Source organism: Triturus cristatus, chromosome 3_2 (genome assembly GCF_964204655.1).
Source record: "Triturus cristatus chromosome 3_2, aTriCri1.1, whole genome shotgun sequence".
Taxonomy (NCBI): Eukaryota; Metazoa; Chordata; class Amphibia; order Caudata; family Salamandridae; genus Triturus; species Triturus cristatus.
The window spans coordinates 841442793-841586971 of record NC_140584.1 but is presented as its reverse complement, the minus strand read 5'-3'; the positions used below and the strand labels follow the sequence as shown (position 1 = coordinate 841586971).

Here is a 144179-nt window from a genome sequence, read left to right as displayed (position 1 = left end):
GTCTAAGGGTAGGGTTGGAACCCTGTTTTAATCTCCTGGAGGTACACAGTTGTCTCATCTCCTGGAAAGTGAATGCATCATATCTAGAGGGAATCTGTCGAGGATTCTCCTCTCCTGAGGGAATATCAGTGTGATCTCCATTCAGGGACATGATTCTAGTGAGGGTGTGGTGTGTGCACCTACCTACACTAGTTGTTTCTACTAAACCTCTCTGGTAGTTGTAGTCAGGGTGTGTTACTCCCTTCAACCTACAACCACTAAGTCCAGTAGGACTTAAGTATTATAATCTATGTTATATGTACCTAGACAATATCTGTGTGATCTTTCAATGTAGTATCCCAAGATTACAATGGTATTACAACAGCATGCTCAGATCCTTACCGCTGCTCACCAATGTGAGAAGTTGGCCTGATGTATGATGTCACTAGTTCTAGTGTACACCTTATATCAGTCCAAATACCCTTATGGTGATTGGTTGTAAAGTCAACCTTATAGACCAGCTATCCTAGTGGTAGCATGGACAAGAGCAGTCTTAGGCTAAACTCTGAATGGCATGTGAAGCCAGCTGTGATACCATATATAATCCCTTGAATACCAAATGAAAGGACACCACAACAGATATATATATAAAATAAAGTGTATTTATTATAGTCAAACCCTCAGCACTCTTTATGAGATTAGAGGTAAGTACAACACAGTCTTATTTAAGCATACATTAAGTCACACAGGTAAGTAATATAGTTAGGCCCTAGGGGCCACGCAAACCATATACTAAGTAAGTGGTATAAGGACCACTGTCACGGAAATAGGATAGGCCTAGGCCTAGGGAATCGCTGGGGCTAAACTACACTAGCAACAGTTAGGAAGTGAGAGGCCCACGGGATTCAGGTGCAGAGTGGAAACACTCACGCATAATGCGTAAAAGTCAATAGAATCACCAGCAGTTAGAAATAAGCAGTTTTAGGACACTTCTGGTATAGCTAGAAAGTCGAGACTCGGAAACTAGACCCTAGGATAGTCAATACCCTTGTGAGCACCGAAGTACCCAAGTTACCTAGCCCACAGGCTGCGGGTGCATAGGTGTGAACTTGCGTCGGGTTTCGTCGTGGACTTCTATGGATGCCTGAAGGAAAGTTGCTGACAGGCAGTCAGTGAAGAGTGTCCGGTGGATCCCAAGGCTGGGATCAAGAAGAGAGGAGACCTGCAAGCAGAAGGGACAGAGTCAAGGTCACTAGCCAGTGACCACGTGGAACCAGGAAGGAACCAGGCGATGTCGTGAAGATTGCAGGTGAAGGTGAAGCTTGTCGCTGCAGCCACGAGGACCAGGGAATGTCCAGGTCGACCAGGAGGCGAGCTGTCCCACGAAGGCTCTTGCTGTCGGCGGCGTCGAAGTTGGACTAGGACACACCAAGCCTTGGCAAGCGGAACCCACGAAGAACGGAGGACTTGCTTCTGGTGCAGACCAGGAAGGTCTGGGGTGCTTCTCTTTTGCAAAGAAGCAGGAGCCAGTCTGGAGGAGCCAAACCAGCGATGAAGATTTCAGGGTGCGTCGTCACAAAGGCCACTAGCCAACGGGCAAGCAACCGGACAGATGCGGCAAGCAGGAAAATGCAGAAGGGCCCCACGCAGGACTCGTGGAGTGTGGGGGGCTGATCTTCGGTGCAGATGGTGCTTGGGGTTGGAGCTTCTCAATCCCCGGTGCACAACTTCGAGGGTGCCTCAGAAGCTGCGCTGGAAGATACTCGCCACTTTTCCCAGGTAGCCGGTCCCACGTCTCTCGTCGCCTCCACGGATCTCAGCTCGGCTGTGGATGTGGATCAGGGTCGGAGAAGTCTGGAAGTCAAGGCTCTGGTCGGGCTCTGCAGTCGGTCCCTCGTAGAACTTTAGCAAAGCAAAGGGTAGTCTCTTGATGGTGCCTGTTTGCACAGGGTAGCCACTCCTTGGCCACAAGGGAGATTCTTCAGTCTTCTTCTTTCGTCGAATGTCGAAGGTCCAGAGTTTCTGTTCAAGTTGCAGGTTCAGGATAATCTAATCTCCTGGGGCCCAGCTACCACTCTTATCCAAATCTGGGGGGCTGGGTTACCTGCTAGGTCACGCCTTATGGGTGGGACCTGGGAGGGGGGTGGTTACACCCCCTTCCCTTTGTCCAGTTTCGCGCCAGGACTGGGGCTGGAGAGCCCCAGCACCGGTTTGAACTGGACTATGCACGGGACACCTTGTGTGCCCCAGGCATGTCTCATTCTTTTCATCCCTCCCTGCCCCAATACACTAAGGCCTGTCTGGGGTGGTGCTCGCACCTCCCAAGGCAGGAAACCTATTGTCCAAGCCTCCCTTGCCGGGATCATTCCCAGCAGCAGGAGGTCAGACTCGTGTCTGTGGCAGCAGCATCCATTTTGTGATGCTGAGGCTTTGGTTAGAGTTAAGTAGGATTTTAACATGTCTCTCCCTCTAGAAGGGAGGAATAATATCCTCATCACCAGAAATGGTATGGGGGTATTATTCCAAAGTGTTAGACACCTTACACGACATGTTTTGATAAAGCCAAACCATAGTTACCATAACCGTTTAAGATTATAAGGCACTTTAAGAGTATATGGTAGGCTATATCATAGAACAGCTATAAGGACATGGTTCCGAAAGCTGCAGACAGGCTCAGCTCATGCTAGAGCACCATCTCACATGTTACCAAGCACTCTGCCTCCAGGATTGTTAAGGCCTGCCATAGGAGTGGCTGATAGGTACACATGTGTCTATTTTAAAGGTAGATATAGGTATACTATATCTAAGCAAGGGGTGATTACACGACCTTGCCCCAGCTGAGTGATCAGCCAGTTGTGTCTGATTGGAAGGCCAGACCAGGGGTGGCATAATACATGCTGCAGCCCCTGGGAGTCCTAGGGTACACCTATGCCCTGGGTACCTAGGGTACACTGTACAGGGTCCAATAAGGTGATCCTTACCAATTGGTTATGTACCTAGGGTACATGGAGTCCATTTTAAAGAGAGAGCAGACAGCCTGAGACCCTGAATGGCAGGATCTCAGGCCAACTAAGTCGAAAAACCAGCTAGACACTAGGCAAAAAGTTGGGGGTAACCATAGTCAGATATCCACCTTCCTACACCGATCACCCACTGGACCACTGGCTCCATCCCTAACTAAGGCTCTTCATGACCAGCGGGTAACGCTGTCGCAGAGAGCTTCTGGAAAAGCGCGGACTATCAGAAGGTGCGCCATTATGATGCGGCCCCCCGGGAACCCGGCCACGCCCTCGTGGTTCCTCTTCAAAGGATTGGGCGTGACTACTGCATGAATCTCTTCTGGGGCAACGTCGTGACGTCACTTGCGGCGGAGCAGGCAACAGCGAGAGGGAGGAGTGGGAGTGGGCCTATTTAGGGCAAGTTGCCCTGGTCCTTGCCCTCTCTACCTTACGGCGCCGGCCCCGGTAAGCAGGGGACTCTGTGAATCTTCTTGTAGTGGAGAGTCGTCTTTCCTGTTTCTTTATCTCCCATGCAGGTCGTAGAGGAGGTTTGCGGAGAAGGTTCGGGGCCGGCGATACTCGTGGGACATCCATCTTTTGTGGCGGTGGGATTCCCAATCAGGCAGGCTTTCGGTGGTGGTGCTTTCCAGCACACGGAGGTAAGGGACAGGGACCTGTGATCTTTGTGGTTGGGCAGGCACAGGGGAGGTGTGCTAAATAAATTGTTGGCCATAAAGGGGAGCTATAATCACACTGACCCCTGGCGCTTCCTTTTTCCTGCGGCTGCCCGGTACAGAGAACGGACGAACGCACCTTAACGGTAGACGCGTCGGAAGTCTCTAGTCCCCCGTTCGTTATACGATCAACCGCTTGGTTGTTAAGGTGCCCGGGGTGATTGTGAGTATGGTGGAATATCGGCACATCATTGTAGTTGGGATGGAGTTATCACGCCAATTGCTAAGAGTGGGTTTTGTTGAATTATGCCGGGCGAAAGGAGAAGAGGGAAGGACAGGGAGCCTAATTTGACCCAGTTATATAAAGGGAAACAACGATTCCTGTGGACTAAAAAAAAATGATTCAAGCAATATAACTTGCACAATCGCAATAAAAAGAGGGTAGAATAATGTCAGAGGGCAAGGAACCACCAACACATTTGTACAATTATGACTTGTTTTATAAACATAACAGACTTATTATATACATTGTTTAAATTTACAATAAAACAGATATTTGTGCACTGTGTCCCAAAGTGAAAAATGGAACCTACTCGTAAGTGACAGGGTGTATGTTTGTATACAAGGTTTCCATAAATCTTAAAAGCCGACCATTCTTGTATAATTTCTTTGTAAACAGCAACTGTATATAATAATACGCGCTGGGCAATGGTTTGCTCTTTCAGCTTGTCGACGGCGTTTCGACCCTCTATCAGTACAGGGTCTCCTCAGGACTAGGGATGCAGGGACATCTGGATTGCTTAATGCGCAGCCTTGTGAACTAGTGGTGTGCCACAAGTGAGAAGTGAAAGGGTATTACTCACAAGAGGACCCGTCCGGGTACTCAGTGTGAGGAAAGGCTGGCAGTCAGGGGTACGGTTTGGCCGACTGGCTCTTTACATCAACTCGCTATAGCCATAGCGGTATGGTTAATCCCAAGCTGCGTGAGTCAGCTTCAAGGACGGTACAATGACAGTGAATTTGACCCAGTGGCGTTAGCCTTTCACAATGTGGAATAAAGCGCTTTCAAAGGACAACGTTGAATCAGTGTGTATTTAAAACACAAGTGTTGTGTCTAGTGCAGCGCGGCTCTGCTCATTCATAGACGTCGTTGCGTTTTGGAAGAGCACGGATATGTCGCGTTAGAGAGATAGCGCATGGGGCTGGTGTTAGGGTCGGTTGCTGCCTGGTGGCTGGGTTTGGGAGCTGAGGGGCACCGTGATCCCGATACGCTTGTGAGGGCCAGTCCAGTTGTCCGCTGCTGAGGAGCCCGGGTTCGGGCCTTGGCGGGGCAGTTCAACATTTTTTAATCAGATGGTGGTGTTAGCCTGGGGGTCCCTTGCATTTGCGGTCGGGATAAAAAATGGCGTAGCACATCGCATTGTAAAAATAACGTTGTTGCGTCCTCTGATCATCGCGGTCAAAGTGTGGCATGAGATTATGAAACGCAAATTCTTTCCCGTTCCGGCAGTTAATGAGCGTGTTGCAGAGGATGACTTAGCGTCATTGCCGAGTTACAGTTTGGTGTTTTCCGTGAGAATATGGTGAGCCTGCTTGGTGTACCCACGATTGTTGTTTCTTCTGGCTTCCGACTGAAGTTCCATCCTGTTCGGTATCCCCTGCACGGTAGGCGGCTTGTTCAAGTTTCGGGATACGGGTAGGGGGAGCTAGGTTACGTTGTGCCTTTGTATGAATGTATGTGATATGGATGTAGACATATGCATTGTATACTTGCATCTGTGTGCTTGTGTGTACTACAAGGTATCTCTGAATGAATACAATACGTGTATATCCATATATGTTTGTACACAAGTCTAGGTGTGCTTATCTTTGTGTGTACATAGTTGTGTCTTAATGATTGAGTGTGTTTTTATAAGAATAAGTGTGTGTGCTTGTATACTTTGCACACGCGTGTCCGTGTGTGTGTATATCTCTAGCTACGTGTTTGAGAATTTGTGTGTGCTTAATCATGTGAGCAAATATATGTGTTTTATTAAACTGGCTGTTCCTTTATGAATGTATATGCCTCCATTGTACACGTGTGTTTGTGTATAACAAACTGAGTTTAATGAATGCGTATGTATACTTTCACAGTACATGTGAATATATGTGTGGGGCATTATGTGATAAGAGCCCCAAGGGGAGGGTCTGTGTACCTAGGGGCGCTGGAGATAAGAGTCTCCAAAAAAAAAAGGGGCAGCCGAGGATTATAGAGGCCTTTTCGTCACCTGGGGCGCGTCAGTATGCACCGTTAAACCCACAAGACTCGTGGCTCCTGTGTTGGTGGGGGGGGGGGGGAGGAAGTGGGGCGCAGTTTGCGATTTGTAGCTTGTCGGTCTTGTTTTATGCCTGGTAACCCGAGCCGCCTCATGACTCGTTTAGAGCCCTGGTAGCCCAAGGTAGCTAATGACCTCAAATCCCCCTAATACCATTACGGTCCATTGTTGGAATCATTATGGCCCATGGGGTTTATTATGCTGCCACGCACACTCTGCTTGTAGCTGATGACGGTGATTACTGTCCTGGGAATTTGGTGTTTGGGGGTTCTTTGGTTGCAGGCACGACCTCTCGGGCATCAGCACTGACGGTCGGCAGTTCAACGGTGTGGGGACACATCACAGCTAGGGTGTGAGGTAGGGGTGTTGTGGTTAGGGTCTGCCGGATTGGGGGACCCCCCCCTTGCACACAATACTTTCCAGATTATGACCCCTTAAGTTATACCGCCTGTGTTCAAATGTGTGTTGCAGCAGTATTGAGTTTGTCGTTTACTTTCTGTACTTGCCAAAATGTGCGGGTTGTGACCTTGGTTCTTACACAAGCAAAGTTTGGTACAGTTGTTTTTTGGGAGGTGGGAGGGTCATTTTCTCACCACTGCTGTTGACTGAAATGGTCTATCGATCCATAACGACTGTCTCTCATTGTGCGCTTGCGGTCTTTGCGTTAAGATTTGCCTTTGCTTACGCTGGGTGTCTTCTTAGGGCCCGTCTGTTCCTTGGCTATGTCTCAACATTGGATCTGTCCCTTCACATCTCTAGAGTTAGAGCTTGGAAAGGTGTTGGAAGTTGAATAGAGAGTGGTGGTAAAGAAGCCACATAAATTGCCTTACATGGTTAAGGGGAGTCCTCCTGCATACTCCCTAGGCCAGCACTAAAGGGGAGATACGCTAAACTGACCCCAGAGAGAATGGAGACACCGGCTGGGGGCAAGGGCGCCAGTTTACAAAAAAGGGCATGGGGCATCCGCCCCTGGTTATTCCATACGAGACCCGATGGGCAGCCTGGTGGTGGAGGGGAGGGTCCCTCAGGTTGCGGACAAGGACCAGATGGCAGGGGCTCACCTCTCAAGGACGCAGGTGGGTTGCGCCTTGCGTGGCTCTCAGTTGGTTGGGGGACGCGAGCCAGAAGGCCCCTTAGTGCTGGAGCAATAGACAACATTCTTTTCGGATATAAATTGAGTTCTGTCAGACTTGCTGATGGATTATGATTTTAAGATCAACTTAAATGTAAATATTGCTTAGCGTTGGAATTTAATAATCCAGATCGTATTGAATTGTATTAATGATATATTGTCATGTTTGTGTGATGGTTTGTAATAAACATGGCCTCTTTTACCCACAGCTCTGGCCATCAACTATTGATTTGTGGGTTTGCATGGGGGCGGGGTCCGGGTCCTAATAATAAATGACAAGTTACATAGTGCGCAGTACCTGTAACAGCCTCGCCCCTCCTCTCGCTGGGCTTCTCAATGGTTCAAAGCCCCCCTGGTCCATGTAGCGTGTCCCTATAGCACACTCCTTGCACAGGCTGGTTATTGCTCCACAATAACTGGTAGTGGTAACACTGCCAGGGGAGCTTCCAATTTGAATGACAAATTACACAGTACGCATGCGCACTAAAACCGCAGAACACCAGGGAGCTTAAAAATACCTGTATATAAGACAACGAGCATCGTCTGCGTATACATGCAGACGGGCAGCTGCAAACTACGGAACACCTGTAGCTCTGCAAGGCTGCCCGGGGGGTTGCGCAGCAGCCCCCCTTCAAAGGGCGGAGGCCTTAGTGCCACAGGAAGGCACTGGAGGCACCGATCTAGTCCCTGGGCCACGGCCAGGGAGTACGTCCGGCCCCTTAGTGCTGGAGCAATAGACAACATTATTTTCGGATATAAATTGAGTTCTGTCAGACTTGCTGATGGATTATGATTTTAAGATCAACTTAAATGTAAATATTGCTTAGCGTTGGAATTTAATAATCCAGATCGCATTGAATTGTATTAATGATATATTGTCATGTTTGTGTGATGGTTTGTAATAAACATGGCCTCTTTTACCCACAGCTCTGGCCATCAACTATTGATTTGTGGGTTTGCATGGGGGCGGGGTCCGGGTCCTAATAATAAATGACAAGTTACATAGTGCGCTGTACCTGTAACAGCCTCGCCCCTCCTCTCGCTGGGCTTCTCAACGGTTCAAAGCCCCCCTGGTCCATGTAGCGTGTCCCTATAGCACACTCCTTGCACAGGCTGGTTATCGCTCCACAATAACTGGTAGTGGTAACACTGCCAGGGGAGCTTCCAATTTGAATGACAAATTACACAGTACGCATGCGCACTAAAACCGCAGAACACCAGGGAGCTTAAAAATACCTGTATATAAGACAAAGAGCATCGTCTGCGTATACATGCAGACGGGCAGCTGCAAACTACGGAACACCTGTAGCTCTGCAAGGCTGCCCGGGGGGTTGCGCAGCAGCCCCCCTTCAAAGGGCGGAGGCCTTAGTGCCACAGGAAGGCACTGGAGGCACCGATCTAGTCCCTGGGCCACGGCCAGGGAGTACGTCCGGCTGACCCACTTGCGGGAAAGGGGGAGGGGACAAGGGTATTTAGGCTGTCCCTGCGCGATGTTCGCCCTCTTGTCCCTCGACGTCTCGCCTTGACGCCGTTCGCTCCTCCTGGTCTTGCGTCGGGTTTTCGTGATCCCGGTTATCCCGGTGAGTGTTGGTGGTGATGAGAGCGAGAGTTTTTGTGGAGCGGCGGGGTGATGTGCATAGGGCGCCTGGTGTGGTGGCGTGGCCGGGAGGGCCCGGTGCGGTGTTTTTTCATTGAGGCATACGTGGTGGGGAGCACGGTCGTCATTATGCCAGGGATGTAGCTCAGTGGTAGAGCTCATGGTTTGTGTGTCTGAGGCCCCGGGTTCAATCCCCGGCATCTCCAGTTGGATTTCTTCAGTTGAGGGGAGGAGACACCCCTTTTGTCTGGGTCTCACCACGCAGGGCACGCCCGGGTGGGACCTTCGCCTGGCTTGGGTGAGCTGTTCGGAGTTTCAGTTGATGTGTTGCTTCCTGCCCTGTCCAGGGGCAGCTGGCCGGGTAGAGGGGGAGCTTTGCTCACATTTGGTTAGAGTTTGAAACACTGCATGTTTCTGGTCTCCTGCTCCTGGCGCGTTGCACGGGAAGCATCTTTTGTGTGTGCCGCCGCTAGCGGGGCCAGGCGCTTCGTTGCTCGGATGGGCCTGGTTGGATCTGGCTGCGGTGCGGTTTCCGCCATCCGTATGGTGCGGTGGAATGACCGCGAGGTCGCGCGCGTGCTGCGTGGGGTCCGAACAGGAGCCGTAGCTCAGAGGCACTGTTGTCAGCCTTTGGTGTTGCAGGTCCCTGAAAGGCAAGGGTTCAATCCCCTGCAGTGGAGGCAAGGTCATCTCTGACGGGCATAATCTATTGAACCTCTGCTAGCACTGCCCAGAGCATGATCGCAGAGGCTGCAAATCATGAAACCCACGGGTTCGCGGCTGCACCCTGCCACATCTAGACTGGGCAGGGGTCCTTCAATATTTAAGGAGGTAAACCTCTTTCTGGGAGAGTAGCGCATGGGGGTAGGGTCCGATCGGCTCTCTGGTATATTCGGCTCCACCTGGGGGTTACGGGCACAGACAGTCCTTGAGACATTGCCCGTCGTTGAGATGTTGGGAGAGACCCTAGCCTAGTTTTCAGTCCAGGCCCGCCCTCCGCTGGCGGTCCACGGGGACCGGTGCGGGCGGGTAAAGTAAGGCTAGGGTTTGGAGCGGGGGTTGGAGCAGGGGGTGCGTCTTCCGCCGCTTGGTCGGCACGGTCAGTCGTAGTACGAGGTTTGGGTCACTCTTCTCTCCCTGGCACCCAGCGCGCCTCCCCCTTCCAACAGCTGCGCCTGCAGGGCCTCGGGGGAGATGGTGTGGGGGAGCTAAGCCTTGGTGGGTGTTGGACAAGGGATACCGGAGGGTATAGGAACCCCTTTTGCTGAGCTGGTAGCTAGCAGCCTGATAGTATTTTGCTGTGCTCGGCAAGTAATTGGTTGCTGTTACAGACATTTTTCCAGGAACACAAATGATACGTGATTAAGTGAGTGCTGTATGCTTAACATTAGGTACACGAGGAGTTACATTTTTACTTTCGGGCGTGGCTGTCGCTAGGATGGCAGGCGCCATGCTGCTGGAGCCCCAGGGGTGTGAGGTGCCTTCGGCACACCAATCTCAGCAATCGTTTCATGGGCAACGCTGATTCTCCGCTGTTTAAAAGGAACGGGTTCACCGAGCATAAGTGTGCAAGCGGGTTCTAGGCAGTGTGGGCAGTCGATGACAGGCTCCAACTCGGGCGGCCGCTAGGGCCCCCCGGGCAGCGTGAGCGGTACCCGGCATCACAGCGGTGTTTGCGGCACGCGGGGTGGTTGTTGTGTTTGTGTGTCTCCGACTTACCGGGTGGGGGAGACTGTGCAAGTTACGGAAGTTTCGACCCCCGGGCCTACACAGGGGGAAAGACGTTACTCCGCCAGACCCCTACTGGCGTGCAGAGCAGGGGAGGCGTTAGGTCTGGTTCGGTAAGCATTAAAATAAATAGGAAGCAGGAATATATACCAAGTAGTATAATTTCCGGTGATACATTAATTTCAGAAGTCGTACAGACAACATATCCGGTAAGCAAGGCGCGTTTCTGAACTGAGTGGGACAGCTCATCGGTCTCTGTTTCCACACTGAGAACACGTTAGTTGTGCAAAATGCTAGGGCCCAAGGTGTAAACTCACCGCTATTAGTCAGACTTTTAAGGACTGGAAGAAGCTGAACTGCAGGCAGCAATGCTGCAGTGATCGTAGAAATAATATAATTTTACCTACGGCTCTCCAGTCACCTGTAGATACATGTTCACATTAGGGAACTTTAGATTGGCTGCCAGTAGAACCGTTTAAATGGCTTTCTCATTGGCGGAAATGGGATGAGTAGTTGGGGCATGAAGTCCACCCTTTTCCTTAGCTTGCCTAAGTAGCTTCTTTCGGTAGTTTACAAACCTTTATCTTGCTCTAAAGTCCAATGAAACTTATGTGGTTTGTAATGGAAACTGAGCCAGGCAGACACCAAGGCGGAGAGTTACTAGGGGCTGTCCATGCGCCCAAGTGGTACTTTCTGCACATGGGTGTGCTGCATCTGAGGGTTACAATGGCGACCAAGTCACGACAGGGTTTTGGGGCACACAAGCGAGTGCACAAACCTATCAGTTTTGGTTACCCCTGCCCCAGGGGAATTCTAGAGCAGCTCATGTTACGGAGAGGAGTTTGTTATGTGTGGAGCGGTGGCGACGGGCCCATAGCGGGTTTTTGGTGCACGCGGACGCTGTGTGACCCGGGCGGGTGCAAACTGCTGAAACAGCGGGGCCTGCAATGGGCGGAACCAGACACTGCGACGCACTGTTGGTGGCAGCAGTTGCAGGATAACTCGGGTAGACGCTCTCTTGTCCTGCACGGTCCCCTCCAGGAAACAAGATGCCACTGTTCCTTGGACCTTTCGCTCCACTTTGCGTCTGAAGAGGTTTGCATTAGCAGTGTTCTTGGTCTACTCTCCTTCGTTGGGAATGTTGTCGGGAGCCGGATTGTAATTTGCAATGAGCCGTTTGGCTTGGGCGCCTCGATGCCTGTGTGGGTAAATCTGCTAGTTGCTCTGGCCGCCACACGAGCCTTCGGACCATGGGGAGGTTTTGTCATTTGAAATGTGAGAACCCTGGTTTGCAGATACAGTGGATGTCTTGCGAGGACACGATATACATAGAGTTTCTTAGGACACAAGCCATTGTCATCGCAGGTTGCTCATTGCGGTGAATGGAAATGGATAGCCAGACGCCTAGAGGGCATCTCTGGCTTGGAATGTCACACGGCCTTGCGGAGACTGTCTCTTAGCACGTTTTCTTTCTGCATCTAGGCCTGGACCCCTAAACTTGAGTCAGAGGGGCTTTGGTACACAGTGTGCTCTGTTTCCAGTGGGGATACACCCGGCTTGCTTTGGGTCCATACACAATTTTAAGAGTAATGATTGCGAGGCGCTTGGTGATGGGAACAGAGGGGGTGTGCATCCAGTGCTTGGTTTGGGTGCTCGACAACAGTCCTTAAAAGATGGTCACTGTGACGGCCTGCCGCGTTGTGGCCCTGTCTGCCAGGTTTGGGACGCGAGCGCGACAACAGCTGTTGATTGGTTTAATATACCTGGATCACCACTAGCGCAGGCCACCCAGGCCAATTTTAGGCTTTGGTGTCTGGTATGAATTGTCACGCTTGTAGGAGTGCGATGGTTAGTAGTTATGTTGTTGCTGTCATTGGCGGCGCTTGCGGGGGGCATTGGATGGTGCACGCTGCCTTGCCTGCTTGATGAGAGCTCTGGCTCTTGTAGTTTTACAAATTACCACTGTATACTGCGCGTCCCCCGGCTGGTGCTGCTCTCAGGTTGGCGAGCGGCTTGTTGGCTTGCCACACGGTGGCCAGGCACAAGTGTTTTCTTGGATCACTTTTGACAGCGGGGGCTCCAGGATGCCTCACCTTGGTCATGTTTCGCAGATCAAGGGAGGAGAACGAAAGTGACTGGTGAGACGTCCTTGTGTTGGTGTTGCAGATCCGGATGGCGCGTGTCTCATCTGGGGGTAGCGCTGGCGAATTCTGATTTAGCGCAACATTGAAAGTTTTGGGCTGGGGTCGCTGTGAACTTGTGCATTGCACTGCCTTCAGTTTGCGTCGCGGGGCGTCCGCCTTGGCTAGAACAGAACGGGTGCCCATCAGTTTGGGGGAGTAAGGGTGCAAAACTTTTTGTACTGCTAGGGCGCCATAAGTGTGAAGGCCATCTGGGGGCAGTGTTGCTCGCGTTGGCTGAACAAGAAGTTTTATTGTTTTCAGTCACTAAGACCGATCAGGGGTAGTGCACTACTCAACCTCGCTAGCAGGTCGGGTATGGTTTCTCATACCCCCTACATGGCTGTGCGACGGTGCATATCTTGCTGAAGCGGTGGAATACACAGTCAATTCTTGATATAATTATTACCTGGGGCCCAACTCTAACAGTCAGTAATGTGCACAAGGCATACAGCTCGGGGGGACCAGGGTACCATCTTGATTGCAAGGAACCTGCTTTTCTGCGGTGTGCTTTCTAACGCTGATTGTGCAAATAGGGAAGTCTGCTTGTCACCCTTCTATTGGTTTGCGTGCATTCCACAGTTTATGTACGACTTAGGCCACATCCCACGAGTGAAGGCTATATACACAGATTAGTCGAGCATACTGACCCTGTAGGGGGTCCTGGTAGCAGGCTCAGAACCTGGTAGGTACACTCAGCAACTCATCCTTCAGAAGTCGTCTATTCAAGTGCCATTCAGTTGGGTGGCCTTGTTACCATGCGCCAAGTTATCCAGGGGGGTAACATATTTACATTCAGTCTGGGAGGAAAGTTAAAGGAACTTTGCAAAGAGCTGCGGGGCTGGTGGCATGCCCTTATTTCTCTGAAGCAATAGTTGAGGGCGGAGGGGTATGCGAGATAGTAGGCCAGAGCGATCCACCCCCTGCTGTTTTCGGCGTAGGCTGTACCCAGTTTCGCGCTTCATTGGCCATCTCTATGTATGGGTCGCCGCGAACAGGTTCAGGTCTGAGCTGTTTTACTCTTCCTTCAGTTGGTCTTGCGGTGCGTCTGCCGGGGCGGTAACCGGACAGGGTACCCAGGGTGGGGGTAAAACAGTATATTAGTCTGGGGTTGACGATTGGGCGTTAATTCAATTTGTACAGCCAGGGTGCCTTAAAGTGGGAAGGCCACTTGGGGGGGCAGAATTTCTGTCCTTGGGAGCATGAATGATTGTCTTCATGTACATACACCGACAATGGGCACGGCTCCATCCTTCTCAGGGAGGAAGCCCTACGTCGGAGGGAGGCTGCTGATTTGCCCTAGCATGTTTTTTCTCGCTTCAGGGCCAGTTGGGGTTACGGTTCAGGGTAAGGTTAGACTTCTTGGTTGCGTCTGGATACTTTGAAAGGTTGCCCTTGCGCATGCAACCCGGCGATAAGTGGTATTTTTGTGGGGTGAACTTGGTGTCCTTCAAGAAACTCATTAGATCTTGCAGTCCCGCAATTGTTGATCATAAGATTGGTCTACATTCTTCAAGGAAACCATTATTAGCAGGAAGGTATCGAACCATGGAGAGCCAAAGGTTGTGGGTCAAGCACAACAGTAGTAAGGGATTTACACTCAGTTAACAGGCTATGTGCACCATCAACAGCACCAGCAGCTGTATAGCTTCTTTTTCGCCAAGGAATGGGGCTGGCAATGTCATCTAACTTTGCAGCCAGACACGGAATAGGCAAAGACATATCTGTGATGGTGCAACATGCACTCAGCAGTAGAGTTAGCTGGGTGTCATCATACCCTGGTATACCGTCAGTGATCGTAAGGTTAGGGGCTACACTCAAACAGGCACTTGCTGTCTGCTGGGGCGGGAGTGTGCCAGTGCCAAGAGGGTGTGGGTTGCCTGGTTAGGGCTGATATGGTGGGAGGGAGCACTAATACGGACAACCACAAGAGCACATTTTGCAGTCATAGAAGGTTAAATTAATAACTGGATGGCATAGAACCAGTTGTTTCAGTTATGCGCATTTTCCTTGGCATTTGTCAGCGAACATTCAGAATACAATGTTGGTGGTTAGCCTGCTGTCATGCCTTTCAGATGTGTTTTAAGTCAGACATGGGTTAGATTCCTGAGGTCTGCCCCGGGATACATGTTCACAGGCAGGTGGAGCGGCAGAACTTAGAGGGGCCTGGGTCCGACCTCTGGTTCAGGTGCAGATCTTGGTAGGTCCACTTAGTATCCCGTCCTCGAGTTCGTTGATACAGGATCCTTTGATTTGAGTGACGATATTGTGTGCTGGCAGGTTGTTGAAGTTGCCTTCCAACCAGGGCGACATGGTACAAAGGTTTGGGGGGAAACGCAAGATGCAGATCCTGGTAGGTTCACTTGGTTTCCCGTCCTTGAGTTCGATGAAACAGGTACCATTGATTTGAGTAACGGTAACGGGTATTTTCTTCCGCCCTCCAGCACTGGCTGGCAGCTATGCAGGTTGTGGAAGTGGCCTTCCAACGGGGGCAATTTGATCCATATGATTGGGGGAAACCCCTGGGAAACACATTTGGGCTACAAAGTATCAGGAGAACAATTGGCATTCCCAGTATTCAAAATTTAGAGGTAATTTATACATTGGTTCCCCTCTGGGTCACCCTGTCCTGCCTGTTCCCTGGGATACTAGCAGAAGTTTGGGAGGGCAAGGCTTCACATTGGGGTGGTGACTTTTGGAATGCGATGGACATACTCTGACTAGTGCTACACTCAGACAACTAAGTGAAAGAGGAAGTAAGGCGGGCTTGTCAACTCTTACCTCCTCCCGCACTGGCACTTCCTGGCAGGAGTCGCTTGTCTAGGTATTGTTCTTCAGCCATGCAAAGGTAACATTGGACCAACGCCTATTTATAGATCAGGTCATCTCAGTCATAAATCCACGGGGAGTTTAGAAAGGATGGGGAGCACTTGTCCTGAAGGAGCGTGCTGGCCTCCGGTCCTGTATGGGCTAAGACTTGTTTTGGCTGGACCTTGGAGAAGCCCGGTAATCTGCATGTTGTAAGTAAAAAGGCCTACCTTGGTGGGGGGCCCTGGTAGTGACAGTGGCCACTCCCAGGGATGTGGAGGAGTTACAGGGCGATCCAGAGTCTGCAGATACCAAGGGGTACTTCATGCAGCAGCACAGCGTGGTGCTAAGCCAGGATACCCAGGAATGTCTTAGCGTTGTCCCCTGGAAGAACGACGGTGCCACGTTAGTCCTACGGGCGGTTGTGGGTCCGAGCAACCGGGGGCTGCCATGAACGCTCCGCCCACCTCTTTCAGGGGGGGCGTGAGTATGCAAGTGGACTGGTGGTCCACGAATGAGAGGGGTGGCCCCTCCCAATATTTGGTATGCACCAATTGGCGTCTGCCACGGTGTAATTTAGGCTTATCAGACGGGCAGGCGGCATAGGGGCTGACCTGCCCTGGGATCGCCCGTAAGATAACCCACCATGTTTGCATATTGGTTATGCTAATAAACCTGCAGCAATATTTCTCCACTTACAAAAGTGTCGTGTGGTTTATTGATGTATGATATGCCGCTGACCGCGGCCCCCGCAGGGGGCAAATAGGCGGTCGGCGCCTTAGTGACCCCGGGGCACCGGTCACCCCTCCCTACCCCCTTCCATAGGAGGGGGCGGGGACGTCGACCGGAGCCCCCTCCTCGGGCTGGCCGGAAGTGACGCGCAATGCGTGTCACTTCCTGGCCCTGGTGGGAGGGAGAGGCTATTTAGCCTTCCCCCACCCTTCCTGGCGACCTCTTTGTCACCCACCTCGCCTTTTGATCGGTCGTCTCGTCGTCTCGCGTTGATCGTCGACCGTCCAGCTGCCCGGAATATTTTGCGGTGAGTTTGCCGGTTTGACCCCCTCGCCCCGGCCCTGTCCCTGGGCAATACCAGGAGACGGGGCCCTGTGGTCGGAGTACCACGGGCGGGGGGGGGGGGGCCGTGCTCGGAGCAAAGCTCGTGGTGTTGGCCATGATTTATTCCCCGGCAAGGGGCGAGCTGGCAGATACTTGGGGGAGACAAAGTTTGCTGCTGCCTTGAGCTATTCACTGCAGAGGGGGCTGATCGGGGTGGGGGCAGGGCCGTGGCCTCCCTTTCACCCCGGCCTGGATGGAGGTTGCGTGGGTGGTGGGGGACGCGGGTGTTCATTTTGGGGACCCCGCTCTTGCTTGCCCTGTGTGTTGGGCGCGACCCTGCTCCCCTCCCTCTCCGGTGTTGGGTGCATGGCTGGGGAGGTTGCGTCGTGCGCGAGTGGGGTGCAGCCCTTGTCCCAGGCGGGTCACGCGCTTCATGTTCGGCGCTGCGGTCGCGAGGAGGCGAGGCGGCCCTCGGGCGTGTCCCGGCCCAACCCCAAACCCCCCGCGATGCTGGTGACTTCAAGGGGGGGGGGGGATCAGCCGTGCCTCAATAGGACGGATAACGGCTCGTTTGAGCACGTGCTGCCTTTTCGGTAAACCGGCTTCGAGCGCTTGTTCCCAGCGCCAGCCTATACTTCCTTCCCCTTCCAAGGAGTGGTTGCACAAGCGTAGCGTTCATAAGGCCTTCCCTCCCCCTCCCCCCCGGCTTACGGATTCACTTGGGGGGGGGGGGCGAGGTGCTTCACGGAGGCCCACGCGGGGTGGTGTCGGGCTGTTAGCTTCCCCCCACGGCGCCCTTGTCTGTTCACCAGCGAGGCGTGGTCCTCCTCCCCGCTCCACGGTGGCCCACCGCCTACCTCCAGCCTTAGGGGCAAGGACCCGGGGTTCGGCCACGAGGTCGCGGACACTCCTGGGCAAAACAATTAATTTAATTCTCCTGTGCGTCGGGTTAGATCCGGGTGGGGCCTTGGGGAAATGGTCCGTCGGCGGCGTGCCGTTTTAGGTGCGGCGATGTGGGCTGCGAGCCTCGTGGGTCCTGGGCCTCTCCCCCCCCCCTTCCTCCCCCTCCCCCCCAGCACTACAAGGTTTGGAGCTGCCTGGCCCATCGCGGGTGGCGCTCCCGTGAGCCCCTTCCGGTGCCTGCGCTTTCGGTATGGCTGGCGGGGGGGTGCTGGCATTGGGCGGTGTGCTCATAGAAAGCAAGTGCGTTGTCATGGGGGCGGGGAGGGGAGCGGGGCTGAGGGGTGGGCGATTTAATCTGCATAGCGGGACGCAGTTGTGAATAATCAGGTTCGGGCCCCGTGGGGTCGCGTCCGCTATTGCGGGTGCGCAGCTCGCGTGGCCGGGGACATTAGAGCAGGGTAATAGTATACTTAAGCCCCCGTGCCTCGTTGCGCAAGGCCAATACGGTGCGGATATTGTATTAGGTGTTATTTGCATACGGCGCTCACGTAAAGCGCTCCAATACCTTCGGGTCGATTTCGCGCTATATAAAGAGGCAGCATGTAGTGGCTGGCTGCCTAGAAGGCCGATTCTGGATGCAGGGGCTGCATGGTTCTCGAGAATTTGCGCCACTACCTCTAGGTCGAGTTTGCGCTCGGTAAATATGCAACCTCTAGGGCCTTAAGTGGCATACCAAGTGCTGTTGCTGGGCGAGGGATGGGGATAGAAAGGGGAAGAGGCGCACGAGGCGGATGAATTTAAAAGTTATGTGTATGACCGCGCGCATGCCCACCTGTCTCTGCGCTCCCGCCTTCCCCCCCACCCCCCTTTTTATTACTTTACAGTTCGCGCGTGTGTGTTCTGATTGACCCTTTCTTGTTGTTTACGCTGGTTTGTTTTACAGTTAAGCACCGTCCGAATTCGTTAAGCGGCAGCTCATTGACGTGACAGCAGCCAAACGCGAGCCAGACGCGCTCCGTACTCTGCACCTTTACGGGAGTAAGTACGGGCAGGTGGGGGAAGGGTGGTCCAGAAGTAGCATCCTTAGGCCAAGGAGCAGGGTGGCTGGCACGAAGGGGGCGTTCATGAGGTTAATTGTCTCTCTTTCCCCTTGCAGACTAGAGAGTGTCGCCGCAATACGATGGACAGTCAAGGATCCTCCCCCCCGCTGTTCACGCCAGGGCCACAAGTTGAGGAGACCCAGGCAGGCACATCGGAAGAAGCCCGGATTGCCGCCTTCTTGGAGTTGGCAAAGACCAAGGGCTTAGCTTGGGCAACGGAACTTTTGAAAGCCAGTAACCCCTCGGACTCTGGTATAACCAGTGACGTTCCGTCCGTAGACAGGGATTTGGGAGATGACGCAGGCCCCTCGCGGTCGAAAAGGATTCGCCGCCCCACAATCAAGGATTTTCTGGCCGAACAACCGCCGGCACGGATCAGAACCGCTGCCCCACAAAGGGCCGCTATGGCCCCCCAGGCAATCGCTGGCTTGGGTATTGGGCCACTCCCCACACTCCCGGGCCCATCCCAGGTGACATTTGCGACATCGGACGACCTGGGTAAGCTCTCAGATACTTTAAAAAACTTTATGGAGGAGGTCAGATCTGGCCTGTTGCTTGTCAGGTCACCCACAGGGGTCAGGCCGCCCGCCTCAGCCCCACCGAGCGTAACTCCGGGGCCGGGGGCCTTCACGCAAGTCTGGGGCCAGCCTGCTGCTGCGGTGGCACCCCCACCGCTGCCCCCCCCCCCGACGGATGTAGTGGCTGGTGCTGCGGCAAGCACCCTCAACCTAACAACGGGGGTCCCCCCGGTGGGACCCCCGCCGGCTCAGACTCTAGCTGTAGTACCCAAGCCGCTTGTTACCACTGCACCGCTAGTATCTGGCCGCTGCTCCCTAGCTTGGATGGTTCCATTAGTGGCCAAGGAAGGGATTTGGCGTAGGGAATTCATAGATATTTTCACCCTTCTCATGCATGGGGCAGAGGGGGTAGATACCAGAAGGATGGGCACCAAGCAGGAGGACAGGAAGGTGTGTTACCATTCATGGCCTGAGAAGACCATTGTGACCTGGGGCCAGGCTTTCGCCATCATGGCAGCTGTAATAGTTGAGAAATTCCCGGATGAAGGGCCAGGTCTCTTCCACTACGCGAGCGTAATCACAGAAGAGGCTGCCAAGTGCGGGGGCATGGGGTGGTACAATTATGATTGCGACTTCCGGAAACAGAGGGCTATTTGTCCAGACCTTGATTGGGATCAGTTGGAAGTCAGGTTATGGGTGAAGCACATGGGCAAGCACACAGTGGAGGCAGCAACAAAATCAGGCACAGTGAGTAGCGAAAAGAGCAAGGAAGACAAACAGGGGGGGAAAGTGCAGAACAGGAAGCCCTTTCGGGGCGGTCGAGGGGGGGGCCGCAAGCCGGGCGTTAGGGCACAGTCCTCCGGCACCTGCAGGCTTTTTAATGCAGGGTCTTGCTCCTGGGGCAAAGCATGCCGGTTCACTCACAAATGCAGCAAATGCGGGGCCCCCATGCCGCAACCGCTTGCTCCAAGCGGGACAGCCCTGGCCAACCCACCCCGGATACCAGTTCGAGCGAATGATGGGGGCCAGCTTGTACAGGGCAGGGCTGGGACAGCCAGAGAAGTGATACTCCAGCCATTCATTTAGGATCGGAGCAGCCACGGCGGCCCACCTAGCTGTTTTGGCACCCGCCAAGGTGGAATTGGTGGGGCGGTGGGAGTCGGACTATTACAAACGTATGTTCGCCCCTGAAACGATGTCCAACGACCCCCACACACATCCCCCCCACACCCGTTTGGGTGTGCCGTGATTGTAGTGTTTTTGTTATTGTGTGGATAAGTTAAGGTCGATTAAATAACCCTGAGTGTGAACCATGTCTCTTGTTTTACTAATTCGCGTTCTGCAGCTGCAGGGAACGGGGAACCCGGTTCACGGACACTTTTACCCCGCTTAGGGGATGCGGCCAGCCAACATTGGTCCTGCCGTCCCAATAACTCGGGTGTCAGCGGGCCAAACACAAGGGGACAGTGTGTCAGTAGAACATATGGCACGCCCAGGGTGCCACCAAAACTCTACTTAAACGGAGCAGGAATTTGGCACCGCAGGTGAGGCTCTGGGTTGGCAGGGGGGCACCCCCCCTGCCACCCTCCCACCGGGAAGCATGATGGGAGGGACATAATATGACTTAGTCAATCGTCAAGGCCTGAACCATGCAGACAGCGTGCACTGCTCAAACCAGACAGATTACCGAAGATGGTATGCCTAGGGGGTTTCATCACTGAGGGACCTGTAGGGGCATTATTTCCATGAGAAATAAGGGATGGTGGGCAGGGGCAAGAGTCGCCCCTTGCCCATGGTCACGCGCTGTCAGCCAGGAGCACTCCTGTGCACCAGGTTTAAGCACACAGAGGGGACTGTCCAAAGTTACGTAAATCCCTCTTGCCACAATAGCAGCCCCTATCCGACCCAGGATAGCGTCTAGGGCTTGGGGACATGGATGGGGCCATCTATAGCCCATGGGCAAGCCTTGTGCCTGGGGTTGTAAAGGATCCCACAGGTCAAAAGTTGAGTCCCTCCAGCGCTGTCGAAGTGTCAGAAAGGGGGCAACATTTCAAACTCCCCTTCCAGCTAGTTGCAGGAAGCCCCAGGCGGGAGAGGTGCAGGTAAGACTATAGCGGGTTGGTGGGGGGCCCTGGCTGCGACGGTGAGCCGCCTCCAGGGCTGTGGCGGAGTTACAGGGCGATCTGGAAGCAGGCCGGTACAAAGGGTACCTCTGCGCGGCACCATAGGGGGTGCCTGAGCCAAAACGGAGGAGCCTCAAGGGAGGTCCCGGAAGCCGTGTCGGCGCCCCGCTAGTCCTGCGGGCGGTTGTGGGCCTGAACAACCGGGGGCTTGCTATGCGACGCTCCGCCCCGAGAGGGGGGGCGTGAGTAGAATTACCAACGGCAGTGATCGTAGAAAGAATCACCTGTAGGGCAGCAACGGCGGGCATCGCTCCCGCGCTGCCCGGCTCATCAGGCTGGCGGGCGACCCAGTTGGTTGCCTGCCCTTGGATCGCCCGTAAGATAACCCACCCATTACATATTCTGGAATTATGTAATAAACCTGCAGCATTGTTACCCAACACCAACTGTCTCGTGTGTGTCATTTGGGGTAACCTACGATGGGGAAAGGGGGGACAGCGGGGTGCCCCTGGGGGTACTATGCCGCTGACCACGGCCCCCGCAGGGGGCCAATAGGCGGTCGGCGCCTTAGTGCCCCCGGGGCACCGGTCACCCCCCCACCCCCTTCCACAGGAGGGGGTGGGGACGCCGACCGGAGCCCCCTCCTCGGGCTGGCCGGAAGTGACGCGCAATGCGTGTCACTTCCTGGCCCTGGTGGGAGGGGGAGGCTATTTAGCCTTCCCCCACCCTTCCTGGCGACCTCTTTGTCGCCCACCTCGCCTTTTCCCTCCCTACTGCTTACCCGGCGTAGGCGTTGGGTGGGGGGGGTTTCTGAGCGTTGTAATGTTTTCTTTTTTCGTTGCAGGCGGAGTTACAGGGCGATCTGGAAGCAGGCCGGTACAAAGGGTACCTCTGCGCGGCACCATAGGGGGTGCCTGAGCCAAAACCGAGGAGCCTCAAGGGAGGTCCCGGAAGCCGTGTCGGCGTCCCGCTAGTCCTGAGGGCGGTTGTGGGCCTGAACAACCGGGGGCTTGCTATGCGACGCTCCGCCCCGAGAGGGGGGGCGTGAGTAGAATTACCAACGGCACGTGATCGTAGAAAGAATCACCTGGTGGGCATCGCTCCCGCGCTGCCCGGCTCATCAGGCGGGCAGGCGACCCAGTTGGTTGCCTGCCCTTGGATCGCCCGTAAAATAACCCACCCATTACATATTCTGGAATTATCAGACTAGAATTCGGTTTGTTAAATGATGACATTTCAGTCACTGGTCTGTATCTAAACCTGTGCCACAAACTGAGACAGGCAAAGCCAGGATCATTGGAGTCCCTAATTTGGTTGGATATTTCCCAGACAAATCCTCGCGGCTTATACAGCCACCTTTTTAGGGATTCGATCCGAGAAATGTCTGCCGGTGCATTATGGGACCTCAATCCTAGTAAAGCAGCATTCAAAACTAGTATTAAGAACTGCATTCGAATGAGGTCCTTGATCATCGATAAAGCCCAATTTGCCAAACGCAGACACGCCTGGGCAACAATGTCTTCATATGGTCGGTTAGCCCCCACATCTTACTTATCCTGCACTTACTCCTTGCACCTAAAAATCAGTTTTATGGCCGCCAGACTGGGTGAATGGCAATTTCTAAGAGATCTTCCCGTCTGGCGTCGTCTGTCAGAGGACGTAATCTGCAGGGGGTGTGGCATGTCTCCCGAAACCATGGAGCATATAGTCTGCCTCTGTCCATCTTTCTTGTCACAACGCAGACGTAAACTGAAAAATGAGTGGAACAGGCTGGGAATCCGATCCTGCAGACAAGCAATCATTGCAGCATTAATGCCAGAAAACACAGTTCTAAACATCGCTTTTACAATTTTCTTACGAAATGCTTACCGCTCTTTTAAGTAGTTATGGGCTGGTTCGTTTTTATGCTTGTTTAAGAGCTATTCCATTTTTATCCTGTGATTTCTTAACTGCTGCTTATATCTTTTTATTGAATTGTTGACTTGCACAATTGGCTGTCATTTTACGGTCCATGGTTTGCACTTATGGTCCTTGTCAAAGACCTGAATCTAAATGCATTTTAAATGTTAAACTGGTCATTGTACTTTGCACACTAAGTCCTTTTCCATTGATAGATTGGAGAAGTTTTTTATTGTACTATGAAGTTTCCATTAACTACTGTTTTTATGTCAAGGTTTTGTTTTAAAATGTTTTGCTGCGTAACTTTGAGGTGACCTTTTAAAGATATTTTTATATCTAAATAAAGTATACCTACCTACCTATTCTGGAATTATGTAATGAACCTGCAGCATTGTTACCCAACACCAACTGTCTCGTGTGTGTCATTTGGGGTAACCTACGATGGGGAAAGTGGGGACAGCGGGGTGCCCCTGGGGGTACTATGTGTTATGTGACTACATTTGCCGATATTGGCACTATGCCCCTTGGTTCGCCCCCGGAGGGGAGGGGGATGTGGCTGGACCAGAGGCCAACATCCGGGAACAGGACCTGGGTTGGAAACGGCTGGGGTAAAGGGGAGCGTACACAGGGAAGTTACTAGGCAGCACATTAGGACACTAGAGTTCAGGCAGCCAAAAATTAAGCAAAGGAATGTGGCTGGGTAGGGTGGGTATTTAAACTCAAGCGCGTGTCACTTGACACTCTTTCTCCTAGGAATATTACAGAGGCGAGAGGCGCTGCTGCAGCACTGTGTGAGGTGAGGAGGAGGGGGGGCTAGGGGAGCCGTAAAGCTTTAGGAGGGATTGTCTGCTAGGCGGGAGGGGAGAGTAGTGCTTTGTGGCAGTGCATGGCTCTGGGGGGATCAGGCCGGTGCCGGGTTGCAAAGGACTGGCATCCCACTTGGGCCGGGTGTCTTCAGTGCAGTGTCTACGCGAATGTGGGGCGCGGGCTGCGTGCGTGGGGCATCCTTGTCAAGCGAGTGAAGAGAGCGTGGTGCAAGGCCCTGGGCGCTTTCATGAAAGTGTCCCGGGCCGCGCCCCCGGTTCGGAGGGACCTGGGGCGTTTTTCCCTGCTTTCGGTCAAGGGCTAAGGAACATGGGTTCCTGACTACTGTAGTCTTGAGTAACCACTTAGCAACATCACCTGACTGCCTGGCTAATAAAGAAACATTTCGGCCCCGCCTGTAATGTGTTACTCTTGCTCAGCACTCCGGGTGCGCGCATGAGCTTAATAATGTAGTTCAAGGTTATGGTTTGCATATGGCCCGTGCATGGAGCGGACGGTGTTCAAGCTTCTTTCGACACCGCCCCCATCAGTTCACAAGCCAAGCACTGGAAGAAGGTGCCGAACGCCTTCCCCCGAGCTGGCGAAGAGCTCTCTCCCATGGCTGCCAGCCTACAAAATGTCTAACAGTACTTCAGAGTCCGACGCGCAGGGAATACCGCCAAGGCCCCCCTTGCACTGTCAATGGCGAGGGGGCCCTAAGCTCAGAGCTGCCGACTTTGGAGCTGGAGAGTGAAGTTTGAATCTAGGCGTCGCTCAACATCCTGTGATCCTGGGCAGGTGATTTAATCTCACAGAGTACCACAAAGAAGGAATATGTCCTGGGGTGACACACGAGGGGGGGGGGGGGGGGGGGCAATATCTTCAATATCGGGGACGGATTAAAGGGAGACAAAGCGCGTGAGTGGGAGCAGCGAGAAGGGAGGTACAGGGGTCCCCTCATTTCGGCAGGTTAAAGAAGAGGCAGCAAAGGATCTAATTACCAGGTAATGGCGGGGAACGAGGCTACCCGGGAGGCGGTTTTTGAAGAGAAGACTGGATTGGGGCCGGTCTGGATCCTTTGGGCGTTCCCACACATCGGAGGGGAGGCAGAGGAGTTGCGGTGCCAGGGACTACAGGGCGCAGCAACCAGAAAATCATGGGTTCGGCGACATTCCTACGATGGCAGGAGTCATTTGCTGGCGCGGGGGATAGAGGCACCAGTCCGGCAATGTGGGAGAAACACTGGGTGGCGCGCTCGTAGCCACCCACAGGCGGCGAAGTGTGCAACCATTTGGGTGAGGGCAGTACGCAGGGCCGGACTGGAAACCAAAACCGGCCCTGACAAAGTGCTCGGCCCAGGGAGTTGGGGGTGCGGCCGAGCGCAGCGCAAAATTTACAACAGACTGATTGCGCCGTAATTAGGGGAGAACAGAGGCTGCAATGACTCCCCCCCAACTGAAATTCATCTGGCAGCAGCGGTGGAACAATGTGCTGGAGACTAGGTGAATGAAGTGTGATGGATGGCTCGGAGTGCTTCAGTTTGCACAACAAGATATGGGGGGGGGGGGGAAGGGCGGAGGAATGACGCTCTTGAAGTGTTGGTTCTGGGTCGGGCACTGTGGTGGTAACAAGATTTGTAAGTTAGTGACATGCCGGGCTCTAGGGCGCGGACGGGGTTACAGGCGGTCTCTGTGGGGAAGATGCCGTGCAGGCAGGTTGATGGATCAGGGTGAAACTAAAGCTGCAAAAAAACAAGCATTGGCATAGCCAATAGGTCTCGCCTTTGGGACCTTATAAGTGTTTAGCTATGCAACAGTTGCATAACTAAACACTTATAAGGTCCCAAAAGCGAGACCTATTGGCTATGCCAAGTGGCCGTGGGGCCGCAAAAGTGGATTGATCGCGATCAACATCAAAGCGGTCGTGCGGCCGCTAAAGTGAAAGTACTCGCGGTAAAAGTGGCGCGCGCGCCCCCGCGCACATGCACTGTAGCTCTAGGCTGGCCTGGTAGCACTTTTTGGAGCCCTCTCAATAAGTCTCGCCAGACCAGCGCATGCGCTGGGTCAGGCGAGACCTAAAAATAGTTGTCGGAGGTAGGACATAAACGACAAGGTTACTAAGCATGACAAGCATTGAAAATGCAATTGGCCTCGCCTTTGATTAACCCCTTCGCTGCCAGGCCTTTTCCCCCTCCTGTGCCACGCCCTTTTTTGGCTATTTGGGGTAGTGCGCGCTGAGGCCCCTGTAACTTTTTGACCACATAAGGTATCCACGCCAAATTTGCGTCCTTTTCTTCCAACATCATGGGGCTTCTGAAGGTACTCAGGGTTTGTGGATTTCCCTGGAGGGGTCACAGAAATGAGCCAAAATACAGCAAAATTTATGTCTTTTGGGGCTAAATGGGAAAAACGGGCTGCAAATGAAAGCTTCTGGGTTTTTCCCTGCAAGTGTTATCAAAAAAGGGTTTGTGGGGCTGAAATCACAATTTTCCCAGCTTTTAGGGGATACCAGACTTTTGTCAGAAACCCAACAAAATTTTTTTACACAGTTTTGGCATTTTTCTGGGACATAGCCTATTTTTGCTATTTTTTGTGCTTTCGACCTCCTTCCAGTTAATGGTAGAAATGGGTACAAAAGCAATAATGGATCCTGGAAAGCTATACATTTTAGAGAAGTAGACAATATTCTGAATTCAGCAAGGGGTCATTTGTGTAGATCCATCAAGGTTTTTTTATTTTTTATAGAAACTAACAGTTAAATATAGGATAAATTGAAAATTTGTTGAATAAAAAAGCCTTTTGTGTCAACGTTTTCACCTGTAACAACTTCTAATTATGACAGCTCTTTGAAAGCAATATACCGTTACATCCGCTGGACATTACTGGTTGTGGGGATATATAGGACTTGTAGGTTCACCAAGAACCCGACGAACCCAGAGCCAAAAACTGAGCAGCAACTTGCAATGGTTTTGTATTATGTACCGGGTATATAGTAATTATTCTGTGAAAATGTGTACATGGAAAAATCGGTATGAAAGACACCTATGTATTTCTGAAATGGGAACAAAATATAGAGCTTAGAAACAGTAGATATTTGCCCCTTTGCCGAAATTGGGAATACTCATACTAGCATGAGAATTATCAGTCATTTTTTAGAATGACTTCTTTTTTACACAATGTCTTCCATTTGGAAGGCAGAAATGCATCGAAAGTCAATAGGTAATAACAGTTCCTTTACAAATCTGAATTAACCTAGGTCTCCCGATAAAAACGGTACCTCACTTGTCGGGGTAGGCATAGTGCCCACGACAGGAAATGGCTCAAAACCCAACGTGAACACACCACATTTTCAAAATGCAAAATTACCCTTTTTTGGCAAAGTGCCTAGCTGTAGTTTTTTAACCCTAGCTCTGCCGGCACCTAGGGAAACCTAACAAACCTATACATTTGTGAAAACTAGACACCCAGGGGAATCCAGGATGGGGTGACTTGACTGCCTCCCACCAGGTTCTGTTACCCAGAATCCCTTGCAAACCTAAAAAATTCCAAAAAACCACTTTTCCCCCACATTTATCTGGTGGAAAGTTCTGGAATCTGCGTGGATCCACAAATTTCCACCCCCCCCGCGTTCCCCAAAGTCTTCCGTGAAAAATGGTACCTCACTTGTGTGGGTCAGCCTAGTGCCCGCGACAGGAAACGGCACAAAACATAACATGGACACACCTCAATTTCGTAGCGAAAAATGACCCTTTTTTGGCAAAGTGCCTAGCTGTAGTTTTTGAACCATAGCTCTGCCGGCACCTATGGAAACCTAGCGAATCTATACATTTTTGAAAACTAGACACCCAGGGGAATCCAGGATGGGGTGACTTGACTGCCTCTCACCAGGTCCTGTTACCCAGAAAGCCTTTCAAACCTCAAAAATTGCCAAATAAAATGCATTTTCCCTACATTTCTCTGGTGGAAAGTTCTGGAATCTGTCTGAAAAAGGTGTTTTTTTCAGCTAAATTTGAGGTTTGCAGGGCATTCTGGGTAAGGAAACGTTGGGGGATCCACGCAAGCCATACCTCCCTGGAATCCCCCAGGTGTCTAGTTTTCAGAAATGTGTGGGTTTGGTAGGTTTCCCTAGGTCCCCAGCTCCCAAGGCTATTTTTTAATTAAAGGGAATCCCTCTGGTGCCCGCACCAGAGGGATTCCCCAGGGAATGCCTCATGACGAGCTGGACTCGTCATGGGCACAGCGCGACTGTGCTCCATGACGAGTCCAGCTCGTCATGGGCACTGGAGGGGTTAAGTTAAAGCCATTTGCTTTGCTAATGGTATTGTATAGCAAAGCAAATGGCTTTAACTTAATGAAAGGCGAGACCTATTGCATTTTTAATGCTTGGTATAATATGCTGACTCGTCACCATATACTGTGTATAGCGCCTAGTGTCCCCTTGCTCTTGTTATACTATACTGACTCGTCCCCATATAATGTGTATAGCGCTTTGTTGCTTTCTGACTAGATTCTCCATGCAAAAGTTTCCACACATACATACATACATACTAGCCTAACATCCTTCTATCGCACACATCTTCCTCTATGTCACCAAATATACAGCAGTCATGTACACACCAAGGTCTAGTGCCCTCCTTTGCGTCGCCCCAGGCACTAGAACCTAGCGCTCCAATCATAAGAGATGACTCAGTGAGCTTCTTTTGAAGTTAAGACGACAAAACCCAACCTTGTGCTTTCCAAACAGAACCAGGGCGTCCCTTCTGGTGTATCAGCTATTAGAACCATGGCTGGCACGTGTTTTGCTCAAGCTTATAATAAGCTTTGGAGCTTTTTCAAGGCTATGGGTGAGGCGTCCTTTCTGCATCTGCAGGAGGGTTTACACAAAGATTGGGAAGAGGCCCAAGCGAGTCAAATGGAAATCAGAGAGAATGTTTTAATTCTGAAGAAACCTTTATTCTGATGTGATGCAGCCACGGGCTAATTATATGGATTTCTGTAACCCTAGTTACAAATTTGAGGGTTCAAAATGCCTATGGTTCGAAACTGAGCACACAGTAATTTAATTCAAGGCTGCACTGGGTTTCCGATCAGGGAGACACGGGTGGGAAAGCTTGTCAGAGCTTCTTTAACAAGAGATGCGTAAACACACACTTTCTACTTATAGTCGTTGCTTACGAGAAGCAAGGCTGGCAGCAACTGCGCCTCTTTTACTGCCAGCTATTAGTACTAAGTGCGTGTTTACGGACCGCTTACAGGTTTTCAAAACACATAAATGAAAGGGCATTGTCATTTACAATGACAATAGCTCAAACTCTCACAAAGGCGAGACCTATTGCATTGCAAATGCTTGTTACTATCTGTAATAGGTCATTATTTCCTTCAGCCGCGTTCCATTCAACAGTAGTACTTGGATCAGGCACATCCACATCAGCCACACAACAGTCATTCCAAACCACAATATTAACCTTGGTAGAACCCAAAGGAGCTCTGCAAAAAAAAAAAACTGCTACTCGGTTCTTCACACCAGAAAGACATTCTACTACATGTGCATAATCCAATAAGTGCAATAACATTTTAGCGGTGCATGGCGTTACTTTGGTCATTCCACTACCAGTAAGTTTAACAAGTGGCTTATGGTCAGTTCTTAAGCTAAACGCAGTCCCCCAGACAAACTGCCTGAAGATGTTCACACCCCACACACACGTTTTTACCTTTTCTCAATCACCAAAAACACTCTTCTTAATGTGTGGGGGATCTCAATGTACATATGATAGTAACTTCTTTTCCATTAGTTTCAATCTGAGGAAGCACCGGACCTTTATTGCTCGCATAGGTGGTGATAACCACCCTGAGAGACGGGTCAAACCCACTCAAAGGCACAACGTTGCTAATCAACTTTGAGGCTGTCCGCATCCAAATGTAATTTGCTGTTCCATTCAAAGCAGACATCCTTTCTTAAAAGCTGCGTGTTATCTTTAAGTTCTTTCTTCAAAATTAGCTATAAACTTCCCATAATATTCTGCAAGATCCACAAAAACCTCACACCCTCCTTATGTGAGGCTTCGAGTTGGTTATAGCCTCTTCTAACTCAGGTTTGGGCAATATACCCCTATTGCACACCATATGTCCTAAATAAGTAATGGACTCAGACTTTGGATAAAATAGTAAGATGCGGGTCAACACTATGTCAAACCGTCAGAGCTGTGTGAGGCAATAATCGCACTGTACAAGATGGGACCTCTAAAGTGAGACGCCTACCAGGGTTGCATTCCCAGATTCGAGCCCCTCAGCGGGTCAAGTCGGCAGGCTCCAAACAGCGCAACACCTCCCGCGCCAACTCCGGGTCTGCGATGAAGCGGCGGAAGCCTTTACTGGCCTGTGTCCGCTCCTGCAGGTACTCCAGGTCAGGCACTTCTCGTTTCCACCGCGCCCCGGCCGCTGCCGCAGATGGGCCCCACCGGAGGGGTAGGGTCGATATCCGAGGAAGGTGGCGTATGCAGTGGTCATACTGGTGTCGACCACTGCATTTATATAACACTTTAAGACTGAAGTCAACATTGTAAATATCCTCACCACGTGTGCTACTTGACAGTGTGGATCCCGTGATTCACACACTCCCGGGGGTTATCGGGTTATTCCCCCGACCTGGCAGCACCGTACCGCCTCAGGTTCATAGGTAATGCACGCAATAGCCTGAGCGCCATTTCTTCCTGACTTAACTAAAAACCCCACCTCTAACTTTCAGAGGAAAGATCATGTTTGTCTTAAAGTCGTGGAACCCTATGAAAGGAAGTGCTGTTTTGTCACTTGAAATTATTCTATCGAAGACACGCACGCACACCTCTGAATCCCCACACCCCACACTCTTCATGAACACACTAAAAGGCAACTATTTTAAATAAAATCGGACTAGACAGACCCCAGTCTGACTTATTCGTTCACCTCTAGACACATTTCGCTCACACACGTTTCACTCAAGCTTATGTGATTCAATGAAAGTTGAACACATACAATCATAAGACTTTAACAAATTGAGAGGCAACTTAAGGCATTAACAGAAAAGTGAGCCAATAAAAATGTTGAAACTTAAGCACTCGGGGGCAGATTTATGTTCCCTGGCGCATCCCTGCAAATCAGCAGGGATGCGCCAGGGAAGATGCGTCACACAAGTTTGCCCTTGCGCCACCGCAGATGCGCCGCATTTACAATGCGGTGCATCGTGGCGCAAAGATATGCAGATGCGTGACGCATCTGCCGGCGTAAGGTTGGCGCATTGCTGGAGTTGCGTCACAACCGCGACGCAGCTCCAGCAAGGCTCGTGGTGCCCCTATCCCTAACATGCTGCGTCAATCCTTACGCCTGCTTCAAGCAGGCGCAGGGATTTGACGCAGCATGGCCGGAAAAGTGACTGAGTGAAATCTTGTAGATTTCACTCAGCCACTTTTCGGAGGCGTTCCTGCGCCGGAACGCCCCCCCCTGTGCAGGTACGCCCACATGTGGCGCAAGCTGTACAACGTGACGCATCTCCCTAGATGCGTCACATTGTAAATCTGCCGCAGCATGGCGCTGGCTTTGCGCCGCCGCTGCGTCACAAAAGTGACGCAACGGCGGCGCAAAAGTGACGCACAGGGCTTAAAAATCTGCCCCTCGGTATATAGTTTCAGTTTTGGGAGCACGTGCATCCCGGTCAAACAGGCAGGGATTGTGTTCCACGGTCCACCCTGAAGCATTGCTGCTACTGAGGTATAATATCCACCACGGATGTTTTCATTGAACCGGATTATCATTAACTGCTACATTGCATTGCTTATCAGCTAACACCAAGGATACCAATTCTAACAAGCAGTGACGTGCCAAAAGACAACTGCTGCATGGGCTGGGTGTGCTCGCAAGGTGGGGGGAGGGCTTATAACGCAAAGGGGATTCCAAACTGGGAAAGCAGCGACGCCAAAAGCATCAATAAAGATAATGAAATAGTTCTTACACATAGGAGATAACAACGGGGAGCGTAAGTACACTGTACTTTACTGGTGCTCCTGAGCCCTCGCAGGAAATGAGCTCTCGTCTGCACAAACGAGACAGGAGACAGGAAAGAAGAAGGACACTGGAATTGACCAATAGTAAGCAGGAATAGAGTGGTTTTATAGATTACTACAGGTCTTGCAGACAGCGCATGCGCTGGCAAGGCTCGACCTAAAAAAAGCAAAACCACTAGGACTGGCATTGGCAAGCAATCATTTTTTTTTTTACATTGATTTGGAAAACACATACATTATGATCAAAATCGTGAATAAAAAATTAAAGGAGTGGCCCAGCAGTCCAGACACATTTGTCTTGGCACGGAACTGCACTTCAGGTGGCTGTTCACAGGTGATGAAGTCACTCATAGTTAAAGAGAGCCAGTGGATTCATTGGGCTAACCCAATCGTCCAATGCTGTGGACCATGGATGCAAAATGTGGTTAACAGCAGAGGAGGCCAAACAGAGAACAGGGCTGAGCCAAAGCCTCTCTATTAATGTATGCACTTTTTTTTGCAAAACATGAAACTGGTTAAACAGTTAAGGGTATCGAGGCCAGGCCTAAACTAATTGCAGAGCGCCTAGCATATGCATTTACTATTTGGTAGAGGAAGAAGTGCAGCTCCAGGCCTTTTTCTTTTCCCAATTCTAGTTGCAACATGAATTTAATACACAGCTTCTGCAGCTCTATGAATAGTAAATGAAGTACCAGTATGTTTCTCCTTGATTAAAACCTGTAAAGCGGCTTGAAGCAGGCACACAAGGAGCTCTTCAACATGACCACTAACCCACTGAGCTCTCTTTGATTAAATACAAAATCTGTGATGATCTGTGCTTGCACATTGCGGGCACATTAACCCTCTCAGTTATTTTAGGAGTTAAACCCTTGACAACAGAATGTGCACGTATCTCTGCAGCCACCGCATTAACCACCAGCGTTACCTTACTAGCATTTTACCCTGAAATGTGACCGATACACAAAGCTGTAGAACCATGCTATTTAATCCCCAAGCCATTTTAAAATTCAGCCAATTTGTGACAAATTAGGCAATTCAGACCACTGTTTCCAATATCCTTGAGGACGAGTTTGTAAAAGACCTAGGCCGAGTGTCACTCACTCGGCTTCTTGGCGCTGCCTTTGATGGATCCAGCCCTCATTACTCTACCCGAGGGCCCATAGGACTAAAATGCATACAATACCCTCTCGCCCCCCCTTTGTGTGCCATAGCCCTGGCCTTGCAGCTTCAGAACCCAGTGATGTAGCATTCTTCAACTACCGCCGCTGGCCCAGAGCTAAGGCCTCAAAGGCAGCCCCACAATGTGTTTTTCATGCTCTTCTCCTACCAGTTAAAGTTTAAGAGCTATTTTTGAGGCCTGGCCTGGCTCTCAAAGCCAGTGCACGAGCTGCACCCTGGAAATATTTCACATGTAGATAACGTACAAATAAAATAAAGTGTCTTCAAAATGTTCTTTTATAAAAAAGTGTATGTTGTTAACATGCAGAACCATTTCATCGTAGTACATCGGATTTATTGATAGTGATATTTTAAAAATACAATCCCATGATAACAATGCCACTGGTGAACTAAGAGGCAAGTCAGTTGTCACATGTACACTATCTTCCTTGATTAGTAATATACAAAAACAATCTTGTCTATTAAATCAAACATAAGAGGCTTTTGTGCAGCGCACATCTTGAACTCATGTGTTTAAAGGTGGTCTCACGAAATAATGAAGACAAGCTTTGGCATAGCCAATAGGTCTCGCCTTTGGGACCTTCTAAATAAAAAATAAATAAAACTGAAGATATGAATAGTGTTAGGATGTAAATGGTAGAAAAAAGGGAGGTAAACTTGTCAGTGTGGAAAGGAACCAGTGGGAGTATTGTTACTTTTAGTCCCAGCACCAAATTAAGAATGTTTCTTTTTAGGTCTCGACTACGCAGTACGCAAGCGCTGCATAGGAGGGGACCTCTTGCTATCGCTCAGAACTTTTGCTTAAACCGTGCATGTTTTGCATTGGTTTTTATTGCAACTCGTGCACGTTTGGCGTTTCCCTTGCGGAAGCGAGCAGCAGCGCCATCTGTTAGCAATTATCACCCTGCCGCTGCTCGCTCCCGTAAGGTAAACGCCAAACGTGCACGAGTGGCAAAACAATCCAATGCAAAACATGCACGCATTTAAGCAAAAGTAAACGCTGTGCGTGTCTGGTCCCTATTACCATGCAGAGACTGCTTGTTTCTTTTCTTTGTGAGCCACTCTCACTGCAGGCACAACGTGTTTTTTTAAATTAACGGAGCATTGTGTTTTAATGCGCTTTAATTTTTTTTTATGAACGGAGCATTGCGCTTTAATGCTCTTTACATTTTAAATGCAGTACTGGGCTGTACAGAGCCCTCATTGCTGTGCGTGCCATACATGAACGGATATTTGTTTGTTGTGTAGTGTGCAGTACTGGGCTGTACAGAGCCCTCTTTTGCTGTGCGTGCGCTACATGAACGGATATATTAGGCTCTTGCTCTACAAGGTCTGCTGGCTGTTTGTTTAGCAAATTCATACAGCGCAAACTGAACTCAAGAGTAGTAGAGACCCTTACAAAACACCCAGTTACATTACATGAGCCACTCTCACTGCAGGCACAACGTGTTTTTTTTTTATTAACGGAGCATTGCGCTTTAATGCGCTTTAAATTTTAAATGCAGTACTGGACTGTACAGAGCGATCATCATGCATAATTAATCAATTAATCTCCCCATGGTCCCCCTGTTTACTAAAAACAGGGTGCTAAGGAAATTTCACATGCGCTATAAGAAGAGACCACCCCGTTAAATCTGTTTTGTGTTCTATCTACTCGCCGTTTTTTGTTTCTAATATGCGGCCTCTTTCTGCTCTCCCATGTGCCCCCTTCACGATCCTCCTCTCTTTCCGCATTCAGCCAGCACCCTCCTACCCAATAGTCATCCACCACCACCACCACCACCACCACCACGTCCACCACCACCACATCCACCACCACCACCATGTCCACCACCAGCACCAACATGTCCACCACCATGTCCACCACGTTAACCATCACCACCACCATGTCCACCACCACCACCATGTCCACCACCACCACCACGTCCATCACCACCACCACGTCCACCACCACCACCATGTCCACCAGCTAAGTAAGCCCAAACACAGCAAGAGTATACACAAAAGTATCCTATATAAAGTGATAGTAATGCTAGTGTTGGAGGTGAGATAAAAGGGGTGAACAAGTGTTGTGGCAAATGGGGTGGATCAGAGCAGGAAGAATGCTTTGCCAACCTCCTGCCCCACTTGCTGTCTGTCCTAGGTCGGGCTTCAAGGCCCACGTGGAGAGATGTTGCGCATTTGAGGAGGGATTGGCTATGTATTAGATGCTGCGGATGCCACGGCATGTTATGTGTCTGTGTGCGAGGCACTTTGACGTCTCACTGATGTGGTCCGCTCTATCCAGGACTAGATATAGGTATTTGGTGTCATTAGAGGTACAATGTTGGGCTTTAATTCTACAGGTGGTTCTTCTAAGTCACACCGAGTGTTTTCCCGTTTGGTAGGTGTTTTGACCATGACAAAACAGAAAGAAACTGCACTTGAAGACAGGCATCTTATCGGAATCCTGTGCACTAATCGCGGGCTACAATGTACAAGAGGCATGAGACGGCCGACAGCGAGTGTTGCTTTGTTGGAGTTGTAGGGCAGTTATATAAAGCAAAAAATGAGGGGGTAGGTTACAAGACAGGGAGTAGCGTAACTGTCAGGGCGTCCGACTTTGGGAGCACAGGAACATGGTTTCCAGTTTCGGAGTTGGCTTTATATCCTGTGATTCTGGGCAGATAACTTGATATCCCGGTGCCTACAAAACCAACGTTTTCTTGCGTAAAATTACAGGGGATATTGCCATTATAGGGTCATTCACAGACTGTCAGATTGTTCACTGCAAGGTGCCACCAGTATAGTAGGCTTTGTCATGGGGACCCCTTTTCCGGAACATGGGGGTGCACTGTCCAATTCGCAGGCATAGATTCCGTTCTAGCGGCAGTTCACCGCAACAGACGCAAACTCTCAGTAAGGGCACACTACAGGTGGAGGGAGCTGAGGTAGTTGGAGTGAGGTTTTGGTGGAATGTGGACACACATGAAAACATGTCCTTAGACGGTGGATTATTAGTAAGTGTAAGTAGGGGCCTACCACTTATAAAAAGGCCACAGTAACAAGATATCAATAATTTATTCCCTTGCACATCGCTTAGTAGCTTGGTTAGCTGCGAGGTGCCACCAGTATAGTGGGCTTTGCTGTGGGGGGCGCCTTTTTTCCGGTGCATGGGGGCTGCACTGGCCAGTTCTAGCGTCAGTTCACAGCAACAGACTCAAACGCACAATGCGGGCACACCGCAGGTGCAGAGAGCTGAGGTGGTTGGAGTTAGGTTTTTCGTGGCACGTGGGCACACAAATACATTTTAAAAATATTTTAGGATCAAATGATAAAAAAAAAAAAAATATAGAATATATAAGCAACAGCAAATGTCAATTTTATGGATTAAATAATTGTGCTTCCCAAACGAAAAGCACCAACTTGAGACGTCGGGTCGCACTTGCCTGTACAAAGTCAAAGATTGAGGCTAACGCAGTTCGGGAGACAGTATAAATAAATATGCCAAACAGGGGCATATAGATAGGAAAGGCGTATCTTTTACACACAGAGTCTACATAATGGAGTGATTACATAATGGACCAATTCTAACAATGGGAATCCACTACGCTTTCCACAGGCCTCCAGAACGTTGGGTTCACACTGACAGTTGCATAATGATGGCATTTCGAAGCACATTTAGTATCATGGGCTAGAATCGCTCACAAAACCTGCTGGGGTGGTACAGCTTGATTTATAAAAAAATAAAAATAAAGAACACTAGTTCAGCTATAGTGCGGAGTATCCCTTAGCCTTGTTCTCACTAGGGTGGGTGTGCAAGTCACCACGCCTGAGGGGACGTGAAGGGAGTTGTGGGATACTAAGCATTACCTGCTCCTTCTTCCCCCCTCCCCAGCATGCCCATACCACTGCAACACAGTTCCAGGAGAGTGAGGCGTAGCATATACTATAGACGGTATTTGGAATGTCAGAAAAGTTTGGAGGTTTATGCAAACAAAAGGGTTTTCACATAAAGTCATTCGAAGGTATCACAGCTTGCTAAACTTGTGCTAAAATAAATGATTTCTAATAGGGTTTCTATACTGTAATGCCTGTATTTAAATAGCGAAAGATGGACCATCGGGTTAACATGTTTGTTATAAAAGAGGGCAAACACTATACCTGATTAAACATTCAACAGAGGGAGTAAGAAACAAAAAAACCAAAGCCAATTGGGCTATAGGGCATAAGGAAATAAAGGGCATGTGGCCTGGACGCAATTAGGTAATACCCAGTGACAAATGTGGACAGGTGAAAGAGGGATCAATTGGTACTATGAGCAATTTAAGTGCATGCAGCAGAGCCAAAGTAGACTGTTCCCAAAAAACTGATTTCAAAGATAGTAAAAGGAACATAGGAAGCATGGAGGAGGAGGCATGGGGTCGCTCTAAATACATAGCTGTTAGGAAGGCACAAGTTTTGGAGGAGAGCCAAAGACCACAGCTGCTGCAAAGCCATGTAGTTATCATGTTTATTGGAACATAAATATGAATAAGTTGCTTTCCATTATAGGTTATAAGCAAGAAACAGTCAGTCAGGTGGCAAAAGGGATATTGTCAGAAGCTGGGTAAAGCATTGCAGGAATTAGGAGCAAAGTAAAAGGGATTTGCGGAGAAGGATGTAGCGTTTGGAACAAGGCAACCGTACCGGCGTTGTGTACAGACTTTTGCGAACATTATAGCTAGAGATTTAATTTCAACAGACAATTTTAAGGAGTTGGTGGTGCGGGGCAAACACTTTGTGGTGTGGGCCAAGGATGCAAGTAAATATTGGTGCTGCGTCTCAAAGGATTTGACAACAGTAGTATGCAATGTAAAGCTAATGGTACAATAACAAAAATGAAAATATTTGTTCTCCAGGATGGGCAACATGTGAAAATAAGACCAATATTTGGGCTTTCCGGGTTATCCAGCGGGTACCAACAGCTAAACGTGACAAAAGCAACAATCACTCTTTTGTTAAGTATAGCTAATTCAGACCACACAACATAGCCTTATCAGTTAGGCCTTATAAAACAAATCAAATTAGCAAGTGACACTGTGTCACTGCATATATCATCGAGGTGGACACCCATTATTGCCCAGTTAGGCTCCTGGCTGGGTTCATATATAACAGGCAGGAGTCAATCACTAGGATAACTCCTCACCCACAAATATGGGATGCCAGAAGTTCAGGGGAACTTTATGTGCACACCGGTGCAAAACGGCATAGGAAGAAAGAACGCGTAAGCAGTATATTATAGTCTTTACTAATATCTTATTGTTCACCATTGCTGCGTTTGTGTTCTACTTCACAGAGTGCAGAGCGGTGTGGGCGATCGCACACTGTTACCTTTCAAGGTCTGCAGACAGAGCTGGCGGCAATAAAAGGGGGGGGGGGGGAATTCAGCATTCCTTTTCAACATTCAAGGGTGCACTTCTTTAAAAATTCAAACGTGCTGCACCCAGTCAACAAACACTTGACCATCGACCTGGGGAATAAACAACTTACCAACTATAGGAAGGGGCAACTTCTTTCTCATTAGGAAGAACGACCTCCAAACTTGGCCAGAAGCATATATGAAACAAAAGTGGGCTACTCTTACATTATTCCTAGGAGGTCCCTGGCAGGGGCTCCATGCCAAACCTTTTACGGAATATATGGGCAATATTTAATTCAAAGGTTGTTGGTGTATTAGAAGAATTGAGGCGCAGTTGGCAGGTGGGCCTTCCTGGCAGCGAAAGTTCCCAGCAAGGCGTGGCTGTACTTACAAAGCGATCCTACGTAAACATAGCATTTGCCGAAGGGAACAGGCCACAAACAGGTAACAGTCAGGACCCAGGGGGTAATGGCAGGCGACCACAATGACCTTGGGGGTTGAACCGGAAGAAAACAGACAAGGGCAGAGCCTGTGGCCCAGAATAAGTTGGGAGGTGTGATGGCACCCGAAGTGTAAGGGCACCCTGTCGGGTTGGAAGCAGAAGCTTAGCCGGAAGGAAAGGCGTGGTGGTACTGGAGGTGAAAGGTCACCCGGTCGGGTTGGAAGCAGGTGCTTACCCGAAATGAAAGGTGTGGTTGCACCGGAAGTGAAAGGTCACCTTGTCGGGTTGGAAGCAGCCGCTTACCCGTAATAGAATTTGTGGTGGCACCGGAAGTGAAAGGTCACCCGGTCGGGTTGGAAGCAGACGCTTACTTGGAACGAAAGGTGTGGTTGCACCGGAAGTGAAAGGTCACCCGGTTGGGGCTGGAAGCAGACGCTTGCCCAGAATGGAAGTGAATAACGGCCAGCACTGAATGGAGGGCAGAATGCTTCTGGCTATGGTACAGAGGTCATAGGCTTGCCGATTAAATAAAGTAATGCATGTTAAAGGATCGCTTGTAAGTTTAAAACACCCTAATAAACTGAAGCCTCAATTATGCCATAACGTAAAATTGGTGTGGTCTGAGTTTGTGGAATCCGGGTGGGGTGACCAGGTGGGTGGTGCCTTGGCTAGGAAAATCTTGGTAGCAGTTCATCAAGAGTCCCTGACGTACTAGGTAGGTTTAATGAAAGTAAATAATCCTGTGGAGGTTACATGTGTATTTCTATAGAGACTCTAAAGAAACTCTAACGCAGCAAAAAGAAGAAAAAACAGACTGCTAAAGTTTCGTCTGATTATATTTTTTTAATCAGGAAGTCTAAACTTTTGCGGTAAATTTCGTTTATCATAGAGTACTCACCTGCCGGAGTTACCAGTCAGGACTTCATTTTGTGGGAATCCCCAGAAAGTCCTTCCCCCAAAGTAACCTATTCAAATATGTAAACACACAGTTGCACACGAACACATACAGCACTCATCAATCACTAAAATCATTTCTAGAGAAGATCAGGCAACATATGCGAGTTTAGGTGGTTTTAATTGAATTGAGGTTCACAAAGTATACGTTGTGTTTTATGGTCCCCATTTGCTGCGTTTCAAGCCTTGTTGCGATAGTATAAAAACAGAAGAAGAGTTGTACAGCCTCATTCTACAGAGAGTGGACAAAGTTTAACACCAGTTCACAAATGTTACGGCTCGTTCACTGCATGTAAGCATTACTTAAGACAAAGCGCTTTTGTTTTTAAAATATTTTGTTGGACTTTGATCCTTGTAGCGTTGACAAGTTCAGACGTTTGTGGAAACACGAGTAACTTCTTCGGTTGTGTAACTTTGGAGTGTGGCTAGGTCAAACCTCGCGCAATACCATTATTATAATCAAGATACCAATAACATCTGAGGGGTGCTCGAGGGAACAGCTGGAAAACGGCCACCCACGTATCCAAGAGTCCTCCGTGACCAAAGGTTCACAAAGAGCAGAATGCACAAAAAGACCCTGTTCCCGAGCAGAAAGCAGAAATATATTATCAGATTATCAGTCCAAGAAAATATCAGTCCAAGTCTTGTATGTTAGTATTCTTCTTTATTTTCTCATCCTGTTCAAAGCCATAGGTATTTTACAAGTGGCTCATGACAGGACAAAGGCGTAGCAGGTATAGCCGAGATGTAGCTAACACGTGTTTCGTCTTGGGTATATCGCCCATCGACTTCCTCAGGGCAACCATTAATTCATATTCAGGTCCGCCAAAATAAAGGCAAAGTCTGTAAATAATACCATTCATGGTGGGTCTTAGTAATGCTTGTATCCCAGGAATTGTAGTCAGTTTTATGATATTAATGGGAAGAGCACACCTCAACAAGTACATATCATGACAGCAGTGTTATTACTGCTATCATGGTATGTACAGTGTTACTACTGCTGTCATGATATGTACTTGTTGAGGTGTGCTCTTCCCATAAATATTATAAAACTGTTTATGTCTCCATATATGTATAGGAATCACTTATTTTACTAAATGTAATTCAGTTCACTGTTTTGTCTGGTTCATATGTACTTATGTCTAGCACATGTATGTGTGTTGTAAAAAGTGTTTTGTCTGTTTGTATATATTTTAGCCCTAAAGAAGTCCGCATAAGGACAAAACGCTTCAGCGATCTCGAATTTTAAGAATTTGTTAATGGAAAAAGAATTAAGAATTTATTTGCCTACAATCAAAATGTATCAGTGCTTTCTTCAATTGGGAAGATCTTGACTTATTGTGCTTTCCTTTTATATTGTGATTATGGATAATAAGTAAGCTCCACCCAAAAATAACTTACTTGCTTGAGTGCAGGGCCACCCTTTCTTCATGGTGGTAAATGTGCTTGTTTGAGTGAGATTGCAAAGTGAACAGTGAGAGTGACAGGTGAGTGAAGTGTCACATGAGTGCAGGGTGAGTGGTGTGCTCGTGTAGTTGCAGGATGAAAAGCATGAGTGCATGGTGAGTGGTGTGAGTGCAGTGAGATCACTGTGAGTGCAGGGTGAGAGGTGTGCTGATGTGACTGCAGGATAAGTGGAGGGAGAACGGCTTGAGTTCATGACGTGGGATATGAGTGCAGTGTGGTTGCTGTGAGTGTAGGGTGAGCGGTGAAAGTGACAAGTGAGTGGAGTCTCATGCATTCAGGGTCAGCGGTGTGCTCATGTGAGTGCATAGTAAGAGGAGGGTGAATGGCATGAGTGTATGATGAGGAGTGTGCTCAATGGGAGTACAGGATGAGCATGAAAGTGAAGGGTGGGTGATGAGAATGAGGAGTGAGTTGTCTGAATGCAGGATGTCTGCCAACCAGGTCATTCACATCTCTTATTTATGCATACTTCAAACAGCAAATACAAATAGAAAGCACTTTCAAATGTGTTCTAGGGCTGCATTAAAGATCCATGACTAATATGTACAGTTTAAGTTTAATTAAACAGTAGGACACAAAGTCAGAAAAGTCATGTTACAAATGAATGGATGCCATTGTATTTACAGCCCTATTTAGTTGAAAAGATAGGCATTTGCAGACTCTTTAAATAACAACAAATGGCCAGTATTTTTCTTTTGGAAAGGTGGCCTTTTCACTCAATTCATTCTCCCACTGTGACAGTAAAAATAAAATCACATGTAAGGTTAGTCAATAGGCAGAGTGGGGACCCAGGGGGTACTGGAACCATTAAACAAATAAACCCTCCTTAACCAGTTCCAAAGAGATGTAAATGGTCTTTAAAGACCTGTCAAAAACTCTGGGGTGGCCGGAGACAAGAGTCCAGACACTGCCCAGCCCAGCCTACAGCAGCTCACGCTGCAGCAGCCCAAGCTGACACACACGATCACAGGTAACTGGAGGCTGGTCACAGGTCAAGTGCAGGGCCATTATAGATAGCGCTTTCGCGTGCTAATTGCCCTGAGAATCACAGAAGGGAGAGGGGAAATTCTTTTGTCCCCCTCACCCCCTCTCCCTTGTCCCCTGTGTCCCCTACTCCAAAATCTGGGGGAGATATACCCTCGCGTTCCCTACACTTCCTATGCCCATGCTCACATCCACAACCCCTGTTACTCTCCACCCCTTTTAGCACATATGTAAAAGCACATCAACAGGTATATTTTTCCAGGTTTGACTTATGAGCATACTTTATATTGCTTATCATTTATCTCTTTCCAAGTGTTGCATAAAAGCCCAGACCTAGGTATTTATAGAGCTGGGGGATTGATGCAGTTCAGGCTCCTGCACTCACTCAGCCTCCATTTGTGGCAAAAGGTATACTTAAACTGACCACTTCGCTTGGAGGCCATTACATCTACACACTAGACTGCTGCTGTGCAGCAAATAGGTTGAACGTTTGTTTCAGTTCCAAGTTGTAAAAAATTTAATTATTATTTGGGGTGGGTGACTTCCCACCTCAAGGAATAATTACAACCCTTGTCAGAGTGAATTCTCAAATTCACTAAAATAACCTGTGCTCTACCTTTTGGTAGCTATGGCACAGAGCAGACAGGCTTAATTTAGGGCAGTATGTAAATTATTTATAAAGTACTAAAACAGCAATCAAATCAAAAAGCAAAACAATAAAAATCCCATGCCAAATAAAAACAAAAAGAGCAATATTTAATTAACAACATTAAATCAAAAGCACAAAAATCCAACAACGGGATCTGGAGATATAAATTTTTAAAACTATAAGTTGAAATAGCCCAAAGAAATTTCTAAGCAGGACCTAGGCTCAGTAGATCAAGACCTAAGCTCAGTTTTTGGCGATGGAGCGTGTGTTGAGTACACCACCAGGTTTGTCACAGTCAAAGATTTTCCTTCTGATTCAGTCTTTTAAGTCCGAATCAACCACATACATACACTTCTAAAGCCCCTCCAGGACCTTAGGGAAGGCACTTGGAGACTCACAGCGTGTCAGGTACAGGCCACTAGCAGGGTCCAGCCCCAGTCCAGTTGTCATTGGTTTATGTTGGTAGATGCACCAGAAACAGTGATTCCAGATGATTTATTGACTTCTTGAGAATACCACCAACAGCTCCAGAAGAACCGCCTACGCTAGAACATCACACAGTCTTCGGTTCTAACATTCCTAACAACTACTTTCTATGCTAAAGATAACATAAAGAAAAGACTACCCATAACTCACTGGTCAGCTGAGATGGTACAGAAAAAGATGTCTTCCACATTGTTGTCTCCATGTAGCCACACAGGAGGTCAACCAGCTTCTTAGTCTTGAGCACAAGAGAGAGCAGGTCCAATCCTTCAGGGATCCTCTCAGATAAAAGCAGGTCCAGTCCTCTTCTGACCGACCGCAGGTCCAGAGAGTGTTCTGAAGTGGGTGCCTGGAAGTTCTACATTTATGTCTGCCCCTATCTAGTGGGGGGGGATGATTTATAGGAATGCCCTAAGCAATGGGTTAAAAGATCTTGTGATTGATTTACTGCAAACAGGCCCAAAATGTCATTTGCCAGGGCATTTTCATGATGAAGTGGAAAAAGAAAATCCCCACAGCTCCCTCCATGCACATTCTGTGGAGTTTGGAGGAGCCCATTCAGGCCAACCTATTGTTTGCTCCGGGGAGGCATTTTACACATATTCAAGGCTGAGCTCAGGCCAGCAGAATAGGCAAAGATGTGTGCTAATTAGCCCTCGGACAGTTCGGGCAAAGTGAGGGTAGCTAAGTTATTTTTTTTCTATTTTTTTCTTTTGTTAAAAACCTTTTTGTTTATCCAGCTTGAAATCAGTGATAATCGGCTTCAGGAACTACCAGGAAAAAGTTGTCTCTAAAGGCCGGACCCATGTTCTGGAGAGCCTTAAAATAACAACGTAGGTTTTTGAAAAGAATACATTGCTGAACAGGGAGTCAATATTTGGTCTGCCTTAGGCCAAATGGGGTCCGTACCGTGGAAAATTCAGTAAGAGCCAGACTGCAGCATTTTTTATCAGCTTCACAAACTGATAGCCCAAATACAAAGTGTTTTCCAAGTCAAGCCTAGAGCTTGCCACTGCTTGGAGGATAAGATTATGTGTTTTTCCGCTAGGAATGGCACAATAATATGAAGAACTTTTAAATTATGGAAGCACAAAGAGGTAACTTTGGTGATCTGTAAAATGAAAAAGAGCCCCTCATCAATTACAATCCTGAGATTTTTCATTGTCTTCACTGGCAGAGGACATTGGCTTCAGGGCTGTAACTGAGAAGAAAGTCTTTCTCTTTACAACTGGGAAGACAATAATGATGCTCTCTCTAGCATGGCTTGGCTTAACTATAGTTAGAACTGTATATTTTGGTAAGAAGAGCCAAGCGAATAAGCCAAGGCCTGTGATCTAGATGACCTAAACACAACAGTAAACAGCCAGTGACCACTGTTGTCTTTAGAAAAAGGTAGTATCCCAGGGGAATTGTCTCTTCTCTGTGTTATGGTTTTCTACCCACCCTCTCCCAGAGCAAAGGCTTTCGTTCTTTGTTAAATCCTCTGTACATGACACATGATCACCTGCAATATAGGCTGTAGAGCCCTGTGCTATGTGAGTCACATGGTATAATCCCCAAGGCAGAGTTCTTCAATCTGTGGGGCGCGGCCCAACACCATCTCAGGGGGGGGCGCGCACTACACCCTAAGATCTCACCTTTCACTGTTTCCCAATTAATGGGGCAGGACATGCCCATACTTTTGTACTTTTGAAGGAAAGCTCATTCAGGGAGCTGAAATGCATCAGCTGCAGTGGGAGGCAGGGAGTCTCCTCTGCTATGAAACTGAAAGCAAACAACCAGAAGCTATCGGATTCATAGCAGAGAAGACTCCCTGCCTCCCACTGCAGCTGAAGCATTTCAGCTCTCAGAATTAACCGTCCCGGGACAGTTAGCTTTTCACATAGAATAGGCAAAGTTTCTCTTTAAATTACGCATAGCTGCCAAGGTTTCAGAGTGCTATATGTGACATTCCCATAATTTTAGTGTAATTATCAGTCACTTTTCAAGGACTGAGTGACATTTTCTCGTGAGTAAAATCAAGCAATGAAGATGAGAGAATCATTTAAATATTCATAAATTACACCCATTTGAGCATCGAATAACAGTGCCACTTTAGAGTAACTGTTGTAATGTGGCACACACTGCACGACCAGCACCCACTGACTGCAGGCAGCAGCCTGATCATGCGCTGCCAATGAATTTAATTGAGACACACACTCAGCCGTGGGTGCCTTAGTGCACTGTACACTGTCTCACTACTTACTTCACCTTTTGAGGAAGCCATCTATCTCTATGCCTTGGAGTGTCTGGCTTCACTATTTTCTATAAGGCTCACAGTGATATACTAGGGGCTAGCATTGTCTGATAGAAGTGTTAAAGGTACGGCAAGATTGAGGTGGCCAGCATCAGCCCCTCTCGTAACACAACAACTGCTCTAGGCTCTGAGTGGCCTAATGGTGAGCGGAGCCATGATTGTTGCAGAGAGCCTCCCCGTCCTGTCAGTCGGCCAGTTCACTGGTCAAAGAGGGGAGACCTGCTGCTTTGCAGAAGCTAGGAGGTCCACAAGATGAGATAAGCTTCTGGACCCCTGGGGTGGGAGCCTTCACTTGCTGATCCCAGAAAGAAAGCCTTTCCTGGGCGGAAGTGTTCACACCTCCCCCTGGTCAGGAGGAGCCATCTGTGGCAGGGGAGCTTCAAAGGCCTTGCCGCCTTTGTAACGTGACCCCCTAGCCTTTCCTGCTATCAGGAGCAGGCCCCCAGCAGGCCCCCTTCCTGTCTCCCATCCTTTCCAGTGAGAAGACAGGCAGGAAACATTAGAACAGCCCAGAAGGTATTCTCACATCTGCCAACTCCACCCCTCAGGTGGGGGATGTGAGGTGAAGCCCACTCTTCAGTGCCCGCCATCTTGCAGATGACAGGCACTCTCCAATCAGTATAAGGGATTGTGCCCACTCCCCCACGTGGGGTTATCACACTAAGTGTGTAGTCACCCTAAGGTCAGTAGCCCATTGGCTACTGACCTCCAGACCCCTAAAACGCCCCCTGAATACAGTATTTAGGGGGCTGCCCTGAACCAAGAAGACAGATTCCCGCAACCTACGGAGAAGGATGAATGAAGATGCCCAGCAGAGGAGACTGCAGAAAACAACTGACTTGGCCCCAGCCCTACCGGCCCGTCTGCAGTTTCCACAGATCCTGCGCCAAAAGTTGCATTGTCCTGCAGCCAGCGACCACCAGAATACCTGGGAGGACTGACTGCCTTCCACAAAGACAGATTCTCCTGTGAGCAGCAGCACTGTTCAAAAGAAACAACCAAGAAAGACTCCAAGCCTGCTGAGGACAAAGAAGCCTGACGCCTGGAACCACCACTGCACCTGACGCCTAAGGCCCGAGTCTGAGGGGCTCACTAGTCCCAGCGAGGTCCACCAGCGCTCCAGAATCCGAGTCCACCGTTGGTTGACCACTCCAGGACTCTGCAAGAACCCCCCCCCCAACCGCGAGTGGACCGTTAAGGTGAAATCCGACCTCAAAAGACACCTCTGCATCCAGCCATGTGCCTTGGAGAAAAGAACCGGAGGTGCACTTACGTGTACCCGAGCCCTCCAAATTACCTGCCCAGTTGTTGGTTCCTCCCGGAAGACTTCCTGGACCGAGCCTGCAGACAAAATCCAAATCAGGCAAACCTCATTGAAAACAACAGTTCATCTGACGCCAAAACAACAGTGCATCCAACGCCAAAACAGCACCCGGCACCCTCTGTACCACTGTGGGTGCACCTTGTGTGCTAACTCTGATCCCCCTTTGCCCTGGTCTTAAGTCGAGGAGCTTTGCTTCCACAACCTTGTGGCCTGCTCATAAGCAGCCACCAACAGGACGCTCCCTATCTCCCATTGGATAACATTGGGCCTCAGCCCTCTGCACCCGGCTGCCCTAGTGCTGCTGAGGGTGCTTTGAGAGTGCATCCTCGATCCTGGAGGAAGCCCGGATCTAACCCCAGAAACCCAACTCCCACTAAGAAGGAATTACCTGTAAACCGATAACTTCATTTCCTCCCATAGGATTGCATTGACTGCTTTTCTTTGAAAATTCTTCTAAGTGTGGAGTTGGTTTGTATGAAACCTAGAAAAACGGCATATGTTTAAAAACTGAATCACTTACCTTTTGTCTAGGGAATGTCACAGTGTGATATCAAGGCATCACACTGATTAGCAAAAGTAACTTAAAAAGTAATCCAAGAAGTAACGTGCACAGTAATCTATAAAGTAACTGAAACGTAATTTTGAACTGTTGACTTACCTGTAAATCAACCAACTGCATTTGAACCTGCATTCAACTGTAATTCACTGCATAAACCTTGCAAAGTATTATTTCACTTACCTGCACCTGACCTGGCTTGGTTCTAGAAATAAAATAACTAAATAATATTTTTATACAAACATATTGATTTGAGTTCAGTCTTTGAGTGTGTGACATCATTTCCTGCCTGAGTTTGTACAATAAATGCTTAACACTACCCTCTGTAAAGCCTTAATGCTCGCCCACATTACCACAAATAGAGAGTAAGGTATTATCAGCTTTTACCTCTGCCTACCTTTGAGGTTCCACTGGACTCTGTGCACACTGTACCTTACTTTTGTACAGTATATACTGAGCCAGTTTTCAACACTTTGCTAGTGCTTGTCATAGTCTTCTATCGAACCCTCCACCTTGGAATCAACATGTTTGCAGGGTGTCAGTCATAGACAATGTGTTATGCATCTTTTAATTGAATATGGGAACTGCAGAGTATTGAAGGGCTGACACTAGCTCATGAAAATAATCCCGATAAAAAACTAAAAGCCGAACTAAAGGGATCAATGACACACGCAGCCCCCCAGCCATCTTCTTGAACCATCATGTAGCACTTTCCCATGCTCCAACCACCCCAAGCTGTGAGTAAAACCTCTACTCCAGCTTCCAGACATTTAGTTGGCTTACAAAGCGAATTTCCAACACAGCATGTGCCCCCAGCCAGTCCAATCCAGACCAATCTTCCTTCTGTGCAGGGACCGGACACCATTGTTTTGGCAAATGCTTGAATAGGGCCCTTTGTCCTCCCAGCAGGCGAGTGCTATAAACTGGCAGCAAAGGTGACATTGCTGAACTCTGTAAAGCACCTCAAGTAAATAAACTCTATTTTTCCTCTTTAGCACTACCTACCACATGAATATGGACTCCCCGTTTTGCATCTCACTTAAGGATGTGCAAGAAGCTCAAACATATCTCCAGGACAAGGTTCATTTGACCCCAGTTTTGACCAGCTCGAGCCTGAATCGGACCACAGGCCGCAACCTCTTCTTCAAGTGTGAAATCTTCCAGAAGACAGGATCATTCAAGGTAAGCATCGAGGAGGTTAGGGACGAGCAAAGGAAGACTCAAGAACAGCAGCATTGATATTGAGACTAACGGAAGTAAGTCCAAACAATCAGGACAGCAAAGACACAAGATAGACAGACTTGGGACTCTGGGTAGGACTCAAGGAGAACAAGCTCTGAATCCAAGATAAAAAGAATTGGGGACATGCCTTGCTATGCACAAAGATTCTCAGAGGATCCGCCCTGGTATAAAAACAGAAGACAGGTTCTGGCATCAATGTAAGATAAAGGAGGGGTGGCTCTGCCATCAACGTGAGACTCAAGTGTGAACGCCTGTCATAAAAAGATGCAAGGCTTACCATCTCTGGCATCAAGGTACGACTCCTGACAGTAAAACTGACATCATCACCCTCTGGCATACACCTTAACCGCGAATCACCAAACACCTAAGTGGAGGTTTTTCTTAAGAGGCAAGTGCCTATGAAAACCGAACAGGACTATTTTACCCAGCCCTTTCACCTATCCTAAAAACATTTGAAAGTGTTTCTGTACTCTGGTCTCTTTTATCAATTCCCTAATCCTGGTCCCCCTTACTCGCGCCTGTCTCCATTAGCTGTGCACCAGTGCACTGTGCACACTTCATCTGTACACCACTCCCCTTCCCTATAACAAGCCTTTGCAAGTGGCCTGTTGTTCATCTCCTGTGCCATTCATTTCTGCCCCCATTGGCCTTCTCTATTCCTTTATCCCATTTTGGTAACACTGGTAAAAGCAGATATGTTTGCACTCCCAAATTTTATTGTACTTTGTTTTTTGCAGATCCGAGGGGCTTTGAATGCAGTTAGAAGTCTTACCTCTGGAGGAGAAGGAAAGCCAAAGGCTGTTGTGACTCATAGCAGCGGGAACCATGGACAGGCTCTTGCCCTGGCAGCAAAAATGTCAGGTCGGACCACGTGCATCTTCTAAAGAATTTCCATGGACAGGAGAAGTGTAAACAGACCTGCGGTAGAGAGGAGAAGAATTATTGTAAATACAAAGGCAGCTCTGAATTCTATGGTTTATACTGTTGTAGCTGACGTGGGCATAGGTGCATTAGATGAGCAGATGAGCATGGGGGGGGGGGGACACTATCTGCAGGGAAACGCCATGCTGGAAGAACATGGCAGTCCGTGTCAGATGCAAATATCTGTCATAATTCATAGTTGATTTCTGGCCTTTTCCATTCTAGGGATTCCTGCATACGTCGTGGTCCCAAGTACAGCACCATCCTGTAAGAAGGCGGCAATCTTGGGTTACGGAGCCCAGGTGGTGGAATGTGAGCCAAGCGATGAGGTAGCTGACAAAGCAATGGGCATTTCGTGTACGAGTACTGGGTTGTGTATCATGTGCCATCAAAATAAGAACAATTATTCTTTGTAATCATTGACTTGTCAGCTTTAACTTGCCAAATCCTGTAGTCCTCTGCATCCACCCTCAATTCACAGACTGTGCCACAATTGCTTACTTTATGCATGTTTGTGGTCAGTGGTGGCTTTTGGTAAACGATGCTTGTTGTCAAGTTAACCATCCTTTTGCTAGAGAAGGCAGTACTATGCATTTTACAACCACAGTTTTCTCTCTTAAGACCAGCTCTACTTTGACACTTGGTCAATATGGTTTCATAAAACTACAAGCATTGATAAAGCCAATAGATCGCGCCTATGCGAGAGCTTTTGGCTTTGTTAATGTATTTCTGCTATGTTATTCAGCAGCATTACTGCTGTTCAGAATGGCAAAAGGTAGGGAAAAAAGTGCTATGACGTGGCCAGCGTTGGCGGGCACATATTGTTTTTTTTCTGATAGGACAGGGGTGGTGATAGTTCTTTTTATTCTGGTGAGACTGGGCAGGAGAAAGCAACAACAGGTGGAAGGGGGAGGCAATGGGTGAAACTGGGCAAGCAACAAATGGTGAAACGTAGAAAAAAGCGCAATGACCCGGCCAGCGCTGCCCGCATCAGTGCATTTGTTTTCTGTTGGGAGAGGGGTAGTGGAGGCATCAATATAGGAGAGGGGGCAGGTGGGATGGGACAAGCAAGAGCACTAAGAGATGCAAGGTGATGCGCTAAGAAGATACACGGCGTTGTGCTAACAGATGCAAAGTCCAACAGATGTAAGGGGAATCATTGACAGAAATAAAGCAGTGTGCCAAAAGATGCACAGTGCAGCAGCAGATAAAAGGTGCAAAGCTAACATTTTAATGTGGCCCTGATATACCTCAAGGTGCTGTAGAATAGAGACATCACCGTAAATGTACCCAAAGTTCCTAATCTTAGTTTTTTTCCCACACTGCATAAACAGGCAAGATTTATATTAACATGTATTTTTCAGGGGGGGGGAGGCAGAGGGAATAGATGTACACGGAAAGCTGAAATGCTGAGCCAACTAGTACTAAATGCAGTGGTGGCTCCTCTAGGGAGTGCTGCGGGGCGTTGGGGCGGGGCAGGGGAGGGGCAGGTTGGGGGTAGTAAACTCCGGCATACGGCCGAACGGAGTTAAGTAAATAAATAAAACAAATTACATTGCACGCACTGCATCGCCATTTGGCGTTGCAGTGTGTGAGAAGTTGGCCTGGGATATGATGTTCACTAGTTAAAGTGACCACCTTGTACCATGCCAGGCAACCCTTATGGTGTGGTTGTAAGTCAACCTTTTCGGACTAGCTGCCCTAGTGGTAGCGTAGGCTAAGCAGTCTTTGAGGCTAAACTCGTTAAAGCGTGTTAAGCAGGCTGTTTTACCAAATGTAACCCCCCTTTATACCAATGAAAGGACACCACACAGATATATATTGAAAATATATATGTATTTATTTCTCAATGTATCCCCTAGACTCTTTATGAGCACAGGAGCACAAATCGTTAAACAAGACAATGTTATAATATACAGAAGTTGCACTTTATATGGATGGGCCCTGGTGGCCACTCAAACCATATACTAAAATAGTGGTATAAGTACCACGAACAGGAAAGGGAAAAGGCCTAGGGCCTCTAGAATCGCTGGGCCTACAAGGAGCTAACTTCAGTTAGTGACCAGGAGGTCCACGGGTCGCGTGTGCAGTGAGTAAAGTCACACGCGGGCTCCCATAGGTTTTCAATGGGTGCGTAAAAGTTACAAAGTTACTGCAGAAAGGATCTTCTGGTTGGACTACGATCTCAAGATTCAAAACACAGACACTAGAGATGTTTCTCTACACTTGGGCACCGGAGTGCCAGCGTTACCTCACCCACAGGAAGCGGGTGCATAGGTCTCGAAGTGCGTCGGGTTTCTTCTATCGATTCAATGGAGCCTGATGACAAAGATGCTGCAGGCGGTCGGTCCAGAAGAGATGCGTTGGATCCAAGGGTGGATCGGAGTTGTAGAAGACCTGAAAGCAGAGGGGACGGTGTTCACAGTCACTAGCCAGTGACCGGCGTGGCACCAGGTAGGTACCAGGCGATGTCGGGTGCAAACAGGTGATGAGGGGTAGCTTGTCTCCGCAGCCACGTGGTCCCTGAAGGTTGACGACGTCCAGGAGTCGGTTCACGAGCTGTCCCACGCAGGCTCTCGCTGTCGGCGGTGTCGGCGACTCGAAAGAAGCAAACAAGCCTTGGCAAAGGCAGGAGTCGTGGAAAGAGATGTAAGCTGATTGTTCTGACCAGCAAGGTCAGAGGGGCTGCTCTTTTGGAGAGCAGCTAGGGCCAGTCTGGACCAACCAGACCAGCATCGTTGATTTTCAAATAGGTTGCCAAAATGGCCACTAGCCAACGGGCCAGGGACCGGGCAGGCGCGTCAAGATGCAAAGTGCAGAGGGGCCCCACGCAGATCGTGGAGATGCTGGAGGGCTCACCTTTGGTGCAGATGCTGCTCGGGTGTTGGGCTTCTCAGGACCCAAAGCACAACTTGGAGGGAGCCTCTGTCGTTGCGCTTGCAGCTTGTCGTCGGTCTTCCAAGATGGCTGGCTCCACGTGTCTCGGTGCCTCCACGGGTTCCTTCTTTGCAGGGACTGTGGATCGGGCGGTGAGAGGTCTGGATGTCCAGGTCTTGTCGGGCTCTGGGCTCGGGCTCCGGCTGGAGGCGGCGGCAAAGCAGACGTCGAATAGCTGGTTGGTGCTTGCGTTAGCAAGATGGTCACTCCCTGACCATAGGGGAGATTTCCTTCTGTCCTCTGTGCAGCAGAGCGTCGAAGTTCCCATCTTCTTCTTGTAGTTAAGTTGATTCCAGGATGTCTGAAGTCTTAGGACACAGCTCCTACCTTTAAGCGGATTCTAGGGGCCGGACTACCTGCTTGGTCCCTCCCTATGGGTGGGACCAGGAAGGGGGGTGGTTACACCCCCAATCCTTTGTCCAGCTCGCCCCAGGTCCGGGGCTGGTGTGCCCCAGGACCGGTTTGAACTGGCATATGCACCGAGGCTCCTTGTGAGCCTCAGGCATGTCTGATTCTATTGAAGCCCTACCTGACCAATACACAAAATCCTGTCTGGGGTGGTGCTCGCACCTCCCCTGGCAGGAAACCCTTTGTCCACGTCTTCGAAGCTGGGAGGACTCCCAGCAGCAGGAGGGCAGACTTGTGTCTGGGGTGGCAGCATCCATTTTGTGGAGCTGAGGCTATGTCTGATTTTACCCGGGTTTCAGGTACTGTACATGTCGTGTCCCTCTAGAAGGGTGGAATGCTAACCCCGTTGCCAGAATTGGCGAGGGGTTAGTATTCCAATTCGTATGACACCTTACTCGACATGTTTTGATAAAGCCAAACCAAAGATAGCATTTAACCGCGAGGTTCATAATGCACTTAAGAGTATATGGTATGGCGATATCTGGAAACAGTAAAAGGAAGTGGTTCCGATCACTGCAGACAGGCTCAGCTCATGCCAGAGCACCATCTCACATGAAACCAAGCACTCTGCCTTCAGGATTGTTAAGGCCTGCCATAGGAGTGACTTATAGGTTAATATGTGTTCCATTTAAGGTTAGGTATAGGTATACTACACCTAAGTAAGAGGTGATTACACCAACTTACCCCAGCTGAGTGATCAGCCAGTTGTGTCAAATTGTTAGGCCAGGCCAGGGGTGGCACAATACATGCTTCAGCCCCTGGTAGGCCTTAGATACACCAATGCCCTGGGTACCTAGTGTACACTGGTACAGGGGCTCACAGGGGGGATCCAACCAATTGGGTATGTACCTAGGGTACATGGAGTCCATTTTAAAGAGAGAGCAGATTGGCTGAGATCCTGAATGGCAGGATCTCAGGCCAACTAAGTGGAAAAACCAGCTAGACACTAGGCAAAAAATTGGGGGTAACCATAGTCAGATATCCACCTTCCTACACAGTGCGAACAATGTCATTTGTTTTATTTATTTATTTAACTCCGTTCTGCTGTATGCCAGAGTTTACTACGCACCACCCTGGCCCTCCCTCGCCCACCGCCCGCAGCACTTCCTCGAGGAGCCGCCACTGACTAAATAAAATGTTACACCCTCCTGGAAGGCATGCATATAATACTGAAATGCCTAGCTAACCATCACCAAATAAGACATGCTTCACCTTCCTGGAAGATGTAGATATAGTGCTGAAATGCTGACAGCACAATCGGCAACTAAAAATTACCCATCCTTCCTGGAAAGATGCATAAGCAGCTGAAATGCTGAGACAAATATCATCATTTAAACACCTAGAACCTCCCAAAAGAAGTGTCCTGGCCACTCGGTCGAGAGCTTTCTTATATGTAAATGATCTGATTAACTGAATGACCTGATCACTTTCACAGGTCATATTTCACTATCCTCGCTGTGCAGCTGCTGCAACACAAGACAGTTTTAAGTCAATGCCTCCAGTGATCAACTGAACCGAAGCCCACTGGCTGCAGACGGTGCCTTTGCAAACAGCACGCCATCAGCAGCCATTTCAAATTAACAGCAATAATTTGAGACAAAACTTTTCATACGAAATGCTGTGCAAAGAAATAGCTTTGAACGAATAAGATTGTAACATTAACAAAAACCAAAGTTGTGTTTAGCTTGTGAAAGACCCATGAGTGATGAGGGTGGAGTTCATCCTCAGACGTTAACATGAAGGGTTTTGCTCATAACAGAAGCTGAACCCCATGGATGGCAGCAGAGTGCACTCCTATTACAAGAAACACAAGGCTGAGTAGGTGGGGAGTCAGCCTGGAAAGAAACGGTTACGCAGCATTCACGTTTCCTGTTTCTTGAGGGGTTTATATATATTGGATGGTGTGGTTAGGTGCGAGAGCTGCTTTTTAGGTTTCGCCTGGCGTAGGCTGCGCACATTCGAAGTCTAGCTGGCGAGATTGAATGATTTAGAGTATTTCTGTAAAGGGCATTAAGGTCCGCCCCTCTTTTCCATTGGCTGACGTCACCGTTTATGCTAAACGGTGGCCAGCCATTGGAAAAGAGCTGTTGGTGACGTATTTGCTCGGTTTTCTGAGCCGTCCTATTTGGACAGGCTTGTCTGCCTTCCGTGCGTCGTGAAATTTTATGTGGCCATGTGTTTAAAACACATGGCCCCATAAAGACAAGTTCTGCGGAGTGTTTATGTTTGCATCTTAACTTTAAATCTGAGCGTGGCACCGCTTCACGGACACCGTGCTCGGTTTTCTTTATATATTTTGTAACTTTAACCCTGAGCACAGCGCCTGCTTCAAGGACACAGCGCTCAGGGTTATAGTTAAGAAATATATAAAGAAACCGAGCGCGGTGTCCGTGAAGCGGCGCCACGCTCAGTTTTAAACTAAAGCATTTGCAATGCAATCAGACCGATTACATTGCAAATGCTTTTTTTTGGCAGAGAACACTCATAAATCTCCTGTCTGTGGGCCTCCTCATGTTATTCTTGTAAGGGAGACAGCTGTAATGAGGGGAGCACTGCGCCTTTAAATTCCTTCGGAAGGCCCAGTTGGTATCACGTGACTGCCCTGCTTCCACAGAAGCCCCGGGCAAACGGAAGTACCGTAGCGCTGCTAAGAGGGAAGTGTGTGTCCGGGTGCATCGAGTGTATGGGCCGAGCACTGACCGCCGCTATTAATAGTGTCCAGGCACTGACTGCTGACACATCCCAGCCGACCGCCGCTATTAATAGTGTCCAGGTGACACCTGCTGAAAGCATTGTGCAAGCCTTTATACGGTGATTATAGTCTCCCACATAGAATAAAGCAGAAATGAAGAGTGGGTGTTTATTTACTCCACTGCCGAGGTTCATTGCAGGAGAGCAGGATTCCACCTGCGTATTACAGCACATTCAACACTTTAAAGCTGGCCTCGAATCTGACTTATAATGAACTACTGATGATGTGTCTGCAGGAGTTCACAGGCTGCGTAAGCGTGTGTTTAATTCCACAGTATAGATTTCAGACACCCTGTCAGGCTATCACATGTAATCACATGGATTTTTATGAAATCGTAGTGGGGAGCTCGAAGATGTACCCTGGATGGAAAATCACTGTTCCCTGAAACATGGATTCAGTAAGTTCTTACAGTCGCTTCCTGTGACTGCCCGTCAACCTTAATGTGGTCCCCACCCTATCCTTGGGGCCAGTCCATCCAGTCAGGGCAGGCTGCAAATTGTTGCTGGCTCCTGCGAGCTGTTGCTGCAACAGAAGACACAAAATATTCCAGCTATGCCGGACTCCGGCACGAAGAGGGACACGAGTCACACCTGCGGACGCTTAATTCCCACCCAATCCTGCGGTGTGACCTCTGTGGACAGTGCGTAAGCTCTTCCCTCGCACACAAATCATTTCATTCATTTTCGGGGCTTGTTTTCGTAACCGGAGACATGTCAGGGCCTTCCACCTCCAGAGTGAGTTACCAGCTTGTGCGTCAAAAAACCCAAGTTAACGACTCTGATTAGAAAGCTATTTAAATAACATGTTTGATACTGGAGTTAAAACATGACTGTTTATGTATTTCCTTAGTGCCTAGCCTGTGTTTCTATATTGATAAGCGCTGTCCTTCTATCCATTCTAATTACCTTGAATTGAGTCCTTCATCTATTTTTGCGAAATGTCACGTTTAAAACTATCTCTGCAAAAGAAAACGAGTAGCAGTGCGGATACAGTGAGTTTCCCAAGATCACACAAAAGGTGAAGTGGGATATTTGTGATTAGATTGTGGACCAGAGTTAAACCGACACATTTCCTCCGAGGCCTTTCCCCCGCATGATCCTTGCACTGTAAAGCGAGTGCATTTCCCAAAGTCTGAATAAAATGAGTTTTTGTAAGAAAGAACTGGGTGATCTACATGTTAAGGGTAAAGCCGGATGCTGGAGATCACACACCGCGCCGTCGATCAGGTGCCACTCACATGTTCATGACTCTAAACCAACGATCGCCCTCGGGGATCGTTGGTGTGGGTAAGTGTAGTTTGCAGAACATGCAGTTCCTTACCTGTGCAGCCAACTGACGCTGGCGGGGCCTGGCTGGTCTTGGAAACTGTGAGCTGTTCCTGCTACATTTGCAGAGTAAACAGGAATATATATAGTTTGAACGAGGAAGCACGTATGTACAAAACAATGTCCAATAGCATTTCATTTACACATTATTTATTATCTTGTTGAATTTTGCTGTACATTTAACTGTATTAGAGGAGAGGAAATAAAACGGAGAGCCTGACGAAAGAAGATCTCTAGATAACAGTGCAGGTTGCCATTGTGGAGATATTTAATTTAGGAAGGCTATTCACTGTCACCAGATACCTGGTTTCCGGTTATAGTCTTGGGATCTGATCTTTTATTCAGGGCGTGTTCTCCATTTTAGACGTTTGAAAGCTTTGCTGGGCTTGGCTTTGGTAAAACGAGATTGGCCTGACCATTCCCTGTAAAGTCAGGCTTTTATCGACTATAAGTCAGTTGCGTGGGAGCTTGTTTGTTACGACGCAGGAAATTCGAGACGCACCTCCCAAAATGCTTTTATGCTACGCAATTCTAGGTTTCCAAGGGGTGGTAGGGAGGCAGGTAACTTCAGGCTTTATGTTCCCATGCCCAAAAGAATGGGACATAATTCAGATATCTGTTCTGCTCGGTGGTCTGATTCCTTGGGTTTTTAATTTCTGTCGATTGCCTTCCATCTCTCTCCCGTCTTAGAATACAGCCGCGCCACATTCTAATTTGTATAGTGCTGATCTTGTAAGCAGATGAGGCTGGAGGAAGTATCAATTGATAGTGTCTGTTTTGTTAGTGTTTGGTCGTTTGTGGTAAGTACTTTGTTCAGTGTTTAGTTTCAAAATGAGTTGATATAGGAAAACTTTCAGGTGTGTTCTGTATACAGATGGGGTGCTAAAGTACTTTTAATGTTTTTTTGTGTGTGTTTTTTTATGAAGATGGTTCAGTTGTCTGCTTTAAGCATATTACATTTTGGTGTGATGTGTATAATGTATGCATGCATTCATGCCCAACCTATTGAGCCCTATATTTACTTGACGGGGTTTTGGGTCTAATTCATTCAGCCATTGGCTTCATATGCTCTGGAACCATCAGTCATCTATTTGTAACCTTGACAATCGCATCTTGGATCAACCTTTTAGTCACCGCTTTTACCTGCCTGTTATCGAAAGACTTTTATGAAGTTAAAGCCATTTGCTTTGCTATACAATACCATTATCAAAGCAAATGGATTTAACTTAATAAAAGGCGAGACCTATTGCATTTTCAATGCTTGTTACTCGTATACCAGCCGGCTGCAGCGAATGTCAATCAAGCCCTGGAAGGTATCTGCAAACTGTTAGTCTGTTCTGCAGTGAAAAGTCAGCACAGCAAAAACAACAAACAAGCATTTACAATGCAATCGGTCTTGCATTAGTAAAAGTTGGTGCTACCACGATTGCAAATAACAATGTTTCTTAGCAATGCTTTTTTGTCAAATATATCCCAGCAGTAGCATAAGCAATAAAAGAAAATCCAAGAAGCGGGGAAGGGGTTTAGTACCACAGGCTCCTGTATTTTTATAGCTTAGAGTGTATTTTCTCTGTATGAAAAAGTATAGGCTTACTGTAAATACAGGGCAAGTGCGAAATCTAGTTTTACTGAAGTGCTGTTCAAGCGGTAACATATTTAATATAGCAGCCTTAATTTTAGTTTTCAACCTGGCTAACTAATGAAGTAATACTATTACAAAATGTGCCACATTATGCTGCATAATTTGGCTTTTTTTGCTGCATAATTTAGTCAATACTGCTGCATAATTTGGCCCTTTCCTGCCATATAATTCTAATGGCTTTGCCTATAAGGCAATTGGGCAGTGCCAGATGGGCTGCTTTGTGAGGTCAATGAAAGGGCTGGTGTTTTTACTGTTTATGTGCATGTTTTATGTGCTAGTGGGGCAACAAGCCAACTGTTTTCCGAGGTGTTTTGTATAGTGTGATGTCGGCATATGTCATGGTTGAGATACCTTTGCCAAAGTGGTGCCAATTGCTTTACATGTGCAGTGCTGTACATAGCTACTCACAGCAGTTCAGATTTCTTTACCAGTATTTTATGCAGGTTTATACTATGTGTAGAATACAATAAACGGAAAGCAACTCCACACACAACACACACACACACACAGACAAAAGAAACATAGCAAATGAGACCTCCCTAAATCAATCATGAGAACTTCAAGCTGTCTTTCGTCACGATCTAGCTTATTTGTTAAGGAAGCCTAACAAATAATTAACTAGCATAATAGAGTAGATAAACTAGAATGTATTTTTTTTATGTCTTGTGACCTGCGCCATGGCGAGTCTCCTGGCCTGCAGTCTGCAGGGCAGGAATGCAGAATGGCCTGTAAGCTGCGGCGCTCCTAGTGTGTGCAGAGGGGGCTGGGCGAGTGCGCAATGAGCTTTGTCTTTTACAGAGTTTTATAAAGCGTGAACCCGAAGGGATCGGGTATCAGAGCGCGTTACATAGCACCAGTTGCGTTACATGAGGACACGTTCGTTTTTGTTAGGCACCTTTTTATCTGTTTGTTGGTTTCACTTATGGTGCACAGAATGGATCTAAAGTAGTTTTTTTAGGCGGGACTCTCCCCCCGCAGGCATGAAATGTGCCTTTCAGTTTGAGTTTATAATTAACCATTGTCAGGGGTCCTGAGAAATAATAACATAAGAAAACATATGCCAGACAAAGTAAACTACAGCATTATATGGGTTCTTAAAAGGGGGAGGGAGGGAAGGAGAGTTGGAGGGAGAGGACGAGTGAAGGGGGCGGGTGGGCAGCCAGTGAAGGGGAGAGGGTGGGAGAAATAAGAAACAGTGCTGAATAAAAATAAAAAGACGAGAAAGAGATGAGAAACAGTGCTAAAAAAGAAAATTCCACGACTGAGCATGCTGTCCTGCTGACCCGGAGCGATCTGTCAAAGATCCTAAACGTTTTTTTTTCCATAAACGTGCTCAGCAGCCTTTTAAAGTTATCGAGGCTTGTGAGAAAGTGGCTCTGTATATAGTGTTCCCAAAAAGGTACAGGGTGTACAGAGTCCACAGTCCCCAGAGGTTTGGCAGAGGCTAAAGTTAGATATAACCTTACTCTCTAAAGTGGTAGCTCGGTCGAGCAGTAAGGCAGTATCAGAGGACAATGTAAAGCATTTGTTGCACACACTCAGTCAGCAAATGGTCTCACACACTCAATAACTGAACTCTAGGCCAATGCTTTATATATAAAAAAATATATGCTTGTTTTATTTTTATATACCAACAATAGGTATTAAAATATACTTTCTCAGAATGAGATGCTTTATATAAATACTTTTGCAATATGCAATTGACTTTTGTAGAAAGTTACAAGTGGTTGCTATAGGCAACACAATTTTTAAACACAATAATACATTGAGTTCAATGAAAGTTTCAAGTTATTTGCAACAGATTACTTTTAGGATTACTTTTGGAATTCCAGCACTGGATCCTAGATTCAGTCCTGGGTCAGTACTTGGAATCAAGTGGTAAAAGTCGACTTAATTACTGTGATGATTTTTAGACAATATTTTGCTATTTTAAAAGTTGACACTTAGAAAATATTTCATAGAAAACAGTCAATGATTCCCTATGGAAGAAAATTCAAGTTGCAGGTATAGTATGTTCTGGTTACTTTTGTAATCCAGTACTGGGTGCCTAGACTCAGTACTGGGACCTTTATCCAAAACAGGTAAGTAATTACGTTTCCAGAAGTTATACGATTTTTAATGAATATTTAAAGTTTTCAGAAATTGACACCAAAGAAATTTCACAGAGAAACAGTCAATGATTTCCTATGGGAGAAAATTGGGTTACTGGTAAGTACAGTTGTAAGTAATTTTCAGAGTCAGTGCTGGGCACCAAGATCCAGCACTGGGAGCTCACCTAACAGTAGGTGAGTATTTTCGTTACTCGGCTGATTTTTGGTGAATATTTTAAGTTTTGAAAAGTCCACACTTCAAAGAAATTTCAGGAAAAACCAGTCAATGTTACCCTATGGAGAACATTGAGTTATCGGTTTAAAGGTAAGTACTCGACTGGCAGTGTTAAGGTTCTGGGCATAGACTCAGGGGTCTCCCATCCAGGAAAAAACAGTCAATGTTACCCTATGGAGAAAATTGAGTTATTGGTTTAAAGGTGAGTACTCGACTGGCAGAGTTAAGGTTCTGGGCATAGACTCAGGGGTCTCCCAGGGTCAGGTCGGTACAGTTGGTTCACCCTCAGCGGCACCAGGGCGGCCGGGTGCAGAGAGAATTAGGCCCAATGTTATCGTATGAGAGGTAGGGGGGCCTTGGTTGGTGGCTGCTGACTAGCAGGCCACACGGCTGTGGGAGCTGGGCTCCTGGTCACTTACTTAGGGCAAGTGGGGAAGTAGATAGGTGTAGAGGTTGCACTGCCAGGGCCACTCGGGCAGCTGGGTGGAGGGTGCTTTTGAGCCTTCGGGCGCTCAATTGATTTAAATGGGAAATCTCTGGTTTAGAAAAAGACTGCAAGCTCGGGGACGAAGATTCTTCAGGTGCCACCACCACTTCGAGAGGTAAGTTGGGTAGGTGGAGGATAGGTAGTACCCCGGGATTGGGCACAGGGGGCCGCGGGGCGCCGAGTGCAGGGGTGCCTTTTGGTGTCGGGAAATCTTACCCTCTGTTGATCGCGGTTGGGGGGGCACCTGGTTCTGAGGCTGCAGGCTTCTTCAGGAGTGTCGAGGGAGGTCCTTGGGTTCCGGACTCGGGGTCACAGTCACCGTGGAGTCGTCCTCGTGGTCTTTGTTCACTTCGGAACAGGCCAGGCTTGGCGGGTGCAGACTGTGAAGGGTTCGTGGTTCCGGGCTGCTGCCAGGGATTAGAAGTAGATTTTGAGTAGAGCCTCTACCCTTGGGAGTCCCAGGGATTTAGAGTCAAAAGGGAGCCAGGTCCTCCAGAGTTTGTGATGTTGCTGGCCACAAGAGATGCCGGGTTGGAGCAGGAGCAGGTTCGAGGGTCGACAGGCCGGTAGGGCTGGGGCCAAAGCAGTTGGTGTCTTCCTCTTCTTAGCAACAGCAGGGCAGGTCTTCTTTCTTTTAGCTCTTCTTCGGATTTCGGAATCTGGATTCTGGAATCTGGGGAAGGAAGGTTCAGGGTGCCCCTAAATACTAGATTTACGGGCGTTATAGGTAGGTGAAGGGCAGGGACCAATGGGTCCCTGTCCTGGGGTGGGTACACCCCCTATCCTGCCTCTCTCCTGTGGGAGGGGGGCAGTAGCCTTGTCCTGATTGGGCAGGGCTTCCCATCTTCAAGATGGCGAGAGCCCGAAGATGTGCTTCACCTCGCCTCCCCCACCTGAGGGGTGGGGTTGGCAGGCTGGCACATCCCATGTCCTTATTTGGAGTTTCCGTCCAAGCTTCCCACCAGAGTGGGGGGTTGCAGTGGCCTGGGAAAGCTCACAGAGGTGGCATGCCTTTGAAGCTTCCGCCTGCCCATCCTGGGGGAGGAGATTTAGCACCTCGCCCAGGATGTGCATTGTTGCAGACCCAGGAGAGCAGGGGCTCTCCTACCCAGGGGTCCAGCAACATGTCTGCTGTGTGGCAACCTAGGCAGCCTCAGAACAGACGTGGATTGTAGGTTAGGTTTTTGGGGGCATCTCTAAGATGCCCTCTGGGGTGCTTGGTACATTAAATCCCACACTGGCATCGGTGTGGGTTTAATGTGCTGAGAAGTTTGATACCAAACTTCTCAGTCTTCAGTGTTGCCATTATGGTGCTGTGGAGTTCGTGTTTGACGAGCTCTCAGCACCATGTACTCTTAAATGGCAGCACTACACTTACAGTGCCCAGGAATGGACCTGGGTACTGTAGGGGCACAGGGCTCCTGCTCCTGTGCCCACACCACTGGCATAGGGCACCCAGCTAGAGGGGTGGCTGATGTATGCCAGGGCAGTGTAGGTGGTGGGCATGGCACACAGGGATGTGGGCCATGTCGACTCTTTGTTTTGTCTTGTACCCAGACACCCAGCCTGCAAGGGCAGTGTGTGTGTGTAAGGGTACAGGGCCTCTAAGGGTGGCACAATGAGTGCTGCAGCCCTTAGAGGCCTTCCCTGGTCAAAAGGCCCTGGGTACCTAGGGTATCATTTACCAGGGGCTGACATATGGCCAGGGTTTGCCAATTTGTGTTTTGTGTTTTAGGGAAGGAACATAGGCCCTGGGCACCTGATTGGCAGGAGTCCAGGGCACACTCAGTCAAAGTATATTCAGCAATTCAGCAAAAAGTGGGGGCATACCATGCAAGAAAGATGGCACTTTCTCACAAGGGTGCCCTCTCGCCGCCCCATGGAGGTTTGCAAAAAAAACCAAGGGGCATATCATCAACAACCGGCGATAATTAACACTAAGCGCACTTAGCGCTAGGATAATTATCGCCGGCTTTAGCTTGTTTTTATCGCAGAGATAGCGCGCTATCAGCGACGCTTATCTCCAGAGCGATAAAAATACCCGAGTTAGCTGCCAAATGTGCAATTATCACTGGGATTTCAGCGATAATTGCACAACATTTGGCGCTACGTTGTTGATAGGGCACGGCATACTTAACCATGATATCCACCTTCCAGTGGATATCATGGCTAAGTCAAACTAAAAGCAGGCGTAAAGAAAGTAGCGATAACCGCGGTTAGCGCTACTTTTCTTATCGTTATGCTGGTTAGCGTGCCGATTGATAATTGGAGAAATGTCGGTTAGCGACATTTCTTCAGTTATTTTCGGAAGGAACGCCCACTTTGCATCTCATTAGAGATGCAAAGGGAGGCGTAGGGAAAAAAGGTGCTAACATGCGATTTTGCATGTTAGCACCCTCTTGTTGGTAGGGCGATAGTTTTATCTCCGCTTTTTTGGCTTTTAAAGCCAAAAAAGCGGAGATAAAGCCCTTGTTGATATGCCCCCAAGTACCTCATCTACTCACAGTAGAGAAGAAATTACCTGCAGGCAATAAAAGAGTTTTGCGGCCACCTAATTGTTATTTATAAATAGTTGCAGAGCCGTAACCTAATTCTTCTTATTAAAAATGACTTTTTGCTAAACCTGATCTGCTAAAAAAACATGCAAACAAGAAATTGGTATACATTTTTAAGCTCGTTGAGTCTGGAAAATAGGGCTGTTGGTCAGCACAAAGAGCATTTGAAAAGTATGGAATGCGACGTGCTTAGAGGACTCACCCGTGGTTCGGATGATAGAAATTTGGAGCTCATTAATTGATACACAATATGGGAAAAGCAGAGGTTGCGGCGCTTCCTTCTCATCATGTCTCTGGAGCTCTTTACCTCGACTCAAGCCGTGACCTCTGACTTCACCAGAGACATTTAACAAGCATTTGCAATGCAATAGGTCTCGCATTTGCAAAAGTTTGAGCTATTGGCATTGTAAATGACAAACCTTTTATCTATGTGTTGTTTTTGAAAATTTGAGCTATTGGCATTGTAAATGACACACCTTTTATCTATGTGTTGGTTTTGAAAACCGATAAATAAAAGGCATTGTCATTTACAATGCCAATAGCTTAAACTCTCGCAAATGCGAGACCTTTTGCATTGCAAATGCTTGTTTAGCTTACGTTTGAGCCACGCCCCTTTGAGAAACACCCCTTCCCCCAGTTTTTTCATCCTACTTAAAGCCCTGTATGAAGCTTTAGAAGAGACCAGAGAGCGCATTTGACTGACGTCTATGCCAAGATTAGACAAATGTCATTCATGTGGCTTTTAGTGGGGATAGCGGTTCTTTCTTGCACGACTGTGTATTTGTGAGCAGGGGGCCCCCTGGCTGCAGCCTTCCTCCCCTTCCTCTGCCCAACATGAATGGCAGTGGAGAGAAGCGACTGACAAGGCCTCACTCCCATCCCAAGAATCAACGTTTGCAACCCTTGGTGCCAGATGAAAACCACGTCCTCCTGAAAGAAGAGGCGCACTTCGCGCGCCCCCTCACAAAAAGAGGAGGAAGAAGGCTGCAGTGCCTTCCGGTGACGGTTTCCAACCGACAACACACTCGAGCATTTGCTAGCTAGTGGACAACGATCTACCTCGTGCTCTGGCGTACACAGCATAAAGATGATGTCACAAACGTCTTGTACATTTTTCAATCTTCCACTCCCCACATACGGAGAAGAAGACATAGTAAAACTTTATTTTTCTGTCGGTAAACCACCGGTGTTGAAGCGAAATACATGGCCCTGCACAGGCCACAGCCTCTTCTCAATACTTTCTCAATGTTCTCGTGGGGATGAAAGAACAAGCACGTCGCACGCCGTTCGCGAAGAAAGCGAGGGAAACCCCAGCATGTGCCGCAGCGAAAACCGATATGCAGGCAGGGTGGCCGGGGCCTAATGCCGACAGGGCGGACACCAATCCCACAGGCCCCGGACACAGAAGCAACGACAACAGATTTTGCCGAGGCGAAGCAGCGCATGCGCTGCCTTCGCAGGCCAGACCTAAAAAAGCATGTAGTATGTGGGTGAGGGCTGCTGGAGTCAGACCTGCGCAGAGCCACTCACACCTCCTTACAGAGTACAGGCTGCCCCGGGCCCACGAAGGGGGCCCTCCTAAAAGGGCGGCCCCCCTTAGTGCCACATGAGTCAGCCGCCCAGTGTTTGCGACCCCTAAGGGTCCAAATGCCCGTGTCACTTCCGGGCAAGAGTGGGCGGGGGGCAAGGTACATATACCTCTCCCACCCACTGGTCGCCCTCTTTTCCTGCTGCCCTGACGCCGTTTGGACGCGGGCCGAGACTGCCAGGAGCTTTTCACTCGGTGAGTCAACCCCCCCGCAACCCCCATTACAGGGGCAGTCCCTCAGGCTGGGGGTCTAGCCCGGCTATCGCCAAGGCTGCTGTCCGCCTAGAGGGCGAGGGGGCGTTTGGGCAGCTCCCGGTGAGCACAGGGCAGCAACCCTGGCCTCGGCCATGTAGTGCGGTCCTGGGCAGGACCCGGGGTCGAGAGGGTCAGTGAGTGCAGCCAGGCTCCCACTTCAGATCAGCACGGGGCAGGGGCACTTATCGCGTGGTGGGGGTGGGGCACAATGAGCGCCGTGTAGCTCTCTCCTCTCCGGTAGCTTTGGCCAGCCAGGACCCTTGTTGCCTGCTTCCACGGGGCCCAGTCCACTATACAGAGAGCCAGCTTGCCTCCCCCCGCCGTTGCGCTCTCATGCCAGCCGCGCTATTCCGGGGCCGACGGCCCGTGCAGGCGTGTCTGTTTGGGGGGCCATCCGTGTGGTTTCCCCCTCTGCTGCACCACTTTTGAGGCTGGGTGGGCGCTGGATTACGGCTCCAGTCTCTCCGGAGGCATGGGCTCCCGCAGCTGCCGCTACGCCGCTGGTGCTCTCTGGTCTTGCGACTCATTAGGCGGAGGCATGTTCTCTCCCCCCACATACCTCCTTCAGTACAGGCTCCGGTCCCACTGCCAGGGAGTCTGGTTTGGGTGGATGTTGTGTTGTTTACTTAACCCTGTTCATATCTAGCTAGCTGCTTCTCACCGCACGCCCCTCCCCTCCTGCGCGCGGCAGCCACCAGCTGGAATGTTGACAGCTGGACGTTCTCTTATGACAGTTTAGATGGTTGGTTGTACTTTCAACAGGTCATTATGTACTGGGCCTCTGGTTGAGTGTGTCGTCCATTTGGTAATAAACTACTTACAAGTTTCAACCCATGAGTACTCATCTTTACATTTTGGCGACGAGTTATGGTTGGACGACGCACGGATGAACGCACAAGAGGAATAATCTGAAATTTGTAATATATGAAGGAAGATTTGAAAGGACTTTGATAATATGATATTGAGGAGGAATAAGCATGGAAAAGTAAGAAGAAGTCCATTGAAAGTAAGAAACGGAAATTAAAGTAAGTGCGGCGGATAATGTGTGAACATTAGTGGCACTTAGAAGATGGAAGGAAAAAAAGTAAACGGAGGTTGATGGAAGACAATTGTAAACAAGTAGAAATTTGAAGCAACAGGAGTGAGGAATAAGTGAAGCAGCGTTCCAGTATACGAAAGTAATTAGAAACTTCTGACACGCGTTACGGAGGTGAAAATAGAATTGTAACGAAGGTGAGAAGTAGCGTTGGGGTGAAAGAAGAACGCGCAACTTGATGAAGCTTGAAAGGAAGACTAACGTTTTTGGCGAATTAGGTAGAAATTCAGCCTGAAGACTCTCACAACATTGATCGCAGCCGTAAAATCCTCGCAGGTGATCTTTAACGTAATTTTAAAACAATGATAACAAGTGTATGACGCAAAGTACAGCTAAAGAAAATCACCTCAGAACTCAGACGCTGCTGTTAGAACGTCGTGACGTGGAAGGTGGAAGAGGAATTTCCTAAAGTAGAGTCTGCGGTCTAGTTTTTTCACGCAACCACGTACAGGAAGTTTGCGTGCCACCATCTTTGAGGAAGTTTAAACTAATAGACTAAGCAGTTTGCTCAATAAAATCTTACGGAGGCTTACGGGACTGTAACTGTTCTAGCGCTAAGCTATAAATATAAAAAAAAAAAGGTTGATGGTCTCTAAGGAATTCGATCATATGGGCGAAAGACAGCAGGTGAGAGTTGAATTCGGTTATTGACAGATTTATGTGGAAAAAAGTGATATAAGAGAAAAGATTGTGACGCCTTATCGAAGATGCATCTAGGAAAAAAAAAAGGAATTTTATTATTTTTTAAAATAAATAAAGGATTAAGCATGGCAACAGGCAATATATATAACTTACAGCCACCAGAGGCATTTTTGAAGGGTACTGGCGTACCAACTGTGAAATGGGAACAGTGGAAGGAATATTTCTGTAATTACATTTCCACATTTGATAAAGAGGATGAACCACTCAAACAGGAGGAAAATAAAAAAATATTGTTACATTGTTTGGGTGCAGGTGGTCTAACAGTGTATAACAACATTACTAAAAAAATAAGAGTTGGAGGAGAGAGGAATGTTTATGATGAGGCAATGGAGGACTTAGATGGATATTATAAACCAACAGTTTGTGTAGCGGTGCACAGGTATAAGTTCTACAGGAGGAAACAAGGAAAAGAAGAAAGTATAGATGACTACGTATCTGCTTTAAAGAACTTGGCACTCTTATGCAAGTTTGAAAACATGCATGATGACTTAATTAGGGATCAGATAGTGATGTGTGCTGCAAATTCTAACATACACGACGCCTTATGGGCTAAATGTGAAAAATCTCTCCAACAGGTTATTGATATCGTAAAGAAAGTAGAATTGACTGGTCGCTGTGCGAAGGAAGTCATCAATGAAGGGAAAGGAAAAAATGAGGAAACTAGTGTGGTGGCAAAAATAAGTGGGTGCAAGAAAAATTCTAAAAATAGAGTGAAGGATACACCCAGATTCGAAGGGAATGCTACTTCTTATGAACAGTTGAAGTGTTACCGGTGTGGTAGCAGTAAGCATTTGGCAAATGACTGGAAATGCCCAGCAAGAAACAACAAATGTACCCAGTGTGGGATCATTGGTCATTTTCAGAAAGCCTGCAAAAGGAAAATGAAAGAAAAGGTGACATTTGTAGAGGATGAGGAAGAGGAAGAATTTGAGCTAGACTCCTCGGATGATTCGGAGTACAACTTATGTGTACTAAATGTAACTGAGGCGACAGCTAAGGAGGATGAAGAGAAGAGCAAAAAAAAGAAACCCATGTGCTTGGTGGAAATTGGAGGTGTGAATATAGATATAGTCGCTGACTCTGGTTCACCATGCACAATAGTTAACCGTGATGTTTGGAGAGAGAAATTTAGAAGTAAGGTGGGGAGACAATTGGAAAAACCTGACATCTCACTTAAAACATTCACGGGCGAACCGATTGAACTTATGGGTTTCAAGGAACTTACATTTGCATTTAAGGAAAGGAAAACCAGCAGCAAGTTGTATGTTGCTGTCACTGGCCCTTCGGTGCTTGGTTAGAAGGACCAGGGAAATCTTGGGATTACTCTCAACCCAAACAGTGTTGAACCGGTCCTGGTTACACAACAGGAGGTGCTACCGGGCTGTGAGTTGGTTAACAAGTTCCCCAAAGGTTTTAATGGGAAAATAGGTAAACTTAAGGGATTCCAACACGTAATAAGACTTAAAGATGATGCAGTGCCCTGCCTGCATAAGGTGAGACAAATACCATTGACACTAAGGGATGAGGTGAGATCAGAAATAAATAAGCTACTTGAAGCAGAAATAATCAAAAGCACAGAATCATCGGAATGGGTCGCACCTCTGGTGGTCGCAAGAAGGGCCAACGGAAAGTTGAGGTTGTGCATAGATTTGCGCGACCTAAATAAGAATATTCTTATCGACCAATTTCCCTTACCAAGAATAAACGAGATGTTGTCTCTTACAAAAGATATGACAATATTTTCGACCATAGACTTAGCTGCTGCCTACCACCAGGTACCACTGCACCCTGAAATCAGACACCTTACCATTTTTGTTTCACCTTTTGGGTGTTTCAGGTTTAAAAGGGTACCTTTCGGGCTTGCATCTGCAGCGGCACTATTCTAAAGACTAATGCATGAGATATTCAAGGGGGTAAAAAAATTACTCATCTTTCAGGATGACATCCTCATTATGGGAAAAGACCAAACTGATCATGACAACCGGTTGGTACAGGTACTTAAGATCTTGGAGAAAAGTGGGTTGACAGCAGAGTACAAAAAGTGCAGGTTCAGCAATAATTCTGTCACCTACCTGGGTCATGAAATCACTAAAGATGGTATAAAACCCAAAAAGGAATTAATTAAGGCTATCAAGGATGCCCCAGTTCCACAAAATAAGGAAGAGCTCAGAGCGTTTTTGGGACTGGTGGAATACTATTCAAAGTTTGTAAGGAACTTTTCTATGAAAACTTACTGCATTAGGACCCTTCTAAAGAATAAGAACAAATTCGAATGGTCACAAGACTGTGAAGACAGTTTTAAAAGCTTTAAAAAAGAGATCTGTTACGCTCCACCTCTTAAAGGGTTTGACAACAATCTTACATGTGTGGTTACTACGGATGCCAGTGGTAAATGTGTTGGTGCAGTCCTTACGCAAGTGGAGTGCGACGGTAAGGTAGTCACGATTGCTTTTGCCTCCCGTTCTTTAACCCCAACGGAGGAGAAGTACGCCGTTATCGAGCGTGAGGCATTAGCATGTGTGTGGGGTCGGGAACATTTCAGACAGTACATTTGGGGGGAAAATAATTATCTTATGTTGTGACCACAAACCATTGAGAAAAGTACTCACTGTGAAAGGTTTATATAATGCATCACCTAGGTTGGCAAGATTGTCTATAAAACTGCTGGATTACAACTACGAAGTTCAATATCTGCCTGGTACAAAGAATGTAGTTGCAGATTTTCTGAGCAGGTTGCCTTTGCAGAATGTGGAAAAAGTAGTAAAGGAAGAAGAACTATGTGTTGCAAGCATCAATGAAGAATTCCCGAGCATTACAACGGAGGTATGGAGAAAAGAGAATAAGAGAGATGAAACCTTAAACAAGGTTAGGAAACTTATTGTGAAAGGATGGCCCAAAAAGGTATTACTGAGAAATTAGTTGCGGCCTTTCTGGGAATTGAGGAATGAGCTATCCGTGGAAAACAAACTGGTTTTAAGACAGGGGAAGGTTATACCTCCTACCACTTTGAGAGAGAGTCTTATTGAACTTTGCCATGAGGGACATTTAGGCATAAACAAAACCAAACAAAGAATTAAAAATTGGCATTGGTGGCCTGGGTGCGACATACAAATTGAGAGAGCGGTGAGAAACTGTATACAATGTGAAAATTCAGACAAGTCCCAAACGACCCTTAGACCCCCTCTCCAACCACTGAAGTGTCCTGACATGGTATGGCAGAGGGTGGGCATCGACATAATGGGTCCTGTAAGATGGCAAGAGGAACATGTGCACGTAATGGTCTTAGTTGATCACTTTTCAAAATGGCCGGAAATAAAGATTTGTAGGAAGGTCGATGCCTCTGACTGTGAGACCGGCCTCGTGGCGTGGGCCCTCCCGACCAGCGAGCAACCCTACAACCGCACCTGATCCCCGATGTCACAGACTTCCGGCCACCATGACCCCAAAAACCCGATGGCCGGCCGGGGCACCAGCCGAACCCACAACACTACCGCGCATGCCCGGCCGAGGGAGCGGGAAACCCCCAAGCAAGACCAGGAGACGCCGTCTCGGTCACACCTCTGATCTCCTCCCCAAGGAGGGTTTCGATCGGCCACCAGGCCCCCGGTGAGCGGGCGCCTCGCCTGCTGGGCGTCTGGAGTCCCTCCAAGACCCACCTGAACAGATCAAAGGGCCGAGCGACAGGAAATCCCGACACACCGCCCACAGGCACCAAGACCCCTCTCAGCGAGGACTCCGGATTTCAAAGAGGAGGGGGAGTATAACAAGGGGTGCTGAAGGGACGGGAGGCATAGAAGACCTGGACCTACGAGAGCCCTGCTGAACTGGTCGCGGCTCGATCGATCCCTGAACCGAAGAACGCTCCCCGAACTCTGAACCATCTGAGCCCTGCTGACGCTGTCGCGGCTCCCCGAACTCTGAACCATCTGAGCCCTGCTGACGCTGTCGTGGCTCCCCGAACTCTGAACCATCTGAGCCCTGCTGACGCTGTCGCGGCTCCCCGAACTCTGAACCATCTGAGCCCTGCTGACGCTGTCGCGGCTCCCCGACTCCGAAACCCCCTGTGCCTGCTGAGTGACTCACAGCACTCCCCTCCAGGAGAATCGGCAGAGATTGCCGAGAGGAACAACATCCCCCAGCTCGAGGATTGGGAGAGGATACTCCGCAGAGACACTGAATTCAAAGACTGTCCCGCTACCCCAATACCCCCATCACGAGACCGCTGCCGCTTGTGGCATTGATTTGATAACTGCACCTCGGATCATAAAGATCCCCTGAAACTATCGATAAAGAATACTGTCTTACGAAGAACTACTGTGTGGTGTCCCTCTGTCAGATAGTGCAAGCTCAGCGTGCGCGATCCTAGGAACGAGTCCCTTCCAGGAAAGGGCCTCCCCACACTTGCTCGGCCTAACTCTGGGAAAGGTGGGTCAAAGGGTGGTCAGGAACGTATACCAAGCCCCCTCGGAGAACGCCTTTCCAACACTGACATTATCACATTTATGGACGGAATTTTCACTAGAGAGGGCATACCAAAAACTATTGTCAGTGATAATGGAAGTCAGTTCACTTCTGAGATCTTCAAAAAGTTTGTGGAAAGGAATGGCATTAAACACAAAACTACTTCTGTTTACCACCCTGCTGGCAATGGTGCCGTAGAGAGATTTAATAGGGTCATAAAAGGCATCATCCAGTTGGCCAACAACAATGGGAAGTGTTGCAGAAAAGAATTGAACAAAATGGTTTGGGGGTACAGGATTACTCCTGGAGAAAAAACTTTGGTAAGTCCTTTTGAGATTATGAGAGGCAGAACTCCCGTATCTAAGGATAATATCGGATGGCTCAAAAGTGCAAGGAAATCGGAGTGGTCAGTAGAAGTAGTTAGAAAGAGAATTCAGGAGGCAAAAGACCTGAGCAAAGAAAAATTTGACAGCAAGTATAAATGCAAGGTTATCAAAATAAGAGAAGGGGACGAGGTGAGAGTAAGAAGGAGTGGAAATGTAGTGAAAGGACAAAGTAGATTTACTAATCCGCTAAAGGTGGAAAAAGTGTTCTGCAACTCTGCACTCCTCAGTGATGGAAGAGTTTGGCACACATCTGCATTGTCTGTCTGTAAAAGGATGGAGGGTGTACAAAAAGACATAACTGGACAGGAACAAAAGGAAGCAGAAGAGGAAAGGGCTGTGCTAGACAAGCAGGATTGGATACAACACGAATCATCTGATTCTGACGGGGATGATGACAGCATGTTTCCACAATCTATTAGACAAAACAATGGAGACAGTCAGGGTTGTGAGACTATTGAAACCATTGGGGGGATGAGAGAACTTAGCACAAGCGCCTCTGAGGCATCTCCTGGCAATTGTAGTGATACTGTGACTGTGGAGGTCCAAGAGGTTTTGGAGCCTAGTGGTGAAAACAGTTATCCTGATACTGGTGCTACAAGTAGTTCCTTGGATTCAAGTGACAGTCAGAAACAGAGTCAGGAACTGGTGCCGGAGAATAACACTTTGGAAGAGGTGACCATCACCAGTAAATGTGGTCGCAGTGAGGTGAAACCCTGCAAATATAAAAACTATATTTGTGAATAGTTAACTGGGCATGGCATCTGCTTATGTTTCTTTTCCTTCATCTTTATGTCCGTCTATTCCTATGGGAAGGAGATGTGTTGTGTTGTTTACTTAACCTTGTTCATATCTAGCTAGCTGCTTCTCACCGCGCGCCCCTCCCCTCCTGCGCGCGGCAGCCACCAGCTGGAATGTTGACAGCTGGACGTTCTCTTATGACAGTTTAGACGGTTGGTTGTACTTTCAACAGGTCATTATGCACTGAGCCTCTGGTTGAGTGTGTCGTCCATTTGGTAATAAACTACTTACAAGTTTCAACCCATGAGTACTCCTCTTTACCATGGATTGGGGCGAGAGGGTGCGGCTGGGTGCCTGGCCCCCAGCGTGGTGCTTATGCCCGCTGTTAGAAGGCGACCTCAGAGGGGCCCGGAGGGGGCCCTGACTGCCCTGAGACCCACCCTCGAGGTATCGTAGCCGGGCACTGGCGGGAGACTCCTCAGGGGAGGAACCTCGTATCTAGGATCGCACACTCGGCACCACACGACAGAGAGACACCACACGAGGAGTTCTTACGAGCAAATCTTTATCAGATTGGAGTAGTAGGATCTTTATGATCAGCACAGCAAATATATACAAGCAGAGCGTGGGCTCTCAAAGTCTTGGAGGGGAGTAGGAGGTAGCGGGACAGTCTTTTTGGGGATGTGGATCAAATGCAGGAGCGTACCCGTCGCACAGCTCACAATCCTCGAGCTGGGGGATACGGTTGTCGTCGTGGGGTCCGGCGGGACCAAGAGAGTCTGTGGGAGCCGCGAGTCACTCAGCAGGGCTCGGTTACAAGTTCGGTGGTCTTACGATCTTCGAGGAGCCGCGAGTCACTCAGCAAGGCTCAAGCACAAGTTCGGAGGTCTTACGATCTTTAGGGAGCCGCGAGTCACTCAGCAGGGCTCAAGCACAAGTTCGGAGGTCTTACGATCTTCAGGGAGCCGCGAGTCACTCAGCAGGGCTCAAGCACAAGTTCGGAGGTCTTATGATCTTCAGGGAGCCGCGAGTCACTCAGCAGGGCTCAGGTGTTCCAAGGCGAATCTGCCGGACAGTCCCAGAGCACTCCTTGTTATAGGGCGACCCCTCTTTGATGTCCGGAGCCTGTGCAGGCAGGGGTCTTGTCACCTGGGGGTCGCTTGTTGGGGGTTTCCTGCCATTGTCTTTTGATCCGTTCAGGGCCGGGTCGGGAGGAGTCCCAGACACCCAGCAGGCGTGGAGCCAGCCCTCGGGGAGGCCGGCAGGTCGATCGAAACCCACCGTCCCAGGGAAGCGCAGAGGTGTGATAGAAACTGCTCCTCCCTCTCTCATCCCAAGGGGCGCGTGATGTCCTCCAGCCGGAGTGGCACCTCTAGGCCAGGGTCGCGCTGGGGCCGGGCGGCCATCTTGTTGCATGAAGTGGGCACGCGGGCCCGGTGTGGCCGAAGGGCAGAAGGCCACGGACGGGGAAGTCCGGGTTGGGTGCGTGCGAGTTCTGGTGGGAAGGATCGGCTAGGCCGTGGGTTTGGGGGCTGGTGTGAGGTGCAGGGGTCAGGTCTAGCTATGTTACGAGGGCCGGGTCTAACATGCGTCCCCCCCAGCTGAAAGCCGGAGAGAACTACCCATCTTCTTGGGGGTTCTCTTCGCTGAGGCGGAAGAACCGGGAGAGGCCATCGGCGTTGGCGTGGTCAGTCCCAGGGCGATGTTCCACGGTGAAATCCATCCCCTGGAGGGAGATTGACCACCGCAGTAGCTTGGGGTTTTCTCCTCGCATCTGCATGAGCCATCGCAAGGGGCGATGGTCGGTTTGGACCTTAAAATGGGTGCCGAACAGGTAAGGGTGTAGTTTCTTGAGGGCCCAGACTACGGCGAAGGCCTCTCGCTCGATGGTGCTCCATCTCTGTTCCCTGGGCAATAGCCTTCGGCTGAGGAAGGCTACGGGCTGGTCTAGGCCTTGGTCATTCACCTGTGAGAGGACTGCCCCGATGCCATGCTCGGAGGCATCAGTTTGTACCACAAATTCTTTGGAGTAGTCGGGGGCCTGGAGGACGGGGGCAGTACACATGGCCGCTTTCAGGGCCTCGAACGCCTCTTGGCAGGCAGGGGACCATTGCACCTTCTTGGGCTGCTTTTTGGACGTGAGTCCCGTGAGGGGAGCGACCAGGCTGCCGTAATTCCGGATGAACCTCCGGTAGTAGCCCGTGAGGCCCAGAAAGGCTCGGACCTCCGTTTGGGTAGTGGGGGGTTCCCAGGCTAGGATGGCGTCGATTTTGGGCTGTAGAGGGGCGACTTGCCCGCTTCCGACCTGGTGCCCCAGGTAGGTTACCGAACCTTGCCCAATCTGGCACTTGCTGGCTTTCACGGTGAGGCCTGCCTGGCGCAGGGCGGTCAGCACCCTCCGAAGGTGCTGGAGGTGCTCACTCCACTCAGAGCTAAAAACTGCGATATCGTCGAGATATGCGGCACTGAATTTTTCCAGCCCGGCCAGGACTCTATTTACCAGTCGCTGAAAGGTGGCCGGGGCATTTTTCATCCCGAAGGGCATCACGCGAAAGCAATAGTGCCCATCCGGGGTGGAGAAGGCGGACCGCTCCTTGGCTCCTTCTGTGAGCGCAATTTGCCAGTAGCCGCAGGTGAGATCGAAGGTGCTGAGGAACCGAGCAGCCCCGAGCCGGTCAATGAGCTCGTCGGCTCGGGTAATGGGGTGGGCATCGGCTCGGGTGACTTCATTGAGTCCCCGGTAGTCCACGCAGAAGCGGAGTTCTGGTGCGACCCCGGGGGCAGCTGCTTTTGGGACCAGGACCACGGGACTGGCCCAGGGGCTGTCCGAGGGTTCGATCACGCCGAGGGTCAACATTTTCGAGACTTCGGCTTGGATTCAGGACCGGACCCGATCAGGGACGCGGTAGGCTCGGTGTCTCACTGGTGGGCTGTCCCCGGTATCCACATCATGGACACACCAGTCGGTGACCTTGGGGACCAGGGAGAAAAGGTCCGGAAACTGCCCTAGGAGCTGGCGGCAATCCTCACGCTGCTGGGGAGTGAGAGACGGGGAGAGGTTCACTCCCTCTACGGAGCCGTCCTTCTCTTTGGTGCACAGGAGATCGGGGAGAGGATCTGACTCCTCCTCGGACCCATCATCAGTGGCCAGCAGGAGGCTCAGCTCCGTTCGCACAAAGTGGGGCTTGAGGCGGTTCACGTGGAGGACCCGGAGGGGGTCCCGGGGGGACTGGACGTCCACCAAGTACGTGACCTGGCTCTTCCGCTCAACCACTTTGAAGGGCCCGGTCCATTTATCCTGGAGGGCGCAGGGTTTCACGGGGGCCATGACCCATACCTGCTGGCCCGGCTGAAACTCGACCAGAGTGGCGTTCTGGTCGTACCAGCGCTTCATCTCCTCCTGACTCGCCTCCAGGTTGGCCTCGGCCATCTCTCGGAACCTTCTAGTCTGATTTCGGAGGGTCAGGATGTAACTGAACACATCTCGGGGGGGGGCCTCGAGGTGCCGCCTCCCAGCCTTCCTTGACCAGGCTGAGGGGCCCCCTGACGGGGTGCCCGTAGAGTAACTCAAAGGGGCTGAACCCCAAGGATTTCTGGGGAACTTCGCGGTATGCGAATAGGAGGCAGGGGAGCAGGATGTCCCACTTACGCCGGAGGGGCTCTTCCAGGCCCGCGATCATCCCCTTCAGAGTTCGGTTAAACTGCTCTACCAGGCCGTTCCCTTGGGGGTGGTACGGGGTGGTGAACGTATAGGACACCCCGCATTGTTGCCATAAGGACTTCATGTACCGGGAGATAAAGTTGGTACCGCGATCGCTCACGACCTCGCAGGGGAAACCCATGCGGGAGAAGATTCCCATCAACGCCCGGCCCACCACGGGGGCTGTGACGGTGCGCAGGGGGATGGCCTCAGGGTAACGGGTGGCATGGTCCACCAGGACGAGGATGAACCGGTGCCCTTGGGAAGTTGGGGGGTCCAGGGGCCCTACAATGTCGATCCCGACCCGCTCAAAAGGGGTACTGACGACAGGGAAGGGTTGGAGGGGAGCCTTGCTCTTCCCTCCGCTTTTTCCACTGGCCTGGCACGTGGGACAGGACTTGCAGTGGGCTCCTACATCCGCTCTCATTCTGGGCCAGTAAAAGTGGGTCACGAGGCGACTGTACGTTTTGTCCTGGCCCAAGTGGCCTGCGAGGGGGACATCGTGGGCCAAGCCCAGGAGGAGGCTTCGGAAGCGTAGGGGCACCACCAGCACCCGGCCGGACCCTAGCTCCACCGACTTCTGTTCGCTGTACAGGAGGTCATTCTCCCAATACACCCGGTGCGTCCCCGTCTGGTCGCCTGCGGCCTGGGCCTCTGCCTGTCGCCGGGGCCCGTCCAGGGAGGGACAGGTAGCCTGCTTGTTCTGCTTGGGTTTTCGGATCAGATAGAACCCGCTCATCAGAGCCTCACTAACCCAGCCAGAACGTTACCCCCTTCCTAGGGCCTATTTACAATAGTGCAACCACATATATCTACCACCTAAGGACAGGGAATTCCTACTATACATACCAAGACCTCTCATAATCGGCGGCCTCGCGATCCCATACGGATCCAGACCTCTCTGCCCATACGACAGTATCACCAGTGGCGGCCTCGCGATCCCATACGAATCCAGACCTCTCTGCCCATACGACAGTATCACAAGTGGCGGCCTCGCGATCCCATACGAATCCAGACCTCTCTACCCAGACGGCAGTCTCAGCACAATCGGCGGCCTCGCGATCCCATACGAATCCAGACCTCTCTGCCCATACGACAGTATCACAAGTGGCGGCCTCGCGATCCCATACGAATCCAGACCTCTCTACCCAGACGGCAGTCTCAGCACAATCGGCGGCCTCGCGATCCCATACGAATCCAGACCTCTCTGCCCATACGACAGTATCACAAGTGGCGGCCTCGCGATCCCATACGAATCCAGACCTCTCTACCCAGACGGCAGTCTCAGCACAATCGGCGGCCTCGCGATCCCATACAAATCCAGACCTCTCTGCCCATACGACAGTATCACAAGTGGCGGCCTCGCGATCCCATACGAATCCAGACCTCTCTACCCAGACGGCAGTCTCAGCACAATCGGCGGCCTCGCGATCCCATACGAATCCAGACCTCTCTGCCCATACGACAGTATCACAAGTGGCGGCCTCGCGATCCCATACGAATCCAGACCTCTCTACCCAGACGGCAGTCTCAGCACAATCGGCGGCCTCGCGATCCCATACGAATCCAGACCTCTCTGCCCATACGACAGTATCACAAGTGGCGGCCTCGCGATCCCATACGAATCCAGACCTCTCTACCCAATCGGCAGTCTCAGCACAGTCGGCGGCCTCGCGATCCCATACGAATCCAGACCTCTCTGCCCATACGACAGTATCACAAGTGGCGGCCTCGCGATTCCATACGAATCCAGACCTCTCTACCCAGACGGCAGTCTCATACGAAGTTCATCCTATGATCACCATAACATACAAAAAGGGAGTCAGTCTCACTATTCATTAGATCACACAAGGACTGCCAGTTCGAGCATAGCCTGTTCTCCGGTTCGAGGGGCTCCTCTTTCCCTTATTCAGTTACCACTTACCTGATCAGGGTTAACATCTGTTCATGTAGCCGCAGCTGACTAGAAGAATAGGCTACCCTCTCATACAAGAACACGCAGCACATGTTGGTTCACTACAAACTGGGTACTTTATTACTCATTACATACGCAACCACATAACATTACAATATAACACATAACCTGCAAAGAAAAGTGAAAGATTAAGTTGTACACTCTAATAAGAAAGGGTCGACATCACCTTAGTAGTGTGTAGCCTGCACTCAGTGGTCATCTAGGTTCCCTTCTCGTCTGTGCCTCGGCTCGCCTGGAAGTCACACCTCCGTAGTCACGGATACATGTCTGCACCACTATGCGCTGTTCTCTTCACCCTTCTCCGAGTCACTGGGACCTCTTCCTTATCGGCTACTCTCTCCTCTCTGGCTATTCTGCTAGGAGAGTATCTGTCTCTCGGTTCTTCTCCGCCTTCAAGATGGCGTCTGTCTTCCCTGGAATAAGTAGTAGCTTTACTGCTAACGGCTAGATGCCGCCTACGGACTGAACATGTAACTGCCTCAGACTTTCACTAATATCGAGGTGCGTTTCCTCATGGAAAATTCCGGCCTGTAACCTGCCGCCCACCAAATTCTTGTACCTCCCCGTACCAAGGACACGTTCCCAGCCGGCCGGCCTGATGTAGTGTCTTCGGCATGAAGAAAAATACAATCCTTCGATAAGGGCCGGCCTGAACCGGTTCTCTCCAAGCGAATAACACCTCATAACTAAAACATTACATTTGACCTAGAAGCATCCCAAGCTGCCGGAGCAGAAAGAAAGATGGAGTCTCTCCCGTTTGAGGTCTACCAGGCCTGAATTCAGCACAGCTCCATGAAATACCCTCACTACAGGACAGATTATCCCTAATACTAACGAATCTATCCCCTAGGCTATGTGTGCAAGCCCTGATCTATGGGGAAGAGCACAGAATCATGTCGAAGTGCCTTGTAAATAGGCTCCATTCACTACTCTAACCCTTAGACTTGAATGATAAGAGACTGAAGTCACATTCCATCATTGTTCCTCACAAGAAGGCCGGGAAAATCGAGCAGAACATTTCACCCTTGACTTCAGTCTATTATACATTCATTAAACAGAACTAATATCTATGGAAGAATAATATGAAACAAGACTAACTGATCTATGTCTAGTACCAGGTGTGCAGAATTGAAGTAGTGAAGGAATACACTGAATAAAGCAACAGATAGAAATCAAAATGCCGATAGTAATCAGAATACCTCCTAATATCTGACGTAACATATGCAAATCAGGTAACCAATTAAAGAGCCAGTCAAACCAGCCCTGGTCAATGTGTTTTCTAACTTCTTCTGTCAAGTCATGTAGTTTATCAATGTGAGCTTGAATGGATTTTGTATGATCCGACAAGTTAAAACAACAAAGACCCTCAAAATCAGAACAATCGTGTCCATGTTTAAGCAAAAGATAATCAATGGCCGCTCGATTTTGCAAGATAGCCCTACGTTCACCCTGGGCGTCTAATAGCATGTCAGACAGGACTGTAGAAGTATGATTGATGGATTTTACCATCCAGCAGGCCATTTTCCCAATAGATTTGGCATTATAAACTGCCAAGGCAGGAACACCAACAATTGAAATAGACAGGCTAAGGTATTCAGACTTGGAATATAAATGCAAAGATGAGTCACAATCCTCCTGTAACCTCACTGTATCTCTAATCACACGAGAGTTGGCATTCGGATGTGATGAAAACATCAACAAGCTCAGTCTAGTAATGGCACAAGGGCCTCCAGAAATATTTGCGGGGATATATGGCCAGGAAGTATTACCACATGAGAAAAGCCATCCAGCAGGTAGTAACATCGTGCGATAATGACTGGGGGTAACTACCAAACTCTTGCAAGTCATGTTATTCTGAACAGAAGTACATGTTTTCGGTGTCCTTTGAAGGCACAAAGTTCGTTCATGAGCGGTGAATGAAGTGGCACCTTTCAATCTTAAACGCATACATTCAGAAATCGCACTAGGATCACAAGTAAGGAAAAAACACAAATCACCCTGTGTGATATTATAGGTAACTATTTGGGACTGGATGGGGGGTATCGGGTCTGACAGTACAGTACACAAGGGGCAATACTCATGGGCAGCAAAATCGCCCAGAAGAACATTGGGGCGAGCATTCGATATATTAAAAATATGAGTCAAAGTCTCCAATGAAGCAGGGACAGCAACTAAACAAGTCGCTAGAATGTCAGACACCGATCTCATCGGTGTCAAGCAGAAATGAGGGGCTTTAGTCACTTGTTTGGCTAATGTAATCCAAAAGTTCGACGACGAATCCCACGCAGCGAAGGAACGCGACACTCGGGTTCTCAACTCAGCCCGGGTTGATGGGATCCCTCCTCTCTCGTCGTACCAGCCCAAAAGGAGTCCAACGCCGACACATCCTGCAGCAACAGTCCAAAAAATGATCTGAAAGAGAATCAAATACAGGCATTATTCATTCTCGTAAGTAACATTTGTCAGCCGGGACTGCTTCCCAGCTATCTTTCCCTGGTCTCATAACTAAAATGGTGTTGTCTTGACCGGTTGCAATGACTTCTGCTTGTTCAGGGGGATTCTTAGGCGACTGCACCCAAACTCTGGCCCCAGGATTATCTGTGGAGCCAAAACCTTTCTGGCCTCGTACAGTTAGCAACGTTGGAGCAGTGCCTTTTGTGATCTCACCACTGAAAACAGGCATTATTAGCAATTGAGCCACTCGGTCAGTTTGATGTATCAGTAAGTCAACCTCACTGCTATTCAGCAGGAGCACCTTAATCTCTCCCTGATAATCACTATCAATGATTCCTCCAAGCACCTGAATGCCTTTTACAGCCAGCCCCGATCTAGGGGCGATTAATCCGAAATTCCCAGTTGGTATATGAACACCAACACCAGTTTCAATGATGACTCGATCCTTACTTTTTATAACGGTGTCATCCATGGCATGCAAGTCTAAACCTGCCGACCCTGGGGTCGCTCTACATGGAGCCAAAGCTCCGGGAGTAATTTCCCAGTACATCACAGTCTCTCTGATTTCATTGGGCTTAGCATCAACATTCGGAGGAAACAAACGCATAAGTGGAGATTCAGCATTTAGAAAAGGACGGTTATTCAAAATCAATAGCGCTTGAGGCAAAAAGTCTCGCCAATTTTTATACTTGTCATCTGTTAATTTACGTAGCTGATCTTTCAGCAGGCCATTCAACCTCTCCACAAGACCCGAGGCCTGTGGATAATATGGTATATGAAACACCCATTCAATATTGTTTTCCACACAGAATTCCTGTACCAATCTTCCACGAAAATGGGATGCATTATCAGATTGAATTTGGAATGGCACACCATAATACATCATAATCAATTCCACTGTTTTAATAGTATTCAATTGGGTAGCTTGCTTACAGGGAAGGGCCACCAACAGGCCACTGTATGTATCAACAATAGTGCAAACATATTGACAATTCCTACTCATAGGAAGTGGACCGATGTAATCAATCTGCCAAATTTGAGCGGGCAATTTCCCGCGATGTAAATGACCTTTAACAGTTTGGGGCACTTTGCGCTGCCTGATATGCTGACAAATGGAACAATGTAGAATAACATTTTTGATTAAATCTAGGGGAATATAAATTCCTCGATCAGCAGCCCACCTGCTAGTGGCTTTCTCTCCAAAGTGTCCTGCTTTCTGGTGGGCCCATTTCGCCAATCCCGCAATATCAGAATCTTGCCTGTCCACCACTGCCTCAGCAATTTTAGATTTCTCATCTGCAATATTATGAAAGAATTTGTCAAGAGAGTCTATCGGGGTATGAGCATCCACATGGAAGATTGTAACAGTACTCTGTGGGAGCATTTCCCAAATCTCCTGCCATAATTCTTTTCCCCACAGATCTTTTGAATGGATTTTCCAACTATGGGAATGCCAAGTCGGTAACCAAACTGCCAGTCCATTGGCAGTAGACCAAGAATCGGTGAAAATATGACATGTGCCAGGTAACTCTTGTTTCAGAACTTGATAAACAGCATAGAGTTCAGCAAATTGACTGCTCTTACCCTCACCAGTTGTGCTCAGCAATTTTTGTGTGATCGGATTATAGGAGACCGCCTTCCAATGCCGTTTCGTCCCTATGAACCTTGCTGAACCATCCGTAAACCAGACATGGTTTCTGTCCTCTGCGGACAAATCATCAAAAGGTCTACCCCACTGAACAGGAGACTCCTGTACTAAAGGTACGGAACATTCACTCTCAGTCTCAGTCGATGGCGCCCGTGCCACCTGCTCATGCAAAGATGCAACTCCTTTTTGTCCCACACGTGCCCTGTCTTGTATATACCATTTCCATTTAATCACACTCGCCTCTTGAGCGTGTCCAATTCGGTGAGTTTTCGGCGAACTCATAACCCACTGCATGATAGGAATTTCAGGTCGCAAAACTATATCATGTCCCAAAGTCAATTGCTCGGTATCCACCAGAGCCCAATAACATGCAAGTAACTGTTTCTCAAAAGGTGTATAACGCTCACCAGCATCAGGTAACTTTTTGGTCCAGAAACCTAACGGTACTCTACTCTTGCCTTGTTTCTGCCACAAACTCCAATTCGCATAAAGGCCTTGTACAGACACATTCAAATCCACATCACCATCACATACAGGCCATAAATCCAGAGCATGCTGAATTGCTTCTTTTGCCAGACTGAACGCATCTTGCTGTGGTTTATCCCATTCAAATGCATTCTTTTTACGAGTGACATGGTACAAAGGGGCCAATATTTGACTCAAATGAGGAATATGCTGACGCCAAAAACCAAACAAACCAATGAAGCTTTGGGCTTCTTTCCTATTCCTCGGAACTGCAAAATCAAGAATTTTCTGTTTAACCTGAGGGATCACTTCTCGGTGCCCCTCATGCCAATTAATACCCAAAAATTTCACAGCCTGGGACGGACCTTGTAATTTGTCCGGGTTGATTTCCCAACCTTTCTCACGCAGGCACTCAATGACTCTGTCCAATTGGGTCTGAACTTCTTCTTGTGTTTCGCCTTGGATCAAAATATCATCAATATAGTGACATATCTGAATTTGCGGATGAACCGGTACCTCAGCCAAATGCTCTGCCACCAGCCGGTGACATATCGTAGGACTATGCACATAGCCCTGGGGAAGACTCCTAAACGTCATCTGACGCCCGTTCCACGTAAAACTGAATTGTTCCTGACACTCAGGGGCAATCGGAATCGAAAAGAAAGCATTAGCAATATCAATGGACGCATACCATGTACCTGGATGTTTTTGGATTCTTTCAATTAGGGTAATAACATCCGGTACTGCAACAGTCAAAGAGGGTGTGTGTCTATTCAATTCTCGATAATCAACAGTCATGCGCCAAGAATTATCACTCTTACGTACAGGCCAAACAGGATTATTCCAAGCAGAAGTAACTGGGGTTATAACTCCTGCATCCACCAACTCCTGAATAGTGGTACTAATCTCTTCATGACCACCTGGAATACGATACTGCTTCTGACGAACCACTTTTGTCGCCTGGGGAACTTTTATGGGGGGCATTCTTAAACGACCAACCCGTACAGGCCTGGACGATATATAATGTTTAGTTCCAAATTGGTAACATCCATCATCTAAGTGCAAAGTCATTCCTTTCAAAATATCAATTCCAATTATGAATTCTAAGAGTGGTACCACTAATACAGAGTATTCTTTTCTAGGAATTCTACCTATTCTCATTTCAAGTAAAGTTTGAACTGCGGGAGTTTCCTTTCCACCTAATCCGGTAATTGTAAAAGGCTGACCTTTAAACTTCTTTGATTTTCCATGAATAAGAGTGGCCTCCGCTCCTGTATCTACCAATGCTCGGGCCCTTTGGACATTACGATGTCTCCAATAAATATCAATATCTACATAGGGTCTATTATCTCTGTGAGCCCATCTGTGTACTGGAGCTTGACCTATTTCCTAGTCATTTTTACTGCGTTCTGTGTACCAGGATAAATCAGGATAAAGACTCTCACGTTTCCCAGGTATCGATACCTCCTGTTCATATCCATCTCCATTACGAAATGGATTCCTGTCCTCTGCATTGTACTGCGGGTTTCGATCGGCCAATCTGTGTCGATCCTCTCTCCTTCTCAACTCAGGGGATTGATCCCTATCATCTCTACGTCTGCTGTTAACATAATCATCTCTCCCCCTCTCTCTTTCCCCCCTCTCTCTCCCTGTCTCTCTCACGACGGGGGGACAAATCACGTACATAACGTCGATCATCACGACGATCAGAGCGCCCACGGCGGTCGTCATCACCGCTACCGTCAGAAAAACCACGATCACACTCAGTCGTCCGAACACGCCGGGCACCCTCCTTTCGATCCAAGCCACGTTTGCGAAACATTTCCCACAAACGAGAAGTAGTCTCACCGTCAATGTCCTCCTTCCGCACACCATCGGCCATAAGACCAAAAAACATATCACGTCTAGTAAGTTTATTGTCACCAGGAGTACGAGTGTCAGGCCGGGATTGCCGTTCAGGTTTAAACCACTCACCCAACTCACCGAGTTGGCGTACCGATTCCAGCACCATAGACAATATGTTACCAGTCTGATTAATCAATAAAGTCATCATGACCTGCTTATAAGCAACAGGGGAAGAACGAATAATACGATTCCGCACAGAAGATGTCAACAAACCATCAAGCAACCTGTCAGCAGTATTCAAAAAAATTGCCGTTTTCATCACCTCCTCTTTGAGACGTTGTGCAGCATCGCGCAAAGTATACCACGGTTTGTCATTCACAGGCCAGTCAGACTCAGTAGGATATTTTTGATTACAACCCTCAGTCGCCAATTGAAGCAAAGTAATTTGACCACCACCATTAAAGTTACGAAAATGATCCTGTACAGTAGAATCCGAACTCAAGGAACAAAACTTCAAACAATCGCCAGCATCCAACATAATGCCAGCAGCGCCCAGTTCATAAAGGCGCACCATCCATGTGAGTAAGGACTCACCAGCTCGCTGCCGAAATCGCTGCAAAATATCACTAATTTCTTGTTGAGTAAAATCCTCCAAAGAGTCTAAAGCAATACCATTCGGAGCACCGGGAGCCTGCTGCAATTTCTGCCGAAAAACTGGATGCACCGAGACTGCGGGACGAGCATCACAAGGAGCTCGACCAGTACACGTAGAGGAACAATCAGTGTAAGAAACATCGACCCCACTCGAAGGACGAGCGCAATCACGGGGTGCACCATCAGAGGCGCAAGAAGCAGACTTACAATCACGGCCGGAGCGAGAGGACTCGCGCTTGGCAGACTCCTCACCCGAGGAAGGAGAATCACTCGAGTTCCAGATATTACCATCCCATTCATCAGGATTCCAATCCAGTCCGGCTTTCGCCACGACCAGACGCACCTTTCGCGTCGAAACCCGACCACGCCTATTCTTGTATTTATAACGAGCAATTCGCACAGCCGCCCTCTCGGCAATAGTTTGGTACGTATCAAGTTTGTCAGCAAGTAACTTATTTTGACACCGCAACAAAGTATGAGCATTCTGAATCTCAACAAAGTTCGCTTCCACATCCTTATGCGATTTCTGTAACTTCAACAACCTCTCATGCAGGATCCTGTACGCAGACAGAACAATCCAACCTCTGCGCCCCAAAACGGGAAGTTCATCACCCTTAGATACCGGCGCCTTCTGTAAACAAGTAATCACATTAGCCGGCTCCGCCAGCTCCAAAAAAGAATTCCAATTCTCACTCAAACCAGTAGAATCAGCCCACTCACGGGCTAAGGCTTCATAATGCGTTGAATCCCAACCAGGAATATCAACGGGCAACTTAAAAGTAGATTTCGACTTTCTAGAAAACATCTTGGAAAAGAAAGAAAAAGAGAAAAAGAGAAAGAAGAAAGAGAGAGAAAAAAAAACTACACTCACAATTATATAGGAATAATATACAAACGAAACCACGCACGCGCCGAAAGCAAACACGATACAACCACAACGCACACAGGTTTCGTAAACGGTTCGTGACGCCAAATGTTCTGCTTGGGTTTTCGGATCAGATAGAACCCGCTCATCAGAGCCTCACTAACCCAGCCAGAACGTTACCCCCTCCCTAGGGCCTATTTACAATAGTGCAACCACATATATCTACCACCTAAGGACAGGGAATTCCTACTATACATACCAAGACCTCTCATAATCGGCGGCCTCGCGATCCCATACGGATCCAGACCTCTCTGCCCATACGACAGTATCACCAGTGGCGGCCTCGCGATCCCATACGAATCCAGACCTCTCTGCCCATACGACAGTATCACAAGTGGCGGCCTCGCGATCCCATACGAATCCAGACCTCTCTACCCAGACGGCAGTCTCAGCACAATCGGCGGCCTCGCGATCCCATACGAATCCAGACCTCTCTGCCCATACGACAGTATCACAAGTGGCGGCCTCGCGATCCCATACGAATCCAGACCTCTCTACCCAGACGGCAGTCTCAGCACAATCGGCGGCCTCGCGATCCCATACGAATCCAGACCTCTCTGCCCATATGACAGTATCACAAGTGGCGGCCTCGCGATCCCATACGAATCCAGACCTCTCTACCCAGACGGCAGTCTCAGCACAATCGGCGGCCTCGCGATCCCATACGAATCCAGACCTCTCTGCCCATACGACAGTATCACAAGTGGCGGCCTCGCGATCCCATACGAATCCAGACCTCTCTACCCAGACGGCAGTCTCAGCACAATCGGCGGCCTCGCGATCCCATACGAATCCAGACCTCTCTGCCCATACGACAGTATCACAAGTGGCGGCCTCGCGATCCCATACGAATCCAGACCTCTCTACCCAGACGGCAGTCTCAGCACAATCGGCGGCCTCGCGATCCCATACGAATCCAGACCTCTCTGCCCATACGACAGTATCACAAGTGGCGGCCTTGCGATTCCATACGAATCCAGACCTCTCTACCCAGACGGCAGTCTCATACGAAGTTCATCCTATGATCACCATAACATACAAAAAGGGAGTCAGTCTCACTATTCATCAGATCACACAAGGACTGCCAGTTCGAGCATAGCCTGTTCTCCGGTTCGAGGGGCTCCTCTTTCCCTTATTCAGTTACCACTTACCTGATCAGGGTTAACATCTGTTCATGTAGCCGCAGCTGACTAGAAGAATAGGCTACCCTCTCATACAAGAACACGCAGCACATGTTGGTTCACTACAAACTGGGTACTTTATTACTCATTACATACGCAACCACATAACATTACAATATAACACATAACCTGCAAAGAAAAGTGAAAGATTAAGTTGTACACTCTAATAAGAAAGGGTCGACATCACCTTAGTAGTGTGTAGCCTGCACTCAGTGGTCATCTAGGTTCCCTTCTCGTCTGTGCCTCGGCTCGCCTGGATTCACACCTCCGCAGTCACGGATACATGTCTGCACCACTATGCGCTGTTCTCTTCACCCTTCTCCGAGTCACTGGGACCTCTTCCTTATCGGCTACTCTCTCCTCTCTGGCTATTCTGCTAGGAGAGTATCTGTCTCTCGGTTCTTCTCCGCCTTCAAGATGGCGTCTGTCTTCCCTGGAATAAGTAGTAGCTTTACTGCTAACGGCTAGATGCCGCCTACGGACTGAACATGTAACTGCCTCAGACTTTCACTAATATCGAGGTGCGTTTCCTCATGGAAAATTCCGGCCTGTAACCTGCCGCCCACCAAATTCTTGTACCTCCCCGTACCAAGGACACGTTCCCAGCCGGCCGGCCTGATGTAGTGTCTTCGGCATGAAGAAAAATACAATCCTTCGATAAGGGCCGGCCTGAACCGGTTCTCTCCAAGCGAATAACACCTCATAACTAAAACATTACATTTGACCTAGAAGCATCCCAAGCTGCCGGAGCAGAAAGAAAGATGGAGTCTCTCCCGTTTGAGGCCTACCAGGCCTGAATTCAGCACAGCTCCATGAAATACCCTCACTACAGGACAGATTATCCCTAATACTAACGAATCTATCCCCTAGGCTATGTGTGCAAGCCCTGATCTATGGGGAAGAGCACAGAATCATGTCGAAGTGCCTTGTAAATAGGCTCCATTCACTACTCTAACCCTTAGACTTGAATGATAAGAGACTGAAGTCACATTCCATCATTGTTCCTCACAAGAAGGCCGGGAAAATCGAGCAGAACACTGCTCTCGGCAGAACTCTTCTCGGGAGGGGCCCCCCTCGTGGCACCACTGGGCTAATTCGGGCAGATCGCTGAACTCGGTGACTGGGGTGGAGTCGGAAGGCGGGGGTTCGTCACTGGGGATCGACTCTTCTGGTGGGGACATGGGGGGACCCTCGGCTAGGACCATCCTATCTTCAGGGGTCGGGGCGTCGTCGACTTCCCTCAGGGGGGTCAGTCGAGCCGCCATGGATCGAGTGGTGGCGCACACCCACTCAGGGAGGCCCATCATCCCTAGATGGGTCTTGCGCTCAACTTGTCCCCAGGGGGAACTTTCCAGGTCGTTCCCCAGGAGACAATCGACGGGTTGGGAGGTTCTCACTGCAACCTTCAGTTTACCGACCACCCCTCCCCACTCAAAGGGCACCAGGGCTACCTTACATAGGCTTTCTGTGTTGGCTGAAATGACAGGACAAAAGACGTTGGGGAGGACCTGGTCTTCGTGTACTAAATGGCTAAGGACACCGGTGATGCTGGCCCCGGTGTCACGGAGGGCTTCTACTTGGTGGCCATTGATCGTGACTAGCTGCCCATATTTCTTGGTGTTAGAGGGCAGGAGGCTCCCAGGGACCATCTCTCTATCTCCTAAGGACACTAGGGCCATAGCGGCGGGTTCCCACTCCTCGACCTCCTCAACCTCCTCCCCTAGGGCTACATTGGCTATCTGTCTAGCAGGGGGTGCTGCCTGGGTGGTGCGTGGGGCCATGGGGCATTCAGGGTCGTTGGCGTAATGCCCGGGCTTCTGGCAACGGAAACAAGTGATGGTTACCCGGTGCCCCCGTCTAAGGGGGGGGCCGGATACAGCTGGTGGGGGTGCCGGGAAAGGTGGAGGTTGGGACTTCGGGGGACTAGCCTGGGACTCTCTCTGCCCTCCCTGGTTTCCCCCCCCCTCTCTGGCGGGGTGGTCCCTGACTGGCTCGGGGATACTCTCCTACAGGGCCCCGGGAGACCCGGGTGTTGGTCCAGTGATCCGCCTCGACAGCCAGCTTTCTTGGGTCCGTGAGCTTGCTATCAAGCAGATGCTGGCGGAGTTCCACAAAGCAGTTGGCCGCCAGGTGTTCCCACAGCATAAGGTCTGTTAGTTCTTCCAGGGTGGTTACCTTGCTGCCCTTGATCCATCCATCGAAGGCGCGGCTGAAGAAATTCACATATTCCACCCAGGTGGTACCCGGGATCTTCCTGCAGTCCCGGAACCGCTGGCGGTACATCTCCGGGGTGAGGCCGTACCTTGTGAGGAGGGCCGCTTTCATGTGTTCATAGGATGTTTGCATGGAGGTGGGTAGGTCGAGCAGGGTGTCTCTCCCTTCGCTCAGGAATCGTCCCCACAACTCAGCCCCCCAATCCTTCTGTGGGACCCGATGGGAGGTCATGGCGACCTCGTAGGCCCGGAACCACTGCTGAATGTCATCATTTTTGTAATATTCTTTGACCACATCCTTGGGGATGTGGACCTTCTGTTCCGTTGGGGCGGCCGCCTCCCGGTTCCCCGGGGACCGCGTTTCTTCGTTTCTCGCTCTCAGTTCTATTTCCTTCAGGCTGCGTTCATGTTCCAGTTGAAGTCTCTTTCCCTCGTGTTCTCGTTGGAGTTTCTTCTCTTCTAGTTCTCCTTGTACTCGCAATTGTTCTACTGCTAGCATTTTCTCGACTAATTTCAGCTCGCCCTCGATTTTGAGTTTGGCTAATTCGAGCTCGTGATGGCGACTTTTTTCTCTGTCTGCGAGTTCCTCCGGGGATAGGCCCCCGTCTGGTACGAAGCCTCGCACCTGGTTGCTGCTGCGTTCTCCTTGGGAGGGTCCAGCTTCGTCGTGGGGCTCCCCCGCTCCTTCTGGCCGGGAGGCTCCAGAATCCACCCAAGCTTTCAGTGCCTTTTGCATATCTTCTTTGGTGTTGAGACCAGTGGTAGCGATTCTGAGTTCCTTACAGAATTGTTTTAGTTCTTTGTGAGTGTACTCTTCCAGTTGTTCCACCTGGAACACGGTACTGGCGTCGTCTTCTATGAGAACCCCGGTGTTTCCTTCTGCCATCTTTGTCGGTAGTGCGTCAGCCGTTCACGGTACGATCTCTAGATTATGGACCCGAATCCCGTCGCTTGCCACCAATGTTAGAAGGCGACCTCAGAGGGGCCCGGAGGGGGCCCTGACTGCCCTGAGACCCACCCTCGAGGGAGACTCCTCAGGGGAGGAACCTCGTATCTAGGATCGCACACTCGGCACCATACGACAGAGAGACACCACACGAGGAGTTCTTACGAGCAAATCTTTATCAGATTGGAGTAGTAGGATCTTTATGATCAGCACAGCAAATATATACAAGCAGAGCGTGGGCTCTCAAAGTCTTGGAGGGGAGTAGGAGGTAGCGGGACAGTCTTTTTGGGGATGTGGATCAAATGCAGGAGCGTACCCGTCGCACAGCTCACAATCCTCGAGCTGGGGGATACGGTTGTCGTCGTGGGGTCCGGCGGGACCAAGAGAGTCTGTGGGAGCCGCGAGTCACTCAGCAGGGCTCGGTTACAAGTTCGGTGGTCTTACGATCTTCGAGAAGCCGCGAGTCACTCAGCAAGGCTCAAGCACAAGTTCGGAGGTCTTACGATCTTCAGGGAGCCGCGAGTCACTCAGCAGGGCTCAAGCACAAGTTCGGAGGTCTTACGATCTTCAGGGAGCCGCGAGTCACTCAGCAGGGCTCAAGCACAAGTTCGGAGGTCTTACGATCTTCAGGGAGCCGCGAGTCACTCAGCAGGGCTCAGGTGTTCCAAGGCGAATCTGCCGGACAGTCCCAGAGCACTCCTTGTTATAGGGCGACCCCTCTTTGATGTCCGGAGCCTGTGCAGGCAGGGGTCTTGTCACCTGTGGGTCGCTTGTTGGGGGTTTCCTGCCATTGTCTTTTGATCCGTTCAGGGCCGGGTCGGGAGGAGTCCCAGACACCCAGCAGGCGTGGAGCCAGCCCTCGGGGAGGCCGGCAGGTCGATCGAAACCCACCGTCCCAGGGAAGCGCAGAGGTGTGATAGAAACTGCTCCTCCCTCTCTCATCCCAAGGGGAGCGTGATGTCCTCCAGCCGGAGTGGCGCCTCTAGGCCAGGGTCGCTCTGGGGCCGGGCGGCCATCTTGTTGCATGAAGTGGGCACGCGGGCCCGGTGTGGCCGAAGGGCAGAAGGCCACGACGGGGAAGTCCGGGTTGGGTGCGTGCGAGTTCTGGTGGGAAGGATCGGCTAGGCCGTGGGTTTGGGGGCTGGTGTGAGGTGCAGGGGTCAGGTCTAGCTATGTTACGAGGGCCGGGTCTAACACCCGCCCTCTTATGAGTTGGTGACTTGGACGCGGGGGAAATTGTGAGTGCGGTCAAGGGTTGCCCCATCCTGTTTGGCCTTCACTTTACGGGCGTCTTCGAGTGACCACTGTCCGGCCATGGTCACCGGTCCTTTCAGGGGGCGGGACCACAGCCCAGCACAGCCCTCTGCAGTGCAGGGAGTCTGCCGCTGGGCAATCAAGTTTTAGCTTGAGGCCACGGGGGGCTTTCGACCGGGCGGCACCGGGGATATCGACCGGATGGTGGTGAAGGTGTGTAGGAGCCCAGACGCGGCCGAGGGATGCTGTTCGAGCCTAACATGTAAAAAAAACATATTACACCCTGTACAATGTAGCTGGTGCCTATGGAAAACGCTCCAAGCCTCGCAATGTGTAAACTGGAGAAGGAATCTCTAAGCTATGCAAAAGCTGTGATGTTTTGGTTGTGTTCCTACAGGTTGGGTCTCTGCACACTCGAGTACAGTTTTGAGTGCGGGGCGCGCATGCCTCTAATCCGAGGGTCTTGGAGCTTGCTGTGTGTAATCTTCAATTACCACTATTCTTTGCAGCAGTGCATCAGGCCGATTCAAAGACGGCACTTTAAACCATACCGGACACATGAAAGCGTTTACAATTCAAATGCAGGTTCCCGTCCTTTCACCCCTTACAGAGTGGACATTCTTTGCATTGCCTGCTCCCACTGATGTGTGAACTCGAGGCTGGCTAAACGCAGGCCTAGGAGCACCATCGGGCTTTACTTCCTCCACACACAAATCGTAAAGAACGTCTATGAACCCGAGCCACCCAATTCACGTGGTAAAGGAGGCAATGATTGCAGGAAGCTTTTCTTTATGCATGGGAGCAGCACGACCCACGCATGACGCATACCGTGTGGTGCATAGTAAAAGTATCATAATTGGACGTCACATACATAACAGGAAGGTATTTCAGATGCGAAGTGGTTATTGTTAAAATCAATTTGCCTGTAACATTACGACCACAAATGCGGTGATGTGTTCGCTCGGACAATTGTTCTCATGCTGTACTTTGTTCGTTCCGCACACTTTGCTTACATGTTCAGCGTGGTGATGGCGGATGGCCACATCCTCCCTAGAGGACACTAGAGGGGGCATCTAAACACATACGTACAGGGTCATTCAAGGGTTCAGCATGGCAGCAAGTTGTCAGCAGGCATCGGTTGGGGTACGTGCTAGGGCTTTAATTCCAATTAAGCACGCCCTGAGAAGGGCAAATGAGCTTAAACCGAAAGGCAAGAGCCTTGGTTCTAGGGCAGAGGCTTACTAGGTGGAAGTGCGGACATCAGCAAGCGAGAGCAGCCGAACATGGCACTCTGGAACAGAGTTTGAATCTCTCCATCGGCTCAAAATTCTGGGTTTCTGTGTGTCCGATGCTGACGTCATTCGCAGGAGTGCACTAGAAAGGATGTCAGTGACCTATCGGAATAAAAGCACCATGTGCCCTGATCTCGCAGAAGTTATAGGTGGCCCATGGGCGGAACTGTTTTGGAACAAGGGAACATGTTCGAGTCCCGGCACCAGCTCGCAACACTTTTATCCTTGGCGCATCAAGGAATATCCTGTCGCCAAAAATAAAGATGGCCTTATGTATAAGGTCCCTGGGGCCAGAGTCTAGATTCTATACTGAGACTTCAATGTCCCTTCCGCTAGGCTTGGTTCCTGTAGCTGCACACTTTGGATTGTTGTCGAAGTTCCATGCAACACGTGTTTTTTATGTTGCGGCGGTCAAGCGTGGCAAACGGTGTAATTAACTTCACCTAGGATAGGGAGAGTTGCCAGCCACAGGATAACAGCAGGGGAGAATGAAAAGAGTGGTTGGGCCAATTTATGTATGCATCTGGCTAGGGCAAGGATGGGGTGTTGCCCATTTTCCGCCCGTTACAACAAATTTTTCCTGTTGTGGCCAAGCTAGCAGGACATTTTCACCCTCTCCCACTATCGGGAGCACCTAGGGGGAAAACAGTGGGGGGGGGAGGGCCTGCTATTCGAGCAGAGGACAGGAGGATTAAAATGTGTTCCATGTCTCCATGGCTGCCAATGATCAATGTACCGGAAAATATATGATTAATGTACTGGGGACTGACTGATTTGGTGAGGCACAGAAGACTTCCCCAAGGGTACCGGACTATGAAAAACATTGGTTCCATACGGACTACAATTCCGGGGATAACGAAGGGAACTAGGGCTATTGCTGGTTTAAACACCTAGGGTCACAGTTGGTCAGCAGGTAGGGGGTACCTGGGAGCACACTACAGTATATAAGCCTGGCGGGCTTATAGGGTATCCAATGCTGGAAACTAGGACTCTTGTGCTGTACTGTTCACCAACACGTTTTACTGGCAGCTTAGCAGAACCTTTTATTACTGGGTTCTGCTGGCTCGGCCACTACAGCGTCCACTGTGGGAGCCTGGGTTCGACCTACCGGTCACGCTGACCCCCCCGCCCGTGGTCTTCTCCCACCCTGGCACTTCCCTCTTCAGCTCCAACATGCCCACGGGTTCAATCACCCGGTTCTTTGGAATATGCCACTTGCACAGGGAGGTCTGCAGCACAAAGAGCAAAGGCTACAAGTTATTGGACATTGAGCATTCCCATATTTTGAAAGGGCAGGCAAACTGCTTGTATTGTTCGCTCCACTTCAGAAGCTTTTCTACACACAGGCCTGCATTCTGGTATACGTCAGCAGGAGTCTAGCCCTGGGCTACTCACGTTAGGGTGGGGACCTGGGCCAGCAAATGGGGACGAATCACTCGGCATGCTCCCTGCAGTCGTTTTTACGGACTATGGTGATGCAGGGGAAAGGTTTGCAAGCATGTGCCGAGGGATGGGTCCTTCAACACCATCCATTATGTTAACCTGGTTAGTATTCAGACCAAGGAGCGAATGCATTACCCTGGGTGCAGGAGAGGATTGTAGGGTGGCAGGCTTTCCCGAAGCTTTCACAGGTTGTTGCTTCGACAGAGTTTGGGGGCAGGTTAGCAGGCCTCAGCGTGTCGCTGCGGGTTTGAGGTGTCTGTCGGGTCATTTGACCGAGTACAAATAGGCTCTATTCAGTCAGCTGGGGCGTGAGGTTGCCATTCCCAAAAGGGTGCTGTTATCCCAATAGTGCTGAAATAGAGGGATAGGATCACATAGACGGACAACTATCGGAGCACAATTTGCATTCATAGTTAAGAGGGTACAGGTACATTGCTCATAGGTTTACTCCATGTCCTCAGTTCCAAAAGCTTTGCATGATACAGGTTGCTTCAGTAACATAATCAACATATCCTTGGGAGTGGTAAACTAACAAGGGGATTACTGTCCCAAGTTATGCCCCAGGAATGCGGGCCAGGGTGGTACTCCCTTACAGGGGTGTAGGGAGAAGGCCAAAATCCGACCAGGCTCAGTTGAAGGGTATTTCTGTTTGCACCAAGCTGGGGGATAGATGAATGGCCCAGTGGATCTGGTCGCCTTCTACCTGGCCCCTCGCCCTTCTAGAGAGGGTTACTCTCTGGTTCAGGCTGACAGCAAACCCCTCACCAATTTGGGGTTGAACGGGTATGGGAAGCATGATTAATATGTCAGGTGATGCAGGTCCAGGCAGGCAACTTTGGAATCACTCTTTGGCAGGGGCAGCAAGTCCAGCATTCTGGACAGGCTTGTCAGCGTAGCGCATCATGCAGGTGGGACGATGGGAATCCCAATGTGTTAAAAGGTATATCCATCAGCAGCCACCCACGGGAGTGACCGGAAGACAGGTTAAGTGTTTTATATAAAGGCGAATGGTGAGCATACCATAGACACCCCGTTGAGGCACCTGAAGTCTGCTACTGAGAGAATTGGGTTGGGGGTCCCAGGCATGCGCTGGAGCAGCTTACTGTAGAAGCTGCGGCACAGACTGGGGGGGGGGGGGGTCTCCCCTCCCAATATTTTGGCCTTACACCTAGGATGCGGTGATTTGCCTTCCTGGGCAGGAGGGCACAGCTGCCAGAAATGAAACCCCCTGGGTGTAAGTTAAGAAACCAATTGTGGGCATTGGTGTTATGATGGCCTTAGATATCCCCACTGTTAGTGTGGCAAGGAACCGGTCAGGAGTTGCCGCGGAAACCTCTCGCAGGAGAGTTAACAGTGCCAGGCGCAGAGTCACTGAATAAAGGGGGTTTGGGTGATCAGGCATGGCCTGCTGCAGGCAAACTTCCAGAGGGAGTTGTTAGCGTTTGTGGTGCACTTTTCCAGAGGGTTGGCAGGGTGAAGGTAAAGATGCCTATCTTGGTGGGGGGCCCTGGGGTGACGGTGGCCACACCCAGTGCTGTGGCGGAGTTACAGGGCGATCCAGAGGCTGTAAGGTACAGAGGGCTACCCTCTGCACGAACACCACAAAAGTGCAAACAAAGGCCAAATATCTCCAGGGAGGTCCTCGCGTTGGACCCTGGAGGAGCGACGGCGCCCCGTTAGTCCTACGGTGGTTGTGGACGTCAGCAACCGGCGGTTGCCTGCAACACTCCGCCCCCCTTCTGGGGGCGTGAGTAATGGGGTGGACTGGCGGTCCACCGGAGGGAGGGGCTATCTCCTCCCCCAAATCTGGCAAACACCGGTTGGCTAGGGCCATGTGTAATTTGGCACATCAGGTGGGCAGGCGGCGAGGGGCTGCCTGCCCTGGGATCGCAAGTATGATAAACCACCATATTGGCATATTTGTTATGCAAATACATCTGCAGCAATTTTCTCCACAAAGAAGGTGTCTTGATGGTTTATTTCTCCAGGATATTGCTGTGGGAGGGATGGGGAGTGTTGCCGATATTGGCACTAAGTCTATAGTGTTCAGAGTAGCCCATGTGAGCCGAGCGCCCCAGCTGATACAAAGATGACTTGTGCCCTCGAGTTACCTCATCTCGGGAGACCCTGGGCAGTAACTCTGCAGTTGTGTACCACCCAGACTCCAAGTAAGAACCAAGCTGACCACTGGTCTGCGTACAGACCTGCCTGCCACAGAGGGTTCTGGAGTCTGGAGCGGCAGCAAGGTACAAGGAAACAGAAGCAGTTCCATGACAACATTTTCAGTCTTTGTGTTTTAAAATGCTAACTTTCCAGAGCGATGGAAACTCCGCATTTAAAGATGTGTGATCTTTGTTGTGTTCAGCCTGTTTTTAAACTAATCCCTAACCCGCCCGCCCCGTTAGGATGCTGGCTTCTCGTGGGACGGAGGACAGTTTGGTTGCTTTCAGATAAAGCAACTGATTTGCATCTAGCAGGCAGCCATCGGTAAAGATGAAACAGAGTGTTTTTGAAAGAGAAAGCACGGGTGGGTTGGTAAGCGGGAGGAAAGTAATGGATGCTAATAAAGGAAAGCGGGTAGTCGTCACGTTTTGTTAATGGCATCGGTCGTTTAAAGCAAGTAATGTAAAAGTATGAAAGTAGAGTGGAACAGCAGGCAGGAGGAGCAATGCATTTAACAAAATAGTGCTCGGAAGCTGTAATGAAAATTGCCAAGCAACAACACATGTAACGGGGGTGTGCTCATAGGAGGGCACAAGAAGAGACAGGGAGGTACTAAGGAGGGACTACTAAGCCTATTGAGCTATGTAAAGTCACCACTAACAAAGGACGGGGACAGTAGCCAATTACAAAGATGGGTGGGAAGTGGGCGGAGTTTAATGCACCTATACTGAATTTAGCATGTCTTGAAGACACAGCGCAAGCGCTGCCTAGACGAGACCTAAAAACACAAAGCGTGTAAAGCATTTTTTTTATCACTTACCAGGGCCGGACTGGGAATTCAAAGCAGCCCTGGCAATTTTCTCAGACCAGCCCCTCCAGGGTTGGGGGTCTGCACGTGCAAAGCTCTGCTTTTCTTGTTACTGAGAACCGATATGTCAGCAGTGCTGCAAAACCATCCTCCGCCGTTGCAAAACAGGCCCCTACCCCTACCCCACCCTACCAGCCTCCCGGGAAAACGCCTGATGCCCGCTAGGGCCAGTCTAGCTCTGTCGCTCACAGCCGTCCACGCAGCCACAAGCACCAGATCCTGCTCCTAATCTACCTCAACGAATTCTCATGCTCTGGTGCTTGCCTGTGTGCTCCGGCTGACGAGTAACACCTGCACATAATTAGATGGTAACTTTTCACTTTAAAGTGCGGTTAAATGCCGAAATGAAAGTGGGCAAGTCTGACCCTTTAAACTGTAGCAGAACTATGAGGAGACAAAACAAGCGATGGGGATGGAGAGGGCTGGAAGAGACAGACATGCAAAATGCAAGGGGCGGGAGGGCTGATGTATGAGGGCAACAATCAGTAGGCAACAAGCAGTGGAGTGTGCAGAAAAGATGGTAAGAAAAAGTAACACCACAGAAGTGACGGAGAAAACAAGTGATTGGGAGGGAGGGTGCAGAAGGTACAGACGGAGAAAATGCCATGTGTGGGAGGGATGAGGGCAACAACCATGGGGCAACAAGCAGCAGAGTGTGCACGAAAGATGGCAGGAAAAAGAAACAATGCAAGTACGATGGGGCAACAGGACGGCAGCAACAATATAGGAACGAAGGGGCAACAAGCAATATGGGGAGAATGAGCAATGACGATGGGAAGCAATCAACAAAAGAGAAAGCAATGTAGGCGCTGTTCAAAACACAGGAAGAAGATATGACGCACCAGGCTGTGACAAACTTGAAGCAAGCAAATGAGAGCTACGCTGAACCTAATAAACGGTAACCTATGGATGAGATTTAAGCCCGCTGTTGGTAAACAAAATGTCTCGAAGAGACAGCACAAGTGCTGTCTATGCAAGACCTATAAATAGATAGTTGTCTCACTAGTACTAGAATGAACCAATCAGCATGAAGCACGATCAGAGTTGGCATGAGACCTAGATAAAATAGAGAGTTGGAGGGTGAAGAAATCCTGCCTCATAGACAGGCTCAGACCTCATGAGGACTGCTGTATCCAAAATCCAGAGAGAACAGTGTTGTTATGAGAAAAGTGTGAATTGCCCAAGCGTTGGCTAGCATAAAGTCAATACAATGGATACAAATCATGTCACAAGAAAGTCCATAGATGAGCACTCCACCAGGCACGAGAAAGATGATTATTTATGCAATTGAGATGAAATTCTATCCGTATTCGGGAATACCCAGAGAAGATAGGGAATACCCACAGATGGGGGATGCAAATATGGAAAGAACCAAAGAGAAACATTACAACTGTGCCCGATATTTCAGCCCAAGAGAAAAAGAAAATGAATAGAGCCCTTTGTAAAAGGTTGACCCGAGAAGAATTCATGTGGCTATAACCCACGGATTAAGCAAGCAATGATAGTGACATCATTCTTACAAGAGACAAAGAAAATGAAAGCAAGAACTTCATGTCGTACATTAACTTACAAGGGATCTGCTTGAGGAAACAAAAGAGAAGTGAGAAATCAAGTGCAGCCTTAGTAAAGAGACCTCGATGTAACACCCCCCATAACAAAGACAGCAAAGAAACAAAACAAAAAAACCGTAGTCTAGGAAATGGAAATTCAAATTAATCACAAAGTAAATATAATCCCAATATCAACAAAAATATACTTATAGCATTTTGGTCTCATCACTTCCATAACACCATCACCAACCCTCCTCAAGATGGATTACATTTTTTAATTTTTTTATTTAAGTTTAAGGTTTATTAAAGGAAAAATTGAGGCAAACAGATGAAAAAACCTTATATAAGAGAAATCACAATCTGAGAGGTGCATAAATTTAAAAACAATTAACAACCTATCACTGATAATCGAGAAGGAAAATAAACAAGCATTGGCATAGCCAATAGGTCTCGCCTTTGGGACCTTATAAGTGTTTAGCTATGCTACAGTTGCATAACTAAATACTTATAAGGTCCCAAAAGCGAGACCTATTGGCTATGCAAAGCGGCAGTGCGGCCGCGAAAGTGAAAGTGATTGCGATCAAACATCAAACGTAAACGCGGTAAAGCGCGGCGCACGCGCACTCGCACATGCACTGTAGCTCTAGGCTGGCCTGGTAGCACTTTTTGGAGCCCTCTCAATAAGTCTCGCCAGACCAGCGCATGCGCTGGGTCAGGCGAGACCTAAAAAGGGGGAAGGGGAAATATGAAAATATCTATTACAATAGTTCTTTTAAAACAATGAGAAGAAAAGTGATGACTAAGACCTTAATCTCTTATACAAACACAAAAACATTAGTAAATATATTATAATCATAAAACTTTAAGTCATAAAGTTTAAAATCAAGGGAGTAATACGGAACTTATATCTAAGACAAAAATAAAAAAGACAACAAGTATTTCATGGAGGTTTTCTGACTTCATCAGGAGTATTAGCGGAGGAAAAGTCTATGTCAGTTAAGTACGAGGATAGAGTGAGCCAAAAGAGATCCCTTTTAATGGATAAGGATACGGGAGTGACATTGCATGTATCAAGTCTATGATGAAAACAAACAGCATTCCACCATGCTTTGAAAGTAACTTTATCAGCTTGTTTCCAGTTAGAGGTTATTAAATGGAGGGCCGCTGCTAATAATAAGTCAATTAGAGAGGGGCTGTGGGGAGAATGTGTCCAGGATGGTGATACGGAACCTAAAAAGACATTAGTTGGAGAGAAAGAGATTTGGGTTTTAACAATTCTATTAATTTGGGACCAGACTAAAAGCCAAAAACGGGAGAGGGAGGGGCAATCAAAAAGCATATGTTTTAAATCAGCTGAGGTACAAGAGCAAGACCAACATGCTGAAGAAAGTTCTGCGGAAAAGGAGGCTAACTTCGCTGAGGTATATAAAAGGCGCTTGTAAATAAAATAAAGAGTCTGAGAAGTATTAGCTGCTCTCGATGTCTTGTGGATCTTTAACCACAATTCATCCCAAAATGGTATAGACCAACATTCTGTTAAATCCTTTTCCCAAGCCAATTCAGCCTTCCCCTTGATCCTGTCTGAAGAGAAGAATAGACTTTTATATAACAAAGAGGCAGAAGAATTAGTATATAATAAAGGAAAAAGAGTGGAACATCTGGCAGGAATAATGGGATCAGGGGGTAAAGAAAGAAGGTACTGTGTGAGAGAAGGTAGGAGTGAGTCATATTGAGATTTACAAGACGATGGTAAAGAAAATTTCGATTGAAGGGTTAAGAAGGATAGAGGAACATTATCATGTACCAATTGTGAAATCTAAATTAGGCCCCTGAGTCTCCAAGTTTTCCATTAGAAAGTGCGGCCCCTAATACGTAGTAAGTGATTGTGCCAAATGGGTTGCTGATCCAACGAGGAAAAAGAGGGGTAGGAGGACGGGAGAAGAGGTGCTAGTATTTTACGTGTATGGGAAATAACTTGAGAACGAAAAGAAGAAATATTTTTAGTAAAAGTAAGAGATTCTTTAAAGTGGAAAGGCGCTATACAGTATTTTTCTATATCCAACCAAAGGGGAGGGTGGACACATTGATCGAGGGATAACCAGCGAGAGGCTTGTTTTAGAGAAAAAGCATAATGATAAGATTTAAAATCAGGGAACTTAAGACCTCCAGAGTTCTTGTCAGCCTTAAGAGCATTGAGAGCTATTCTAGGAGATTTGTTTTCCCAGAGGAACTTATTTAGCATAGAGTCAATTTTTTAAAAGTAGAAAGCAGGAATATGCACTGGAATCATAGATAAAAGATATAGAATTAACGGCGAAAGCATCATCTTAATAGAGTCCAGCCTTCCCCACCAGGAGAGGAAGAGCGGGTGCCATCGATCAATAGACTCAGATAAAGTTTTAAGAATACTATCAAGGTTTTCCTTTAAAGTTTCGGGGATAGTAGGAGAGAACCATAAACCTAAATACTTTATTTTAGAGGTTTTCCCAAGAAAAACAAGTGGAAATAAAATCATGTTTTAAACAAAAAATATTTAAAGGAAGAACTTCACATTTATCTGAATTAAGGCGATAGGCAGACAAATGAGAAAAAGTATCAACTTGTGATAGAAAGGCTGGAAGAGAAGTAGATGGATTTGAGCAATATAAAAGGATGTCATCAGCATAAACAGACATTTTAACATGAGTAGTGTCAAGCTTAAAGCCAGTAATTCTATTATCTAATCTAATTTTCGTTAAAAAGGGTTCCAATGCTATTATAAATAATAGAGGGGACAAAGGGCATCCTTGACGAACACCTCTAAAAAGAGAAAAATACTCAGAAGTTTTCCTATTAACAAAAAGAGAGGCTTTAGGGCCAGAGTAAAGTAAAGAAATAAGAGAAATCAATTTAACAGGTAAACCGATCCATTTTAAAGCCTGGAACATAAAATCCCAACCAATCCTGTCGAAAGCTTTTTCAGCATCTAGTGCTACTGCAGCGATGGGATAATCAAGAGAGGAAGCTTTACTTAAAATGTTAAAGAAAACTCTGGAATTATCTGAGGATAAACGACCTTTAACAAACCCTGATTGCTCTGGGCCAATAAGGTTAGGTAGAATGGGATCAATACGAAGGGCGAGAATCTTTGAGAAAATCTTATAGTCCAAATTGACTAGGGAGATCGGGCGGTAATTTTTGCAAAATGTGGGATCTTTATTTTCTGTGGGCATTAGACAGATTATGGCTTCCTGAAACGTTCCTGACGAGGACCTATCATTAACAAAAGACTGATATAGCAATAAAAGTTGGGGAAGTAAGAAAGACGCGAAATGGGCATAAAATTCAATAGTAAAACCATCCGGACCCGGTGCTTTTCCTCTTTTTAATACTGAAACGGCATGTTTAATTTCAGAGAGAGTGATGTCTGATTCTGATGCTGAAAAATCAGTTTTATAAGAGGGAGGAGAATTTATTGATTGAAAGAAAGAGGAGAGGGCAGCCGAAGTTAGTTGTTGCTCTGGTGTCTAAAGATTCTTATAAAATGAGACAAACTCATTCAGGATATCATTATCTTTAAATAATGAGTCACCTACATTATTACGGATGGAATCTATTTTAGTCCTCTCACGACAAATCTTTAAATAATTAGCAAGTAGTTTCCCCATTTTATTTTGGCCTCCATAGTAACGGGCACTACTTTTTAGGAGATAAGAGGATGCGGCTTCTGTAGATGATTTGTTAAAAGAAATTTTTGCCTCAATAAGATTTTTTAACGAGACATCAGAGTTGGAGTGATAGTAACAATATTCAAGTTGTTTAATCTTAGCTAATAACTGAGCATTTTTGGCTTCAAAGAACTTTTTTTTTCGTGAGACAAAATTTATGATAAAACCTCTAGCTGTAGCTTTAAAGGAGTCCCAAATCATTACTGGAGAAGAGTCTGGGGAGGAATTAAAAGAAAAAAATTCAGAAGCAAAGGAGGTGAATTGGCTTGTGAAGTTAGGATCTGCTAACAATGCGTTATTAAAACGCTATCTACCAGCATGGGGGAAAAGGGTATCAGATCAAAATCCACAAAAACTGGAGCATGATCCGATATTAAAATAGAACCAATCTCAGCGTGAGAAACAAGTTGAGACAGAGGTTTACTAAGGAAAAGATAATCAATCCGGGATTGTGAATGATGAGGGGGAGAAAAGAAACTATATACCCGGATATTTGGATTACAAAGCCTCCAGATGTCAATTAAATCTTTCTGACGTATGGCAGAAGTAAATTGTGTATGCATCTTGGTGTTGGTAAATTTCACAGAAGAATGTCTATCTAAAATAGGGTCTAAAACCTGATTACAATCACCTCCAAAAATAACATAATCGTGAGCAAACATAAGAAGTTTATCAGATATCTGAGACCAAAACGTATTGTCAATATGAACAGGTGCATAGACATTAAAGAGTACTAAAGGTATTTGATCAATAAGCAATTTAACAATTACCCAACGACCTTCTAGGTAGTTGTCCTGATGAACAACTGAAAACTGATGTTTTTTATGGCATATGATAGACGTCCCATTATTCTTCCCTAAACTTGGAGAAGAAAAAACATGACCCACCCAGTTTCTTTTCAGCTTAGTTGCTTCATCGACAGACAGGTAAGTTTCCTGAATTAAAGCAATATCAGTATTTAATATGGCTAAATGAGTTAATACACGTTGTCTTTTGATAGGGTTATTAACTCCCTTGACGTTCCAAGTTACAACTCTAAAGGAGAATCTTTAAAAAGAACATGCCCAATTATTATAAAAGCAATTAAAAAGGAAACTTGTTGTTTAAAGAAAGAAAGAGAGTTGATGAGAGAATAAAAGAGAGAAATGAGATTAAGAGAGGAGAGGAAACAAATTGGAAGATGTTAGTTTCAAGGCGAGAAGAAAGGAAAGAGAAAGGGTAAAGGGAAAAGGACAGGGAAGAACAGAAAGACAGGACAGAGAAACAGTACACATCAAACCATTGATATTCAAAAGTAAAATCAAAGGGGCATACCACATAAAGACGATGAAAATGGGGTGGGTGGAACCACATGAGGAAGGTAGCACACCAAACCAAGGGCTCCACGGAGACGCAGCAAAGAGAGAGAAACCCCGGGCAAAAACGAGCAGGGTAAATCCAAAGAAGCACAACCTACATCTGAAACAAACAGACCAATAATAAAAAGTGATGAACAAAGCACATAACTTGATGAAGAACAAAAACAGATGAGAGAAAAGTCAAAGATAAAACAGTGACGAACAATACTTATGCCACAGAAAACAGTTAAGCTTGAGGTGTGTCCATAGAATCAGCTCTGCAAGAGTCTAGGAATTGTTGAAGAAGCGCTGGATCTTCATAGGACAATGTTTTATTATTATAAGTCACTTTGAAGAGACATGGATGGAATGAGCCGTAACGAGCATTCAAGGCTCTGAGAGCAGGTCTCATCTCTAGAAACCTTTTCCGATGATCCGCAGTGACTTTGGCGTAATCCTGAGCAAAAAAGAGGTTTGAACCATTCCATGTTATCCTCCCTTTCTGTTTAGCCGCTTGAAGAACTTTAAGGAGATCAGTATATTCTAGAAAGTACAAAATTACCCCTCTAGGTTTCAATGAAGAGGAAGTAGTGGCAAGAGAGCAAGAGATTTGGCCTAGGCGGTGAGCTCGTTGAATATTCAAGGCTGGAGAATTTGGAAGTCCAAGAAGCGTGGGCAAAAAGGATTGAAAAAAGGTTATAGGGTTAGACCCTTCAAGACCTTCCACCAGACCGTAATTGCGTAGATTATTGCGTCTGTTTCCGATTTTCCAAATTTTCCACTTGTAGGTTAAGGTTTTGTATCTCTCTATGTAGGCAGGGGACCTGGTCAGTGATACCTGAACAGAAGCGACTTTCCTTTCTAATTCGTCAACTGTTTGTTCAGTTTGCGACCAATTATCCTCCAAATTTTGAAGATGCAAATTAGTCTCTGCCATGTATGGTATAAGAGAGCGAATCTCATCCAGCAACAATTCCATAGAAATAGTGGAAGAAGAAGCAGTAGGCGAAGGAGGATTAGTTTTCACTCTTTTACCTGGAGTAGAGGCAGAGGAAGGAATTTTAGAAGTATTTTTATTGCCTGAGCGTGGATTTTGCGAAGATGAGCCTTTTGTCGTAAAAGTATCCATTGTTGCTTCTTCCACATTGTCCGATAGGACACTGAATGGGTTAACGTCCTCCTGCGAGCCACTATTTGAATTGATTTGATGAAGACCACTCCGAGCAGCGCGGGATGCTGCCATTTTAAGAAGAGGGAAGGTAAGAGTTAGATTTCAAAATGGCGGGAGCAACTGTAAATATTATTCACTGCTTCAAAATATTAAAAATAGTCCAAAATACAATGCATGGGTAAATAAGAATGAAAAGCCTCAGGTCACTGAATAAGATACATATGTGTTCCTAAAGAAAACATTCTGGCAATTCACCTCCTCAAAAAATATAAAAAAAGAGCAGACAGAGGCAAAAAATACGATTTAAAGATGAACAGTCACTGTGGAGAAGGAACCATATCCCAGTCAGGAAAAGTATCCGGCAAAGAAAAGCAGATGAAAAGTTTTTTTTTTTTGGCTGAGAAAGCTTCATCTATGGGTGATATAAGGAGCGGTAATAAATCAAAATGGCGGTCGTGCTTCACTCGCGGACCACACTGAGGTAAAAACGAAAAATAAAGGTCGAAAATCGCTCACCCCGCAGATTACAAGGGACACATTGTCTGCAGCAGATGCTCCGGCAGCGACATCCGCATCGTGGGAGGTCGCGCGTCAAGAAGACAAGCCCAGAGAAACTCTGACGTGCTATGCGACAGCGGAGCCCTCTAGAATGGCGGCCATCCTCTTCGGCGCCTTAGCCACGCCCCCCGATAACATTGGTTTAAATGCAATTAAGTAGAAGCCAACAACCAAAACGAAATTCCCCAGAATGGCACTTGACACTTGAGAATCTGTAGGGACTGAGATACTCTTGAAAGGATACCTCCTGTTAAACTCTCTCCTATCATTCATAAACATTTTTTGACTGTTTGCGACTGAATAGTTTGGGCTTGAGTGTTTTTTATGTGAATTGCAGTTATTCTGTGTAGTATGTGAGACGCAAATGCTGTAAGTGTGTGATGCATAAAATGAAACAGTTGTGTGCCTACTCGGGGAACTTACTCTGTGGGTGTCGGAAGCCTGAGCTCTTGCAGGTACTAGTCCCTGCCAATCACTCTTGGATTGTAGACAGTTCCCATTAATGCCCGTCTGCTCTTCCTTCCACAGTCCAGAAAGTACACAGCAGCAAACAAAGTGCAAGAAACTGGGGGGGTCCTGGTGCACTCTAGCCAGGACCCGGCAGTAATAGCAGGACAGGGTTCGATTGGCCTCGAGATACTAAAGCAGGTACAGTAAGACTAGCTTGTAAAGGTAATCTGCTCCTCCTCCTCTGCCCCCCTTCTTTCTGCCTGCTTTCCTTCTCTTCCTTTCCCCCTTCCTCTTCCTGTCCTGCCTTCCTCTCCCTATCCTCCCTTCCTTTTCCTTTCCTCTCTTCCTCTTCCTGTCCTCCATTTACAATTTGGTTTAGGTCAAACACTAGAATATATTCCCAAATGGCAACCAAAACCACAGAATACAAAGTACAGACTATGCCAATTACATGATGAAAGTCTGACACACATTTTATCGGTCTGTCCGATTTTACTAACTGAACGAAACATTTTACTGAAGAGAATTTTTAACTCGCATGGCATTAGATCATGTCGGCATGCCATACTTTTTTCATGAAAGGGGAGATACATTAAATAACAGCGGCCTTTTACATTTTTTACCTTATAGCAAATCGGTTATTGACTGAAAAGGGACTGATGACCACTATGTAACGTTGGCACCTTATGAAATACCCTGCTATAACCCAATTTGATCATCACAGCTGTAATTGGCTGTAGAAATTGTTAACTTGACAAGTTTGCATTACTATGGAGTGACTTAATCTAAATCTTTCTGCACTTTATAGTGTCACTATGTGATCACATTTAAAAAGAAGGAACAGGATGTGCACAGTTTCATCTTTATTTACCCCAAGATAAGAGGTGACTTAGCACGATATGACCACACTTTAGTATGTTTAAGGTTTGTAGAATGGATTTAACGAATTGATAAAACGTTTATATAAGATTAGATGAATATTATAATATACCAGTATTACCAAGTCGGTCAGTCAAACAACTTTATTCGGTTTACAGCTGTAAAACCCTAAAAGTTCACATATATATATATATATATATATAAAAACAACAATGATAAAATTCATACAACCATTTGTCCAATTCATTACATGCAGAAGGTTAGTTCATAAATAAGATATCCATTAAAATCAGATCTCTGGTAAAATAAGTGGTTCGAAAAGACCTAGCGATAAATAAAGCCCACAGACCTGGCGGTTTATTGTGTCACTGGCGGGGGACTGGGTTGATAAGCTGCCCTCCAGGGTACCGCCCTCTAGTCAAGTAATGCCCTATTTTTTTACTGCTAATTTAAGAAAATAGGACGGAGTCTTCAGATAGCAGTTGTAAATAAATCAAAGCTGGGCGTGCCTGCCTAAAATTCAATCTCCTTAAAACAGGGACTATTAGTTTCCTCCGGGGAATCACATAGAAACTGCAACAGAATAAAAAAGGGAGCAAATCCTGCGGAGACTCACCATCGCAGCCGCAGGATGTTAAAGGCTGTCCTCTATGACAACCCCCAGGAAAAGCTCACAGGTGATGGAAGAAACCCATGTGAAACCTAGTCAACAGAAAAAGGTCATATGTGCTGAGAGAACCTAAAAGATAGCGCTCAGTAGGTGGTGATGTTTTCAGGATTATAAAATTTCGCACCCTAGGTTTCTTCAGTTCGTGCTATTCCCTCTCTAATTTCAATAGGCTACTGAAGGAATTCCTGACCCACACCAGATCCTTTTTAGATGCCATTTCCGGATTGTGCTCCATTTGCCCTGGCACTCAGAACTCTTTTAAACCTACAACCTTTGAGTTGTAAGAAGGGGCGCATTGCTCACACCACAGACTGATCTCACAGTGATCCCCAACATCTATGCTAAAACACAGAGCACTTATTACACCCTAATCTCTAATACGCTGTGATCTTCATTTGTGCTGCACAGATTAGGCTTCTTGGAAAGCTGTTCCTTTTTATTCCATCAGGTGCCGGCAGTGAATGCACTTGTGATCCCGGTGGGTGGAGGAGGAATGCTGGCTGGAATAGCAGTTGCTGTCAAGGTATGAAGCCTTTACTGTTACAAGACTCTGAGTATCTGCTTTTGCCACCTTGTATTATAATAGAGAACATTACCTTTGTGTTGATTCCAGTACTCTGTGCTCACTCTTCCCCTTTCACAAGCTGCTGAGACATGCTTGAACAAGAGGCAGGACTGGAAACGTTTCTCAAAAGATCCCTCCTTGTATGAGCGTCCCCCCTCTTGTGGCCTCTGCTCATGCCTCACCATAGTCACATCCAGGCCCAGATTTATCAAGGTTTTGTGTCGCCCTTGCGCCACTCAAGCCGATGCAAAACCTAGAATGAGATATACCATGCCACGCAGAGGTGCGTAGCTTGGTAAATCTGGAGTAATGCAAGGCAGCGCAAGCCTCTGCCTTATATTACACTGCGCAGGGAAAGCGTTACATGGGTGGAGCGTGTGTGTTCCCACCCATGTATTCTGATGCATTCCCAGATTTACCAACACTGGTACATCTGGAAATGCATCAGAATTGTACGCCTTCCCGATAGAGATGCAACTATAAGAAATATCTTTATTGCTCCTCGTTGTTTCCTCTTTCTAAGTGTGCTGCATTTCACTGAGAAAGAGGAAAACGCCTCCAAGGATTGTTTTTGTGCAGGAAGGAGCACCTTCCTGCACAAAAACAATCCTGTCTGTAAGGCAGGCACACTTGCACCACCGCGCAATGGTGCCTGTGTTAGCGTTAGACAGCTCTGAGTTCGGGAGTGCAAGGAGGAGAGGATTGTGCCATATCTAGATAGGTATTGCGCACTCCTGCCGTCACCTCTCAGGCAACGCAGTGGGTTGCCTTACTGCGTTGCGTTGTGTGACATAATTATAAATCTAGGCCTTATTTTCTAAGTGTTTTTTTCATTAATGCAATGGTGTATCAAGGAATATGCTAAGGGGATGGCTGAAGTGGATTGAAAAGAAAGATCTAGCAATAAAAATACTGGAATCTCCACTAATTTAAATATTTTCTTACTCCGGTGTCCTGCCCTCACTCTCTCCTTCCTAACTTATTAGGAATCTGATTTGACTGCGTTATTGCTGGGACGGAGAGAAGGCATACGCCTGACGAGGCTTCAAACATTTGCACTGAAATTTGCTAAAAGCCACATCTTTATTGGACTATGTTTCCAGAGAGTCCTATATGCAAAAAGCGTGTGGGGTTGCCCCGATTCTGCCATCCAAATGTTGCAAAGGAAATATATCTTTGGAAATCCACTGTTGCTAACTTTGCTCTGGGACAATCCATCTTGGAAGAGCCAGAAGTCCTCTGCTTAGTGATTGTGATAAGCAGTACAACATCCACATCTCACTGACCGCAGTCTATAACACTTGCTTCCCAGTAAACCCCCCCCCCATAAATCCAGTGCTACCTTAAGGATTTTTGGGGTCCCAGGTAAGATATATTTGGGGCATCCGGTTCGGAACTCTTATCCACTGTCATACAATTGAAGACTATAGATCCACATCTTTTGTCTGCCATGACTGTATAAAAGTGGGACCCACTGACTCAACAGTTTTTCCAGATTCCAGTTCTGTATGACCAAGGAAAGGAGTATTCTGCAGAGTAATCAGAGCACTGCTAGTTTATGTCTGATAGCCAGCTTCGCAGAGGTGAGGGGACAACACCCGAGTCTAATCCTTCCTGGAAGAATCTTTTTTCCTGCCCTGTAGTGCCTAGAAGACAGCATGTCTTCTGAGAGAGTGAAGGAGCCTTCCAACCCCCAAGAGGAGGGACTGTCCAGGAACATCCAGGAGCAGCACACCCCCAGTGTTGGTAGGGGTCTGCTAGAAGAGGAGGAAAGAGGGGAGTGAACTGAGTACTCTGAATGTCAGCGGGTACCAGGCTCTCCATTCGCAGTTCCAGGCAGGAAGGAACAGTGGAAATTGTGACTAGACCTGCTACACTGTGGTGATAAGATAATTGTGACTGAAATATGCGGCTGTGCTGTAAAATCCAATTAAACACTCTTGAGAAGATGCACTTAATAAGTTAAGTGTTTATTGAAGTAGCGTAGCGTGGAGAAAAGTAGCCCACAACCGGTCATTCAACAGCTCTCGAAGCAACTGCCTGAATGAACAGTTACAGGCAGCCACAACGAAAACCGCGGAATGAACGGGACACATTAAACAATAACAAAGCGTGGGGAAGACGCTCGAGGAACACAACTATCAGCACGTGAATAACAAGTCGCTCTTAAAGGGAAAGAGCGACTTGTTACCTTAACATCATTTCCCCTTTATTAAACAAAAACAAGAAAGATGACAAATCACAAAAAGAATAAGAAAATGATAATAAACATACAAAGATCCAAACATTGGACTCCTGTAGTAAAATGACATGTTACTTTGCGAACTAACTTACATTAAATAATAATCTTTAAATCTTTGAGGAACAGAAACATTACGATGTATAATTTTTGGATTAACCGTTGCAGAAGGAATGTTGGGTGAAGATTGCAAACTGGATAAGGGGTTATGAAATAAAGAGGTTTCTGAACCAATAACAGTGGGACAATCATCATCATCAAAAAACTTTTATTTCGGTAGACAATGACCATAAAAAGTGTGCACATAGCATAAAGAACACGTGTGAAAAATCACAATCAACTTAATTAATTCAATCAGTGCATTCTGGAATTCATACATAGAATACCTAGATAGCACAGGGAGACAGAACATTATAAATAGATCATAAAATCAAGAAAAGTTAAAACAGTAAATAAAAAAGTAAAAAAGATTAAAAACTAGCATTGAGTTACCACCACTATTAATACACAGTAATAGTCCAATCGATATTAATAACCAGCAATATAGTTAATTAAACAAAATTTCTACGCTTGTGCCACATAGCTGTTAAAAATTGGGAGACAGCAAATACAATACATTCGGATGTGTCAGACTTCAGTATTCTTAGCGCTTGCATACAATAACGAAACCCCATATTTTTGCATAGGGGCAGTAGCCAATATCTCCTAGATTTAACATAAACCGGACAGAAAAAAAGACGTGAGTCTCCGTTCCTTTCTCATACTCACAGGCTGGGCAATTCATTGGTGTTATAAGTGCCCACTTACAAGTAGAGGCCCGGAGAGGGAGAACACCATGCCTATACTGAACATACAATTTTCTGGCTAGGATGGGGTATATAACGTCCAGAAAAGGCTCAAAAAGATAACAATCCTTCACAGATAAAAAAGAACAAATGGTCGAACCACAGGATGGATTAGATTGAGCGGCCATTTTTTTTTTAGAGCGAAAAATAGCTACTAGCATTTGGCGTGAAAATAATTTACATTGACTTTCTGGATCAGCCCACAAGGCAGGAACACCTTTCTTTTAATTCCTGTCTGTAGCTGGTCAGCTCTCTGGTCACCCAGAGCCTGCGCCAAAACGTAAGGGGTTTTAATGCAAGCTCGTCGTCGATTGACCTAATCCCTAGGTCAAGCCTCAATGGTAAAAGCGGGGTGCTCGATGGAAGTCCGATCAGCTGCCGCAGAAATTTATTCTCAACCTTTGTAATAGCAAGCCTATTAGAATGTCCCCAAAGCTCAGCCCCATACATACAAGACCCCCTGGCTTGTGGCTTGTAGACTTCCAACGGAGGACCAATTAGTTTACTAGAAGACTTGCTTAACAATTTGATGATTCCCCCAGAAAGTTGAGTCAGTTTAAGTTGTGTCTTAGTTATCTGGTGTCCCCACGTCAAATTTTCATTAACAGTGACTCCCAGATAATCAAAAACAGCTACCCTTTCAAGTCTTGTGTCCCCCAGTTTAGGGTCGGGCGTGTAGAACGGGGCGGATTAAAGATCATATATTTAGTCTTGAGAATATTTATCTCAAGACCCCGAAGAGTGCAGAATTCTTCAAAGCTATCAAGTGTTCGCTGGATACCCATAGGTGTCTTAGATATTAAAAGGGTATCATCAGCGAACATGATAGCAGGCACTCTATTGCCAGCCAACTTGGGAGCGTCATTGTCCTGCACTGCATTAAGATGTGCAATAACCCCATTGACAAAGAGCCAGAACAGGTTCGGTGCAAGCACCCATCCCTGTCTTACCCCCCCTGCCAACTGGGAACCGTGACGACAGAGAACCATTCTTCCCGCATCTAACCGGGGCATAATTTGCCTCATGTAATCTCATCAGGACCTCTAATAAGTCAATGGGGATGCCCATCTCGAGGACTACAGACCAGAGCTTGCCCCGTGGCACAAGATCAAAGGCTGCTCTGAGATCCACGAACACCATATAGAGGCTGCCACCCTCTATTTTCACCGTTCTCCAATATGATAGTAGTAATCGGAAAATCTGGTCCACGGTGGAGGTGTTCGCCCGAAACCCGGCCTGGTAGAGACTTAAAATTGCGAACTCCTCCATCCACAATTGAAGACGATCCAGGATGAGTCTTGCAAATAATTTCTGGGAGACATCAATTAGACTTATAGGTCTATAATTAGAGGGTAGGAGAGGAGAACCCTTTTTATATATAGGCACTGTCTCTGCACCCATCCATGTGTATGGTACCGGCATACCACCTAGGACCGCGTTAAACAAAATCAGAAGGTAAGGACCCCAGACTTTGGGTTCATGCTTAAAAAGATCGCCCGGTAATTTATCGAGACCAGGAGCCTTTCCAGAGGGGAGTTTAGCAATAACATTGCAAACCTCCTCAACCGTAAACTCGGTCACCTCGCACTGCATATTTGCACTAGATGGAATCATAAATAATTCCGGGTGACCTGGCAAAACCTCAGGAGAATACAGAGCCTGGAAGTGATTTTCCCAGACATCTGCCGCTAAGTTAGAGTCATTGGCCGGGTTTGGTTTACTACTGCCGGTGTTAATTATGGACCAAAATTTGCTAAAGTCTTTAGTGTCTAGCGCCACTGTTAACGAAGACCACTTTTCGTGCTCCCATTCTTTCATCGCAGCCTTGGTTAATACTTTATAGTCTGTCCTTCTAACTTTAATTTCATCCCGGTTGTTTGCTTTTACAGCCGACAGTAGTTCCTTTTTAGCCTTCCTACATGCAGTGTTATACCACAAACTAGGAAGGACCCTCTTCCCCTTCTTGGGAACCAAGGGATTGACTATTTCAGCCATATTGGTAACTAATCGCTTGTAGAAAACCTCCAGCTGACCATAAAAATCTGCAGGCAGAGATGAATCAACAAGAGCTGCAAGATCTTCTAAAATTGGAATAGCCAAGCTGTAGAGTTTTTCAATTTTACTGGGGTTTTCCAGCAATAGCTGCCATTTAACTCTGCGCCTATCATTTGTTAGAGTTAAATCGCCTGAATTATATTCAGAAGGCAATGCACCAATCTTGCTGACATTAGGTAATGCCATGTCCAGAATCAGGGCATTGTGGTCACTATCAATTCTAGAAACAACCGCAAAATCTAGAATTCTCGACCATGACCTATCTTCTACCATGATATAGTCAAGGAGAGACATTTGCTCATATTTATTGTACGTCAATTTTGCAGGGATATCAGAGGAAAAGCAACCATTGCACGCTCCTAGAGAATGGGTTAAAGTCAACGCCATTATCTGTATTGCTAAAGGTGTCCAGACTTTCACCGGGTTTGCCTGCGCCATAGGTATGACCCCATAAAGGTCTTCTTCCATATGGTCAGTATCATTAAAGCCTACCAAGGGCTCATATTGGCAGTTCAGGTCACCTCCCAGCAATACATGGATGTTACTTGATACAGTTGAGATAAAAGTAGTCAGGTCCTCTATAACTTTGGACTCTTTAGCTACACCAACAGGACGAGAGTATACATTAATTAGTGCTATCCTGTAATCATCTGGGAAGACAAGAACAACACACTGGATATCCACAGAGCGTGGATTTAGTATTTTGCACGTACATCCCAAGTGGGAACCAATCCAGATGGTTAAAGCCTCCGAGGGGTGACCTCGCCCACCCCACACTGCTGGAACAGAAAATGAAGCGAAACCCACCCGATGCTGCTCCGTGCGGGCCCAGGTCTCTTGGAACAGACAAACATCACAGTCATCCACAAAGGAACCCCATTCAACACTCATCATCTTACTGGTTAAGCCCGCAACATTCCATGAGAGAATTCTAAGTTTTTCCACGTTTCCACCCACACTCCTTCGCAACACCTGCGCTGAGGCGAGCCTACTGTAGTGCGGTTTACTATGTGCCCCATCCACTGGGCAGGATGTTACCGACTCATTGGTATGGAAACTAGTATCTGCGGCATGGATGGTAGTGTGGGTATTACTGTTGTTATTAGGGCTGGTGGCTAGAACACTAAGAACCTCTGGGTGGACGCGTTCCAAACACTCCGCAACGTTTCTTGTCCATTCACTGTGATCTGAGGCCCTGATGCCTGGTTCCTGACTAATACTACACGCGTGGTATGGGCTCATGGTTGCCCAACCGGCTATCTCCCCACTTTTGGGCTTGCTATTTGTTTGTGGCACCGGAAAAAGTGGTGCCAGAGTTACATCAGTTGCCCCTTTTCTCGAATTGACAATCAGAGGTCGGCCACTAATAGTAGTAGTCAAAGTCCCACTGGCTAGGCTACCCCTAGTGGTAATTCTACCACTCCCTACAATATTCTGGTTGCAAATACCAATACTCCCTAAGCCACCCTTCTTTTCATACCCGACTATATTTTCAGCTGCAATTGGTAGTTGCGAGCTCTCAAAATACAGTCAGCCAACCAAATCCAGAGGACTGTATCTATTGTTCTGACTAAAAGCTGTATTAGGGGGTGGTTCGCAGTGTCTCCCTCTGCTATATATACCACCTGTCAGTGTCCCTGCAGCATCAATAGCCCAATCAGAGCCCGGATTAGGTTGCAATTGAGTGGTGGGATAGAAATAGGACAATGGGTGGGACTCAATGCCTTCCACAGACCTAGACTGGCCCCATCCACAAACATAGTTCACCAGCCAAGTTTTCCTAAAATTAATCAAAATACAATCCCCCCTAGTGTCCTTTATCTTATGGCCCACCCATGCTACCCTCCTGACAAACAATACTTCACTGGTTACGTGTGATGGCAATGGTCTATACTTATTGAGCCAGAACGTAACCTTGTTCTTAAGTGATGGGTATGACTCCTCAGTATCATTCCCCAAATGTGGTACACCAGTCAAAACAACTACATACGGATTAGATTCAGGGGGTAAATCAACTCTTGCAAGCAGTATTTTATTATTGCTGCGTGATGATACAGCAGGGTGACGGGTAGTTTCAGGGCGAGATGGAAGTTGGCAGTGCTGATCACTGCCACCGCTAGTGTTTATCGTAGCTGAGCCTGCATTCTTTAATGGTACCCCCCCCCGGCTGGATAATTAGTTCGGACCATAGCCGATGGTCGCAATCTCTCCGGATTGATTGCATCATTTGAAGTAGAAGGACAATCAACAGTTAGAGGAGATGGTATTTGGGGCGTTGATTCAGCATTGGAATGACTCTTCCTTCCCACACCCCCACAGTTTTGAGCAGCACTGTTAGCAATAATTTCCAATTGTTCTTCAATATTTGCCAATCTCTTAATAAGTGGTGACAAGCAGCCAGTAATTAAGCCCCCTAGTTTTTCCAAGAGTACATCATTAAATGTTGGAACTGGAGCCTCTTGCTTCATGAGATTCACCGGACATACTGCAATAGGCTCAGTCTGGGTCCCCACACTCTCCACAAACCCTGCGGTCTCCATTGTCAATTCCCAAGGTGTCATTTCTCCCCCATCACACCTTGGTGTTTTAGAGTTTTTAAAGTTGTTTTTCTTAAGCTGGCCACCTTTACAGTTTTTCATCTTGGCAGCAACCACATTTTTTGATATTTTCTTACTTCTCATGGAGGTGGTGGGTATCGGAATCGACTTCGACCTAGTTGCGGTGTTCATCGCTTTTTCTTGAGTTATCCCATCCAGCCCACATTCATCTTGGGCATGGCTATTGGGACCGTCCCCCAAAGTTGTGGCGGTTGGTGATACTACCACACAGGGATCCGCATCAGATGAACAAGCAGTCCTTTCATCGTCAAAACAAGGGACTGGCGTACGTGCGTTCATAATGGGACCCAAGGAGGAACGTTTTGTAAATATTGGCTCAGTGGACAGCCGTCGTTCTGTATCCGCTATTTCACGCGCTAGAACACTGGAGGCTCGCGTGATAAATTGATCTAGAGTTCCCATTACGCTCCCACCTTTAGTCCATTTTTTATCCTTGCTGCCCGCTGGAGGCATTACACAGTCAAACAAGTGCAGCTACCTGATTCAAAATAAAAGTGGTAGATCTTACCGCAGCAGGTCCAGGGAACATGTGCTGGAGCACACGAAAGAGAGTGGGCCCAGCCCAGCCTACTCCAGACTCGAACGGCCTCAAACGGGCCCGCCCTTGGCCCGGGCTTCGCCCAGCGCGCGCCCGCGCGCGTCCCGCGAAGATGTCCCGCAAGATGTTTTGTAGCCCCAGACGAGCTGCACAGGTGAGGGAGATTGAGCAGCACACAGCCTCCTGGGCAATGAAGTCCTGTCTTCCCCTCACAGGCAAAAGCCGAAGGCGCAGCGGCTCTCGCGAAGCGGGAGCGGCAAGCTGTTTTATAGCCCCAGACGAGCTGCACAGGTGAGGGAGATTGAGCAGCACACAGCCTCCTGGGCAATGAAGTCCTGTCTTCCCCTCACAGGCAAAAGCCGAAGGAGCAGCGGCTCCCGCGAAACGGGAGCGGCAAGATGTTTTGTACCCCCAGACGAGCTGCACAGGTGAGGGAGATTGAGCAGCACACAGCCTCCTGGGCAATGAAGTCCTGTCTTCTCCTCACAGGCAAAAGCCGAAGGCGTACCGGCTCCCGCGAAGCGGGAGCGGCAAGATGTTTTGTAGCCCCAGACGAGCTGCACAGGTGAGGGAGATTGAGCAGCACACAGCCTCCTGGGCAATGAAGTCCTGTCTTCCCCTCACAGGCAAAAGCCGAAGGCGCAGTGGCTCCCGCGAAGCGGGAGTGGCAAGATGTTTTGTAGCCCCAGACGAGCTACACAGATCAGGGAGATTGAGCAGCAAACAGCCTCCTGGGCAATGAAGTCCTGTCTTCCTCTCACAGGCAAAAGCTGAAGGCGCAGCGGCTCCCGCAAAGCGGGAGCGCCAAGATGTTTTGTAGCCCCAGGCGAGCTGCACAGGTGAGGGAGATTGAGCAGCACACAGCCTCCTGGGCAATGAAGTCCTGTCTTCCCCTCACAGGCAAAAGCCGAAGGCGCAGCGGCTCCCGCGAAGCGGGAGCGGCAAGATGTTTTGTAGCCCCAGACGAGCTGCACAGGTGAGGGAGATTGAGCAGCACACAGCCTCCTGGGCAATGAAGTTCTGTCTTCCCCTCACAGGCAAAAGCCTAAGGCGCAGCGGCTCCCGCGAAGCGGGAGCGGCAAGATGTTTTGTAGCCCCAGACGAGCTGCACAGGTGAGGGAGATTGAGCAGCACACAGCCTCCTGGGCAATGAAGTCCTGTCTTCCCCTCACAGGCAAAAGCCGAAGGCGCAGTGGCTCCCGCGAAGCGGGAGTGGCAAGATGTTTTGTAGCCCCAGACGAGCTACACAGATGAGGGAGATTGAGCAGCAAACAGCCTCCTGGGCAATGAAGTCCTGTCTTCCTCTCACAGGCAAAAGCTGAAGGCGCAGCGGCTCCCGCGAAGCGGGAGCGCCAAGATGTTTTGTAGCCCCAGGCGAGCTGCACAGGTGAGGGAGATTGAGCAGCACACAGCCTCCTGGGCAATGAAGTCCTGTCTTCCCCTCACAGGCAAAAGCCGAAGGCGCAGCGGCTCCCGCGAAGCGGGAGCGGCAAGATGTTTTGTAGCCCCAGACGAGCTGCACAGGTGAGGGAGATTGAGCAGCACACAGCCTCCTGGGCAATGAAGTTCTGTCTTCCCCTCACAGGCAAAAGCCTAAGGCGCAGCGGCTCCCGCGAAGCGGGAGCGGCAAGATGTTTTGTAGCCCCAGACGAGCTGCACAGGTGAGGGAGATTGAGCAGCACACAGCCTCCTGGGCAATGAAGTCCTGTCTTCCCCTCACAGGCAAAAGCCGAAGGCGCAGTGGCTCCCGCGAAGCGGGAGTGGCAAGATGTTTTGTAGCCCCAGACGAGCTACACAGATGAGGGAGATTGAGCAGCAAACAGCCTCCTGGGCAATGAAGTCCTGTCTTCCTCTCACAGGCAAAAGCTGAAGGCGCAGCGGCTCCCGCGAAGCGGGAGCGCCAAGATGTTTTGTAGCCCCAGGCGAGCTGCACAGGTGAGGGAGATTGAGCAGCACACAGCCTCCTGGGCAATGAAGTCCTGTCTTCCCCTCACAGGCAAAAGCCGAAGGCGCAGCGGCTCCCGCGAAGCGGGAGCGGCAAGATGTTTTGTAGCCCCAGACGAGCTGCACAGGTGAGGGAGATTGAGCAGCACACAGCCTCCTGGGCAATGAAGTTCTGTCTTCCCCTCACAGGCAAAAGCCGAAGGCGCAGCGGCTCCCGCGAAGCGGGAGCGGCAAGATGTTTTGTAGCCCCAGACGAGCTGCACAGGTGAGGGAGATTGAGCAGCACACAGCCTCATGGGCAATGAAGTCCTGTCTTCCCCTCACAGGCAAAAGCCGAAGGCGCAGCGGCTCCCGCGAAGCGGGAGCGTCAAGATGTTTTGTAGCCCCAGACGAGCTGCACAGGTGAGGGAGATTGAGCAGCACACAGCCTCCTGGGCAATGAAGTCCTGTCTTCCCCTCACAGGCAAAAGCCGAAGGAGCAGCAACTCCCGCGAAGCGGGAGCGGCAAGATGTGTTGTAGCCCCAGACGAGCTGCACAGGTGAGGGAGATTGAGCAGCACACAGCCTCCTGGGCAATGAAGTCCTGTCTTCCCCTCACAGGCAAAAGCTGAAGAACAATCATTATGTATAAAATTTCCAGGTGCAATGTTATTTCTGTCTAAAGTGGTTGAGGGAAAGTTGTCACAGAAGAAGTCCATGCCAGAGTTAAGTCCATCAAAGTCTTAAGCACAAAAACTCTTCTTCTTTGTAGAGATAATTTTTACAGCTTGATCATGTGTAATTTTAACAAGACTTCTCCTATTCCACCACCCCCTTCCATTTAATAAAATAGCAATTTTGCCACTTGAATAACCTTGACAGGCAGTGTGAATCTGGACTCTCCTTTCTTGACTCTCTTTGGTTTTTTAATGAGGACCCAATCTCCAACAAAAAATGGAATGTCTTTGGTGTTCTTTGAATCGTGATGATGCAATGAAATAGCATCATGTTTACATTTTACAACTTCTTTAATTTTCTGTAAATTCCCTTGATGAACAACATCGGCATTAGTAATGTCTTTCACCCAATGGGGACACAGATGTGAAATTGGTACTCTGTTGCGTAGTAATTTAAAAGGAGATATGTTTGTGGTACTGTGAGGGGTGTTATGATAAGTCCACAGCTTTTGTTTTAAGAATTGCTCAACTTGTAAACCAGCAGACAGAGCAGTCTGAACTCCTTCCTTCAAGAATCTGTTGATGCGTTCAACTAGACCATTAGAGGAAGGAGAATAGAGTGCCACAGTAAGGTGCTTGATTTGAAAATCCTCCACAAATTTTAACATCTGATGAGACTTGAAATGTGTTCCATTGTCCGTCACAATTTGTCTTGGAGGACCCTCAATATCAAACACGTTTCTCAAAAATTTGATGACTGCATTAGTATCAGGAGAGGACACAAAATCAAAGTAAACCCACTTTGAAAAATAATCAATCAACACCAAAAGATGTATTTTACTTGCAGGGAGGAGATCAAATGGGCGCGCCAAGTCTAAAGCAACCTTTTCCCAGGGCGAATCAGGTAATGGGACCATATGAATGTTAGGCTCAACAGTCCTCCAATGCTTATCAGAGATAAGGCAGATACTGCACTCTGAAATCCACATTCTCACCTGTGAATCCAGACCAGGCCACCAATAAAACTGTTTAAGATTACGAATAGTGGCAGACACACCCATATGTCCTTCATGACTCTTCTTAAACAGAAGATATCTTAGATTGATGGGAGGGACCAAAGAGTCATGTCGAAGTAAACACTCATTGAGAATGGACAATTCATCAGAAACCTGAGAAAAGGGTTTAATGTTCGCAGGTAGATTTCTTTCATGAGGCCAACCTGATCTAATATAAGACATGACAGTTTCATCAGAAAGTGCGGCCAACCATGAGTCTTTAGTGAACAAGGAGTTCTCATCTAAAATGTCACCAATAAGAGCCACAACACACTCCACTTCATCACAAATACTTGATGAAGTATCCTCAATGGGCATTCTCGAGAGGCAATCTGCCCGTCCATTCTTGCCACCAGGTAAGTATTTGATGGAGAAATTGTACTCATGCAATTTTGAAAGGATTCTCACTAATCTAGCTGAAGCCTTGCCTGTGCCATTTCCATTGAGCATATAAATAAGAGGCTTGTGATAAGTGAAAATATAAAAATGAGTTCCTCAAAGAAATGTTTTGTATTTCTCAATTGCCCATGTACAGGCAAGTGCTTCTTTTTCAAAAGTGCTGTAGTGTGTTTCTGATGAAAGTAGAGATCTCGAAGCATAAGCAATAGTGTGTTCTTTGCCTTCAAAATGCTGTGACAAGACAGCCCCCAAACCTAATTGGCTAGCATCCACAGTTACATAGCAAGGTTGACCAGAAGTGAAGGGTGCTAAAATGGGTGCAGAGGTAAATAAAGTTTTGGTTTCACAAAAAGATTTGTGTACTTCCTCAGGCCAAACAAAAACATTTCCCTTGCGTAACACTTCTCTCATTGGCTGAACTATCAGAGAATAACCTTGAATAAACCGAGAGTAATACTCGCAAAGTCCCAAGAATGATCGGAGAGTGTCCTTGTTTTTTGGGGGAGTACTATCTCTGATAGCAGAAATGAGAGAGAGTTTGGGCCTTATGCCATCTTTTGAGATACTATGACCTAGGTAATCTAATTTGTCAACCATGAATCTGCACTTCTCCTTTCTAAGAGTAATGCCAACATTTTTATTTATTTATTTATTTGAAAAACTTTATTGTGCAAAATAGCATCATTACAAATATGGGCCTACAACCACCAGGGCCGGCCGCTAGTAGATGCATGTCAATTGCGTAAAATCACGAAGCAGCGACTGCTCCCCAGAGGCTCAGCAGGGTTACAGGAGATATTCTCGGCAACTCAGAAGCTAGGCAGGATACAGATATTTTAAATTTTAACAAAAAAACAAAAAAAACAAAGAAACAATAAAACAAAACTCAAGGCAAGAAACAGTCTAGACGCTGTCGAGCGCCAACGGGGGGATCCCACCACACCAGGTAGAGAATCAGGAGGACATTAGAAATGACCTGGGGTGGGTGGGAGGCAGCGGGGAAGTCAGAACAATCAGCCAAAAGGGTACAGTAGTCCAGGAACCTCAGGATCAGGGGGACAGAGAAGTGTCCGGGATATCTACAAAGGGGGGTGTACAGATGTTACCTCGGTAGGTGTTCCACTGACCCCAAATTCTACCCCACGCCCAAGGCTTGCCCCGAACCAGGTACACCGTCTTCTCTCTGAACATGCACCAGTCCATGTTCTCCTTCCACACTGACACGGTAGGAGGCCGTCGGGAACCCCAAAGCTGCGCAATGTCCCTCTTTGCAATCATGTTCCCAAGCGCCGCCCACCGGGCCTGGGCAACGTTGTAGTCATTCGGCTCCCATACATTCAACAAACATCGACGAGCTTCAGGCAACAGAGCGACCCCAGTGACACACTCCATTACAGCATGCACACGGTGCCAATACGCCGCAACCTCACGGCTCTCCCAAAGGATATGAAGGAAGGTGGCGCTCATTCCACAGCCGCGCTTACACAACCCGTCCGAAGAAAAACCCATCACAACCAAATGAGGACCCGTCACATAAACACGGTGAAGAATTTTGAGCTGGACGAGACGGAGACGGGCAGGAATGGCAACCTCTTTCGGGGAGGACAGTGCGGACTGCCAGTCTTCGTCATCCAACTCCAACCCATCTCCGGTCCAGGCCTCCCTAAGACGCACAAGGAGGTCCGCCCGATTGTTGATTCATTTCTTATAGATCAAGGAGATCGTACTATCGGGCAGATGGCCGTCAAGTATACGGTCCTCGAGTGGTGAAGAGGCAGGGACCGTGGTACCGGCCTCGAAGACCGACAGCAAAGCGTGGCGGACCTGTGCATATCTGAAGAACTCCCTCTCACTCAACTCATATTCACTCTGAAGCACCGCAAAGGATTTGACCGCACCTTTCACCCAGAGATCACCCACTCTGCTAATGCCAATCTTATCCCAGTTCTCAAAACCTTTCGTCGTCCAGAGGCATCCCAATCTGTCCGATGCAAACAAAGGGGTCGCTCGTGTCAGGCGATCATTCCATCCCACAGCCACATTGGCATCCTTCCACACACGTACTGCAATCTTAGTGGGTCCCGTTAGGTTCCTCCCTGCCGTCCGAGAGTAGAGCGCTCTGTTGAAGTTGCCACCAGGCAACTGATATTTATCCATCTCGAAAGCCGGATTTGGACTGGGTGCATACGTAGCATGGTTGATGGCGGACAACTGGGAGGCCCAATAATACCTCCTGATGTCCGGGAGCGCAATGCCCCCGTCATACCAGGGGAGAGTCAGTTTTGCAAGAGCGATGCGTGCGCGACCGTCCCAAACAAGTCTCCTCTGTAAACCCTCCACCTCCCGAAAGTAGGCCGCCGGAATAATATCAAAGGAGTTCTGGAGTGCGTAGAGAAATCGGGGCAGGGACATGATTTTAAAAAGTGCCGCTCGACCGAGTGGCGACAACGGCAGTCTACGCCACCGAGCCACGTCCAACTTAAATCGCCGGAGAGGGGGAAGGAGATTATGCTCGTGACAGACCGCCGAGTCCAACGATACGTAGACCCCCAAGTACTTGAAACCGGATTGCGAAATTTGAATGGGGACACCTATTCGGTAAGGGGGGAAGGCCACCGGAGATAACATATACACACGATTTAGACCAATTAATGATCAAACCGTAGTTTTTACTGAAAGAAGTGAGGACGTCAAATAGGACGTTAAGGGATTCACGCGGGGAGGTGAGGTACAAAAGAATATCGTCGGCGTACAACGAAACACGGTCTTCAAATTCAGGGGCCCACTGAATGCCCTTTATCGATGGTTCCCATCGGAGCCAGGCTGCAAGCGGTTCTAGAGCAAGAGCAAAGAGCAGGGGGGACAACGGACACCCCTGCCTAGTACCCCTCCCGAGAGCGAAGGGCTGGGACACCCTGCCATTGACAACAACCTGAGCTAGCGGATCCGTATATAGAAGTCTCACGCAACTAATAAATCCCGCACCGAAACCGAACTTCGCCAGAGTGGCCCAAAGATATGGCCATTCTATCGTATCAAAGGCCATCGTGGCGTCCAAGGAAGCCAAGATGGTCAGCTCGGAGAGAAACTCCGCCCTGGCGAGAACGCCGTGTAGGCGCCGCAAGTTGAGAGCAGTGTTCCGGTGCGGAATGAAACCAGATTGATCCGGATGAATCAGGTCACAGATGACAGCGAGTAAGCGATTAGCAAGGACCTTGGCGAGAATCTCCGGTTCAGCATTCAATAGGGAAATAGGCCTGTATGAGGCACAAGGATCACAACTATAGTGGCCAGACGCTGGTCGCAAGGGAGGGAACCAAGCTCACGCGACTCCAGAAACATATCACGGAGAAACGGTGCGACTTTATCCGGGCGCAATTTGTACAATTCAATAGGCAATCCATTGGGGCCCATAGCTTTGCCAGAACGAAGGGAACGAATCGCGGTAGCAATCTCGTCGGCCGGCAACGACGCCTCCATACGCTCTCGATCCTCTTCAGACAGGCAGGGCAGCGCAATATACCTCAACAAGCAACGATAGTCATCCTCGTCTCTATCGGACACCGGGGAGTAGACCACACGAAAATAGTCAGCAAAACACTCCACAATCTCGCCAGGGTCAGTCACATGCACATCGTCAGAATTCTGAAGCACAGGGACCACACGGTTCGCTCTCTCCTTCTTATCAAGCCATGCAATCAATTTTCCCGCCTTATCCCCGACATCATACAGTCTACCTTGCTGTTCCCTGTACATTGTCTTGGCAGCCTCCGTAACAAGGGATTTATATTCAAACTGTTTCAAGCTAAGGGCGTGGAGCCTATCCTGGGTGACACCTAAGTCTAGATCAGCCTCCAACTCCAGTATTTCGGCCTCCAGCTTCACGACCTCCCCATTCCTAGCTTTCTTGGTCTCGACTATTAAAGATAGGGCCTGGCCACGAATAACAGTGTTGAAGGCTTCCCACAGGGACACTGAGGACACGACAGACCCCTCGTTCTCCAGGAAGTAGTGGTCGAGCGACTTAATGAGGCTGTTGCGAGTCTTGGGGTTGCGCAGGTGCCAAGGGTTAATAGGGGCGATCCGCCCCGCGGCTTGCGTCCCCGTGTCGAAAAGAAGCCACACAGGGGAGTGATCTGAAATGCCCCGTGCCAAGTGTCGTACCTCCCCAATGTGGGGGGACTGGGCCGCGGGCATGAGGAAGTAATCAAGCCTGGAGAGACTCCCAAGAGCCCCGGAGTGGAAGGTGTATTGACATTGCGTCGGATGCATTAACCTCCAGCAATCCACCAAACCAAAGGTATCCAAGAACCCACCAAGCCATGATTGGGAAACGGGAAGGGCCCTGGGGGGGTGGCGATCCAGATCGCCGGACAGCACGGAGTTGAAGTCCCCACCCATGAGGAGAAGACTATCGGGGAGTTCCAGCAACATCCGACCGACATCAGAGAAAGTGGAGGTCTGGAGGCTTGGGGGAACATATATCGAGGCTAAGGAAAGAGTCTTGCCCTCCCACCTACCGGTTAGGGCGGCATAACGCCCTCTGTCGTCAAGGATGACATTATCAATCTCTAGTGGGAGGGAAGACCGAACCAGAATACCAACCCCTCTGGAACCAGTGGTGAACCCGGATTGTGCAACCAATCGGTACCCCCACCTATTCATAGCATGACACACATTGCCTACCAAATGCGTCTCCTGCAGGAGCACTACGTCAGGAGTCAAACGACGCAAATATTGCAGTACAACACCCCGTTTAATATGATCCCCCAATCCATTGACGTTCCAAGATATCAACCTCAACCCACTACCCCCCATCCCCACAAGAGTTGCATGAGTCCCCCCCACAGAGAGCCGGACACCTGAAGCAAAGAAAAAACCCATATGCCGCCTTGAGAAAAGAAAACACAAACACCCCCTCCCACCCCCCAACCAAAACCCGTTACAACTCCCCCTTCCCTGCACCCCTGCAGATTAAAAAACCTCCCCAAAATGCAGTGTGCCTGTCGCCCTAACAATCCCATTCTACAAAAAGACCCCAGAGGAGGAGAGAGGCCCGTCTCCACCCGCCACCCAGACGCGAAATACTATATGGCAAAATATACAAAAGAAGTAGAACCCAACTGAGCAATGTCCGATTGTCAGGGTTAGGGACCAAAACGTCACTTCTGTGGAGGCTCACCACCCTCGGCACTGCCAGGGTGCCCCGTTCGATCGCCCCGACCAGGCAGGGAATCCAACCAGTCACTCACATTGTCCGGTCGCTCGAAAAAGAAGGTCCGTTCCTCGTATTCCACTCGAAGCCTGGTAGGGAAAAGCATAGCATACTTCAATCCCAGGTCCCGGAGACGTCGCTTAACCCCCAGAAAACCCATCCTCTGTCTCTGGACAAGTTGAGTGAAGTCTGGGAAAAAATTGACAGAGGAGTTTTCAAATTTCACCGGGCCATGCACTCTCGAAGCCTGCAAAATCGCATCACGGTCTCTGAAATGAAAAAGTTTTGCGATGATAGGCCTCGGTGGCGCGCCAGGCTTTGGCTTACCGCCCGGGACACGATGTGCACGCTCCACAGCAAAAAACTTGCTCAGTCCAGAAGGGGCAAGATGGGTGAGGATTAAATCTTCGACCAGGAGGTCAACCGAACGAGTCTCGGGGTTCTCCGGAACACCTATGACGCGAATGTTGTTACGTCTTGCCCTGTTCTCAAAATCCTCCAGCCGATGGAACATCAGGTCGTTGGCCGATTTCAGAGTGCGAAGGTCTGTTTGAAGTTCCGACACATCGGCCGTGAGGCTGGAAGTCTTCAAATCCAATGACTGCACCTTCTCGTTAGTCTTGGACAGGTCGGCCCTGATTAGAGTGACATCAATGGCGACCGTGTCAATTTTACGGGCCAGAGCCTCATATTGCTGGCCGATGATCTCCTTCATGCCGGTGATGGCGCCCATAATGTCCTGCAGGGACAAATCAACAGGGGCAGAAGGGTCGTCTCTGGCGTCCTCCGGGGTACGGCTGGAGAGCCCGGGGGATCCTTTGGCTTGAGTGTAACGGTCCATAACATTTGCCTGGAACGGTCCCGCACGAAGAGACGTTTTGGTCTTCCGCTTCTCTGGTTCACCCCTGCCCGTCATGTTGGAAAATGCACCCCGGGGGGCCCGCAAGCCCTGGTGAAAATGGCCGCCGGCAGGTCGGGCACCAACAGGCCAAGAAGCTGGCTCGTACGGTCCGGGAAAAGTCACAACCTGACCCAAGAGGCTGTAATGAGGAGGCAGCGATGACACTAAATGGGGATTGGTCCCCGGCCAAGCGAAACGGTCTCTCAATCAGACCGTGTCAGGATCCGGAAACGAAACCGAAAGTGGGGGTACGGCCACCGATGAGGTCCCACTGCCGTTGTTGTTCAACTATGTCCCGGCTCCACAAATCACCAAGTCCCCGGCACGGCCTCCAGGTGGGCCTCAAAAGTTCAAAGTGCTATAATTCTGGTCGCCCAAGTCTGATTCAAGTTCTGAAAAGAGTTATGGACTCAGTCGAGGTTCACCTTCAAGAGTCCGTCCGAGAAATCAGGATGTCATCAGGATAAATTGCGAGGAGCGGCGAGGGTCCGGGGAGCCCAGTGCTCACGCGACCATCTTGGATGCGCGCTAAGCTCCTCCTCAATGCCAACATTTTTGAACACAGACAACACTCTCTCTAAAATAAGATTATGCTCCCTATTAGTTTCTGCAAAAATGAGAACATCGTCCTGAAATGCTTGTACCCCAGATATGCCCTTGAGAATGGTATCCATGAATTTTTGAAATACACTTTCCGCAGATGCAAGACCAAATGGCATGCGCAAATATTTGAATGCGCCAAAAGGTGTGATAAAAGTTGTCAGTTCTTGGCTCTCTTTTGCAAGTGGTATTTGGTGGTACGCTGATCTAAGATCAAGTAGTGAAAATATTTATGCTTTGCCCAGATTTGCTAAAAGATCCTGAACCTTGGGTAAAGGATAACAATCAATGATGATATTTTTGTTGAGAGTGCGAAGGTCCACACATAAGCGGATCTCGTTTGTCTTTTTCTTAATGATTACAATAGGACTGACCCACTCTGATAAATCAGTAGCTGTAATAAACCCTCCTTGCAAAGTTTGTCAAGCAGGATCTTGAGATCCTGCCTGACACTAAGAGGGACAGACCTTACTTTGTGTACCACCGGGGATGCATCCTCCTTAAGCTTAATCAGGTGCTCAAATTTTTTTATGTTGCCAATAACATCACAAAATACTTCACTAAATTTGTTGATTACATTAACAACATTGGTTTCAAATTCACTCTCAATGAAGTTGATAGATTGTTCTGCAAGGACAATTGGGTTTTCGGCACCAGGAATAAGCATAATACCTAGTCTAGCTAGGTCTTTCCAACCAATTATGTTTTTTCCTCTAATCGCTACATATATTTTTGTTGTTATTTTCCTACCTAAACATGAAAGAGTATCAATAAAATAACCTGACATATCAATATTTTGACCTCCAAATGCTTTAGGATGAAAATCAGACTGGGAGAGTTGTCTATCTTTAAACCTTTCTTCTAATAAATCATCAGAAATGATCGTGATGGGTGCACCTGAGTCAGCCATCATCTCAATGGGAACATCAGATACAATTGCTTGACAAAATGGTCCTTTTATAGAAATATCTTCTATGTTGTTATCTGAAATTGTAAGAAGCATCTTACCCAAATCTTGAGCACATGTGTCGGGTGTGACATCAACTGAACTTACTCTGACAATGTTTTTACCAGATTTGCATACTGATATAAAATGCCCTAATTTACCACATTTTGTACAACGTTTAAATTAGGCTGGACAACTGGGGTTATTGCCTAGGTGATTTCGAGATCCACATCTGAAACAAACATTATTTGGTTTTCTGAAGGGAACATGGTTAACCCCTTCAGTGCCACGCCCTTTCCCCCTCCTGTGCCGGGCGTTTCCTTAGTGGGCGGGTTTCATGACGAGATAGTCTCGTCATGGGCACAGCCCGACCGTGCTCCATGACGAGACTATCTCGTCATGGGCACAGAAGAGGTTAAACCTGTTTCTGGTGTCAATGGCTGAAATTTGAACGTCGTCATTTGAAACTATTTCTACTGATGGCCTTGAAGAAGGAAGATCATTAGAGATAACCTTTGAAGAAATCATGGATCTTTCTATCCCTTTTGCTATTTCTATTGTTTCACTCAACGTTGGGTCTCTACACCCTAATAGTCTTTCTTGTATTTTTTTAGACGAGCAATGATACACAAATTGATCTCTTAAGCATATGTCTAATACGGCTACAAAATTACATGTGGATGCTAAATGTCTCGAACACTGAAATGTAATCTTCTACAGTTTCATCTATATGTTGTTTTCTCTTCATAAAGTTAAAGCGTTCGAGAAGTATGCTAGGTTCTTCTGCGAACTTTCTTGAGAGTCTCGCTAAACCTTCAGAATACACATTCCAACCTTCTTGAGCTCCTGCTGGGGGTTGAATTTGTGGTAGGTTGTTAAATACTTTTTGACTTTCAAATCCCAAATGACCATACAGGAGGGCAAACTTTCTTTTTGCATCAAATTCATTTGCGTCATTAGCTACTAGGTAGTTTTGAAATAGATTCAGCCAATGTTTCCAGGGAATAGTTGGTTTACCTGGTGAAGGTGAGAACTCAGAAATATTCAGCAGGTGATTGTTTGATGCCATTTGTTAATGTTAATTCCAAACTCCCAACCAAATATCATTAAAGTGTGCCTGTCACCGAAAGTACAGGCAGAGATGAATGTATAGATGCTGTTAACCCCAAATTTTTATGTTTTTAGCTTTTATGGGTTAGAAATCCTGACAAACTTCTCCCAAAATTAATTAAATAAATGGTGTGCCCATCACCGATGAACAGGCAAGTCTTACCGCCTCCAAAATCATCGTCGCGTTGAGAACAGGATGAAGCTCCTATGCAAATCGCCTGAAAAACGGAGGAACAATGTTTGTTGGTAGTGTTGCTAGGCAACCCACTCCGAAGTTTGGTATACGGAGCGCGCTTCAGCCCAAAACAGATGAAATGCTTGATAAAACCCCTCTAGCCGTGTACGCGATTAGCGTCACGACGTCAAAGGGGAAGTGACAAATCTAACCTCGGATGAAAAATCAGTCTTCATGAGGTGGAAGCGAGAGGTTGCTGCAGCGTGATGAAAAACTGTGACTTTTCCGTCTAAAAAGATGTTAATGCTTGTTTCCAATCGGTGAGCTTTGATGAATCCGTCGTCGCCAAGTGTAATATCCAATTAAATACTCTTGAGAAGATGCACTTAATAAGCTAAGTGTTTATTGAAGTAGCGTAGCGTGGAGAAAAGTAGCCCACAACCGGTCATTCAACAGCTCTCGAAGCAACTGCCTGAATGAACAGTTACAGGCAGCCACAACGAAAACCGCGGAATGAACGGGACACATTAAACAATAAAAAAGCGTGGGGAAGACGCTCGAGGAACACAACTATCAGCACGTGAATGACAAGTCGCTCTTAAAGGGAAAGAGCGACTTGTTACCTTAACATGTGCCCAAGAGAAAAAGCCTGGCCAGGCCCAAGGTGTTTCCATAAGAATTGGGGCCTGCGGTTGACCTTGTTCCTACGCCCGAAATTGGCCTCTACATGGCTATGTCAAGACTGCCGTTGCGGATCCGCCACCAACACCGATCTCCTGCCCATCTGTTAAGGTCTATCCCACATCTGCAAAGACAGCTAGCTTTTCTTGCCAGCGAGGCCACCGCCTGCCAGCAGCAACCTTGCCGAAAACGTGACAGCGGCGCAGGTGCCCGAAGCACCGAAGAAGCTTCACCAGTCACCAGTGCGCATGCCCTCCCAAGAAGTGGGAAAGAGGCAGCGCGAGAAGAAGTTGGGTAGCTGCCTAGCAACGCGGGAGACACCACGAAGTAAGCAACCACGTCACTCATTGAGAACAAACTTTAAAGTGTGAGAGATGAGCACACTTTCAATATAACAACTGGGTGTGGCCGGATTGCTTGTAGGAATCTCTAATCGCGCTATCACTTTTCCCCTGGGGGGAACCGCATGTTGTAGGAGGAGGGAAATGGGGGAAAGTAGTGTGTAAAGGCGCAGCCAGCGCCAGCCACCAGGACACTTGCCTGTATTGTGTGCGTAGTATTTAGTTGTAGTATACATTAAACAATTTTTCTTCTTGAAAGTAAAGCACTGGGTTGGATAATGCGGCCCCCAGGGGAAGTAGGGTCGGCAGACCAGTCTCCCCCTGGGGTTTTCGCACAACAGGAAGGACAAGGTGGGGTGTTATGGTCAAGGGGTGGGGTTAGGGGTGGGGTCTAGGGCTAGGTTAATAGGGGAAAGGGAGGAGGTTTCTTCCTCTTCCTGCCCTCAGCGCCAGTGGGGAAGATTCGAATAATTTATTGGATCTAGAGTTAGGCTTAGTTAGGCCCAATCGGTCGATTGGTTTTTGGCGCAGGGCTGCTGGCGACCTGGTTTGCGCTGCTTAGCATTTAAGTCCCCCGTGGTAGTGCTTTGCACCCCCCCCTCAGTGTTGTTCTAAGTCCCCTTAGAGTCAGCGTAGCGGCGGAGGCGGCCCCACTCACCGTCCAGTCCGAAATGGAGACGCCAGACACCGAGGCCGTCCACACTGCTTTACAGGTGCTGGGCTGAGCGGGGAGAGCGGATCTCCTGCAGCCCGGCGTGCTGGAGCAGGCCTGTGTCGGGATGTCCCGGACCCCCAGGTCCGCTTCTTACGGGGGTCGCAGCTGCGGTGGTAGCGTGCCTTGAAGAGCCATCACCGTCATGTAAAGGTACGTCCGGGTGGGGTCTGGGCCTGAATGAGACAGGGAAGCGTGGCGGCCAGCACAAGAGCCTGCCCGCGCGCCTGCAAGTGGATGCGGCCACTCCATCAGCGCCTCAGGAGTCGGAAGGGAGGGGCGGGGGGACCGCCTTTAAACAGCGTGTGCCGGTGGCGGATCGGGGCGAGAGCACCCCAGGCCTGTGGCAGGACAAGGTACTGGGAGGCCAATTTGATGAGGCCCCAGGGGAATTGCCCCAGTCAGAGAGTGAGGACAAGGGAGAGGATGGGGAAGGGGTGGGGGAGCATGCGGGGGAGGATTTTGCCCTGGTATTGTCGGGCAGCGAATCAGTGGAAAGGGAAGAGGGGCGATGGGATGTGGGTCCTGTCGACCTCTCGTGTAGTGGCAGGAGGGTGTCTGCGCCACGGGGAGGTGGGGGGGGCGGTCCCTATAGCTGCCAGTTCACATCAGGGTCCACTGGGGAGGGTGTAGGGCAGTGCGCCCGGGCCTTCACGGCCTGGGGGGCGTGGGTGAGTGAGCAGGACTATCCAGCAGTGTTGCCCAGGTGGTCAGGGATGTCCTTGGAGGAGAAGATAAGGGACCAGCGCCGCATTATTTAGGAGACTGAGACGCGGTGGCAGGCAGGGTGCGCATCCAGGGACGGGGGTGCAGGTGGTGCACACGGGTCGGGGAGACCCCGTGCACACGGTTTCGCAGAGGAGGGCAGGGCAGTGCCTGGCAGTGGGCCCCCAGGCCCCCGAGGCAAGTGGGTCTGGGTTGATGAGGCGGGACCCTCTATGGCAGGTGTAGGGATGGCTATGACGACTACGAGACCCGGTGGCACTGGGGCCCCCTCAGGTTTTTACAACCTGGGGGGGGCACCAACCAGCGGTGGAGGCTGGTAGAAGTGTAGGTGGGCCGGTGGGGCGCAAGACGGCCTCGAGACGCCGGGCTGAAAAAGCAGGGTGGTCCGCGGCGGCCTGCCCTACATAGGGAGCGGACATGTGCGGCGTCGGCGAGTGAGGCTGTGTTTGGTGTTAAGGGAAAGGGCTTGAAGAGAGCGGTGCGTGAGGTGCTTGGAGTGCCTGTTGAAGTGGAGAATGAGGAGCAACTGGATTATGATGATGACAGCGATGAGCTGGAAGAGGGGAAGTGCGTGGTGGGGGATTGGGGAGGCAGAAAGGGGCAACGAGAACCTATGGTGTGTTACAGGCTCCACAGGCCAGCACCGGCGGGGGCAAGAAGGCTCATCAGAAGACGGTGGACGCCAGAGGCAAGGACCGGGAGGTGCCCACAAAGTTATCAGGTGAGGGTGCTTGGTGGGCGGCTTGGGATGCTGGCCCCCTGCCGGTCGGTGGGTGTGGGGAAGGGGTCTGTGAAGGATACGGTGGTGCCTGCTAAGCCGGCAGTTGATCAGGCTGGAGGGAGCAAGCAGTGGGTAGGCGTAGGTGTCCAGACGGACAAGACTGACAAGCAGGAAGGGAAAGATGACAAAGGTGATGACAAACATCGTAAGAAATTGCCGTATATGGGTTTGGCTATGGCACTGGGGTCGCATTTATCAGAGAAAACCAGGAATAGGATTTGGAAACATGAGTATGGGGACGTTTTCAAGCTGTTGCATAGGGAGATACAGGCCAAGGAGGGTTCCAAAGAGGTGGAATGGGAATTGACGAGGCGGCCGCGGGTACCGGTTAATATGGAAATCTAGACGTCCACCTTTTTGATATACGCGAGCATATATTGTGAGAAACATTTGGACCGAGCAATAGCGTTGTTAAAGTATATGGACATCATCCGGAAAGCTCAGATGCATTTCGGTGGTTTCGCATTGGCTCAGTTATGATGAGGAGTTCAGGGCCAGGATTAGCGTCAATGCGGATAAACCGTGGGGTGAGGTTGATCAAGAGTTGTGGATGCAGTGGATGTTCTCCACGCAATCCTCTGTGTCGATGCACATGACCAGTGGCCTGCCGGTCACATACCAGCCTTTTCAGCAGTGTCCCGCCCAGAGTGTGGCGGGTGGGCAGAGTGTTTACACAGGGACAGCGGGCCAGTCGTCCAAGCCCTCCGGGAATACCACGGGGGCTTGCTGAAACTGCAACAAGGGTTTCTGCACCAGGCACCCTTGCAAATTTAAGCACAAGTGTTCCAAATGTGGGAGTCGCCAGCCTCTCACGCAATGCTTTACCTTGGCCACACCATCAGAACAGTGGAGAATCACTAAGGGTAGGGGACAAGCTGGGCCAAAGGGCTCCTACGCCAGTTAACATTGAGGCCATGGGTCCGTGGCTCTCTACGTACCCCGAGAGGGAGGCCGCACTGAGGATTCATTGGGGTTTCAAGGAGGGTTTCCGGGTGGGTTACCAAGGCCCCCGGGTACGGAGGTGGGTGGAGAATTTGAAATCGGTGAAGGAATTGCCAGGAGTTGTCGCAGCCAAGTTGCGGAAAGAGGTTGGGGAAGGCAGGATTGTAGACCCGTTCGACCATTGGCCGGTGGAGGACCTGATTATTTCGCCCTTGGGGGTGGTACCGAAGAAGGAGGCAGGTGAATACAGGTTGATCCACCATTTGTCGTGGCCGGAAGGGAGTTCTGTTAACGATTACATTGGGGAGGAGGGCTCCAGAGTGCTATATGCTTCGGTGGACGATGTGATCAGTCTGGTGCGGACGTGTGGGCGGGGGGCGGAATTGGCAAAGTGTGACATAAAGTCGGCTTTTTGCCTCCTCCCCATACACCCCGTGGATTTCTCGCTTCTGGGGATGCAATTTGAAGGGGCCATTTTTGTGGACTAATTGTTTGCCGATGGGCTGCACAATTTCCTGTGCGCTGTTTGAGACTTTCAGCTCCTTCTTGCAGTTGGCTTTTACGAGCCGCAGTGGACATCGTGAAGTGTCGCACTATTTGGACGACTTCCTGTTTGTCGGGAGAGCTAAGTCGGAAGGTTGTGGCAGGGCGCTGGCTCCATTTCAAGTCATGGCAGAAGAGTTTGGGGTCCCATTGGCACCTCAGAAAACGGCGGGACCCAGCTGCCGGCTTACTTTCCTGGGCATTGAGTTGGATTCTGTGGAGTGGTTGGCCAGACTGCCTGAGCGGAAAGTGGTTGAGATGCAGGCCTTTTTGCAGCACATGGTTGGGGAGAGAAAGATTGACTTACGGACTGTGCAGCAACTCCTGGGTTTTCTGAATTATGCATGCCAGGTGGTGCGAGCTGGCAGGACATTCTGCAGACATCTCGGCATGGCCATGTCGGGGGCGTTGCTGCCACATCACAGAGTCAGGATCTCCATGGAGGTCAGGGCGGACTTGCGGGTGTGGCAAATGTTTCTGTCAGATTTCAATGGAGTCTCGTTGGATTTTGTGGCTGATCGGATGGTTTCGCAGGTGCAGATCTTTTCTGACGCAACGGGGGCTTCAGGTTTTGGTATCTTCTGGGATGGGAGGTGGTGTGCGGAGCGGTGGCCGGAGCACTGGCTGACACAAGGGAGATGCATAGCGTTCCTGGAGTTTTTCCGTTGTTGGTGGCACTGGTGGTGTGGGACCCGGAATTCAGAGACAGGTCAGTTCTTTTTCACATTGACAACATGATGGTAGTGGACTTGGTGAATAGGCAGAGGACAAGAGACTTGAGGGTGCTGCGCTTGTTGCGAAGTTTAATGCTACAGTGCATGCGTTTGAATGTGCTCTTCCATGCGCAACACGTCCCAGGTGCAAGTAATGACATTGCGGATGCATTGTCTCATTCGCAGTGGCAGCATTTCAGATGTTTGGCACCAGGAGCGGAGGCTTGCAAGACCAAGGTGCCGGATGGCATCTGGGCCTGGGGGGAGTGAGAGTAATGGGCCTGGTCGAACGATCCATAGCTGACTCTACGAGTTGCAGTTACAGGTTGGCGAGGTCGGAATTTGAGGCGTTTCTGGGATGGACAACTGAGACAAGGCACATGTCCCGCCACGACAGCGAACAGGGAGTTCTTCGTTTTGTTCTGTTTTGCATAGACAAAGGCTTGTCTCCCACCACGATTGCGGGGAAACTGACGGGGATTTCCTTTTATAGCATGTTGTACATGGGTTTTGATCCAGCTAAAGGCGAGCTGCTGAGCAGGATGTTGAAAGATTGGGGGCGTGAAAGAGGGGAGGGGAGGGGGGAGGCGACTAGGGATGCCATTACTTTTGATCTGTTACAATGCTTGTTGGCTGAGTTACCTAATTATTGTTATGACACTTAAGAGGTTGCGGGGTTTTGCTTGTGCATGATATGGATGTTTTTTGGGGCTTTTTGGGTTTCAGAGCTAGTGGAGGCATGGGGAAAAGCGGGTAGAGTGCTTGAGGTGGTGCGTCTGGATGGAGAGCGTTTGGGCATTTGGCTGGGACAGTCTAAGATGGACCAGGCCGGCAGGGGCAAGTGGGTGTGGCTGAATGAGAGTGTATGTGTGGGTGTGTGTCCAGTGCAAGAATGGCAGAGTTTTTGTGCTGAAGTGCGGCAGTCGACCGGTGAGATTTTTTGTCATGCTTCGCAGAAGCGGCTGACGGCTTTCCAATTATTGGCAGTGTTGAGGATGGCGTTGAGGCTTTTGGGCAGGGATCCTGTGAGGTTTGGTATGCATTCATTTCACATAGGTGCGGCGACAGTCGCGGCGCGCTTGGGTTGGTCCTGGGACAGGATACTCCAGATTCGTCGGTGTAGATCGCGCTGTTGCGAATGCTATGTGCACAAATGAGTTGGGTAGAGGGTGGCGGGGTGGTCAGCAGGGGAATTGACAGGACTGTTGATGTGGTTGTTTTGGTTTTGTTCTGGTCCTAACATTTGTTTCTTTTCGTAGGTTGCGTGGGGGGTCCGGGGACAAAGACGGTGACCTGGATAGTTGGCAACTCATTCATGCATTGGGCTTCGAAATATGCGGGCAGGCAGGTTTACGGCCATAGCCTGGGCCTGCGCAGCAGCCACCACGAGGTGCATTGGTGGGGAAAGAGTGGGATGCGCTGGGGAGATTTATTGCCCTGGCTAACGAAGAAAGTGGCCCAGAGAGGCTGCCCGGACATGTTGGTTATACATCTTGGAGAAAATTACTTGATAAAGCAATCTGGGGTGTCTCTGTTGCACCTGATGCAACGTGATTTGGAGGCCATGAAGAGCAATCTTGCCGGGGCATGTATTGTCTGGACTGAATTTGTGCCACGGAGAATTTGGAGGGGGTATTGAAACCGACTGCTGTTGAGAAAGCAAGGAGGAAATTGAACAGAGCTGTGAGAGTTTTCTGTGGGGAGAAAGGGATCAAAGTTGTTCCGCATGTGGATTGAGGCTGGAAGAGCCGTTGCTTTTTCGGGATGATGGGGTGCACCTTTCACAGATGGGCAACGCTTACTACATGATGGAATTGAGGGATGCCATTAGCAATTTGTGGAATGAGTCCATTTGGTGCCGGCGGGTTTGAAGGTGAAAGGTGCACATCTAGTGGGTGGGGCAGGTAACCGCCCTCCGGGATTTTCCTGGTTGGCAGTATTTTGGAGGGGTGGGGAGTCTATGACAGGCATACTCACCCCTCCGGGGAGGGGGATACAGGTGCATGATGGGGGTGCGGGATGCAAGAGTGCGACGGATGGAGATGCTGGAGGAGGTTGGAAGATAAGTGAGGAACGAATGAAATAAGGGAGGAGTTTGCTGAGTGAAACAAGAGTAGAACAGGAGTGTGGGAATGAATGGTGGATGAAAGTTAAAAGGTTTGGGGATTGTTTATCAGTTATTATTATTATTATTAGAGCTTATAAAGCGCACTTATACCCAAGGGTGTCCTGGCGCTGCACACTGACTCCCTGGAGCACGAGGGGCCTGTTCCCTAAATAGCCAAGTATTCAGCCCCTTTCTAAAAGAGAGGAGCTCCTTGGCATTCCTGTTATGCGCCGGCAGGCTGTTCCAGGCTTTCGCTGCACAGTAGGAAAAACTATTTCCTTCCCAACTGGCCTTTTTTATTCGGGCACCGCAACTAGTCTGCCTTCGGAAGAGCGCAACGCTCTCCCAGGCACATACCAATCAAAGCACCTACTCAAAAACTCTGGGCCACTGCCCTTCAATGCTTTGAAAACAGTGCACAGAGCCTTAAATTGAGCTCGTCTTGATACAGGCAGCCAGTGCAGTTGCCAGAGTCCCTCTCGTACGGAGGCAAACCTTGGAATGCCTGTTAGCAGTCTTGCCGCCGCATTTTGTACCAACTGTAATCTGTACAGGTGTTTTTTCTTCAGATTCAGGTACAAACTGTTACAGTAGTCCTAGAGTGACAAAATGAGAGCTGAGACTGCTAACCTGAAACCATCGGCTGGAAGAAAAAATTAAATTTTTCTCAGTATCCTAAGGATATGGAAGCAGGTCGAAACCACTCCGCTAACCTGATCCCCAAAGTCAAGTTTCTGGTCCATGATCACACCCAAATTCTTTGCCTTGCAAGTGGGGACTGGTGGCTTCCCCATTGCTTCAGGCCACATATCAGGAGTCCAGATGTTAGGATCGTTCCCAAATATCATGACCTCGGTCTTCCCTGCATTCAATTTAAGGCAATTCGAGGCCATCCAACCAGCAATGTCTTTCAGGCAGTCATGGCACCTTGCGGCCATATCCACTTGAGACCCTCGCTGTATGGATAACACAATTTGTGTGTCATCAGCATAGGATGTGAGTTGCAGGCCAAAGGATCTTATAAAAGCTACCAACGCGCTGACATAAATATTGAAAAGCGTGGGGCTCAGGAAAGACCCCTGCGGTACCCCGCAAGGGAGGGCAAAAGGTTTGGATTTATCAAGCCCCAGATCTACTGTTTGGATTCTGTCGGCCAAAAAAGATTTCAGGTTTGGGTATTATTTATCAGTTATTGATGTTTTTTGGTTAATATTGTGTTAACAACCTGATCCTAATAAAATGGCCTTTTACGCTAGCACACAGCGTGGACTGGTTATTGCGCGATCACTTTTTGCGCTGCTGTTTGTTTGTTGATTCCTGAGCTCGAGCACCCACATGCTACCTGCCTTGGAAGGGAGTCAAGTCCTGAAGGGGTTGTTCTTGGCCCTGTTTTACAGAGCCAGACTACACCTGAGGCAAATGACCACAACCCCTTGGCTTGAGACCAGTAGCCCCTGCTTGCCCCGTGCACCCCCTAGAGATGTCTGAGAGTTTTCAGTGAGAAGGCAGTGACACTTGACCCTGATGCACTCACTGTTAGAGCTCTTATCCTCTACTTTTGGTTGGGGTCACTTCGTGAACAGAGACTGCGGGTTCATTGCTTTTCCCTCATTGCCATATTTTCCTGTTTTTTCACATCCTCTGACACAGAGAAAAACTCCCTCTTAGCCTCACCAGTGCATTCTTTTCACAGGCACTGAGGCCAGATGTTAAGGTGTTCGCGGCTGAACCAAAGAACGCAGATGACTGCTTCCAGTCAAAGCTGAACGACAGACTGACCCCCAACCAGGCACCCCCAGAAACCATTGCTGATGCAATCAAGACAAGCATCGGAGCTGACACCTGGCCCGTAATCCGCAGTCTGGTGGATGACGTGTTCACAGTCAGTGAGGAGGAAATAAAGGTATTGACTGGGTCATCTAACTTTGCCAATGTGAGTCAAGAGTTTCTGTCTCCGGGAGGTAGATATTGTCACCTGGGTGAACTTTAACAGTGACATTAAGACCAGCGCCAAAGTGGTAGAGGCAGAAGTGCAGCAAAAAATTAGTGTTGCTGTGCTGAAAGAGGACAGTATAAGTGTGTTTCTACTCATGAGAAGCACACTTGAAACAATCGCTTTAAAAGAGATTGGTTAGCATAATTGTAACATGGAGTTGTCCCATAAAATTCACAGAATTGTGAAAATAGTTGTCACAATCCAAAAGAAGTCCAAAGGTAGCCATGGAGTAGGTTATAAGTAAGAGTTTTATTAAGCATAGTTACAGGTTTAGATGGTAAGTAGAAGATAGGAAGTTCAGCCCCACTAGGAGCTACATCCTTGACCCTCAGCCCACACACTACATCTGTCTCTCTGTCAACCACACCAGGCACTCCAGCATTCCACTACTTCATCAAGCATTCCAGCATTCCACACACATCACATTCATACTGGCTGAGCAGCAGGGAAAAGGTAAGTAAGGGATAGGATGCAAGGCAACAGTACAAGTTACAACATGTTACTGAGTTCTTTTCACGCTTGATACTGGCAATTGTCCCACCCCACTCCAAGAACCAATTAGCGCCTCTTCTTCAGTGTTTGTGGGACACATTTAAAGCCAATGTCTAACTAGCCGACAATGCCTTAATAAACCAAACATGTACATGTGGCTTTAAAACTGTCCTTTGCAGTATACTGTACAAAACAGGAAATTCGAGTGTCCTCTGCACTAAACCATCTTGGGACCTCGATGCATTGTTGGTAATGAGAGCAGTTCCTATCAAATATGATTAGTAATAATGTGTGTTTTATAGCATTTATTACTGCACCTCTTCCATACTAAGCCTGTAAACAACCTCTTTTATCTGTAACCAGTTTAATGGCACACTCTGGGTCCACTTGGGAAGGATGAAAGGCTTTAATGGAATTTAAACGTATGACCTGTAAATCACATCAGAAGTCAGTGGTGAGCTATAACTTGTTGAAACATTTTGTTGTCATCAGGGAACTTTTCCTTCTAATAGTTTAAATTAAAGGACTGTTCACCTCAGATATAATCTAAGTAAAATAATTTTTGAGATGTGGAAGTAGTGAAGATCATGTCACATTTCCTAGGCTTCTTTTAACTGTTTTCTCTAAAATAGCATTTAATTTGTTTTGTTTGATATTCTCTGATTTCTTACTTGCTAGTCCACAATGTGTCCTTTGATAGTTCCTATCATCAGTAATGACTAATATGGTTCCTCTCCGTGCTAGTATATCTGAATTAATTACTTTTCAAAAGTGTTGAATGCCATCTCTGAGGGTTCTCTGTCTCAAATTGTGGTGTCTGCTAGAGTGTTAGCCAATTGCTGATTTTGCTACTCTGTCCCAACAGCGGGCAACCCAGCTGGTGTGGGAGCGGATGAAGTTGATTATCGAACCGACGGCCGGTGTTGGCGTGGCAGTTGTGTTCTCGCAGCGTTTCCAGGCCCTCTCTAGGGAGATACAGAACATCTGTGTGGTGCTTTGTGGAGGAAACGTAGACATGGGTGCCTTGGACTGGCTTCAGAACCACAAAGACACGGCTTCTGCCTGAAAACCAGTTGCAGAATATAACAAGGATATACAGGGGATGATCGCAAAGTTAAAAATAAGCACTATAGATTTCAATCAATGATATCCTCCCTCATCTATGTTAAATCATGGAATGTAAAAGGAAACACCAAACAGATACTGTTCTTCACCTGGTAATGAGAGCTGAGCCCACTACATCTAGTCCCAAGACAGTTCAGTCAAACATTCATGCACCGTAATTTTCCCCAGCAAACAAGACATCTTCTCCCCCCTTTAAAGAGAAAAGTCAGGAATCACCAATCACTAGAGACATAAACCATGTTAGTTCACTATATCCATTCCGTACAGGATTTTAAAATAAATTATCCTTCCAACACTTTATGGAGCATGTAAAACATTTCAAGTTTTGGGCGTCGTGGAAGTACCTAATCCCTGCTGAGGCCACACTCCCAGCTAAAGCAGGAGCGGTCAGCATTAGGAGTCTGGGCTATAGTTCCCATTGTATGGGAATATGCTGGTACGCCAGAGGGATTTTTATCCTTCACGTGGGTTGAGTGTTACTGATTGAGGCTGGGTTTTAAGGACTTGCCTATATCCTGGCTATTAGTAGTGATGTAGATGGGTTCTACATTAGATTCCGGCCACACTGACAATAGTCATGGATGAAGAATCCTGGTTAGGGTGTCCGTAAGAGACTTAGCAATGATTGCACAGGTCCACAGCCGATGTCCACATCACACTTTCAGCATTAATGGGAAGGCCCATGGCTCTAGTCCCTGTAAACTGGTCAGTAAAGGGCCCAATGGCTAGAGTCATAGTATGCTTAGAACGAATGAGGAAGAGCCCATGTCTAGCAGGGTTCTATGATAGAATATCGATGTAAAAAACATTGATGTAAAAAATATCAGAAGAAAATATAGATAACAAAAATATTGACTCCCATACCTACACAGGTAAATACAAAAAATATTGAATCAAATATATTGAAGTTAAAAATATAGATATAAAAAATATTGATTTTAAAATATATATGAAATAATATATATTGAATATTAATTTTAACCAAATAAATTACATTTAGGTGCCGATTCAGATCCTGTAAAACCCGGCTACGAATGGTCGTACGGAGTGTTTTCTCCGTACAACTCGTACCCGGGAATTCCACCGTACAAACCAGCAAGTACGATTCGTACAGAAATACCATTTCCGTACGAATCGTAAAAAACACCGTACGGCTAAAAAATACATACAATTCTGATCCTGGACAGCGCATACGCGACGTCCGCACAGAGTCCGGCAGCGTTTTACGGACCAGCAAGTACGATTCGTACCTACAGCACTCCGCATGGCTAGATTTTTACGGGAGCCAAAAAGTGACGGAAAAGCTAAGTACGCTGCGATGCACGAGGAAAAGGGGGCCCACATCGTACGTGTCATCATGTACGGTGCGTACCCCAACATTGCATATGTACGGACCGTCCCCCAGGCATACCACCCACCCGCGTATGTCCGCACAGTACCCCAGGCGTACCCCCACCTACATATGTACGGACCGTACCCCAGGCGTACCCCAATCCTCGCGTATGTACGGTCTGTACATATGCGAGGATTGGGTACGCCTGGGGTACGGTGCGGACATACGCGGGTGGGGGTACACCTGGGGTACGGTGCGGACATACGCGGGTGGGGGGTACGCCTGGGGTACGGTGCGGACATACGCGGGTGGGGGGTACGGTCCGTACATACAGGGGGTGTGGGGGTACGGTGTGGACGTACATGGGAGGGGTGGGAGGCTGGGGGGGCCGTACGACTCGTAACCCGGGCACAAGTGTACTCGGGGTAAGGGTCGTACAAAGTTCGCTCCGTACGGGGCCTTTTCCATGCGCTTTTGTTTTCGGACGGGCAGTACGGATCGTACTTGCACGCTCGGACTTCAGTTTTACGAGTTGTAAGTAAAACTGTCCGGGGACGTCTCGTAGACTTTTCCCGAGGCGATTCGTATGCATTTTTCACGTACGGATCGTACTTCGCCGTTTGTACGGGCCTTGTACGATTCGTACGTAAAAAAATACGGATATGAGTCGTACGGGAAAAAAAAATCCAGGATCGGAATCGACCCCTTAATATACATTTTTACAACATATTACAAATAAACTCAATTAAATAAAAATAAACACACAAACATAATAATTTATACATATATTAATTTTATTAATGAACTATTATTTATAATTTATTTTAAAACGTTAAACATTTATAAAAAACTAATATATATATATAAATAATTTAAAATATTACAAAAAACATTCTACAACAAATTAAAACATTAAACTATGAAAAAATATTTAAATGTAAATTGCCCAATAGAATCAATGCAACAGTAGGGAAAGTGTTGGATAGCGGATAGGTAAGAATTACTATCCCCACTCCAGTGAGTGCAACAGTAGAGAAAATGTTGGATAGCGGAGGGGTAAAAATTACTATTATTCCTCCAGTGAGAGCAACAGA

General features: G+C 48.5%; 1 protein-coding gene across 1 annotated transcript; it reads left to right on the top strand.

Annotated features, from left to right (window-relative positions):
• The first annotated feature begins 23774 nt into the window (after positions 1–23774).
• On the top strand, positions 23775–143139 carry LOC146858271 (serine racemase-like). Its single transcript, XM_085646904.1, has 8 exons — positions 23775–23807; positions 48560–48746; positions 49544–49667; positions 49953–50056; positions 107262–107381; positions 109181–109255; positions 139833–140042; positions 141493–143139. The coding sequence occupies exons 2-8, from the start codon at positions 48573–48575 to the stop codon at positions 141691–141693; spliced, it is 1008 nt and encodes a 335-aa protein (XP_085503030.1). The 5' UTR covers positions 23775–23807; positions 48560–48572; the 3' UTR covers positions 141694–143139.
• The last annotated feature ends 1040 nt before the right edge of the window (positions 143140–144179 follow it).

Coding starts and splice junctions, on each gene's coding strand:
- LOC146858271 (XM_085646904.1), top strand. CDS start 48,573: ATGAATATGGACTCCCCGTTTTGCATCTCACTTAAGGATGTGCAAGAA. Junction 49,668..49,952: donor CCTGGCAGCAAAAATGTCAG/GTCGGACCACGT, acceptor TTTCCATTCTAG/GGATTCCTGCATACGTCGTG. Junction 50,057..107,261: donor AATGTGAGCCAAGCGATGAG/GTAGCTGACAAA, acceptor TTCCTTCCACAG/TCCAGAAAGTACACAGCAGC.